The sequence below is a fragment of the Heteronotia binoei genome, chromosome 1, assembly GCF_032191835.1.
Source record: "Heteronotia binoei isolate CCM8104 ecotype False Entrance Well chromosome 1, APGP_CSIRO_Hbin_v1, whole genome shotgun sequence".
In the NCBI taxonomy this organism is placed as follows: domain Eukaryota; kingdom Metazoa; phylum Chordata; class Lepidosauria; order Squamata; family Gekkonidae; genus Heteronotia; species Heteronotia binoei.
In genome coordinates, this window is record NC_083223.1 from 113,553,813 (window position 1) to 113,697,991 (window position 144,179).

Sequence of the window (144,179 nt, forward strand, 5' to 3'; positions counted from 1 at the left end):
TTGCTCATGTTTAACACTAGAAACAATTTTAGCAAGAAGCTAAGAGTGGATATAAGACAGTAAATGCCTCTTCATAGCATACGGCAAAGGAGTAGCTAGTACAAAATACAGAAGCAGAAAGAACAAGGGCAAAGTCAAGTAACTTCACATGTTACAGGCTGCTGGGAAATGAAGATCCAATGATAAGCACAACCTTTTTTCAGCATACAAGATTTTAATTCAGAAAGGATGCCAGCTACTCTTCTCATCCACTTGCAGTGGACGTTTTAGGAGGCAGGAAAACAAGCTTTTAGCAGGATCATCACACATTATGATTTCCATAATTATATTAACATTGACATTAAGATGAACAGAACTTAAATATACAGCTGTTTTCATTAATAGGCATAGTTGTAGTAATATCTCATTTGATCTTAACAATAATACAAGATTGCTTCCATTTCCTTAATATCTCATTAGAACATGTAAACAACCTTGCTATTCATACTGATAAAATAAAGTTCAAAAGAAATATATTTTATTTATTTGATTCAATTTCTATCCCATCCTTCCCACAAATGGGTTCAGGGCAGGCTACAACACTGGATTAAAACAATAGATCAGAGATAAAATTGTAACATTCTAACCCCTAACATGATGTTGTTGAGACAACTGGTATCCCAATAATGTCCAAGTAAAAAAGATGGTAAATGTCCTATTCTTGACCAGGCCGAGGTGAGGCTTGTCATTCAGAATCCTCAAAGTTGACCTTATATATGCAAACAGATGATAGCAATCGATAGCATCGATAAATGGATAAGAAACATTTTTTTGGCAAAAATAAAACTTAATCAAGAAATATGCTTCCAAAAGTTAACTGTTCTATTAGAAACAGTTTCTTGATGGTGATCATGTGGGGCTGTGGTTCATTGGCAGAGCATCTGTTTGGCATGTAAAAGATATCAGTTCAGTTACTTGCAGCTCCAGTCTTTTTCAAGGGTCAGGTGATACTGATAACTGCTGCTAGCCTGAGTGGATAATACTGACTTGATGGTCTGACTCAGTATTATGTAATTATTTATCTATGTTACACAATTTATAGCATGCCTTTCTGTCCCCATAAGGGCCACCAAGGCATACATAATAAAATCACATCATAAAAACCAAACCAAAACATGTTATTAAAGCCAGAGCTAAATATGCATACAAAAACCTAAATACAAGAAATTTAAATATTGTTGTATGAAAAAGGGATCACTCAGGAAACAACAAATGAAACAAAGTCGTCTTCACCCATGAACAGAAGATGGCAACAAGAAGAGACAGATGAGACTCTCTGGGAAAAGAGCTCTAGTGTTTTGCTGCCACATCCAAGGCGGCTCTTTCCTGTTTTCCCACCTGCCTAATCTAGAAAGCAGGGGCATTTGAAGCAGGGCCGTCAACAATCGTTGGATAGGTTCATAAGGGTGTAGGTGGTCCTTCAGGTTTGTTGGTCCCAAACCTTACAGGGCTTCAAAGGTCAATACCAGCACCTTGAATTGTACCCTCAAACAGATTGGGAGCCAGTGTAGATATGCAAAGTTGAGTAATATGGTCCTTATGACCCACTGAAACTAACATGCTTTCTTTACCAACTGAAGGTTCTAAACACTTTTCACACTGCAGTAAGCTATTCTAGTTCTAACAACAGCATGCACCACAGTGGTCAAATCCCTGTCACAGTTAATATACAGTCCAAGCTGGAACTGATGCAAGAGATTTTATCTGCAAAGTACTGAGCAAAACACTCACAGTGAGCCATAGACCAGTTTACATTCTCCTGCAGACCAGATCCCCAAAGGCCTCTGCCCACCTGGAATAGCACTACTGGCCTACACGATGCAGATGCCATGGTGGAGGTAGAGGGTTATATCTGTGCCACATTCACTACCGCAGAGTATGTTAACATGAGCTTTCTTCCATGTCTTATCAGATTCATTTTGAACCTTCCTCCTTTTTATTCTAGCTATCTCCCTTGTCTTTTTATCACCCACACCTCCTCAGTAATTCAAGGGGCTACATTGTCACGGCTGGGGCCGGGTCAGGCAAAGTCCAGAGGCAGTCCGAGGTCTGTAGCCAGCAAGCAGGAGTGTCCGAGGTGCCAAATCCAAATCGCTGTGCAAGTATCGCAGGTCCGAGGTCCAGAAGCCGAGGTCAGGGAGTCCAGAAGTCAAAAGCCAAAGTCAGGAATTCAGGAACCAAAGTCAAGCCGGAGTGGATGCTAGAACGTCAGGGAGATGACTAGTTGCTTCCACAAAGCCTCCTCCCAAAGCCCACAGCTATATAGCCCTCTGCTGGCTGTTGCCCATTTGGGCTAATTGCTGGCTCTGGGAGGCAGCCAGGATCCTGTTACAACTCAAGCATCCTTGCTCTTAGGAGGGCCAGAATCCTCTCAAAACTCAGGACTCAGGGAGCGTCTTGCTTGTGAGCGTGCCGCCCTCCTCCGATCCCTGAGGTCCTGACGGAGGCGGTCACGCACACGAGCCACCCGAGAGGGCGAGGCAGGGGGGCTGGGATCTTCTTCAGCAGGAGGCAGGGGTACTGGTGCAGGTGGCAGGGGTACAGTTTCCTTGGCAGACTCGTCTTCCTCTGCAGGGTCCCCAGCACCCATGACACTATCCCCCCCCCCAGGGCCCCCCTCCGTCGAGGGACCTGGGAGGTCGGGGTGGTTGTTGTGGAACTGTTGCACCAAGTCCGGGGCATGAAGATTGTCCACGGGCTCCCAAGACCGGTCTTCTGGGCCGTATCCCTCCCAGTCCACAAGGTACTGGAGGCCTCCGCGATGGTACCGGGAGTCCAGGATCTGGCGCACCTCGTATTCTTCCTCGTCATCCACCAACACCGGTGGTGGCGGCGGTGGGCAAGGAGGCCGAGCTGGGTCAGGGGGTGCAGCTGGAACAAGGAGGGAGCGATGGAACACAGGGTGAATGCGGAGGTGAGGTGGCAACTGGAGCCTGAAAGCGACGGGGTTTATTTGGTCCATGACGGGGTAGGGTCCGATGAACCGCGCATCCAGCTTGTGAGACCGACCAGGCCGGCGCAGGTAGCGTGTCGAGAGCCACACCTGATCCCCCGGCTGGACTGGGGGGCCTTCCTGCCTCTTCCGGTCCGCAGCCAGTTTATAGGCTTCCTTGGCCCGCTGTAGCTGCTCTCGGAGCAAGTCTTGGCTGGCGCGGAGTTCTTGCAGGTAGGCCTCGACGGCGGGGACATTCGTGGGTGGCAGGATCGCCGGGAAGAACCGAGGGTGGTAGCCGTAGGTTGCAGCAAACGGGGTCATTTGGGTAGACGAGTGGACCGCGTTGTTGTATGCAAACTCCGCTAGAGGCAACAGAGTGGTCCAGTCGTCCTGCTGGTAGCAGGTGTAGCAGCGGAGATATTGCTCTAGCGTGGCATTGGTGCGCTCTGTCTGACCATCTGTCTGCGGGTGGTAGGCTGAGGACAGGTGCACTCGAGTACCCAGGCTGGAATGGAGGGCTTGCCAGAACCGAGAGGAGAACTGGGGCCCCCGGTCTGAGATCAGGTGGGCTGGGAGTCCATGCAGACGAAAGATGTGTTGCAGGTAGAGCTGAGCTGTCTCCTGAGCTGTGGGAAGTTTCGGGCACGGAATGAAGTGGGCCATCTTGGTAAATAGGTCGACGACCACCAAGATGCAAGTCTGACCTTTGGATCGTGGGAGTTCCGTGATGAAGTCCATCGAGATGGTATCCCAGGGTCCTGAGGGTGCGGGCAAGGGCTGTAACAACCCCGAGGGTTTGGCCGGGACGTCTTTGGCCCGCCGACAGACGTCACAGGAGCTGACATAACGGGCAACATCGGAGCGAACTCGTGGCCACCAGAATTCTCGCGTCAGCAAGTGGGTGGTCTTATGCTGTCCGAAGTGCCCGGCGGGCAACGAGTCGTGGGTCAGGCGTAGCACTTCTGCCCGTAAGGGCCCGGGCGGCACATAGAGGCGTTCGCGGTGTAGCAAGAGACCGCCTCGAGTCGTGAACTCGCCTGCCGAGTCATCTTGGAGGGCCTGGAGGTGTTGCTGGACCCAGGGATCGTTGGCCTGGCTAGCACGAATGTCCTCCACGAGTGTGGGTGTAGTGGAGGTGGCTGCAAACACTGAGGGCGGCAGGATGGGAGCAGCGGGCGCGGCCTCAGTTGAAGCAGGGGCGTATTCCGGTTTCCGGGAGAGTGCATCTGCTTTCCGGTTCTGGGTATGGGGGATGTAGGAGATCTGGAAGTCAAAGCGAGAGAAGAATAGGGACCACCGGATCTGGCGCTGGTTGAGACGGCGGGTGGTCTGGAGGTGCTCTAAGTTCCGGTGGTCGGTGAGCACTTGAACAGGGTGGCGAGCCCCTTCGAGGTAATGCCTCCAAACCTCAAAAGCCGCCTTGATTGCGAGCAGCTCTCTCTCCCAGATGGTGTAGTTCTTCTCCGCAGCGGTGAGCTGGCGCGAGTAATAGGCGCAGGGCTGGAGTGGCTGAGACGGCTTCTCGCGCTGGGACAGCACTGCTCCCAGGGCCACGTTGGAGGCATCAGCTTCCACCGTAAAGGGAAGCTGGGGGTCAGGGTATCTCAGGAGTGGCCCGGTGGCAAAACGGGTCTTCAGAGTGGAGAAGGCGTTATCGGCCTCTGGGGACCAGTGGAAAGGTTCTTTGGGGCGGAGTAGTTGAGTCAGGGGCGTGGTCAGAGATGCATAGGCCGGGATGAATTGCCGATAATAGTTGGCGAAACCAAGGAACCGCTGCAGGTCTTTGCGATTCTGAGGGGCCTGCCAGGTCAGGACCGCTTCCACTTTTTTCGGGTCCATGAGGATTCCCTGTGGTGACACAATGTGACCAAGGAACTCGACGGAGCGCAGGTCAAAGTCGCACTTCTCCAGCTTGGCGTAGAGGCCATGGGCTCGTAGGCGCTGCAGGACCTGGCGGACATGCTCGGCGTGCTGGGCAGGATTGCGGGAGTAGATTAGGATGTCATCCAGGTATATGATCGCGAAGCGGTCGAGCAGGTCCCGGAATACATCATTCATGAACCTCTGGAAGACAGCGGGGGCGTTGGTCAATCCGAAGGGCATCACCAGGTGCTCGTACTGCCCGTATCGGGTCCCAAACGCGGTCTTCCATTCGTCTCCGGGCCGTATGCGCACCAAATTGTACGCTCCGCGGAGGTCCAGCTTGGTGTAGATTTGGGCCCCCTTTAAACGATCCAAGAGTTCAGGGATCAGTGGTAGAGGGTACCGGTCGCGGATGGTGATCTTGTTCAGGGCCCGGTAGTCATTGCACAGCCGGAGCTCCCCACTTTTCTTCTTCACGAAGAGGACTGGAGCAGACAGGGGAGAAGTTGAGGGTCGGATGAATCCGCGTTTCAGGTTCTTGTCCAGGTAGTCTCGCAAAGCTGCCAACTCAGGCTCCGACATTGGGTACAGACGCCCCACCGGGAGTGGTGCTCCAGGTACCAAATCAATGGCACAGTCATAGGGTCGGTGAGGGGGAAGCTGATCTGCTCCTGTCTCCTCAAAGACATCGGCGAAATCCGCATACTTCTGAGGGAGCTGAGGACCACCACTCGGGATGCCGGCTGCTAGAGTGGTGGGAGGAGTCAGATGGGGGCATGGGTCTCGGAAGCGTAGTTCCTGCTGGGCCCAGTCCACGAGGGGGTTGTGCAGCTTCAGCCAGGAAAGGCCTAGAATCAGCGGGAAGCGAGGCATGCGGGCGACATCAAACTGTAGCTGTTCTTGGTGCTGCTGGACGTGGAAGGTGATGGGACAGGTCTCCTGGGTGACGGGGCCAGAACGGAGGAGGCGCCCGTCAATAGCCTCCACCAGCGTTGGAGTCTCTTTTGGCTGCACTGGAATCTGGTGCTGCTTTACAAAGGCGGCATCTACGAAACAGTGGGCTGCTCCCGAGTCCAGCATGGCATACACGAACAGCCAGCGTCCATCGGGCAGACGGAGTTTGACTGGTAGCAGGAACGGGCCCGGGGTATCAGCCTGTTGTTCGGAGGACCCAGCTAGTCGCCCCAGGCTGGAGGGTCCACTTACGCCTGGGGCTGGCCTTTTGGCGGCGGTGGCAATGTAGGTCCGGGTATCCGATGTTTAGCAGGGCAGCCAGAGGCATAGTGGCCTGCCGTGCCGCAGTAGAGGCACAGGTTCTGCGTGCGGCGTCTGGCCTTTTCTTCTGGAGTCAGGCGGGGTCGAGCAGCTCCAAGCTGCATAGGCTCACCCTCGTCTCTGGTACTAGCTGGGGATGGGAGAGGAGCCAAGTGGCATGGCGCAGGGAGCTGGCGCCCTCGGGTCTTGGCTTGGCGGCGACTTTCCAGGCGGCCATTGATGCGGAGGCAGAGGGTGATAAGTTCCTGGAGCGTGGGGGGCCGCTCCACCCTGGCCAGTTCGTCCAGGACTTCCTCTGCCAACCCCTCGGTAAACTGGTCCATCTGAGCAGCCTCATTCCACGCCAAGTCTTGGGCCAGGAGCTTGAATTCGGTGGCATACTGAGCCACCGAGGACTGGCCTTGTTTCAGGGCCCTGATTTTCCGGTTGGCTGTGGCTGCTTGGACTGGGTTGGAGAAGGCAGCAGACAGGTGGGCCTCAAACCCCTGGTAATCAGTCAGTAGGGGAGAGGACCCAACCAGTAGGGGTGTGGCCCACTTGGCCGCCTGCCCCTTTAACAGACTAATGATAAAACACACCTTCGTCTTGTCATTGGAGAAGTCCCGTGCTCTTAGTTCAAAGTACAGCTGACACTGTGCCAGGAAAGCAGGAAATTCTTCCACGGCACCCCCAAATCTGTCAGGTGGGGGAACTGGGCACTTGGCTGGAGCACTGGCCACAGGTCGTTGCTGCAAGTGCACTACTGCCTGTGTTAGCTGCTGTACCTGGGCTTGGAGCGCAGCCAGTAGTTCAGTGGTTTCACTTGCTTCAGCCTCCATCCTGTGGAGTGGGTGTTTGTCGGGTGGAAGCAATCTGTCACGGCTGGGGCCGGGTCAGGCAAAGTCCAGAGGCAGTCCGAGGTCTGTAGCCAGCAAGCAGGAGTGTCCGAGGTGCCAAATCCAAATCGCTGTGCAAGTATCGCAGGTCCGAGGTCCAGAAGCCGAGGTCAGGGAGTCCAGAAGTCAAAAGCCAAAGTCAGGAATTCAGGAACCAAAGTCAAGCCGGAGTGGATGCTAGAACGTCAGGGAGATGACTAGTTGCTTCCACAAAGCCTCCTCCCAAAGCCCACAGCTATATAGCCCTCTGCTGGCTGTTGCCCATTTGGGCTAATTGCTGGCTCTGGGAGGCAGCCAGGATCCTGTTACAACTCAAGCATCCTTGCTCTTAGGAGGGCCAGAATCCTCTCAAAACTCAGGACTCAGGGAGCGTCTTGCTTGTGAGCGTGCCGCCCTCCTCCGATCCCTGAGGTCCTGACGGAGGCGGTCACGCACACGAGCCACCCGAGAGGGCGAGGCAGGGGGGCTGGGATCTTCTTCAGCAGGAGGCAGGGGTACTGGTGCAGGTGGCAGGGGTACAGTTTCCTTGGCAGACTCGTCTTCCTCTGCAGGGTCCCCAGCACCCATGACATACATGGGCACTAACACTTGAGAAAGGGTGCGTGGGAGCAATTGTGTCAACTACCCACGTATTTTTCTCATTCCAGAGGACATCAACACTATCCGTGTCAGTCCCCTAGAGATGTCAGAAAGCCATCTGGATCATCTGGCTCTGGGGGGTGGATCATTTTAATAGATCCACAAACCCTGCACACTCTTGGTATCTCTAAGTCTAAACCTAAACAAATAGTGATATGTTCATGGCAAAGAAACCATAATCAGTTTATCCACTCTAAGATTGCATTCCTCTCACTCAGAACATATACCAGATCAAGAGTGTGACCTCCATGATATGTCCGGCCAGTTATTCCCAGAGACTGGCCCATAGTTGTCATGGAGGCCATGAAATCTTGAGACTCTCCTGATAAAACAGACTCAGCATGAATACTGAAAAACCCCAGGACAACCATGGGATTCTCAACACTACCCTAAGACCATCTCAGTCAGCTCAAGCAAGAAGACTGTTAGGCAGCGAGGTGGGCGGCACACCAACAAAATTCTAATCCTTTGTCTCAATCCCAACATTAGGTACACAGCCTCAAAACATAAGTTCCTGAATGGGGCATCATGCTAAAGGGAAAGAATCTCTATAGTCTACACCTTCCTGTTCCTTTTGCTTCCTGTTCAGGTCTGCATGCAATATTTAGTACCAGAAACTACTTTCCCCTAGACTAGAAGACAATTTTGCTGGTTCTTTCCCCCCGCTCTTCTTTTGAGCATGTGGCCTGGATTACTTCCTCAAATCAGTTGGAACCATATGCTCTGGAAGTCCCTTGCTAGAGTAGGTTGTTGGTTCCTTGTCTCTGCACAGAATATACTGACACCCCTATTATGTTAGCTGAGTTAGGGGCGAGAGAGAGACAGGACATTGTGCATGGGTTTAGATGCACCCTGGGTTAAGAGTATGGGACTTTACAATCTTCTAGCCTCTTATAGCACTACCAGCATAAGAAAAGCCTGTATGACACATCAAACAGTCTGAATCTATTTGTTTGTTAAAGGCATTCTAAAGATAATTTAAAGAGAATCATCACCAACACCCAATTTCAAAGTGGCTCAAATCAATTGAATACAAACACAAATAATTCCTTTTGTTGCTCTTCCACTATTGTAATACTGTACCAGAAAAAGTTCTAATATCTGCTAGGGTAGAAGCATCTGTCTCTTATCATGTATAACTTTTCCTGATTATTTCTCGAAAGGCAGACTAAACATGCAGTTCTGACATAATACAGCATCACATTTGTATTTCTGATTTGCTCAAATGCCTGCACCAGCTGAACACAGTCTTTAAAAATAACAACATGCATAACATCAAGAGAGTCTAATGGGATGAGTGGTATTGTAGAAGGCCCAAACAAGCCTTTTCAGATATAGATATTTCTACTAATTTCCCTAAACTTATTTGAGACAGAATTTTGATGTTGTAAGTAATATCTTTAACTACGAAGACAAACCTAGGTTTAAAGGAACATCTCCAGTAAATTTATCTCCCCTGGTGATTAATTGATTAGTGAATACATGTCTCAGTAGCAGTTCTTTTCTTAGCAATATTCCACATAGAACAGAACAATTTAGAAGCTTCATTTATTAGCTTCAATTTATAAGATTCTGTTTCATAGACAGTGGAGGGGATTGTGTTGTGTCCCTTTCCATCAAACAACACATCTTACCAGTGAAAAGTGTTACAGAGGCAACCAGTTTGCCATTCACATTTCTCCTTCAGTAGTGGTACACAGTCATTGTCTCCCTTAAATATGGGAAGACCTAACTGTCCATTGTTCTTTCAAGGAACAAAGGCTGGCAAGGACGAAAATGTGATCTCTTTTGCACTGGATATTGCCTATGCGGGATAGGAGCTCTGGGAGAGAGGTCCTTAAAATTATGTTTTTGGCAGACATTTGTGGAATTCAGTCTGAGTGTATTTGAAAGCTGGCCCTTCTCCAAAGAATTGGCCATGCTTCTTGGAAATAAGAAAGGAGCTAGGAAATTATGTAACATTGCATTAATGGAGTTTAGGTGACTTCAGACTGACCCAGGAGAAAAGAAGAATTCCATCAGTGGTTTTTCATAACTTGGCTCTTCAAGCATGCTTTCCCCATTAGGGGTTGTTAACTGGAATTATGTCTGTTTCCCCTCTTTTGAATGGCTTTTACGGTAGAGTAAGTCCTATGTGCTATTACACAGCAAGAAGTCCATCTGGTTTACATGAGTTAAACTCTGGGTCATCATTCAGGGATAATGGAGGAACTCATCTGGGTTAAAGCCTTGGTCAGCTGGATACAGGTCACAGAGCTCACATAGTGCAATCTTAAGCATAGTAAACCCTTCCAAATTCATTGGGCTTAGATGGGTGTAAGTATACTTAGGAATGCATTGTATTTTGAAGCTTTAAGAGCCCCCCGCCACAAAAAAATTCTGATGTGACACTTATTGTGCATAGATGAGTAGTCAGGAAAGCAGACAGATCCAAGTGGGTAGCCGTGTTGGTCTGAAGCAGCAGAACAAAGCAGGAGTCAAGTGCGCCTTTAAGACCAACAAAGTTTTATTCAGGACGTAAGCTTTCGTGTGCTCCAAGTACACTTCATCAGCAGCTGGTTATCAACACAGTGCTCTCCTTAGCACATGCTTGAGATTATTATGAAGAAGTACTTACATGAAAGCACCGGGGCTTTTTTTGAGCCAGAACACACAGGAATGGAGTTATGGCTGGCTTGGAGAGTGTTCTGGCTGGCATGGAAAAGGCAGGCACTTAAGGGACTGTCTCTTGAAATGCCTCCCCTCTCCAAGCCTGCTTTCTCCAATCGTGTGGCTTGGAGAAAGCAGGAACATAGAAAGACTGCTAAGTGCCTACCTCCTAGGCTTGCCAGTCCTCAGGTCCCTTTTGCAGGCTCCTCCCCCCCGCCAGCCAGCTGGCCAGCAAGGGAAAGCCCCAGCCCCAACAATCACCATGTGCCTTTCCACCTTGGAAGGCTAGAAGCTTGGGAATGGCTTGCTTTTTGGAAGTTGTGCAAATCTTTAAATTTCTGTAGAAGCCTGGCTGTGGGCAGGGTGAGTCAGCAGATCCATGTGAGTCTTCCTGCAGAGTCTGTGAAAAAGTAAGAGCCTCTGTTGTTTTGCACTCATTTCAGAAGTTCTTTGCACAGTAAAATAGATAGTAAAGAGTAAGCTTAGACTTTTCATTTCCCTGTGTTAGTCTGAAGAATTTGGTTGAAACTTGGTTACATTCAGCAACTCTCCTGAGGAAACTGCCCCAGTAAGATCACGAAAGTGTGTGTGTGTTGTGTTTATTTCGGCTGCTCTGTGTCTTAATTCCTTGAGCTATCCTCAGAAGTTTCTTCTATATTTCTTTTTTATATTATTTTTATTTATTCAAAATTTTCTATATACAAAGGAGGAAAGCATTCATATAGCACAATTGTTTGTCAGCAATTCAAAGTATAAGATTAAAAGCTCACTATACTTATTATTATTTGGAATTCAAGTTTAGATATTTTACCGCTGGGTGCCACAATGCAACAAATTTTTCCTGTTGTTTTATATAGTAGGCATTGAAGGTGTGTCTAGTACAATTACTTAGCACTTATTTTTGCTATTATTAATTAGCATTATTATTGTCCTTCCTCTTCATAGTTCTTTCCACAGACCTTTGTGTCATTCTGCTTTAAATAGTTCTTAATACCTGGGGTGACTTCATTTGAATTGAACATGGCTATTTCCACCTTTGTCACAGTCTTAAGCTGCCTTGTGGGGCATATGTTGGGAAAGTGTGGTTCTTAAATGTATTTCTGCTGTTAAAGCTATACTTCTTGGTATTGGTTCATACCGACTGACAATGTATTTTGTCATAAAGCAGTAGTTAGAACTTTCCTGAGAGAGGCTCATTGTTCAGCTGTACAGTATTAAAAGTTCAGATGCTAAACAGGAAATGCTGCATTTACCTCTGATAACTGTTTAACTTCCTTGTACCATAGGCTGTCTCAGTTTTATTTCGTGTTTTATCTCTAGTATAAAGTTTTTCTGCTGGATATTATTTGCTTCCATTTTGCTATACTACAGTAGTTAAAATGTAGATGATACTCTAACCTAAGTATTGCTTCTGTATGGTTTTGATACTGTTGATCAGGGCTTTTTTTGAGCAGGAACACAGTTCTAGCTGGTTTGGCATCAGGGGATGTGGTCTAATATGCAAATGAATTTCTACTAGGCTTTTTCTATTTAAAAAAGCCCTGGAAAGCACATACATTTGAATCAAATGTGGCACTTTGCCCAGGGCATGTTTTTGTTCTGTTTCTACACCCCCTGCATACCCAGTTTGCAGACTCTGAGAAGACCTGTATTTACTGCCATTTTTGTTTCTTCCTATTAGTTAAATAATAAGACACAATAATTTGTTTGTCTGCTAGACCATTTCTGCCACTGAATGCCACCAATGACTAGGTAATAGTTGTAATTCTGCATGCTTCCCTCTCTATAACACTTCAGACAGGCCTAGGGAGCTCAGACATTTTAAAAGGGAAAACATGCATATAAAATATGATACACAAGACTAAGAACAAATACAGATCATGACCAGTGAAATTATTTCACACTGTCCTTCCTGCATCAATCACAGAGCTTTCTAGTAAATCAGAGAGCCCCCCCCCCAATAAAAGAATCCAAATTTATTTGCACATTGTACAAATGATGGGCTTAGAAAGCTCAATAGTGCCCCTTTGTGGATTCTTATGGTAATTCACTAAAGCAATGTAATCTTTAGAGTAATAGTTTAAATTTTACCATTGTTTATATCTTATATTCATAGAAAACTCTGTATTGTAGTGATCACATTTTATTTTATCACAGTACATTATCCATCTTAATTGATGCATTGCTTTAACTGTTACAGTTTTCACTTAGGCAGACATTTTTCTTTACAGTATGTAGTTGAATCTTCAAATGCACATGCTTCATTTTAAAATCTGCTTGTCATTAATCGGACTGCACTTAACTTTCCTAACTATCAGAAGAAAAACATTTAATATAATCATTAGGCATTGCCAGCAGTTTAATATATGTAATTTTGTTGATTCAGGAAAAGATGAGTTTAAATATATTTAATGCTACAATACCATCTAATTTGTGTTGCTAATTTTTTACTGATTTATATGTCAGGCCTGCTGACACTAACATTAATTACCACTGCACAAAACTGGAGAAATATTAGGTGTTTTTCTGTATATGCATTATTACAAAAAAAGGTTATAGAAGTTACAGGTATCGTAAAATGGTAAGAAGGAAATGTCTTTGGGGTAATTATTTAAAGTGCCTTTTTAAATAGTGAAAATTTGTCAAGATGAAGGCTAAGTAGATTTCCAGTTGTTCTAACCCTCAAACATCTTGTGGCCTGTGGAAGAAAGCTATGCAAGTCTCCCCCACCCCCCATTTAGGAATGTAAAGGACAAAATAGCAACTCAAAAAAGTCAATGTACCTTGCTCTTAATTTCAGAAAATGAAAGAAAGAAACCAAAGAGAGATGAAAGCAAGGAAATCAGACAGGAAAACAGAGGCCGAGAATCCCGAAGGCAAAACAGAGAACAACGGGAAAACAAAAGTAAACTGCAGCTGAAGAAAAAGAGAACGCAGAATAAACAGCAAAAACTGCACACGATCACCATCAGCACTGTACACTAATTGCCTTACACCACTGTTCAGAACTTTTGCTGCTATCTCCACCAGATCCTGGGGCCGGTGCTCCCCATTTAAGCCACAAAAGAACAATATTATCAGTTATACCTAAATCTTAAATGAACATTCCAAATATGTTCTATTATTCTTCATGCAGTCACAGTTTATTCAGCAGACTGACATGATCCAAGAAGGTTAAAAAAACTTTAAGTGGGGTATTTTCAGACTGTTATATTATATGCTTCCATACATCTCTAAGAGGCAATTTAAAAGTTTTGTATATAATTATCAATATGGTATAAGGTATAGCAATATATTGAATATCTGGGCAGGAAAAGCTGTCCTTTTTCCTTTGTAAAGTATTTTTGATTTATTGTTTATGACACAAGAGACATCTAAGTCAGTGGCACAGTATCTCTACATGCCTAATTGTTCATGTTACATAAAATTTAAGAATTTAAGAGAACCTCTGAGAGAGCAGTGAGGATCTGTTTTATACCCATATTTTCTACCAGAACATTCTAACCAGTGGTTCCTGGGATTCATGTATGAAACTCCAGACTAAAAAGTTAGAAGGGTTCTGAAAGCAAATGGTGATGGTGGACGAAGAGCAAAGTGGAAGTAACAATAAACACATTGGAGGCTCTTCTTCTGAAGGACAATGGCGCTAAGCTACGCAGTAGTGCTCTTATCTGCAAGACAGCACAATATTTTCAGGTTTAGACCATGATCATACAGCACATGCTGTTCTAGGCTTTTTGTAACTCTGTGTAACTTAAATCTACATTTCCAAACTTTCTGTGAATGACAAATCATATTTGTAGGAAAACAAACACTGAGTTAATAAAGAACAGAGAAAAATAGACCACAAAATACACTGCCATTTGCACTTATGATGTTTTTCTTTTCTCTTTTAAACACTACCACACAACCTGCTTTGTAAACAGAAGAAATGGATGCTGTTCTTTAGAAATATGCTATCTAATAAATGAAAGCCACTTCACTAAATATATACATTTGTGTATGGAGTACATAAAATTAAGAAGCAAAGGAAGCTCTGAGACAGATTTTTGGAGTGCCACCTGCAAGCAGCATAGATATGGTAATAATCTTGGAGCTTATCTCTAATATTCCTGAACAAACTGCTGTTGGGAACTGGGAGGCAAATAGGAAATTGGGAGGCAAGGAGGAAGGGGAGGTAGATTAGCTATTTAACTCAGCTTTTGAATTGGTCCTTTAACCATGTTTTGATTTGCATCTATTAGTGAGCAAAACTTTCAAAGCATGGGACATCACCATTATTCCTATAGGTGCCAGTTCAAACATTGGCATTTTTCATTCAAGCCCTAGTACAACAGTCTTTCACATATCCTGTATTACAAAGCATATTCTGTTGTTCAAGACTATGGCCAGGGCCAGCTCGCCCACTAGGCAAACTAGGCAGTTGCCTAGGGCACCGGGAGGGTGGGGGCATAAATTGGGCTCCCCATATCCTGGGGCCCCAGGCAAGCACCTAATTTGCCTGCCTCCTCCGCCCGCCGTCTGCTGCCCACCCCTCCATTTCTTTTCCTTCCCCTCCCACCCATGGCTCTGCGCTCCCCACACCTCCTCCCCTCAATGCATCCTCCTCCTCCCCCTACCTTCCCCACCCCATGTTGATTTCAATGCCGGAACCGGCTCCCCCCCGGCTGATCACTCAATCGGCAGGTAAAATTGCGCCGTGGGGCCACACTCACAGTCTGTCAGGGCCAGCGTCCTGAAAGGGCCCTGCTGCCGCTGACTCTTCTCCTATCCAGGAAGAGAGGAGGGGAGAAGTCAGCGGCAGCGGGGCCACCCTTTCAGAACACTGGTCCTGACACACTGCAAACGTGGCCCCGCGGTTCTACCTGCTGATCAAGTGATCAGCCAGGGGGAACTTTAGATATCTGGAACGTGGCTCTAGAGCCGGTTCCGGCACTGAAATCGACATGGGGTGGGAAAAGAAGGGAGGGAGAGGACGGGGAGGCACGGTGGGGAGGGGAGAAGGCGTGGAGCTGCAGGGGGAGTATGGCACTGCAGGGGGTGCTTTGGGGGGGGATGTGCCAGGCAGCAAGTCTGCCTAGGGCACCATGGGGCATCGGTCCACCCCTAACTATGGCTGGGTACAGACTGGCAGCTTGGGGCAGCAGCCTCCCAACTCAGAAAAAATCTGGTTTAGTGGAAAGTGCCCCGGGGTGGTCAGACACACACAGCCTGCTGAGAGACCAGGGATGGGCTGTGTGCGCTCTGAAGGAGCACTCACACTGCTCAAGCACCTGAGCAATGCTTCCCTGGTGCTCCTGGTGGTGCAGACGGCTGGGAAAGGCACCCCAGAAGCACATTGGTGATTTGTTGCCACTTACTACTTGGTAGCTTTTAGAAGTGGCAGAGCAATGGCATAGGATGGGGTAAGGATGGGAAGTGGGACCTATATGTGTGCATTTGAATGTGCCATTTAAATCTGGACGTGGGCCGTTCCTGTGTCAGCCCAAATTGGCCAGCTCTCTGTGTATTAGAAACAAGCATTGCACAGCAAAACTTTAGTGTGATTCTTTCACTTGCAATAATTCCACCAGGATCCACCAGGAAAAGTCCCTAGATTGATGCTGTTACAAATTGGGAAAATAAATTTCAACTTTAAGCTTCAGAGAAGAAAAGTTGAACATTCAGTATCTGAAATGCTTCAAGTTGTGAGAGGGAGCACTCTGTTTTAATTATTCATCAAGAGTTAAATTCAGAATGTCATACAGTAGACACAGCCAGTTTTTAAGAATGCAAAGTGCTACAAAGTATCTGCAGTATACACACTTGTTTATTTTCTCCTACTATTATCTCTAATCAAATAGGATTTTAAAAATATGAGAAACAACGGCTCTCACCAACATCTTCTACTCTCTGAAAAACCTGACATTTGACTCCAACCTAATGATTTGTTTCTATTGTTTCCACACTTCATTACTTGCTTCATTACTTATGGCACTGGCAACCATAATGACTAAGCCAGAGTTCATTTGATGTTTATATTCTCATTTTCTTATGGCTCTCTCTTGAAAACAGCTCATGACCTCAAAAGTCACAATGTCTTTTGGCACCTACATCAGCTCTTACAAAGCAAGCTGACTGCTGGTAACATGACCTTCAGTTCAGTATTGATGCCATGAACTTCCAATAAAGGCAAACCACTTGCCCTCTTTCCCTAAGATGGAAGCTTCAGATAATCAAATATACGGTAATTTTTACTCACACATCACCTTCAGCATCTGATTTATGCTGGTCACATTTGGAACGGTAGAGAGGTGAAGAAATAGTTGCTTTGGTGTGAAACCATGATTAACAGTCACAATTTTTGAAATAAAGTGCAAAAACATACTTTTGCAAGCTACACTGACTATCGCATTGTCAGTTACGATGGCTGCTAGTTCTTCGCACTGCATTTATTAAGTAGTATGATATGACAGAATACTTGCCTTGGGTGGATAGCAAGATCTTGTTACCATAAAGAAAGATTAGTAAGGGTAACAAGAAAGACATTCTGTGTCTGTATATGGGAAAAACTCAGATAGCCACCTGATAAGAAGCAGAACTGGTCATGACCATTCTTTATTTATGATCCAGAGATCAAACAACATTATAACAACAGAGTCTGTATCTAATACACACACCATATAAGAGTAAACATAAAAAAAAGAAAAGTTTAAAATTAAAAAAAACCTTCCTATATTTACTAGGTGTGAATTGAGTTACCAGCTTCTTTATGAATAAAACTTTAGCACAGAACTCAGCCATCTCAGTCAAGGTCTTGTTTGAATGGTATGCAAGAAGGGATGTGTAAAATGTGTCTGACCTGCCTGGGAATTTAGGTAAAATGGAGATGAAGTGTATGGAACACATGTCCTTGTAGAGTTTACACACACATGCTCTATCTTTTCAACTGTGCTGGATAGGCAGCAGCAAAGGTGGTGGCAATGTGGAATGTGTAGGTATTTTCCTTCTAGAAGTGCTCAAGGCAAAACGCCAAAGTGAAGGCTCTGCAGTATTAGGGGAATTCTATGGTATAATAGGTAGTTTGCTGTCACAAAGTTCCGTACCACTTGCATAAAGGTGTGCTCACTCTATTAGTTTGGAGGGATGTACCCCAATTCTCAATCCTTCTGGGCACATACTGTTAAAAAAGAGCTTTATGTGTTGGGTAGAAAGGCATTCTTTGGTGGAAAATCTCCTTTGGTGGGAAGTTCAAATAAGCACCATACTATGACTGGACCAAGAAAAGTAGTTCTGAGGAACCCACTGAGCTATGGAAACAGAAAAGAGCAAGATTTTGTCACTTTTGTCAGGTTCAATACCTGCTACAGGAAATGTTATTTCTTCACAGAGAAGGTATGTCTGCAATCTTGTCACATTTTTAACTAGCAAGAAACAGTACTATTCTTTTGCTTTCTATATGCTACAGCTTCACCTTTTAGATTTCCCCATTAAATTATGGGCATGGAATAAAACCATTTTGCAATATGTCCTTCATATTCTAATTTTCTGAGTTCTTTCCTTCAAATGCTGACTGCTGCATGCTCACTGTACCAAACTAAGGGAGAAGGGAGGAAAGGAGATGGAATCTTTTTTTCACACATGAATGCAAAGTACAATCACAAGGAATATTATAGGATAGTCTAAAGAGGACTAAATAATTTACATAAAATCTCTAGATGGTGCAGGGAACCATTAGGAAAATATCTAGAGTCAAAAAGGCTGGGGTGCCTGTGTAAAGTCTCATTCGCACAAATGCAAAGGACCCAGAGATAAGTGTAACACATTAACACAGTGTACCTGATATTTAACATCTATACTAGGGATGGGCACAAACTGAACCACAATTCATGATGAATCAGGCCAGTTTGTGGCTCACAAATCAGGGGTTTGGGAAAACGTGTCTTCCCCCCACGAACCTCTATGAGGCTTGTGTGGGCTCCAGATAACTTTGGTGGTCCGACTAGAAGTGAGCTCTGAAGGCATTTAAATGCTGTTGGAGCCCAGCACTGGCCCATGGTCTGCAAAGCCCACCTCTGGGTCAGGCCAACCTGACTAAGCTCTGAAAGTGACCTCTGAAGGTATTTTATAGGCCTTTGGAGTCCACTAATGGGTGGGCATGGCCTGCAAATGGGCTCCAAAGGCCTCTAAATGCTTTTGGAGTTCAATCTCAAAGCTCAGTCAAGCTTTTAAATGCCTTTGAGCTCACTTCCAGGCAGGCAGTCCAATCCAGAAGTAAGCTCTGAAGGCATTTGCTTCAGCATCAGGGCTGGCACGTGAGAGACAGCAAGGTAGGTAGCCACCTGGAACACCACCTTGCCTACAGGGCACCTTCAGGCACCCTCTCTCACCACTCTGCTACTCTCAGCTTCCCCGGTCGCAGACCCCAGAAGCTGAGAGCAGAAAAATTGCATGCCAGTTTGTGCTTTCCTCCAAGCCTGCCTTCCTAGCTGGGCTTGGAGGAGAGCAGATTCACTCTGAAGCCACCTCCCCTCCAGAGGGCAACAGCCTCAGAGCGAGGCACGGCAGTCCCATGGTCCTTTCTCCCACCCAGCAGCTGGGCAAAGGAAGGAGGAGGCATGGCGTCACTCTGAAGCTGCCTCCCCTGCAAGGGGAGACAGCCTCAGAGCAAGGCACAGCAGTCCCGCAGTCTCTTTCCTCCACCTGGCAGCCAGATGGAGAGCGGAGGAGATGCAACATCACTCTGAAGCTGCCTCCCCTGCAAGGCATGGCAGTCCCTCAGCCCTTTTCCTCGCCCAGCAGCCGAGTGGACAAAAGGAACTGCACAGCCATGCAGGCGGACTGGGGTGGCAAAACTGCCAGCGCTGCCCCTGTTCAGCATGTAAAGATGAAGAAAAGGTGATCAGGGCCGGCACGTGGGGTTCTGCCACCTGAGGCAGAACCCCGATGTGCGCCCACCCCCTCCCACTGGGGAAAAGTTTTCACGCACACAGCATGATGACGTCACCCATAGGTCATTGACGTTGGTCACTGAAGTGTCATTGTTTCTGGGCACTGGGGGGCCAGGGGAGTTCCTCCGACTCCTCAGCATCCAGAAAGAATGTACGATGCTTTCAATCTTCGGTGGTCTCCAAGTTCAGAAAGTGCTGAGGACTGAAAGCGTCATTGTTTCTGAGCGCTGAGGGGCCAGGGGAGTTCCTCCGACCCTTCAGCATCCAGAAAGAACATGCGGCGCTTTCAATCTTCAGCGCTCTCCAAGTTCAGAGAGCGCCGAGAACTGAAAGCACCATTGTTTTGTGCGCTGAGAGACAGGGGGAGTTCTCTGGCCCCTCAGCATCCAGTCGGAGGCTCAGGGCCAGCTCCACCTGTTGGGAGCTGGTGCCCTAAGCAATTGCCTAGGTTGCCTACTCCCACGCGCCAGCCTTGAGGGTGAGGACAGGAGGAGGAAGGGGGAGAAAAGAGCCCCGTGGGCCTGATTAAAGATGTGGGTGGGCCGGTTCTAGCCTGCGGGATAGACATTTAACACCCCTGTCTTAGGACATATCTGTTCAGTCACGTCACTACACCTTCCCACCTCCCATTGTGCTGGTAAATAAGACCAGACAGCAAGGCAACAAAATACAGAAAATTTCTGATCCTGAAATAATTATCTTCAGATTTGGAGCATTTATGATATCTACAAATGGGCTTACTTCAAGTGAGATCTTGATTAGTAAAGTAACTTACTATTAAAATTAGTAATTTATGTAACCTATTCTTGATTATTCAAAAGTTGTTACTTTTTATTGTTATCTTAGCTGCAAACACCACAAAAAACAAGAACACCTAGGAGTATCATGTGAAGAAAAGTACCATAAAACTGAAATACTTCTTGTTTCCAATCATGATTACAGTAACATCCCATGTTCCACATCCCCTTGATATGTGGCTCATGTGTATGTGAGAGAGCTGTAGGATTGTCCAGGGACTTCATGCTGCAATCAGCATCCTTCATCATTCTTCTGGATTGGCATACAAATAGGGTGGAGGAAATATCAGAAAAAAGTGACTACACTCCACCAGAGAACTGCCTAATTGACAGCAGTTCATTCCTGTCAATGCCAAGGATGAATTATTTATATTAATTTGCTATAGTAAATAGAAAAGCTAATGAAGGCTTGGTGCCCCATTGTGCTCTGTATCACATATGCATAGATTCACCCTAATTAGTCCCATTGAAGTTGACATAACAAAGAGATCGAGGGCTAGAGTCCTCCCTGAAAATAATCTCTGAAACAGACACAGATGTTTTTCATTTTTAATTACAACCTTATGACTGGTAAAACGTTGTCATAGTCACACGCTGCGCTATTCCTTTGGAAACAAGGGCCAGTGGAATGTTCAGCAAGTGGAGTGGCCTCAATAGCCTTTGGTTCTGAAACAGATAAAATAATGACTGAAATGGGCGATTCTTAAAAAGGAAAGCTCAGGTGCTCTCAGCTAATATGCCGTGACTGCTCCCCCTAGTTCTCCTAAAAGGTTTTCATGTCACTAGAGATGCAAAGAATTAACTAATACAATGGAGACTGAAATGCTGATATTTCCAGATTAGCTTTCAAGATTTATATTCCTAACTGAAGCATTCACTCCTCCTCCCTTAAAACTTAAAAAAAAAAAATCAGTCATGGGATTCTTTGATGAACGCATATAATAACTGAAATAAAGTTGTCAGGTGTTTTTTTTCTTAAAGTGTCCTTTTCAATCTGTCCAAAACCATAGCTTACAAGAAGTCTTTTCCTTGGTTGCCTTTAATCTACTGGGATATGGGTTTTGGAGAGAAGTTTACTTACTTGTTTCTCTAGTTCCCACACTTAAGCTTAAGAACTGTGGTTTGATCCAGTAATTTCTGAGCAATAACCAATCTAATGAATGCTGTTGACTGAGCAGGTGCAATAGCAGCCCACATGCTCCTAATTAAGCTGATTTTTAAATGATGGATGACCTGCCTGTGATGACACTGGGCATACAAGCAAACAACAAAAGATGACCATGTGCCAAAAGCTACTTCTTGGACCACTGCCATGATAAATGCCATCAACTGCACAGATGTGGAAGCATTCCTTTAACATTGTGAACAAATCCATCAAAATTATCAGAGATGTTCTGCCAGGCTTTTGGTTAACAGCAGCGACAGTCTCCACTCTGGCTGGCCCACTCCTCCTCCTCCTCAGTCTATTAGATCACTGGTCTCCCCCTCCGCCTGCAGTGATCACAGTCCAGAACAGGGAGAAGGCTGTAATTTGTGCCACTTGATGTTCTTTAGATTGCCATTTCAGTACAATTTTTATCTCTATTCTGTAATTTTAATGTTTTGCTATATTGAACATTGCCCAGAAACCTGCAATAGCATGGATTGGGCAATTCATAAATTGAATATAATCAATAAATAAATGGACATGGGGTGCTTAACTTGAGAGGAAAAGAACACTGCAAGTAAAATTCATTTGTGAAAACTGAATCATCTCTACTTTTAAGGATCAGAAAAATTCATGGATCTTATGGTTATCAATGGCTAATTATCATAACAGACTAACACAATTTTCACATTCTGATTCATTAAATATTAAATGATTATATGTAATAGCAAATATTTACATTATTAAATATGCTCTGCTTCTGAGTTCTGTTAAAGAGAAATGGGTGGACTAGACAGACCCTTGGCATGATAAGCCAGTGACAGCTGAATCTAATGAAAAGCTTGTTGTGAGGAGAGTTGTATGAACAGAAAAGTGGAATAAATAGCTTTCATTACATCAGTCCTATTAATAAGGGGAAGATCCTCTTCAAGTAAAACAGGGTACATACAAAACAGGCTATGGGAAATTAGCAACTGTGCAAGTTAAATCAACAAGTGCATTTTTATTAAGAACTGATTACACATTCAGTTTAAGGAGTGTCCATTCTGTTAAGAGTCTCCTGTGCCACTTCTGTGATACTTAGGATTCTGTATTTGAGTTGTGCATCCTGCCCAAAGATCTCAATCAAATACCTAAGAACCAGAATGGACCCCAGAACTGGCACATCATGCCCACAGGTATATAAAATAAATATGGAATAAAAATGTTTTAAAATCTAGAAGTCATGTTTCCACATGGCTAAGAGCCCTAATGTTCACAGAAGTACACCTCCAATGAGCACTGTGCCCAAACCTCTGCTGTGTCACCAAGAATTCTTCCCTTTTCCTTCTCTACTATTGGTTCCCTATTGCTCTATAACAACTATTTCTCCTTTTACTTTACTGAGTCAGTTATTGGTTCCCATGTTTTACTGTCCCTAATCCTGTATGTAATAGCAAACAAATATATAGGGTTCTACAGGGTTTCCCACCCTTTAAGTGAATGCCATGAAAAAAATTTGATCTGTTAAGTATCTGGGTGCCAGGTTACTATTAAAGGAACAAGAGCAGTGCCAATAAATATTTCAGCAAAGACTTAAGATAATGAATACTAAAATCAATTATGGTCCCTGCAAGACTTTTTGATGGACAGTCCTGCTAACTTTTAGAGTAAAAAAAAAAATCTATACCAGCAGAAATTATATAATATAGATTAGTGAATTCCCAGAAGACCAGGCTGATGATCTAAACTTGACAAGTGACACACACAAACACACAGTTCCCTACAAAGGTGACTTTAGGGATCATTGTTCTGTTTATTTCCCAATATAGTTCACATTAATTATTTGTCTGCAAAGTCCAGAATAACAAATTTCAAGCTGAAAGCTAAGAGTATTTGCTATCTTAACTGAAAAAGCTTGTGAGAGAGACAAATATGTTAGCTGATTTTTGTACACAGCAGGCTTAGTGAACAGCAACCAGCTGTAAATTGGCAGTTTCTTCTGAGGAGAGAGCAGCAGCAAACTCAGCTAGACCAAATATTGGTTTACAGGCAAATTCTCTTCCACGATGTGTAACTCTCTGACCCTACAGAAAGAAGAACCAGACAGGCAAGTTTTCATGCCTACATATAGCACTGAGTAAAATACTCAGGCATGACACAGAAAAAATAATAAGAATATTTCTCTATTGGAGCACTTATCTTGTTTCAAACTGAGCTCTATCAGCGGCATTAAGAGACTGTTGAACCATCATACGAACCACTTGCTTATTTTTTCCCACATCAGCTTTCTCACATAAGGAAATGTATGCAGATCCATAAAACCATAGTGTGCGTAGGGGCCACACAGGCCATCTAGTACAACCCCGTTCAATGCAGGATCGGCCAAGAGCATAGATGATAAGTGTTTCTCTACATAGCAAACAACCTAGCTTATCTCACACAGTGCCCCCCCCCACAGGAATATATTTAAGTATGAGACTCTAGGGAGAAGTTTCAGAATCATTCATTCCTGTTGTAGCCCTGCTAACATAATAGGATTTTACCTGTGATTAGTGATTGACTCCATAGTAATAATAAATTTTCATCAACATACAGTACAGTTGCTTAGGGTCTCCTCTTTTTATGGGGAAATTAGCAAGAAGGTCTCATCTTTTTTATGGGGAAATTAGCAAGGAGACTTAGGTAGAGCCAATTTGAGTAGAGATCTTTTCCATCAATGATACGAAAGTCCGGTTTCAGAAAAGAAGACTCCAGAGTAAATACATTTTGAAATGTTTACTATAAAAATATATAAGTACACTCACACACACAAGCAATACAAAACACACAATCAAGAACTAGGAAAATAGACATGATAAGGGAATTTTAGGGATTGTGAAGATGGCAATATTACCTGTTCTAGATGTGCAGATATCCATTTAGAAATTAAAAATGGAGATGTGCACTGCCATCATGCCAGCTCAAGACAATAGACATGAATGACACTTGATGTCTGCCATGATGGGCATACCTACGTTGTAATCAGAACAAGCCCAAATGTATTTCTGTGACCCCTTGCAGAGAGTGGCTTCACTTGGCCTGTTTCTGACAAGCAGCATCCATTTTGCTTCTAGAGTTGGGGACCCTACTTGCAGGGGTGTCAAACTCATTTGTTAGGAGGGCCAGATCTGACATAAATGGGACTTCATGAAGCCAAGCCATGTATGTCCTAAAATGTAATGCCGGGTAGAGGAGATATAGACTTTACAAAGGACACAGGCAAACACAATTAAATGTATTATTTTTAACTTAAAATACAAACATGCTTAAAACTCTTGCAATATTTTGCTTAAAATGGAATGGTAGGGGAATAGTGGGATTTTGCAATGCAATTTTAAAAATAAAACATCAAGGAAAAGCACAAGGATCACAAAAGTACAAAGATCACACAGCAGAAAACTAAAAATATAAAATGCTCTCAGCCTGGGAAATCATTATATGGCAAGGCATTTCAAGTTTATCCCCCCCCCCCCAAGTCTACTCAGATTAGCAGGCTCTCCAGTGTAATATCCCCCTTTGGCTGTGGGTTCCTAAATTAGAGTACTCACTAGGCACTAGTTCTTATGTCCACTGAGAAGAGACAAGCTGATTCAAAGTATCGTTTTATTTTTAAGGACACAAATCCAGGAAGCTTCAGCTGGCCATAGGAACGCTACAAAGTTAAGCTCAGCTCAGCTCCACTCCATTGAAACAAAGTTGCAAGGAAAATGTGGAGTGGATTTCCCATTCCGGTCTACTCTGCCTATAGGCCTGAACAGGAAATCCATTCTGCGTTTTCTTTGCAGCTTTGCTTTGTGCTTTAGCCTCTGCAAAGAGCATGCAGAAGGAGCTGGGAAGTCGCAGCCTCAAAGCTTTGCAGGGTAAGGGCAGGAAAGGGGAAGGGGGAAGAAGAGAGGCCGCAGGCCTGATTGAATCCCTCAGGGGGCTGGTTTGGCCCATGGGATGGACAACTGACACCCCTGCCCTACTGTTTGTGGGTGCTCCCATATGAGGCAGGAAGCGCCTCCTGGCCACGTAGTAAACCAGTGTAGTTTTTATCTTGCATTTCTGGTACTGAAGTAGCACATAGTCCCACTGTTCTGAAGTAGCAAGAGCAAAAGTTTAACATCAGAGGGTCCCGCAGAACGTCAGTTAAGTTCAATCTTTACCCTACCATTTTCGGCGAGTGGAGCCTGGTGCGGATATGGAGGGCTGCTGAGGCTGTGGTTTGGAATGTAGGTGTGACCGGGTGGGGCTGGGTGGCGAGTGGAGTCAGACGGAGCCGAGTGGAGTCGGGGGACCCGTACGATGAGTGGGGCGCTGGGCGCCGGGAGTGGAGCACTGGCAGGGGTGATTGGTGGCAGCTGTGGGGCCTCTGGCTTGGGAAAGGAGAACTCAAGGCAACCGCTCTGGGCATTGATGAGCACACAGGTGGAGCGGAGGTCTACGACGGCCGTACTAAGTGCCGGATGACTCCACGAACGGAGCTTTGGAGCCTTGCTGTGTGGCGGGGGGGCATGAGGGGGGTCTCCACCCCCTCCAGGCCTGCCAGGCTGCGCGCGAGGACTGTCAAGCTTGAGCTTTTGAACTAAATCTAGAATTGTTTGGCAACAGAGCAACTCTAAACAACCATGGCAGCTCTGCTATTAAATGCATGACCTAAAGCGAACAGCGAAGTATAAAGGATAGGTGTTTATTAAGCATTTCCCCCCCTAGTATTCCAAGGTGGACCCCATCCTTGGTGCAGTCATGTTTTGACCTAATATTGGAACATACAAAGAGCCTTGGGCAGGGGTGTCAAACATGCATCCTGGGGGCTGAATCAGGCCCCCAGAGGTCTCTTATCAGGCCCCTGAGCAACTGGCTGTCATCTGCTTCTTTCTGCATAACAGCTTGCTTTGCAACACTTGCTGAATCGCACAGGAGCTACAGAGCAAAGCCTCTATTTTCTCCATTGGCAGCAGCTCCTCCCTTGGGGAGGAATAGCTTGCTTTGGCAGGATCTCTAAATTGCACAGCAAAGCTACTGAGTCAACCTCTCTTCCTTGTATTGGATGAGGCTCCTCCCTCTCCTAGTCCCTTGGGGAAGGAAGGAGTAAGAGCTTCCTTTCCTCAGTTCCCTGGATGACCATGGGAGAAATACAAAGAAAGTACCTTTAAGACCCAGTGCTAATGTTTTAAGCATGTTTTAAGGGTTTTTTTAAATATTTGTGTTTGTCTGTGTCCTTTATAAAATTTATATCTCTGTTACCTAATCTTAAATAGGCACTCACACAGCCCAGTCTGACATGGCCCGAGGTCTCATTTATGTCAGATCCAGCCCTCATAACAAATGAGTTTGACACCCCTGGCCTAGGGTTCATCTACTCCAGCAGTCCATTTCAAACAGTGATCACAAAACTAAGCAAGATGGAAATACCTAGGGCTTTTTTTGAACCAGAACGCACCAGAATGCTGTTCTGGCTGGCAGGGGCAGCGTTCCGGCTGCCTACGTCAGTGTTCTGGTTCACCCCAGGTGGCTTTCTGGCTGGCCACTGGGCTCAGGAGGCTAAGCTGTGCTTGTGCAGAGGTCTCCCAACATCCCACTAGCTGTGGGGCTCAGGGAACCCAATCGCACTTGCACGGGGGCTTCCTGTCGTCGCGCCAGCCAGTGGAGCTCAGGGGGCCCAATCGTGCTTGCGCGGGGGCTTCCTGTCATCACACCGGCCTGCAGAGCTCAGGGGGCCCAACTGCACTTGAGTGGGGGCTTCCTGTCGTTGCATTGGCCAGTGGAGCTCAGGGAGCCCAACCGCGCTTGCATGGGGGCTTCCGGTCGTCGCGCCAGCTGGCGGAGGTCTATAAAACCAACCATGTGGCACAGAGTCAGCAGTTTTTAAGGTGAGTTGCTCCCATCACCTTTCCATTTCTTTTGTTCTTTTCCTTTCTTTGCCCCTTTCTTTCCCTCCTCCCCTCCCTTTTCCTTCCTTTCTTTCTTTTCCAACTATCTCCCTTTCATTCATTCATTCATTTTTGTCAGTCTTTCTTTTTCTCTATTTGCTTTATTTTCCACTCCCCAACTCTTTCTTTCTGTCAATATTTCTTTTTCCCTGCTTGCCTTCCCACTCCCCCACTGCCCTCTTCCTTTCTTTCTTTTCCAACTCTCCCCCCTTTCATTCATTCATTTTTTCTTTCTGTCAGTCTTTCTTTTTCTCTGTCTATTTGCTTTATTTTCCACTCCCCAGCTTTCTTTCTTTCTGTCAGTCTTTCTGTAAATATTTCTTTTTCCCTGTTTGCCTTTCCACTCCCCCACTGCCTGTCTCCCTCCCTCCCTCTTTCTTTCTTTTTCCAACTCTCTCAACCCTTTCATTCATTTTTCTGCCAGCATTTCTTTTTCTCTATTTGCTTTATTTTCCACTCCCCCACTCTTTCTTTCTGTCAATCTTTTTTGTAAATATTTCTTTTTCCCTGTTTGCCTTATTTCCCACCCCCTCTCTCTCCCTCCTTTCCTTTCTTTCAGCACTTTGCTGGCTCTTGTGATCGAGTAGTGTGTTGGAATTTGATCTATTTTTTCTGGAATGGCTATATATTTGTGGACTTTTTCCAATGCTAGAATATTATTGCACTTTTGGTGATGTCAGAGGTGTAGCCTAGTATGCAAATTACAGTGATATCAGAGGCGTGGCCTAGTATGCAAATGATGGTGATGTCGGAGCTGTGGCCTAGTATGCAAATGATGGTGATGTCAAAGGTGTGGCCTTGCATACTAATGAGTTCCTGCTGGGTTTTTTCTAAAAAAAAGCCCTGGAGATACCTATCCACTTTGGGCAATCGGAATGTAAGCTGTCTCAAGAGTATGAAGGAGAGATGTTTAACCTTAAGCAGATAAAGTTGAGATTAGCAACAGTTTTAGATGATAAAGAAAGAAATTAGCAATAGTTTTAGATTGTAATATAATGGTTTACTATCAAGCCTTGGATTAAACACATTTGCTAATAAATATGAAATGAGTTTTGTAATTCTGAAAATATTTCAGTTGCAATAATTATGTGGCAGTAAACATGTCTGAATTGTTGCTTTGGCCCAAGTCTGAAAATGCAGCAAAATGTAGGTAAATATTCCTTTTGAAACAAACATTAATGCCTCCAAATATTTCCTTGGAAGAAATTCTACTTCCAGGTAATAATTACAGAGAGGTGCTCATGTTAATCTGTTCCAGCAAAATTAAATAGGAGTCCAATGGCACATAACACTAACAAATTTAGCATAAACTTTATTGAGTCAGAGGTTCATTTAATTTTATATCCAAGTAAATACACTCACTGGGCTTTGAAGGATGTAAATCTGTTTAAATTGTGACAGCAGCCTTTAAAATGTCCCTTGGAGACAATGCCACCAGATACAAGGAAAGAAGCATTGGGCTTGGTCATAACTGTAGTTAAAAACTCTCACAAATCTACGGTATAAATTTAAAACCACAGTCCAATCTTGCATGTCAGGCCACCATTCAAAGATTGGGATGGCAAAATCCTGAAATGGCATAAGGGTCTGCACCAGTTGAGATTGGCAGGTGGAAGATTCCGGCTCTGGATCTTCGCACAAAAAAAAAAAATAATAATAAAATAAATCCATGCACTTAGAAATCTAGCACGGCCGGCAGAAAACCTCTCCTCCTTCTCTTGGCTTGCTGTTTTTCTTTCTTTATTTTTTGATTAATGTTGTGCTGCAATCCTTGCGAACATCCCCCAAAATACTCCCTCCCGCTCCCCGCTGCAGTCAATTCCTCTGCCCTCAACCCATTAGACTCACGGGAACCCAAAAACAACACAGAAGTACCGGGACGCGCAGAGAACTATTTAACCCGTCTGCAGTGCAGGGCCGCTTCGTTTGCATCGGGCGGGAAAAGCCGCTTCGGCTGCAATAACCAGTCGCTCTACCCACGGCGACCGCCAAGGTGTCGCTGCAGCTCCCGTCCGTCCCCGACCGAGGATCCGCCACGCGCAGACGGCTCCTCTGCTCCTCCTCCCTGGCGTACTGGCGTCATCGGAGCTCGCGCCTTCACATGGGGGACGGCGCAGCATAATCGCCAGGCAAGGAGGTGGGGAGAGAGAGAACAAGACGACGGATGAAGGAGTCGCCTCGGCTCTTACCGTTCACGGAGGGACCGAGCAGTGGCGCGCAGCTCCTGAGGTGAGTGCGTGGGATAACGAATTGCATGAGGCCGCTAGCGTTCTTCGTTCTAAAGTCGGCCGTTAGGGGAGAGGAGGAGGGGTCTGTCGGCGCTCGGAAGGTGGCGGCTGTGGCCTTCTCCGACCGCCCTCAAGCTGCCCCCTTCCTTTTTGGCTTTCGCGCAGCCTCCTCCCCCACGCCTTGGTTCTTCCGGGCAGCGGCAGACCCTAAACAAAGGCCCCATGTCGTTGTCGGCGACTGCCGCCGCGCGCCCAGAATAGAGAGTGCGAGCTCAGGGGGCCGCGCGACGGGTCGTCAGCGGTGTCCAGCCTTTCGCGCGCGCCCGCCTCCCTTCGCCTTAGGTGATTATTTGTCAAGCCAAGAACATTTGCTGGTGCCGACCTCGCGCCCCCCCCTTCCCCCTTCCTCCTCACACCGGAACCCTGTAGGGAGGTGCGCGTGGGGGCTTCTGGATGTTGTTCTCCGTGACCATCTTTGCTGTCACGAGGCTGCACCTCCCTCTTCAAGCATCTCGCGTTGCCCACTCCTTCCCTTCCCTGGAAATCTGAAGTAGCTAGTGGGTCTGCCCCAACTCGGAGGCAGACTGTCGTTGGTCCCACATAACTACAATATCAGGGAGATGGCAAGTTTGCTGTTAGGCCCGTGACTAGTTACAGTTTTGATTGCGAAGCGTGCCTCCAGGATTTTAAGACGTAATTGGTGCGATTTAACGAAAAGATATTATTTCACTCGATCTATTACTTTCAAATGGTAAATGAGCTATATGTGGGGAAAACTCTGGATAAATAACTACTTTTTAAAAAATCTTACGGGATTCAGATACTTTGCTGTCATGTTCTTAATGCTTTAAATGATTGCTTTTAAATAATAAGATTGAAACCCGTTTTAAAATTCAAGCAGTAACTGCTGTACTGTCTCATTGGAGGAATTGTCATGGGGCTTTGCCATAACTGTTTTCTGTTGTGAAATGCCCTGAGATTAGCAATGCTGTCTCGAGAATAGTCCAAAAGATCTGCAACTTTGAGAAACCACCATTTCCCCAAATCCCATATTTTTTTTGTGCAGTGCCATCACAGTCTATGGAGCATGACAAACTTTAACTTTAGAGTCACTTGAGTAAATCACTTGTTCTATAGACATACTCTTATTGAGGCTATAAGAACTTGGCCCAGCTGATTAAAGGAGCTGTATGTCACCTTGGGGAAGGCAATGGCAAATCACCTGGTAAAAAGTCTGCCATGAAAACGTTGTGAAAGCAGCGTCACCCCAGAGTCAAAAACAACTGGTGCTTGCGCAGGGGACTACCATTACCTTTATGTCACCTCATATGCCTTGCTTTGTCACTGTGAGAGCCATCTCCCTCATCCCAGGCTGTTGCAGTCTGCTTATGAAAGATCAATCCATTGTTTCCTGATTGCAAAATTTCTCATCAGAAACAGGTAGACTACTTACTGTATTTTCATTAAGATGTATTTGATCTTTCTTATTTGATCTTTCAAAAACTCTCAAAAGTACTAGTAAATGGCTTACTGAACATTAGATGTTGTTAAAAATCTAGTGACTGCTGAAAAATCTCTACAGAACAAAAGTACATAATTTCCCCCCTATAACTGGTGGAACAAAGATGGCCAAATAGAACCAGCCACTTTCCATTGGCACACATTACAGCATAAAAGATATTGCATCCAGGGTTTGTGTTCAGAATTGGGCATTCTGAGACTGAAAACTTTCTGTTGAAATTTGTGGGCAACTAATTTTGAACATAAATATTAAATTAATTGGACTGTGTACTTGTAAATGTGGTTGATTTAAACAGAAGCTATAAATACTTTAAAAATGTCTCTAGTTCCAGAAGCCTTTTCAGTGGATGCTGTTTAATCCAGTTAGCAGACTATTCAAAGATGCAAAATATTTTTCTAAAAACTTTTAAATTTGAAACTGGATCTGTAGCAGTAAATATGGAAAGGCATAAATGAATACTCAGTTAAAATGAACAAATCAATTTTGTTTGTTTAGAGAAGCGAGTTTCTGTTTTGAAAGATTTGCATGTTATATCTTTATCGAGTATCCCAGGCTGTTAGTTTATTTTTTAAAAATACTATCATTAGTAGATGTAAATATAAGCTCTCTTTCCCTAAACAACAACAAAAACCCTTGTTTTCTTAAAGCTGATGTTAAAAGCTGGGACTGCTATAAACGCATAACTAAAACCAATGATGCCCTTCAGTTAAAGCTTAGGTTTTGATTTAGCACCTAAAAGACAGTGGATTAAAAACCTCCAAAATGAACTGGACTACCCCAGTCTCATCAGTTCTTGGAAACCAACCAGGGTCAGCCCTTGTAAGTATTTGGATGGGAGACCACCAAGGAATACCAGGATTGTGATGCAGAGTCAGGCAATGGCAAACCACTTCTGAACATCTCTTGCCTTGAAAATCCATTATAAATCAGCTGTGACTAGGAAGGAAGGAGGGAAGGAAGGAAAGACGTAACATTGCTCAGGGTTTACAAACTGATGGCTGTGATTTCCTTGATTGAGTCAATTCATCTCACATTGGGGTTTCCTCTTTTTGGTCTGCCTTCAACTTTTTCCAGCATCATTGTCTTTTCCAGTAAGTCTTGTCTTCTCATAATGTGATCAAAGTATGAAACCCTCAGTGTAACCATTTTAGCTTCTAAGGAGAGTTTAGGTATCTGTAAAACTCTCTTCCAGCACCACATTTAAAGTGAATCAACTTTTTTCCTGTTTGTTTTCTTCACTGTCCAAACACAGTAATTGGTAATGCCATAATCTGGGTTATCCTGGGTCAGTGTGCATTGCAGTAGGAAAGGAGAAAGACAATATCAAATGGAACAGTTTCATCCTCACTGTAGCTTGCTGACCCACATAGTTACTTACTCTCAGCTAATGGGGACGCAAAAACGAGCTGTGAAGGAGGATCTAACCTGGCAGGTTGGATAATGTGGGAGGATGCAATTGTTGAGTTATTCCCAAGGCACTTAGAGCTTCCAAGGTAATATCCAGTGTTTAGAACTGTTCCTTATGGGCAGCTTCTGCAGATTTCTCAGAACAAGGGTACAGAGCTTTAGCCCCTCAACAGTATTCTGGTTGCTGTATTTTGAACCAGTTGAATTTGAGACAGTTTCCCAAGGCAACCCCACATAAAACACACTGTAGTACTCTGATCTGAATATAATCAGACTATGGATCATAAAGGCCAAATCATGTTTTTGAGAAATGGCATAGTTAGATTATTGACTAAAGCAGATAAAAGGCTCAGCATGCTATAGAGAAAACTAGAACCTCCCTTCTGCTGCACCCCCCAAGCAAAAAAAAAATATCCTGTACTTTCAAAGGGAGAACCTCCTTCCGTACAGCATAAAAGTTCCGTACAGCGTAACTTTTCACTCTTCAAGCAACTTTGTCTTCAGTTAACAGCGCCTCAGTGTACTCTGGATTAAGCTTGAGTTTACTGATCCACATCCATCTTGTTATCTTCTTTAGGTATTTATTCAGGACCTTTGCAAATGAATTTAGCAGTTATCTTGGCTTTTACCAAGAACCTGCTCTTACTGTTCCTAAATCTTCTTGCTCTTCTGTGCCTCTTCCCCACCTCAGTGAATGAATACTGTCATAAAGCTTCTATGATGGAGAGTTGTTAAAATGACTCTCCAGATCCTTGTTTTTATGATGGGGAAAGAGAGATTAACTTAGTTGGCTCTGGTCTCAAGTTGCTAGATTCAACTGACTAGTGCACCTCTCTAGCTTATTCCACTCATTCCCTTTCACAAAGTGGGATTATTTTCTATTGCCACCAGCAGGCCACTGATAAAATGCAGTGCCCGCTTGGGATGGATGTGAGCATCGTCACAAACCTGAATCTGCCATAAAATCAGCTGAGAGTCATGTGATCATGTATGCCGTGAACTTCATGATTTTTACATTGCAGCAGGCAGAGAGAGTTAGAGAGAGAGGAAAAGGAACTTGAAGTCATTCCTCAGTGTGAAAACAGTGGGATTGTGGGTGGTTGGATCTTACTCAGGGCTCTGAGGCACCTGTCCTCTTGAGCTGAGCAGAGGGGTTCAGCTAGTGGGTTCCTTGGCTGAGGACACACACTCCCCTCAGTGGAGTTTCTGAATCCTCAGTTTCTTTTCCCATTTTGCCGTTTGGACCCGAGGATCCTCCAGGAAGAAATGAGCAGGTAACTACTTCCCAGGCCTGAGGAGGAGGATTGCCCATCTGTGGGCAGTGCTTGGCCCCTCCCAAGCCAGTCCTCACCAAAGTTGGAGGGCAGGTAGAGGGGCATTCCTGGGAGGTCTGAGTTAGATGCATATACCTTGCAGGGGAGCTGTTCAGTACATTCCTTCTGAACCAGTGGTTGTGATTTCCCCAGAGGGCACTTTACTGGGGGGGGGCACCAGCTGTGGGGGCTGCTACTGCTACTTGCCCCCCCCCCAATCCAATACTCACCAAACTTGGAGGGCATGTAGAGGGGCATCCTGGGGAGGTTTTCTTTGAGTTTGATGCCTCTAGCTTTTATTGGGTCCATTTGACACATTCTTGAACCTGCAATTGTGTTTCTCCAGAGAGCCCTTTTCTGGGGGTACCTGCTTTGGGATTCTGTAACTCAGCCCCTCTAAATCCAGACCTCACCAAACTTGGAGGGCAAATAGAGAAGAGTCAGCCAGAGACTGACTGCAAGCTTGACATCTATCTCTAACCCGCAGGAGGGCCATCCTACTGCACCATGAACTTCATGAAACAAACCAGTTCAGTAATTGGGAAGGCTTGTGCTTCATAGACACTACGAACCGGGACGAAGTTCCATTTTCCTGGTTCGTGCCCATCCCTAGTGCCCATCTCTTCTGCAGAAATCTGAATTTCATCCATAATTCAGCTAATGTGGATTTCCAACTAGGCAGACTCTCCCTGTTTGTTATACTTTGTAGGATGAGCTAAGGATAAAGCATGTTTGCAAATATCAAATAACTTCAATTTCAGGGGGAGAAAATAAAATTCTGTCTTTATGTAAACAATCAGTGGCTACAACAAGTGAAAGCATACAGTTGAGCAGCAAAAGACTACAACATCTGAGAATAAGAAAAGGAAGTAGATGTAATAGCCAGTGTTGTATAGTAGTTAGAATTTATTATTTATTTTATTTAATTTGATTTCTCTCCCTGAAACTAAAGAATGTTGGACAAGATTCTTGGGAGACCCAGATTTGAATTCCCATTCTGCCATCAAAGCTTGCTAGGTGACCTTGACCCAGTTGACTCAGGCTGATCTACCTCACCAGGTTGTTGTGAGAATAAAATGGAGGAAAACAGAGGTAAATGATGTAAGCCACTTTGGGTTTCCACTGGGGGGGAAAGTGAGGTATAAATAAAGCTAACAAAATCCTATTTTTGTTTTTTTTGAGGGGGTTGGTATTTTTACTGTATTTTGTGTGAAGTCATGGCAACTTCTGGCAATCCCTACTGGAGCATGGAGGACATTCAGAGAAGTGGCTTGATATGGCCTACCTCCTGGTATTCCAAGGAGGTCTCCCATCCAAGTATTTGCTTGGGTTGGACCTGCTTAGCTTCAGAGATCTGATGAGATCAGGGTTGTTTGGGCTATCCAGGTCAAATAGTCTTCTTTTCCTCAGTCTAAAACTCCCTTTCTCCATCTGGCTGGTCACCTCTTCTCAGATTCTGTATCAATGTATGTCTCGTTCAGAGCCTTCCAAAGGCCTTAGCATGTCTGTGTCTCAAGCATGACTGTTCTGCAAAGTGGGTTCTTTCCTTGTTAATGTGAGAGATTCTCCCCTCCCCCAATCCCTCCCAGTAGAGATTCACTGGATAGTGAAGGAAGAGGGCTAGAACTGTTTGATCATGTCCCTATGGTTTATGCACCAGTAGTTTACTCTTCCTATCTTTTTTGTTCCCTTCCTTATCATACTAATGGCTCTACTGCCAGCTTCTTCACCTTGGAAGCAGGGTGGATTTGATTTAAATCATAGATTTCTACATAAAGACTCATTTTTGCTGGTATAACCTTAATATTCACAATTAGATGATTTCATTTTTAGAACAACAACTGTTCATATTAGTTTTACAGTTATATAGAAATATTATAGATAGGTAATTATGAAATTATTGGGAGGTGAATTATCTCCAGTTTAATAGATTAATCATTCATATTTGGCAACTTCTGCTGTACTTTATTGGAAGGAGAAAAATAATCATTACCTTAATAATAATAATAATTAAAATTGTTTTATTCAACTAAAACAATCACATTATAGCATATGTTTGCTTAAACATCCATGTGTGTTAACTGATGTGGTTAAACAAAATATATATATTTTAAAAAACTTAAACTGTTAGCCTAGCCTACACATGAAAAATTTAAATAGCTCACTCTTCATCATCTTCTTTGTTCATAATCTGGAAAAGAAAATAAGCTTTCCTGCTTTGTCAGGTCCCAAACGATTTCTCAATTTAGAATGAATGAGTTCAAAGGAAGAGAATATTCTTTCTACGCCTGCAGAAGAAGCTACTACTGTTAAAAGTAAAATCATTATTTGAATAGTCTCTAAATCTAAGTGCTTAAGTGACTTCCACCAGTTCACTTTCTTTAAAACATCTTCAGCAAATATATTTCTTGAATGGCTCCACCTTAGCTCTGAAGTTTATTAAAGTTGGCATTACAGATGGATGATTGCTGGATATCCATGTTATAGCTAACTCCTCTTCCTCAGCACTTAAGGTTTGACCCTGGTACTGGATATTGACAGTATTTGCCAGAAAATGAGCTGGCGACTCTTCTTGTCCTATTCGGTTTTTAAATGCTTGTAATTTAATTCTGTCAATGTGTAGTTCTGTTTTTAAGTGCTCACTCAGTTCCTTTCAAATTTCAGCAATAAAACAGCTATTTTTCTGTATTTTGTTTAAAGCTTCAGAAATGGGTTTCAGGATACTCAGCATATGTTCAACATTTCTTTTAAGCCCAATGTGGAGAATTTTGGCCGTGACAGTGCCATCTATTTTATCTCGATTTTGTTCACAAATTGTCATCAGAACAGGCCAGTTCTTGATATACTGCTCAAAACAGTCCACTACAGAGTTCCATCTAACATCTTGTGGGAGTGTTAGCTTGGTTCCATCCATTCTTTTCAGAGCTGCTGCAGCAAAATGATTGTTACGGAAGTATTTAGCAATATCAACAACATTAGTCTTCATTTCTGGAACACTGAAGTCTTTGGCTATGAGGTGCAGCAAATGAGCACTGCAACCATATGTTATTAGCTTTGTATTCCCTTCCTGCTCTTCTGCATTTCTTCTCATCTTGGATACATTTGCAGCATTGTCTGTGACCAAACTGCGTACTAGACATTTGAATTTTTGTTTACATGTTGTTATAGCTTTTGCTGCCACTTCTTGTAAGTATTCTGCTGTGTGTGCATTTCCTGACGTATCAATTGTTTGTACAAGGAAGACTTTCCCTTCTTCTGTTATACAAGCACATACAACTGGATCATTGTGAACATTATTCCACCCATCAAGACTTAGGTTAACAATTTTACCCTCCGGAGCTGTTGCACATTGCTCCATTTATCATACACTTTATCCAGAAGTTTCCCTGCAACATCTGCTCTGCTGGGTGGACTGTATCCTGGTCTCAGTGATTGACCATATTAATGAAGTGTGGGTTCTCAGTCAGACGGAAATAAGAGTTTGTTGCATAAATAAACTGGGCAATTTTTTCGTCAATTAACTCTCTTTTTAATTTGCTGGGTTTTATCAAAACTTATCGATGGTGGTTCCAGGAGGGAAGAGTTTTTTCTTTCTTTTAGGTGATATACTGCAGGTGTCTGATAATGGTGTATATGGTACAACTGAAATGCTATCCTGGATAGATAACTCTGAAACTGTAGAACAAGAGGATGGTGATCTTGAAGGTGGATAGTTTCCAGAAACTTTAGTGTTGATGATGAATTCCCCTAAGCAAACAAAAAAATCAATGCTGTTATTTTATTATTTATACAATTTCTGCTTATTGTATTCATTGCCATGCAGCACTGCCCAAAACAGAATATTTGCTTTTCTTCATAACTGCATCAAAATGACAGTAATATGCAGTAATAATAAGAAATATAATTTTGCTCAAACATGACAATTCAAAGCACTCTTTAAGAAATAGGATTAAATAAAAATGTTTACCAACCTGAAGATCCTGCTTGTTCAAACATGTTTTTGTTGTCATCTTCATCATAGCACTTCTGATGATGTTGCCTCATTCGGGCCACCAGGCCTTTCATTTCTTTGTTGCAGTGTTTGCATTTTGCACACATGCCTACCTTACCAATAGGTAGAGGAACTTAATTAAAATATTCCCAAACTGGGTCTCTTTTATGGCTTGCTGCCATTATAGATTTTCTCCTCCAGGCAAAGAATAATGTGAAAACCTTGGGTTATACACACAAACGATCCAAAGTCTTGTGGAGTAGTCTGCTCAAAAAGTTTCACTTTCATTTTTACTGCTTGCCCCTCCCTCCTCACACTTAAGTTTCTTCTTGTGCAGATCTGTTCCACTCCAAGCAATCTTTTTCTATTCATTGAACTTTTTGAAACTTAGCACTTAAGGGGTTGATTCTGTGTACATAGGTTTGTAGAACAATGAGATTAAGGTCTTTTTCTCAACTCTGTCTATTTTATAACATTTTTGCTGTGTAGAAGAGGCATGTGATCTCTGCAGACACAAATTACAGTTTTGAGAACTACAAAACCAAGCATCCTGTGTTCTGTGATAATATCTTGTAGGTAGAGAAATTGCCCAGTAATCTTACAGAAATCTCTGGAAGAGCATGACATTGTGAATGGATTAACAGAATTTATTACCAAAAAATTTAAACATTGCATGAATACACAGCCTTATGCTTCAGAATTAAAAACTAATCCTTATTTCATGATAGAATAATCTTTGGATGATAATATATTTTCCTCAAAAAGCATTTTATTTAAAAAATCCGATTTAAATTTCAAAAAATCCGATTTAAATTTTAAAAAACTGATTTTTTTTTATTTTTTTACATCATTGATTTTTTATCCACCCTGCTCGGAAGTGAGAAGGGGTGGGGTGGGGAGCCAACTTTCCTCTGACCAGCCTACTCCTAAAGGCAGTGTGAGCTTAATCCCCAAGTTCCCACCCCAGTGTTGTGTTGCAGGAAAACAGTAGAAGTTTCTCTTACCTTCTGTATAACCTTGCTTCTCTCCCAAGTTCTCTGAGCTCATTAAAGGACTTCAGAGAGGGAGAAGTGGGTAGTGCTGTTCATTGTTCCCTCTAAGCTGCAAAGTCCTGTGAGCAAAAAATTCTACTTTGTGAGCTACTGGCATTAAAGTTGGGAGCTACTGCAGGGGTCCCTGAGCCACGGACCACTACTGGTCCGTGGCCTGTTGGCAACCGGGCTGCAGCCTCCTCACCCGGCACAGCCCCTCCCGCAGCCTCGCCAGCCATCGGCGCCTCCAGCACCCTCCATTTTTACGATTTTAAGGCCAGGGAAGGGGCGAAGCACTGCCTTTCCCGGCTCTTTAAAGGCCGACAAACCCCGCCCACTGCTGCCAGTCGGCAGCGAAAACCTTCGTAGCAGCAGTGGATGACCTGCTGAAGAAGCGCTGCTGCCCTTGTCTCCTCTCCACTTCCTTCTTGGGCATGGGGGGGGGAGACAAGGGCAGCGTCGCTTCTTCAGTGGGTCACCCACTGCTGCTACGAAGGTTTTCGCTGCCGATCGGTGGGGGGGCGGGGTTTGTCGGCCTTTAAAGAGCCAGGGAAGGTGCTTTGCCCCTTCCCTGGCCTTAAAATCGTAAAAACAGAGGGTGCTGGAGGGGCGGCGAGGCTGCGCAGGGGCGGTGGGCGAGGTTGTGCGGTGGGACAGCAAGGCTGCGGGAGGGGCGGTGGGAGCGAGGCTGCACAGTGGGGTGGGGCGGCGAGGTTGCATGGCTATGGGGGGGCCGAATTCGGTGCCCTCACCCTGCCAGTTCCCGGTGCTGCAAAGGTTGGGGAGCATTTAGCTACTGCATAAATTATTGTGCTCTGGGGTCATCCTTCCTTTGAGCTATGTGAGTTGGAGGCTAAATGTGTGAGCTGGAGGCTAAAAATTTGTGAGCTGGCTCACACTAACACTGGTGCTGAGTAATACAGTGGTAGGCTTTGTAAGTCAAGCATATGTTTGTATACCCCTGTGAGGTATGAATTTAGTAGGATTTAAAAACGTATTTTTAAAATAGACAATTCTAATGTGATTTTGTCTGCTTTATAAAAGGTATTATTTAGCACCAGGTTGTAAACTGAAAAATGAGTAGCACAGTTGCAGCAGTCCCCTTGATATTCAACACTAAACATTGCATACTTAATCTGATACTGCTTGTATCATCCCAAGTAGTTTTTAATGTTAAGGATTGGTTCTGGCTTCACATAGCAGTTAAGATTCCAGATTGGAGTGAAGGAATGACTTGAGCTGCTTTGGTAACTGTCAGCCATAACATCAGACCACATTTGGAGAATTTGTATACAAAAATGAGAGAATGTGGCAAGTGGTCCCCCAACTCTCTCCAGATTTCGAGATCATAGATCTGTGCTGATCCTTGGTGACATGAAAAATTCCAGCTTTTCATCAGAGTTGAGGAACAGCACCTTATTCCCAGCTGTGTTTGAAGCACCGGAACTTAACCTGAACATAGGTTCAGCTACTGTTTATTTTTAAAGTTTTGACTTTGTTATATTTTACATAGGATTTTTGAAGACTGTTTATAAGAGCACTGATTTGAGTAAGTGTTGGAAGTTTAAATAGAGGAAAGTATTGATAAGTAGTAATAATAAGAATAATTATCTTATGGCATTATGTGTGATCTAGCCAGGAGATCCAAAGATTGGCAGTCTTAAGTTCTAACTCTTTTAGTGTTATGCATCACTAGGTGGCGAGCTAAACATATTTTTGGGCTGAGAGTCCAAGCTGTGACTGACCCAATTGAACCCAGTTCTCCAGATTAGAATCTGCTGCTTTTTACCACTACACTGTGCTGGCTCTCTTATTGATAAGTAAAATGAAAACATTCATATAAAAATACTTGCAATAAAGTCTTGCCCAGACTTTTGTGTAAGTATTCTACAGTGCATTCTCTGCAGTTATTGAAGTTTAAAATTGAAGGCCTTAGACTGGGGTATATCACAGATTAAAAATGGAGATTAATTGAAAGCATTTTCTAAATCTGGTAAGGCTATGCAGCTGTCAGAAAGCTTCCTTACTATAATCTTATAATTATACTATGATTAAAGTCTCCTGAAGATAATTGCATGCTTTTTCCTTTTCAGTGAAAAATACACCCTATGTAAGAAAAGGAATAAATTCATGTTTAGTTCCCCATATTTAATGGTTTATTTCTCTGCTGGCCAATTGACTTCCCACTGGTTTGGGTCATGGTTCCTCTTTGCAGATTGAAAACATGAGGTCTATGTCCTCTACCTGCTTGTTTCCCCACCTGGGATGGGGATTCCTTGTGTACATTGTTTGTCTAAATGTTGCTGAGATCCATCAAAAGTGGAGATGACTGAGTTTTTTTTTAAAAAAATGATCCTTTTCTCCTGAAATACAAAAACATACAGGGAGTTCATATTAGTGCCTGTAGTTTATTGCAGCCAGCCCACCACAGCCACCTGCACCTGAAATTCAGTTTACTTACATGGGTTTCTGGGAGAATGAAAACTTGTTGTTGCTGTTAAAGAGCATGGAGGGGTAGGGGTGGCAAAATAGCCCCCCTAAGGACTGGAAGATGAGTCTGGTGTAACTAAGAGTGTAACTAAGAATGGGGTAATGGGGGTGGTAATGGGACATGGAGAGAGCTGTGTAGTAGTGAATAAATTGTGGGAATGTTACTCAGCTGGTAAATCAGACTCTGAAGGTGCAGAGAAGGAAGAGTGCTGTGCTATGTGTGGGGGGGATGAAGGGGGTAGCATGAAGCTGCAAAGAGAACAGCATACACTATAAAATACAGAGACAAGAAATAGTGGGAACGGAGAAAGATTAATAGGATTTAGAGATGCCTGTGGTTATACAAAGTAGTAAAGAAAAGAGAAGTGGAGTCAAAGGAACGCTCCAAGAATCGTAGCTTAATCTTTTATGTCATTACAGAGATGGCCTTCTTGAGTTTGTATGAGTCGCACTCACGAAGTTTAAGCTGTTTCCATCTGCTTGTCTGGTACTTAAAAAAAACCCACAACACACTTGTAAAATAATTATGTGGAACATAAGAGAGACTTCAGTATGTAGGCTTTTATTCAAGAATGGTTTAATTGGAAGGTCACCCAAAACCTTCCCAGGGTTCCTTTCAATAATATACATTACCATTAACCTCCTTTGAAGGCCTCTCTGTTTCTTAACTTCTCAGCTGCATACTAATGTATGCAATAAAATTTCACTTAAATAGATTTGCTTAGGCGATCAACAGTGCTATGTGCTCAGGTTCATGAAAAATGCTTTTCAATATAACCTCTTCTGTAGCAAATTAAATATAATGCTTCTTAGCTATAGAAGTATCTAGGCACAAAGTATTCCATCCTGTGTTTTTAAAAACTAAAAAAGTATAGGGCTGGCAAATGTTCAGAAGCAGAGATTCTTCAAGTGGTGAAGTGGATGATTCAGAATATTTGCCTTCAGTAAGGTGGCATTTGAATATTGGTCTTCTACTAAAATACCACTGTTCTGTAGATGCTTTATCATTCTGGTACTTTTATAGTTAAGGAACAGCGTGACAGTTATTATTTTTCAGTAAACTGGTTTCAAGCTTTTCTAAAGGTTACAATTTTATTCCAGAACTGTTAGTTTTGGTAAAACTTTCAGATACGTGACACTGGGATTACTGCAGAGGCTAGTTACCTATATATCTAAAAGTATAGTCTGGCCCCCATCTGTGGATAGCTAAATCCATGGATCAGGGGCACACTGAGACAAAACAGATTTACCTGCAAACTTGGGAGACCCCATCCCCAGGTTTGCATAAAAATCTGAAATCTTAAAAAATACATTGGAGGTTTAAATTCTCTCCCAAATAAGGGTATTGTCTGTGATGGGGGTGACCAAGAGCTGCTATGGCAGCAATGATGGGGAGAGGAGGCAGCTGTGGCAGTTCATGCAGCAAGGAGACATACCTCGCCTGGCAGTGATTGGGGGTATGGTGAGGGGCTGCGGCAGCTCTAGTGATAGGAGCAGAAATGGGGGGGGGGGAGCTGCGGCAGGTCCAGCAACAAGGCCTGGAGGCATGCATGGCCTGGCTGCATTGTTGGTGATGGTGGGTCAAGAACCTGATGATGTTGCTGTTGTGTGTAGGGGTGGCCAGGAGCCACAGTGAATCCAGCAGCATCGCTGTTGTGGGAGGGAGGGAGGGAGAAAGCTAGGGGGGGGGGAGAGATCCTGCTTCATGGGTCCCACCTGTTTACTTAATATCCAGCCTGGTGGCTCTGCTGAAGACAGAGAGGTGGGGTATAAATTTTGAAAATAAAATAATTACCACTGAGATGTGCATAAAAAAACAGGTCAGTGGAATCGAGAAGTAATACCATCATATGCATGTATGTTACTGAATGACTTCCCATTAGTCACTCTTGGATTAGGGTCATACTTTGATAGTCCTTATTTTTCTTTCAGCTTCCAGTGCAATTCAGACATTACGTGCAGTCAGCAAGCAGTTCACAACAGGAATGAGCCATCAGTGGGAAACTGGTTACTTTGCTCTGATTGGATGCATTTAACGAAGGCCTCTAAATTTTGTAACATGTTTCAAGAAGAGCTATAAAGAAGAAGGGAAGGTAAGATTTTGCTTTGAGGTAGTTCTGGTATGTACCAGTTTCAAGTACAGTGAGTTGGATTTCATGGGTGTCTTACGATCAATATTGTGAAACCAGAGCATTGAAATGATACTGGTGCAAGGGAACTCACTACCCTGTCTGTCACACTTCTGTGCTTGAGGTTGTCTCTTCTACTCACCCCACCTCATGCTTCAGACCCCTGCATAACTGTGCCACAGAAAGTTCTTTAAATCACTTTGTCAGCTATCCAAGCTTCTCCCGCTTATTTTTTTACATTTAGGAGTATAAAGGAACACACTAACCAAAATTAGTATTGGGGGGGCAGTAGGGGAGAACACTTTCCTGTGAAGCAGAATAGCACTACTCTTGTTTCCCAAGAAGGGGATCATTCTGAATTGATGCCATTCCTGAAAACTGAATTAGGATAGAGAACAAGCATTCTAGGGGAGATTTGCTTATATTGTTGTTGCATGCTCAGCAGCAGAACACTTTTAAAAGAGTAAAAATGGTAATTGGAAATTCCATTCTTTACATTAAATCATGGTTAATTGGATTTACAGACAAAGGATTCATTTATTAATTATGGTAGGGAAGTGACTTAGTTGTAGAACATTTGCTGTGAGTGCAGAACTCCCAAGTTCAATCGCCAGCATTTCCAGCTGAAAAAATCAGGTGGGAAGAACTGGGTCTGAGAACCTGGAGAGCTATTGCCAATCAATAGACAATACTGCCCTTGATAGATCAGTGGTCTGACTTGTTACAAGTCAACTTCATGTATTCATGTATGTTAGAAGGAAGCTGTAAGTTGTCATAGCAGCAGCACATAAAATAGAACATAATGAAGTAAGTAGTATCATGGGTTTATTGAGGATAGCACATAATCGTTTGAAAAGCCCATGCACATTTTTATTACTGGGATCTCTAGAAGGTTCTCTCATTTAGTGGATGGAAGTGGAATCTACAGAACCTACTTGCCCTTATGACACCCAAGTCTTCTATGCAGATGTTCTACCACATCTCAGCTTGTCACTTCATATCATATTACAATAAAGCATGTTAATGTTGTGCTATTTTGAGGGAGAGATGTTTGCATATGGAGATTCTGACTAAATGGATAGTTTTCACTGATTATTGGATTTGTCACATTAGATGTCAGGTAATCTGCATTGAATTCAAAGTCTAGCTAATCAGCTGCTCAACCTTCCTTGCTTGCTTTTTCCAAAGATACACATCAGAAAATCATCTTTAAGAAACAAATTCATTGTCGTACAAATTAATTCTGTGATGTTTTAAACTACCTTCTCTTAACAGGTGGGGGGATTAAAACCTTATTTTTATTATAATACAGTAAAAACTTTTATCTGGCACTTGCTTATCTAAAAGGCTTCCTCTCCCCTTCAGCTGCTATGCCTCTGCACATCTGGATGCATGTGTGCCCCTCCTCTCCTTCTCCAGCCATCTCCCTCTGGCCATTGTTGGGCTTCTGATAGCTGATGTCATTTTTTGGTGCTTTCTTCTATCTCAAATGGCCTTAAGCTTTCAGGAGCTAGCTGTGCTTAGAATGGCTTCAGGCAGAAAGGTCCCAGGCAAGTTGGCTGTCACCATGGCATTCTCATGGGGTGGAGTTAGGCTGCTACAGATCCCTCTGGGTTGGGGCTGGGACAGAGCAATAAGGTTGAGTATCTGGGACATTTGATTAACTGGCAACTCCCATTCCCCATGAATAATAGATATCAAAGCTTTTACTCTTATTATTTCTTTGAACTGTCCAAGTAAAACTGCAATGTAAGTTAGATGGAGACATGTTAAAAGACCTTTTTTTACTGACCTTTTTTTAAGGTCAGTATTTGTTTTTGTGAATGCACTTTGTTGGAGGTTTTTTGCTTTGTTTTTTGTTACTGTATTTTGAGGGCAGCAAGGACAAAAAATGCTTGCAGATGCAGTGCAAAAAACTGTTGAGAAATGAAAAGAGTTCATTAATAACTCCTTTTTTCAGCAAAAAAAAACAAAGATAAAGGAAAAGCAAAGACAACTCTTACCTTACAGTGACTATGTTTTGTTCTCATGATTATTTTATGTATGACTTTTAATACGTTATTTATTAAATTTGATTTTTATACAATCTATTCCCTGTATACAGGGCTTTGGCGCACTGTACAACAATAAGCGACATTATATAGATTAAAAAAATCACAATAAAATATCTGTCAAATTTGCTCAGATGGTGATCTTAATTTCCAGTTATGCTACTATTTAGTGCCAGCCAGATGAAAGCTGTTGCTGTCCTCAGCCAAATGCTTGGCGGAACATCTGTGCCTTACAGGCCCTGCAGAACTGCATCAAGTCTTGTAAGGCATGGATGTTACTCAGCAGAGTGTTCCACCAGGTTGGGGCCAGGGCACTAAAAGCCCTGGCTATGGCCGAGGACTCAGGCCAAGAACCACAAGCAAATTCTTATCAGTGGAGTGTAATTTCCTTCAGGGAATATACCAGGAGAGGTGGGCCCAAAGGCATGTGGGTCCCAGACATTACCTTAAAGGTGTAAGCACTAAAACCTTGAACCTGATCTGGTGCTCAACTGGTAACTGGTGCAGCTCACACAGCACAGGTTGGAATGTGTGCTGTTCGTGGGATCTTCATAAGGACCCGCACCACTGCATTCTGCACCAGCTGGAGTTTCTGGGTCAGTCTCAAGGATAGGCCCATGTAGAACTAGCTACAGTTTGGAGGTGACCATTGTGTGGATTACTGTGGCAAGGTCAGGGCAAGACAGGTAGGGGGCCAGTTGCCTGACTTGGTGGAGCTGGAAAAACACCAGTCTTGCAACATTTGTTATCTGGGCCTCGATTGATAAGAAGGCATCCAGAATCCCACCCAAGCTCTTGACGGTTGCTACTAGTGTTAAGGGCACACTATCAAAAGCCAGGAGTTGGCACCCCAACACTGAATCCTCCCTGCCCAGCCACAGAGCCTCTGTCTTAGTAGGATTCAATCTCTGCCAGCTCTGCTTTAACCATCCCACCGTAGCCTCCAGCCCCTTAGCCAAAACTGATTGGGCAGTATCTGGCCTGAAGCTGTTTTATTATCTTCAGTATGTGATTATTTTTAAAAGGGATTTTTTTTTGCAATACATTTTGTACAATAATGACAACATTGTCCTGTCATCATAAAAATGTGTTTTAAAAAAAAGATGGGCAATGGCTGGCCTGAGGGATGGTAGAGGCCAGATATTAATTTGTAATGAAGTCAGTTTTACTTTAATTTATCAATAGTCTGCAATTAAATTGTTCAGTAATTTGTCCATTTTTGGCCAGTTTTTTAGAATTTTGGTCAGTAAAACCAGAACTTTTGACCAACTAGTTTCCACCCCTGCATCCCAAAATAAATGTAAAGTATCAAGACTTGGATCCACCAAATTGTTTCTGTGGACAGGAGTTCCTCTCACAGAGCATGACTTTGTCTCCTGCTACAGCTCAAATGGAGATGCCAGCAGCATTTCAGGGGGCATGCTAGACTGCAGTGAAAAGGGAGGGGGAGAGAAGATCACACTCCACGGGCAGAAGTCTTTGGAACTGCTTCACTGGATGCAAACTTTACTTTTGTCTCTGAAAAGTACATGCATCTTTTAGAGGATCTTACTATCACAGAACATCTTGCTCATAAAACACAAATTTAAGAATGTCACCTTATGTTTTCCCCCTGTTCCTGACTTGAGCTCTATAATTATGTGGGGGAAAACAAGGGCTCTGCCTGTAGAATGGAGTCCTGCAAAGTAAAGCTGAACTTGCTCTAACCTTCTAATGGCTTTAACTTGATGTATCTTCTTTTAAGTACTGCTGTAAAGACAGGAAGTTAATGAAGCAAACATCTACTAGAGAAACGCAGTATAAAATTTTGCCAGCACATTGCAGGGTGTGAAAGGTCATTGTAGCTTTGTGAAGTGTTTTGCAAATACAGTGGTCTGGGAGGGGCTGTGGCTCTGTGGTGGAACATCTGCTTGGCATGCAAAAGGTCCCAGGTACAATCCCTGTCAAATCCATTCAAGGATCAGTTGGCGTTGAAAGATGTCATCCTGAGACTACGGAGAGCCAATGCCAGTTTGAGTACAAAATAGAGACTTCAATGGCCCAAGGGTCTGATTCAGTATAAGGCAGTTTTCATGTGTTCATACAGTGGTCAACTTTTGGAGTATGCTCTATATTGTGAAAAAAAAAAAGATTTACATCTTGAGCAAAGGTCAGTTAAAACTGTGGTATTTTCTGGGATGCTGCTGACAATTAGATAAAAAGTAGTCTTGGAAGAGAACTACAGTATTTCTTTTTGTTAGGACACTGTCCTATAATGCAGCCTTACCTTCTTTCTTTAGTTTAGCAGCAAGAACATTTACATTTTCAATCACATTACACCTTGTCATCGAATCACAGAGTTGGAAGGGAATTCTAGGGTAATCTAGTCCAGCCCCCTGCACAATGCAGGAAATTCACAAGTACCTCCCCCTACACATACAGCCAGTGATCCCTGCTCCAAGCTCAGAAGATGATTAAAATAAAAAGGGGGAAAAACCTTTCTGAGATCCCTGATAAAACTGGCTTGGAGAAAAACTGCTGATTGGCCCTAAAGTGATGAACAGCATTGCCATGGATGTGCAAGAAGGGACCCTGAGAACGAAGTGCTGATACAACCCTTCCTGCCCTCCTTTCCTTGATCTGCCTAAGTTCACAGAATCAGCATTGCTGTCAAATGGCCATATAGCCTCCAAAGAAAGCAAGCCTACCACCTTCTGAGGAAGCCTGTTCCACTGAGGAACCACTCTGTTAGGAAGTTCTTCCTAATGTTTAAAAGCTCTTCCAATTTAATTTCAGCCCATTGTTTCTGGTCCAACAGAAAACAATTCTGCACCATCCTTTATATGGCAGTCTTTCAAATACTTGAAGATGGTGATCATATCACCTCTCAGTTGTCTTCTTTCCAGACTAAACGTACCCAGCTCCTTCATCCTTTCTTCATAGGACTTGGTCTCCAGACCCCTCACCAACTTTGTTGCTGTCCTCTGGACATGTTCTAGCTTGTCTATAGCCTTCTTAAATTTTGGTGCCCAAAACTGAACACAGTACTCTCAGTGAGGTCTAACGAAAGCAGAGTAAAGCGATACCATCACTTCACGTGATCTGGAGATATAGCACAAAATTGCATTGGCCTGTTCAGCTACCACATCACACTACTGACTCTTGTTCAGTGTATAGTCCACTAAGACCCCTAGATCCTTTTTGCACATACTATTGCCAAGACAAGTTCCTCCCCCCTCCCAGCTCCATCTTATAATTATGCATTTGGTTTTCTTACCTAAATGCAGAACTTTACATTTATCCCTGTTAAAATTCATTTTATATGTTTTAGCCCAGTTTTCCAGCCTGTCAAGATCATCCTAGATCCTGATTCTGTCTCCTACTGTATTTGCTACCCCTCCCTTGTCTTTGAAGAAGTCCTTGGCTATATATATTGGGATATGTCATGTTTTTTCCCATTACTGCACAAGGTAATTAAGGTAAAAAATACTGCTTGCCACCCAGTGAGCTTTATAACTGAGCAGGAATTTGAATCCAGAGGCCCCAGTTCACATCTGTCACTTGCACCACGCTTTTTCATCCTGTAAATTAACATATTACAGTCAGCCTTGGTAATCCATTTTGTCAGTTGTTTGGTTCATGAATGAGCTTGGCAGGAGCTTTGGCCTTGCTGAGTCCATTCTCTCCTTACATGTTTCAAGCTACCTAGTTAGTTTCTGGGGTTCAACAAACCATACTTTGCTGAACCAGCAAGTTACGATTGTTTTTCCCCCCTGCAAACCAGGATTATGAATTGTTTGTTCAGTGTACAAAACATTTACGGACTAGCAGAAACTCAAGTATGCTGTACTTCCTGGTTTAGGTTTGAAAGTAGATTGTGGAGTCAAAAGTAACTGATGGGCCATAAGGGCAGAGGGTTTGTGAACACATTTGAGATCATAGCTCCAACCTATTGTGTCCTGACTGCTTATGTACTTTTCAAAACTTTACAGCTGAAATACCTTAAACTTTTCGAGTAAGAGATAACTAAGCAACTCAGTTGTGCAAAAATATATGACCCTTTTGATCATTTCTAGGATGGCCGGTTGTGGTGAAGTCGATCACTCAATCAACATGCTTCCCACAAACAGGAAGACAAACGAGCCGTGTTCCAGCTCAGCACCATCTCTTATGGTCCCTGAATGTGCTATCTGTCTGCAAACATGTGTTCATCCTGTGAGTCTGCCTTGTAAACATGTCTTCTGCTATCTGTGTGTGAAAGGAGCTTCCTGGCTTGGAAAGCGATGTGCACTCTGTCGGCAGGAGATCCCAGAGGACTTCCTTGATAAACCAACCTTACTATCACCTGAGGAACTTAAAGCAGCCAGTAGAGGCAATGGGGAATATGCTTGGTACTATGAAGGCAGAAATGGCTGGTGGCAATATGATGAACGTACCAGTAGGGAACTGGAAGATGCTTTTTCTAAAGGTAAAAAGAGCACTGAAATGTTAATTGCTGGGTTCTTATATGTGGCAGATCTTGAGAACATGGTTCAGTATAGGAGAAATGAGCATGGACGTCGCAGGAAAATAAAACGGGACATAATAGATATTCCAAAGAAGGGAGTGGCTGGGCTTAGGTTGGACTGTGACTCTAATGCTGTCAATCTAGCAAGAGAGAGCTCTGCTGATGGTGCAGACAGTACACCAGCTCTAGGGGCTGCTGCTGGGCAGCCTCTAGCAACTGTTTCTGTTAGACCCCTACCTTCACTAGATGGTCAGCTGACAAGTCCTGCAACGCCATCACCTGATGCAAGCATTCTAGAGAACTCTTTTGCCAACTTACAAATAAATGGAGACAGTATGGTTGAAAGGAGCCATAGGGGAGAGGGAGAGGAAGACCATGAATCATCATCTTCTGGTAGGGTGCCAGTTCTTGACACCTCCATTGAAGAAACAGAATCGGATGCTAGCAGTGATAGTGAGGATGTGTCTGCCCAACTTCAGCTGCCTGTATCCTCTGCTCAGCAGAGACATCTGGATGCAAATCAGCCAGCCTTGGACAGACCAGTGGCAGGAAATGGGGTGGGAAACACCAGTGTAAGATCTAGAAGGCCTGATGGACAGTGCACAGTAACTGAAGTTTAAATCTAGAGCCATGTTTTGAAAACTCAAGTCTTGTACCTGTATATTTTGTCTATTGACATCGCTCTCCAGTCTAGCAGTGTGTTTTAAAGTGTGTTGGGGTTGGTGGATGGGATAGAGGAAAAACAAACTTGGGCCTCTAACTTCAAAGGCAATCCCTTAACTTGTCTTGGCTGGAAGACTTTCAATGTTAAAAAAACAACAACAAAAACTGGGGGTGTGTTAATGGTTTGACAGCTACTTAGCAATACCCAGTTTTGTTTTGTAAATGTCTTTCATGTTTTATTTTGTAGTATATTTCCCTTCTCCCAGTGAAACCCTATCCTCTTTTTTGACCAATGTATATTCACTGTAAAACTTGGAGCTGTCATCATTCTCTGTTGCATTAAGTAACTTTACTATCTGCATGGATTGATGTATGGGAGGAACATTAAAACTGGAAAATGGAAAAGAGTTTGGGTATGAACAGGATGTTTAATTTTAATGTGAGAAAATAGGTGTGACTTCTGAAGTTCAGCTGTTTTACTAAAACAAAGAGCAATCATCTTCCTGAATGAAATGTAAAAATTCTGTTGCAGAGTTTTACTTGTAAACACTTCATGGTGTCTTCATTGGCTCTTCTGTCTAGTCCCTGTAGCTTGTTTTGAGTCTCTTGATCTGTCTTGTTTTTGTTATAAAATTTATAATTTAATAAACTACATTTTATCAACAATCTGAGCACTGTTTCCACAGAACTGTGCCCAAGTGACCTTTAAGAGGATATTTGCAAAAGAGGCACAGGCTACTTTCCAGATGTGATTGCTCCTACTTTCCACACTGGTTAACTAAATATTAAGATGTATAATAAGCCATACTTTAGTCCAAGGTGTTTAGCATAGCCATGTAGAGAATACTCTGCTTGAAAGGAAGGTCTACTGTGGTACTTCAAAATCCATTCACACTGCTACTTTTCTTGTCAGTCTATACTGACAACAATCTCTGTTTAGTGAAAATAGACAGCAGCCTCTGATAAACTGCCCAACAACTGTAGCTGAAATTAAATAGGCATATATGTGCTATTTGGCACTATTTATATGCTAACTTGTGAAAGTAGCTCTTGGTTCTAAAATCATATCAGCAGCTGCCTCATTGTATTAGCAATGAAAAGATTCCTACCATTTATCTTGCACTAAATAGCAATAGCTTCTATAAGCTTAATATTCAGTAGTGTTCACAGCTGAGGGTAATGGAAGGGGTTTTTATCCCTAGCAAAACCAAATGCAGCTAATTCAGCATCAAGTAGTTCCTCCACTGTGCATTTGCAGCAGTTATGCACTGTGTACTTTTTATACAAAGATAGCCCTTGTAGACTTCAAGTGTTCAATCCTGTGGTTACTGAAAATGGAGGAATGATACGAATTTGGGTTGTTGTTTTTTTTTTAATATAGCTTTAGCCCTGACATCAGGCACACCATTTATATCACTGTTTCCAAGTACACACTGTCCTCCAGTTACCTAGAACATAAATTCAGGTGAGTGCAAAGTTTCTCATATGAAACTCAAAAGATTAAATAATTGCTGAAAAAAAATTCTTAAATGAAACATGGAAAATTTTAAGGGGAGTGTTTTAAGCCAGCAGTGCTTACTTACATGCAGACTTTTGGCATATATCCAGACACCAATCATCAAGGACAGGAGTAAGCTCCAAGTAGCACATTTGTACCATAATGTCTCAATAAGAATTAATCTGTTAAGAGAACCTGGTTTGCTGAGCTATAGTCATCTCTGGATATGCTCTCATACTTTTTAAAAGGTGTCAGCTATGAAGCATATTTGCAGAGTATGATAATGTGCTGTATCTCGCACACAGCACATTTTCCTTGATGTCTTTATCATCACTTGTACACCCAGTGATCAAGATAAGCCAACAAAAAAGCAAAAGTTTCGCTGTAGTAGTTTGCTGTCCGTGATAGGCTTTTACTTGAACTACGACCCATAAAGAGAAAACTGACATGTACAAATGACAGCTGTACAAGAACTAATAAAAACAGTAACTGTTGTTCACCTTGGGTTTTTTGCCATTTACAGAATCTTACACAGCCCCATGAATTTGAGAGAAGTATATCTCTATAGACATCCTGTGTGGTACATACAAAACCTGCTGCTCACATGCTCTCATTTAGTCCTTGTTGCTTTGAAATTATTCCTTTGTACAGGCTTGTTATAGTTGCAAAGAAAAGTTTAAGAACATAAGAGAAGTTACGCTGGATCAGGTCAATGGCCAAAACCCAGGTGCCATCAGGAGGTTCACTACCAGAGCCAGACTTCCAGAAGCCCTTCCACTGTTGCCTCCGAATACAGAGCATCACTGCTTCCAGACATAGTGTTCCATCTATACCTTATGGCTAATAGCTACTAATGATCCTCTGCTCCATATGTCTATCCAATCCCCTCTTGAAGCTGTCTATGCTTGTAACCACCAAGGCTTCCAGTGGCAGCAAATCCCACATATTAAATACTCTTTGGGTGGAGAAGTACTTCTTTCTCTGTTCCAAACCTACTGCTCATTAATTTCATTGAGTGCCCACTAGTTCTTGTATTGTGAGAAAGGGAGAAAAGACATCTGTTCAAATATGAACGGGCTTTCAATCATTTCAAACTCAGTTTAGCAACTTACACATTTTTAAAAACTGATTGTTAAAATGGAGGTGATGGGTAGATATTGAGTCAGGCAAGAACTTTTCATACAAGTGTTTGTTCAGCTACCAGTTCCACATGCAGGTAAAAGGTGTGTGTCTGGAAGTTTACAAATCATTTGGGGAATGCTTTCTCAATCTGGCTAGACCAAGTACTGAGAATAACGGCACTTACCCACATGTAGATTTGTAAAGGGTTTTGTGCAAGACTCAACAAGCTGAGAGTAGTCAAGCATTTTCCATGTCTAGGCTACAGGACAGACAAAATACATTTTTCACAGATATCATGGAGGACAGCTACACAAACATTTATTTCAAATGTATCCATAAGCACTCTTTAGACAGAAAGACCAAGAATGAAGACAAAGGATTCAGTTCATACTGCTGTCCTCAAAGCCAGTCTGCTGGAGATTCTCATTCAGATCTAGTCACTTACAGAACTCATAACTCAATGAAAATATTTTAAAAATACAGTTAATAGCTTATGAGCCTGGTGAGATGGGCTTAGTCCATGAAACATAAGTGGGAAGATCCAAACACTAAACATCCAAGGGAAGAACTTGAATTGGGAAACATCAAATCCACCTTAAAGTACAGCTTGTCTCCTTTGTCTCTGTCTCTGTCTTTGGGCCAAGTGGGTATAAGTCACTACATTTGAAATGGATGTCCACACTGCCAGCCCTGATGGAATCTGTCTACTTCACACAACAGCAACAACAAAGCTCTAAAAATACATCAGATGAATCAAGTGCAATGAACATTCAGGGGAGCATTTTGGCTGATACTCAAACTTCCATACACATTTGACTTTTACCTGTAATATGTAACCAGTAGCTGAGAATGAAACATTTTGCTGCTTCCTGGCACTAAGTTCCTGCACTACTGCAATATTTCCAATAACTAATTTCCACTTTAGCTGTAATTTGAAATAGCATCTCCTTACCAGGGAACGCTGAATGTTAATACCCAAAGAACTGATAAAAACTGCTTCCCATATATCCATGATTGATAGCAGTTTTGTTTGCAAAATATCAAATCTATTTCTTTCGTATTTCAAAATTACTCACTTGTGTTTTAATCTTTGAGTTAAGGCCTCCAAGTTAGCAGGCCCTCCCCAAACAGTTCCAAAAATCTTCATTTCTGTTCTCAAGGCCATTTCCAACTGTAGTTCTCTTCCTGCCACAACAACTTTCTTCACAGCTCGAATCACTTCAGCTGGTCCCTTTGTGTGCAGCTTGAGCCATGTGCACGTTTCTTCTAGAGGCTCATCAGAAGGGGACAAGATGGCTTCTATCAGGCCAATATGAACGGCATGTTCTGGATGCACTTTCACAGCACCACTGAGCAACTTGAGGGCAGGGCTGCTGCCAAGGATTTGTACAAGCCTGGAAGCTCCTCCCCAGCCTGGTACTAAGCCCATCTGCTTGTGGACAAATCTAATTTCACTCTCTGGAGTCATTAACCTGTCAGTGAGAAACAAGCATTTGGTTGTTAATTTATACTGAAGCTTAGCATGAGAACTCATGCCTCCTCTGCTCTCTGCTTCATTATTATGCAAAGCACAACTCTGGATAGTAAGAGATGCAGTGGCTTAAGCATTTCCTAATGCTAGGCGGGCTAACCAAACATCAAGCAACAGAAATTGGTAACACAAAAAGATAGATTACTTCTTATTTTAAAAAGTCCTGAGCAAAAATCAGATACTGGAATTTTCAAACTTGGGTTTTACTGTTGAGAAATGTACTAATTCCTAATTATTTCATGTAAAGCCCTATTCACATGACTCCTTCAGCCTATGGAGAGAAGACCAAGACCAGGGTCATTTTCAATCTGAATTCTCAGAGGAAGAGCAGACTACAAGTGAAAGAGATACTATAAAACTTGGATGAAATATGTTATGGCAACTGGCTACAGAATGGCTTGGATCCCATATGACTACAGAATGGCTTGGATCCCATAGAGGTTTTCTACAGACAGAAGGGGTGCCAACTTTTACTGATTTTTTTTTTTCTGACTTCAAACCTCCAACTCCAACTTTGGTGGATCCACACCATTATCTTTATTCTTCATGTGTCAGTACCACAAGATACTTTGTCTAATCCAGAAGTGTCTTATCTTATTTGTTATGAGGGTTGGATCTGACATAAATGTCACTTTGTCAGGCTAGGCCATGTGTGCCATAAGTAACATGAGGTAGCAGCGATATAAACTTTATAAAGGTGATTTCAGATGTTGAATATCAATAGCAGGTGAATGACAACAGCAAGCTTGATTGGTTTAGGTATGATATGTAGGCATGGAGATACCAGCATTGGTCTCAATTCAGTCCAGGAGGATGCAAAGAATAAATGGACATAAGTCTGACATTAGAAACCACAACATTCAGTTGCTGACCTTAGAGTAGCAGTACAATTTCAAAGGGATATTAGAAAGAGATACTGCTGAATTGCAATTATGAGGCTCAAGACAATGCATGCTCCAGGACTGAACTGAGAGTTAGTTTTCCTGTCTCATTACCAATGTGTACTATTATCATTTTGGCATCTGAAATCACTCCACTCCCCAAGGTATACGGATCAGTTCAAGTGTTCTGATTCCTAATCAAGGTCTTTTTGGAAAGAAAATAAATCCACATAAAAAAAAGAAATCCAATCTTTTAAAAAAAAAATTCCGAATAAGCCAAAATAATTTCCTCAGTGTACACTGTGCTTGTCAGAAGAATCCATTCACCCATCAACCCACCCTCCCTCGGAAGAAGTGTGCTTGCATACAAAAGCTTATACCTGGAGTAAAACATTGGTTTTTAAGCTGCCATGAACTCCCAACTTTGTTTTTTCTCTCTCTCTTCCCCCTCCCTTCCTCTCCAAAAGAGGAGGAGCCCCAGATAATGAAGCAGGTGTGTGTGTGAGAGAGAGAGAGGGAGGCTTGCCTTTGTATCTCTCTCCCACACACAAAGCAGGAAGTAGCCACAGAGCTCTGTGTGTGTGTGTGTGAGAGAGAGAGAGAGAGAGAGAGAGAGAGGGTGGGAGGGGGCAGAAGGCAGGAAGCAAAGAGCCACTGAAGGAGCTGGGGGGGAAAGCAAGCCACGGTGCAGCTGCAGAAGCAGCCCTGGAAAAGGAAGCAGGTAAAGGAAGATGCTTGGAGGACAGTTTCGAATCCTGTGCAGGCTGGATCTGGCCCACTGGTCTAATCAAAAGAAACACAACATAAAATTAATAATAAAGCAAAGACAGGTTTCAAAGAGCAAATATATCCTTTCAATATGAGAATTAAAACTCATTTGTAATAGGAAAAAAGTTCCAGAGACATCCCAGCTAAAAAAGGATAACAGTCTGGATAGCTTGGGGACATTCAAAACAGTATGGTCCAATGAATGAATACACTGCAGTACAAAAAGATGATAGACCTAAAAGTATATCTTTAAAAAAAAGAAAGAAAAATATGTAAAAGCGAACAGAAGACAAAAAAATTGTGGGCCTTTTGTCCCAAAGCAGCTTGAAATTGCTCTAGATAGTGATTAAGAAACTGAAAAGAGCTAATTTTTTTATGTACTATTGTAAGAAAAAAGGTCAAAGACAGTCTTGTAATTTAGGCAAGATCAAGCGAAGGGCAAGATTTTGAAGAAGAAAGGAGCCAGCCTGCATTATTCAGAGTGGCAGAAGTGGAGAAAAAATAATAGGAAAGGCAGTTTGGACAGAAGCAATAAAGCACAGCCAAAATGAGACTGCAAGAGGATATTGTCCTGTATTACTGAAAAGTGGCAGCAGGCAATGGTTAATGTCTTCAGTGGTCAGGATCTCTCTCCTGCTGTTGCCTTTCTTTCACTTGATTTTTATAACACACAGTACATCACACACTACAGAAGTAAAAGCCACACCTTAGAGGAAAACTAGCACAGTTCCCTGAGAAACTAATGACATCGCTGTAAGCTTACTGGAATACGGCCATGACCTCGAACAGGCAATCCACACTAAATGGTTTGAAGGTGGCTACTGGTCTTCACAGTGCTGCATCCTCTCCAACATTACTGAATTTACTAGTGCAGATGGAGCTGGACCATGAACAGTGCATGTGTCCAAAGTGAGGGGGAAGTGACAGTAGTATGTAGTTGGGGAAAGGAAGCAGAATGAAAGAGACAAAAAATGGGTGAAAGAAGTAGTGAGCTAGACAATGATGTTTATGGCAGATTGCAAAAGTGGAAAGGATAGGATTGTGCTACTGAGTCAAAACCCATTTTAGTGTCATATTTTCAAAAACACACTCCTCTAGCCATCACACAGATTGCATATGTTCTAGTTTTCTGAAATGTCCTTGCAATTCAGCATCAATTTCTGTTTTTTTAGGAACCATGGAAATAGGCTTAAAAACAGAGCAGCAATATCTGCTGAAATGTCAATAGTGTCACCCCCTAGATGCCTGCATCATGAGCAGGCTCCATCTCAGGAGCCTACAAATCCAAAGCTGATCTGAGGGCCAAAGCTGATCCAAGGCTGATCTCAACTCCAGCCATGAGACAGGTTCAATCTGCTGAAGCAATGAACCAGGATCCAAAGCTCCATTATCTCATCAACCAGTTCAAGGGCCTCACATCTGATGCGAGTTCCAGCTGAGAAGACAGAGGTGCAAGCCTCTTGCTGAGTTCTAGCCTTTAAATTCCTTCTAGGTCTCAATTAAGGTGAAACACTTGTGCTCTTAGCAGGACTGCATTGGCATTGCTTAGTTATGCTTAAAGCTACAGCTGAAGCAACATCCATCTCCTAATTCAGGGGTCTCAAACTTGTGGCCAGAGGGATGGATCAAGCCCCCGAAGGGCTCCTATCAGATCCATCAGCAACTCACTGCCTCCTTCCCCCCCCCTCTTGTTTCCTTCTGCATCACAGCTTGCTTTGCCAGGCTTGTTCAATCTCACAGAAGCTACAGTGCAAAGCCTCTGTTTTCACCATTGGCTGAGGCGCCTCCTTGGGGAGGAAAGGCAAGGAGAGCTTGCTTTGCCTGACTCTCTCAATTGCACAGCAGAGCTACTGAGCCAAGCCTCTCTTCTAGTGGCTAAGGCTCCTCCCCCTCCTCATCCCCTGGGAAGGGAGGGAAAGAGTGAGAGCTTTTTTTGACAGTTCCCTTGATCACATAAGAGAGATACAAAGAAAGCACCTTTAAGACCAATGAAGTTTTATTCAGGGTATGAGCTTTTTGCCTTACTACAGAGACAAAGTGTGTGTTTTGTTGGCTCATTTTGCTGGGGCTCTCCTGAGTGCAAGTGGGTTTGCCTCCCCATTTTCTCTGTATTCATGTGTCATGATCCAATCTTTCTCAGTAGGAAAGCAATGTGAACTATTCTGATGAAAAATAACAACAAGCCAGTAAGGTGAATTAGGCTGAGAGACTGCATGTCCAGACCAAGTTTACCAAGGACATTTCTTTTGTAGACTGGGGATTTTTAACCTAAGCTTCCCCTGTAAGTTGGCTGATACTGACTACTATACATTGCTATCTCTGTATTCTTGCACTGCCTCACAGGAGTTGAATTTACTTCTGAGGAAGACTAAAGTTTTGTAGACAAACACATAGCCCTCAGTCTGTGTCAAGGTGCCTTCACATGTTCTTGTCCAGCATATGAAGCAACTTACATACTAAAGCTGGCAATGGCCAGCCATTTCATGTTTTCCTCTGGGTCTTAGGCTCAAAGCATTGACCATGAGATTTCTGTAATAAATGACAATAAATCAAAAGTAAGTTTCCACCTACGAATATACACCTGAGCAACACCTGAACAGCATACTCAGGACTGATACAGCACAGACACTTTAATCCATATTTTGATTCAGAGCAAGAGATATTATCAGCAACTGTTAAATAAACAAAATATTGCAAGAGTGCTAATTGCAAAAGCGCATGTTTTGATTGTGTTTGTCTGTGTCCTTTATAAAGTTTACATCTCCACTACCTGATATTACATTTTATGCCACACACGGCCCAGCCCGACAACATCTCATTTATGTCAGATCTAGCCCTAATAACAAATGAGTTTGACATCCCTGTCCTAATTCAGCTTCATCCGTCTCGTATTGGCACTTGCCAGGCTCAGCATTTTTTTGGGGGGGGGGGCCTACGGAATTCCCCCGAGATGAGTGTTTTAGCCCCTCATTTCTGCTTCTCACTTGTCTTGAAAGCCCCTTGCTGGGGTCACCATTAGTCAGCTGTGATTTGAGGGCACATACATTTTAACTGGGACAGGGGCTCTGCTCCACAGTTTACTAAAGCTGTTCATTAGCATAGCTCTGATGATCGTGGAAATTCTATCTATCCACATGTGTCTCCCCCCGCCCAGCACTTCTCAGTATACAGAATCCCAGAATGATTTCGCAAAACTATCCCTGCTGCTAGAAGCAGAAAATCTTATCCAAAGCTACATATGTCAAAGAAAAGAATATAGACCTCTATAGTCTGATTCTACAGGAAGCAGTAGCATCATTTCAGATGCTTAAGATGGGGGAGGAATGCATGAATTCTGCAGATTTCTACTCTCCCAACTGTAGCCACCTATACCATGTCCCACACCCCATGACTAAGAGTCCTTCCCCACTATTGTCATAAGTGATTTGGGGGGAAGAAGCAAAGGTCTGCAGTTGCAAAAGGAATACTGGAGAGATCTGATTGCAACTCTCTGGATTGGGGGGCGGGGAGAGAGAGAGATTGAGACTCAGATGGGAAGAACCATGCTAACACTGCCCCTCCCCACCCCCCCCACCCCCCTCAGCCACAGATATTAGCAATGACCTGGCTGAACCTAAACTGAAATCCTATTCCTCTCACATTCCTATATTACTCCTATCAATTACTAGGTGAAGTTTTCAAGTGATCAAAGTTAGGGAAACATCTTCAGCTAGCAGAAGAGTTAAAACAGAATATCAAACTAGAGCTTCCCACCTCAGGCAAGCTTGTAATTATACATCACTTCATGTTTGTAATTATATAGTAATATGAAAACTGTGTGGCTACAGTACGCCCAGTTACAAATGGTTTTTAAAAAGCTGAACAAATCTAACTTTATATTGTTCAGTGCCAAATACTTTGAGATCAGGGCTTCCTGCCAGATTTATATCACGTCAGCTGCCTAATTAAAAGGACTCAAATACAATGAACTGACCTTTTTTTTTTTAACTCTCACAATCTAAGGAGAGAAGCAAGGGTGATCTCAATGACAGCCAAAGAAAAGCAAGCAAAGTTATATGTCAGAGGTACCCCACATTGCTATAATATGACTGGCACAAGCCAGTGAAATAAAACAACCCTATGTACGTTATAAAACATCAGTCTTTCCAAAAAAGAAGCAGGGGCTTCATGAAGGGTGAGATGATACAGAAATCCCAACTCTCTTGCCAAGATTCTCTAAGCTCTCAAAGGCTTGAATGGGCTGATTTCTCCTCCTTCCCTTCTCCTCCTGCCTTTAAACAAACAGGCACCCAAGTGCTTTCTACATCCCTATACTGGGGTATCTTCAGTCCTCGTCAGGCCATTTTGGAATGTTTTTCCTTTCCTTTGTTTTGGTTTACAAAATCACACTTTCCCCATATATCCAGACTATTCCCTGAGTATGTAGAGATCCCTTCCTTGTCTGTGGGTAGCCCAGTTTTGATGCTTTGATGATCTTCACAAAGCATTTACTATTAGATGGACCAATATAAAGAAACATGGCATATGCATGAATGCAAACAGCAACAATGGATGCTATACTGGGATGAAATACATCTATATGCTACAACAGCGACAATCCACTTGGGAGACTTTATGTGGCCTATGGAGATAGATTCTCAACACATCTGGTGCTCTACCCTACCCAACCATCTGTACTCTTATATATTAACTTGCATTATGTTCCTTACCACTGACCAAGCTAATCTTAACACTCTTCAGACGTCAACATCTGATAACAGCTTTTCAACACATATGCACCATTAGTGTGAAAATCTGAGAAAGCCTGAAGACTTTTAGTGAAGCACTGTATTTTTTTTTGTTATTACTATTAATTTGGATGGCTCTTAGCAATGCAGACAAAAGTGAGATAGAGTTGCTTAATTTATTTCAGGCTAATTTCACATCAATATTTTAAGCATGTGTTCCTCCACAAGCATCAGGCTAGAAGTCTGAATGAATTAATGAGCAAAAAGCTTTTTAACATTTAGCAGGCATACACTGAGATTCACATAGCACTTGGAGTGTTGCCTGTCCCAATGAAGTAAAATATGCATACTTATTTAAGATGCATTTCTTCAACATAACATGTCTTGTGAGTCTGGGTGAATAAACGTTGCAAAGTGCAACTCTAAGCAGAATGCTACCCTTATAAGCCTATTGACTTGAATGGATTTAAAAGGCTTTTACTCTGTTTAGGATTGCAGTCACATTCCATACCCCAAAGTACATATTTAAAGAAGCATGTTTACTTCACTGCACTGTAGGTGGCAAAAAAGGAGGAGCAAAAATAGCCCACCAGGTGAGTGGACAGATCATGAATGAAGTTCATTGGGACTGAACTGTATGAAAGCGAGATTCAAGACTGGTAGTCTAACAACAGGGTTTTCGGTTCAGGCCAAGACTTGCGGAGGACGTGAACTGTGGAACCGGACTGGATCCCATAATCCCATAAATTCTAGGGATCCCATAAAATTCTAGGGTGTGGTCGTCCCGCAGCTTCCGGCCACAATATTGCACAATAAGAGGGAATGTCAAACACTTTTTGCTCAGAAAAAACATGCCCACTCCTTAGGACATTGGATTAAACTTTTCCAAGCCATCAAAAACAATAATAACAAAGACTTCTGGTCCCTGGTTTCAGGTCTTAATAACAATCCTGGTACACTCAACATTTGCCCAATTTCACCACAGAAATGCTTATTTAATAATTTATCTACGACTGCCTCCACTAATGTCTCATTAACACTCTCCGATATTCCTGAATGGCCACCAGTTACACAAGATGAAGTAGATGAGCTAATTTCTTCTCTAAAAATGCACAAAGCCCCAGGTCCTGATGGCATACCAGCCGAGCTCTTAAAAAGCAACACTGAGTGGCAGTCTTCTTCACTGGCACATCTTTTTACTTTGATTGATAAATCTGGTTCCTTTCCAGAAACATGGCTAAACTCTATAATAACTCCAATAAAAAAGGTGATTCCAACAATATTGAGAATTATAGACCTATTAGCCTTTTATCTATCATAGGGAAACTCTATGCAAAACACTTATTAAAGAAACTATCTGTCTGGATGGTGGAACATATAGTTTGCCAGGGAAGGAACAAATGGGTTTTACAGCTAACCACTCCACACTGGATCATTGCATCACACTATCCTTTTTAGCTGAAAAATATCTTCAACACTCTAGAGGTAAGCTATATTTGGCATTTATCGATCTTCGCAAAGCTTTCGACTCAATTGACAGCTTTTGTGGGACAAACTATTTAAATTAGGCATTGATCAACACCTTTTGTTTTTGATACACAAACTGTTGGAGCAAGAATCTACATAAACCCAGTCTGACAGCTACAGTATGACAGCTGGTGATCTAGCTGCCAGGCTAGGTCACAGTGACCTGATCAGCAGACCGGCTTGAGCCGGCAGAAGCCAAGTGATGCAATCTGCTGAGTCAGCACGGCCAGGATTGGCTGCTTGGACTATATATGATCTGTGTGTGCATCACGCAGGTCTCTCCCTGTGAGATGGTGGTTAGGCGAAGCACTTTGTCCGTGGAGGTGATATTGTATAGACTGCACAAGAGAGCACTTGTCGTGTATATATGTTAATACACCTTTTGGCACTAGTTGCACGTGTCTGCCTGGCTTTCTTTCCTGAAGCCCTGTGTCGGGCAAGTCATCTCCCTCACTCTGCTACTCCCGCTCCGACAGGGTTATGGGCCCAGGGCGGTTCCGCTGCGCGGAGGAGAGAGTTGAGAGTTGAGCTGACTGTGAGTTTGGAAAGAGCCGGAGGCGAGGAACGCCGGTGAAGGACACAGAAGCACCACCGTTCTCTGTTTGAGAGCCAGAGGGACGTCGGCAGCCAGCTGTGAGGAGGAGTCGGCACGATGGCTCAGCAACAGCTTGGAGTAGCCGTTGAGAAGCTCACCTCAGCCAACTACGCGGTGTGGAGCCTGAGAATGCAACACTACCTCAAGCGTGAAGGGCAATGGCTGTTCGTGAGTAACCCCCCTGCTGACTTATCTCCTGCCGAGACTGTGTTATCGGATAAGGCACTGGCCAACATAGTGCTATCTATAGGAGATGACCAGCTGGTTTATGTGCGAGGGAAGGACACTCCCAAGGCTGCCTGGGACGCGTTGAGTGCGGTGCATGTTAGCACCACTGCTGGTTCCCTCATGGCCTTGACAAGGAGGATGTTCCGCACCGTTATGCCGGCTGGAGGGTGTGTGAAAGATCACATCAAACGGCTAACGGACTGTTTCGTTGAGCTGGAGGCAAGAGGCAAGACTGTAGCTCCAGACGACAGAGTGTACATTTTGCTGTCGTCGTTGCCACCTGAGTACACTCCCCTGATAACTTCTCTGGAGACGGTGGACGTAGCGACCCTGACCATGGAATACGTCTGTGCCCACCTGCTTGACTTCCAAGAGAGAATTGCGGCCGTGAGCTGTCCGGGGGTGTCGGCCGGGCAGCGTGCTGTTATCGGTGTGTCCGGGAAGACAGCCAAGAATGAGCCAGCTTTTGCTGCTGGCAGGCGTCCGAAGGTGGAGGAAGTGGAGCCGACTGCGTTTGCAGTCCGTCGCTGCTATGGATGCGGGTCGTCGCAGCACCTGCTCCGAGCTTGCCCTGAGAGGGAGAAGAGGCGGGGGCGTGTGCGGCGAGAGCGGAGGACCGCCAGCCCGTGTGAGGAAGCAACCCGGCTGGTCACGTCTGCAGTAGAGAGCACAGGGTCTGCTTGGATTTTAGACTCCGGGGCAACGAGCCATCTCTGCTGCGAGAAGGAGTTGTTGAAAAACATTGACAGTCCTGAGCATAAGTATGTGAGATTGGCTGATGGGACCACTGCCAATTCTGTTTGCTCAGGCAATGTGGAATTTCCTGCACTGAAATGTATGTTGCAAAATGTGTTGTATGTACCCTCACTGCAGTCTAACCTGTTGAGTGTTAGCACACTGTTTGACCAGGGATACCAGGTGAGATTTGAGAAAACCTGCTGCAAAATCCTGGGAGGTGGGGGAAAGTTGCTTGTGACAGGAAAAAGGGAAGGTAAACTGTATGTGGTCCAGAGTGATTGTGCCCAGGTGGCTCAGGTGTCGAATGAGCCTGTGCACAATAATTGTATACATTTGCTCCATAGGAGACTTGGGCACTGCGGATTTAGGGCGTTAAAGAAAACCCCGGAGCTTGTGCCTAGTTTGAAAGTAAATCCTTGCAAATGTTACTTGGATTGCCAGGTCTGCAAGAAGACCAAAAGCAAGGCGTGTGCTGTTGCTAAAGAAAGCTCAAGGGAAAGCACACGAGCCCTGGAACTAGTCCATTTAGACGTTATTGGCCCATTGCCAAAGAGTCTGTCGGGGAGGAGATACTGCTTGGTGGCCACCGACGACCACACGAGGTACGCGTGGGTTTTCACCATGGTGCATAAGTCTGAGGTGTATAAGACATTCACCAAGTGGGTCAAAGCAGTGGAGAGACAATTAGGGGTTAATCTCCTGGCTGTACAAACCGACAGAGGGGGGGAATTCTTATCTAACCAGATGAAACGTTGGCTGGAGAACAAGGGCATCGCCCACCGTCTGACGAACCCGGCAACGCCCCGAGAAAATGGGCATGGGGCTGTATTGCAGAATGTGATGTATTGCATGTTAGAGGATGCACAACTGCCAATGACCTATTGGGCAGAAACCATACATGCAGCTGTTTTTTTGCAAAATAGGGTTTGGTGTAATACTGTGAAAAATGTGCCTTACAGGTTACTGTTGAACAAGACCCCAGATTTGAGTTCTTTAAAAGTCTTTGGGTCACGGGCTCGGGTTGGCATCCACTCCACGAGTAGCGGGGAGGGGGATGTCCGGGCAGAGAGCCTAATTTTTCTGGGCTACAAGCCAAGGGCCAGGTGTTATCGTTTCTGCAATAGCAAAAGCAAGATAACACTTAGTAAGAGTGCCCAGTTCAATGAAGATAGCAGCTGGCCAAGGTTGCACTCCTTGCAGAAACAATTTGTCCTGCTGCCAAGTAGCGATAACGATGTTGGAGCGCAGCCCAGAACTCCAGCCCAGGAGGTGGCACCCAGTGGGGCTGGAGAAGGTGAGCCGAATGCTGGCACAGAGCCTGACGAGCAGAGTCAGGAGGCAGAGCCTCAAATGCAGGAACTGGAGGTAAAGTGTGAGAGTCAGGAGGTTCAACACCCAATTACAGGGGCAGAGCAACCAGCCCAGGAGGTGGGAACAGAGCAACCCGAAGAAGACAAAGCTAGTCCAAGCACAGGGCCACGGGTGTCTGCCAGGTCCACCAAAGGCCAACGTCCCGCTAGGTACAAGTGTCCCTATGTCACTCTGACTGTCAATCCAGACCCACCCGGATTTGAGAAAATGTTAAAAGAAAAGGCTAAGAAATGGAAAGCCTGGGTGGCAGAGTGCGAGGCAAGGGAGAAGGAGGCTGAAGCCAAGCGTCTGAAAGAGCTGGCTGAACAGGAACACGATGATGTGTTTTACAATCATGATGAGTTCCTGAACGAATTCCGGAAAGGGTTCCGAGCTACGTAAATATGAACTGTAATGTTGCTGGTGGACATGTATGTAAACTGTGTAAAGTGTTTTGGTGCACTGGGTTTAAATAGATTAGGAGGTGTGTTGGAGCAAGAATCTACATAAACCCAGTCTGACAGCTACAGTATGACAGCTGGTGATCTAGCTGCCAGGCTAGGTCACAGTGACCTGATCAGCAGACCGGCTTGAGCCGGCAGAAGCCAAGTGATGCAATCTGCTGAGTCAGCACGGCCAGGATTGGCTGCTTGGACTATATATGATCTGTGTGTGCATCACGCAGGTCTCTCCCTGTGAGATGGTGGTTAGGCGAAGCACTTTGTCCGTGGAGGTGATATTGTATAGACTGCACAAGAGAGCACTTGTCGTGTATATATGTTAATACACCTTTTGGCACTAGTTGCACGTGTCTGCCTGGCTTTCTTTCCTGAAGCCCTGTGTCGGGCAAGTCATCTCCCTCACTCTGCTACTCCCGCTCCATATCTTTTAATTCTTGTCAGGTTAAATTTACTAACAAAGGTGCATTGACGCAAAAAATTCCTATCTCCAAGAGGGTAAAACAGGGCTGCATCTTGGCCCCTTCCTTGTTCAATTTGTTTCTCGCAGGCCTCCCCCTTTATTTAGCTAAATTAGATGGACATGCCATGTAAACTAAATTCCGAACCTGTCCCTATTCTCCTATATGCTGACAACGCTGCTGTCTTATCCTTCACCAAAGTGGGATTAATGCATTCTTTGTCATCTTTTATTTTATACTGCACCCAGAACTTCTTATCTATCAACTACGATAAGACCAAAATCTGCTGTTCTCCAAATCATGGAAACAGCATACCTGGAAAATTAATGGCACATGCATTGACCAAGTTAACTCTTTTAGGTACTTAGGAATTCTTTTCATTATAATTTGAAATAATGCATGCATCGTGATCAAGCCCTTCTTATGGCCAAGAACAAGCTATCAGCATTAACTTGTTTCCATTATCAAAAAGGCAATCAATTTGTCTCAGCTGCTTTGCGAATCTTTCACACCAGACTACTCCCTCAGCTACTTTATGGGATCCCTGTGTGGTTCCAATGTGGTAGAGAACCTGACTCTGTACGGCACATTCTATTAGACTGCCCGTTACTTACCCATCACCGACACCACCTGATCAAACCTCTCCTCTTAACCCCCAACTTGGTGACAAACAAAAGGATAGAGTTTTTGTTGGCTGACAAATGTCCCTCAATTACTGAGCAGGTTGCAGAATTTCTTTTCTGTTATGCCAATAAAGGTTATGTATGTCTTCAACAAGTGTTTCAGGGTATGAGCCTTTGAGAGTCAAAGCTCTGGAAGCTTTGACTCTTCAAAGCTCATACCCTGAAAATCTTGTTGATCTTCAAGGAGCTGCTGGAGTTGAATCTAGCTGTTCTATACTCTGAAAGAATTTTATGAGCATCCTTAGTGTGCATGTATGTCAATAACAGAACATTTCTGTATGTACCCACTTCAGGTATAAACCCCTTCTCTTTAGCCTGTCCTCTATTTGATTGTTTTTTACTGATTATTGTTTTCCTATTGAGAATATAACTGGAATTCTATCTACTTAATTGTTTTAATCTAATTGTACTACTTATTTTATTTTTGTTGTTAACCACCTTGAGCAAGGTCTTTGGAGAGGAGAAATAGAAAGATTCTAAACCCAAAAAGAAAGAAAAGAAATTATTTGTAAGACCAGTGCTACATTTGCTAATGCCTGAATCCCTAGTTGTTGGCATCTCCCAGGCAAGTTTGTACAATAAACATTTACTCATAATCCAGCAGCATGCTACAGGAAATGAGCTGCTCAAATTAGGAGGAAACTCCAACAAAACAGTGTTTTGAAACACCATGATTTATAAATAATTACAAATCTAGAAAATTCTCTGCTCATCCTACTCAGAATGGAGAGTTCTCAAAAATCCAGCCTCTGTACAACATGGAAGAAAAGGGCATAAGCTATGTAAAGATCCAGACAGCTTGTGGATCTTCCCCACATCTCCTTTCTCCAGTGATTGCCTGAGGCCTCTAAAAAGCTCCAAGCACATGAACAAAATATGACAGGGCATTGGCCATGCAGAGGAGGAAGCATGCAACATCACTCTTCCTAATTCTTCCACTGCAAGAGTTTCTGTTAACCTATAGTGTCTGACAAGGAGAGCTATGATTCTCAAAAGCTTATACCCTGAAACTCTTGTTAGTCTTTAAGGTACTACAGGACTCAAATGTAACTGCTAACAAAAGGAGCTCCAACAGTGCAAGAGGGAATTGGGGCAGATGTTACCCAATTCCACTCTTTGCAGCTGTCTCCCCACCCCCCACCCCATGTGGCAATTTGTTCTTGAGGCACCTGTGACGCCAACATTAGGTTTTTAGAGAAGGCAGTTGGTAGTGGGAAACTACCACAAGCATCTTCTGCTAGTCCAATGCGAGAGTTAACCAGAGTCACCCAGTTTGTTCATTCACTTATCTATTAAAGTGATAATCTGTGCCCAAGGGTAATAGTCAACTGCTAGCTAAAATCAAACAGCACTTGTTAAGATATCATAAAAGCTACCAGAAATTGTTTTTTATCTTCTTCTGCACTGAGATGTTCTTGCCTGATGAGCAAATGACAACTGAAAGGGAGGATCACTCAAGGTCTGCTGCCAAGTCCATCCCTGGGCACAATCCCTGAACATGGTCCAGCCTGTTCAGCAATGCTTGTCGCCTTACCTGAAGTCACATGCAGTGGTCAGTTCTGCTCCTCCTCCCAGAGCTTTCCCCTGAACTAAGGCAACTGTTATTAGAGGTAACCTGCATATAGGGAGGAGAACAATGCAAAATTAGAGCTACAAGTAAAATATAGTGTTAAGTAATCAGAAGTTATTAATATCAGAGCTAAAAACCTCCTAGAGTCAAACATGTGGCTCAGGGGCCCCGAGCAACTGGCTATCATCTGCTTCCTTCTCCCTATCTCTTCTTTCCTTCTGCATAAGAGTTTGCTCTGCAAGGCTTGCTTGATCATACAGGAGCTACAGAGCAAAAACTCTGTTTTCTCCATTGGCTTAGGCTCCTCCCTGGGGGAGGAAGGGAGGAAGGCAAAGTTTGTTTTTCCAGCCACTCTCAATTGCACAGCAGAGCTACTAAGCCAAGCCTCTCTTTCTTCTATTGGCTGAAGCTCCCCCCCCTCCTGCCCCCTGGGGAAGGAAGGAAAGAGAAACTGCCTGATTGGGCTTCCTTTGCCCAGTTCCCTGAATCCCAAGGGAGAGATACAAAGAAAGCACCTTTAAGAACGTTCGTTTGTTCAATTTTAATACGGTCAACAACCAGCACAAATCAGAAAAAATTTACAAAAGCTAAAAACAAAGCTAAAATACAACATATTCAAACATCACATAAGATAACAGTGGGAAGTTATATAAAATAGCAATTAAAATTTGGCTTCAGAACATAATATATCATTGCGAACTTTACATGCAATTGAAAAGAACCTTGCACAAGAACCTGTAATCTGTGAGTTCAATCCCATAAGAAACTTCCTAGTGATCTCAAAACTAGAAAGACTGAAATGGCCCTGAAATCTACTTATTAAGGGACTAATTAACCTTGCCCGTATCTCCTGGTAAAACTGGCATGCAAGGAGAGCATGTTCAACACTTTCGATGGTCCTTGCTCCACAAGGGCAGACCCTCTCATTCTTAGGGATCTTTTTATATCTCTCCTCTAAAACTGCAGAGGGGAGTGCATGCCATCTAGCTAGGGGAAAGGCTCTACAATGAACAGGGGATTCCAGGGATGAGAGATATGCTGCTGGTGCTACAATGTATCTAGAATTATCTGGTGCCAGAAAATTTGGCACTTCACTGAAATCTCGTTGCCGTTCAGTATTGAGCACCCTCTGTCTGGTGATGGCTTTTGCCTGGTCTAACCCTACATTTAGGAGAGCGTGTGGGGAAAGACCTAGATTCATAAATTTATTGTAGACTGCTATTAACCAAGAAGACTGAAAGCCATCCTGAAGGACTAATGATGGCAATCCTTGGGGGCAATAATTTAGCATAAGCCAAAAATTAATAGCGGCTAGGGTTAGACCTTTAAGATCAACAAGTGCTAACGTTTTAAGCATGTTTTATTTTTTAAAAAATTAATTGTTTGTGTGTCCTTTAATTGTGTTTGTGTTTTAATTGTGTTTGTGTCCTTTATAAAGTTTATATCTCTGCTACCTAATCTTAAATAGGTTTACACATGGTCTGGCCCAACCTGATATGGCCCAGCTCAACAAGGTCTAATTTATGTCAGATTCAGCTCCGAAAACAAATGAGTTCAACATCCCTGGCCTAGAGTTTGAAATATTTTCCCAAATTATGCATAGTTGGTGCTTGCACATTTGTTTAATTTCCAGCTAACTTTCTGACTGCTAAGAAACAGATGAATAAGCCACTGATATATATACAGATGGTCCCCTCATAATATTTTGTTGCATTTCACTTTTCCCCCCCATATTTCATACAGAAAAAGGCTCACAGAAATTGTCACAGAAAGAACATAGATAAAGAATCTGCCAAGTGTTGTGACAGACATATTTATATGCGAGTGATTTATCAATGTTTATATGCAGATGATTTATCAATGGTACTTTCATTTTTCATAATTAATTGTTAATCATCCATTTATCCTGACTTCCTGCAAGGAGCTCAGGGAAATGCACATTCCATTTTATTGTCACAAATTCTGTGGTCTGCTTTTGAAATGGTGACTAGTCCAGGGTCATCTGATGAACTTCAGGGCTAAGAGGGAGTTCAAAACCAAGTTCTAGTGCCAAATCTGACACTCTATTTACCACATCACACTAGCTTAGTTACTAATGGAGAGTGCTAGCCCTGATTTTGCACATACTTTGCTTCCATGGGTGTGGTAGAGAACATGACTTAAGAACTTGATTGCCTTTTTTTCTTCCTTTGAAATTCAAAAAGCACTGCCTCCATTTTCATGTTCTGCCTCGTTATTCTTGTGTGACCTTCAACAGTTATTATTATTTCTCACTCTATGAAAGCATAATACAAGTTGTATTTCTTCAGTCACTTAGAGAAAGTTTCCAAATAATGGGAAACATGATTATATGTCAGAGAAATATGGACTTGTTTTTCAATCCCAAGATCTTAGGTCAGACATTTTTAAAAAATACATGCAAAGAACAAAGATAACACATCTCTCACTCACTTGCATACATACATGCACTAATGGGGACGGTGGCTCAGTGGTAGAGCATCTGCTTGGGAAGCAGAAGGTCCCAGGTTCAATCCCTGGCATCTCCAAAAAAGGGTCCAGGCAAATAGGTGTGAAAAACCTCCGCTTGAGACCCTGGAGAGCTGCTGCCAGTCTGAGAAGACAAGACTGACTTTGATGGACCGAGGGTCTGATTCAGTATAAGGCAGCTTCATATGTTCATATATATATATATATAATGGGTACAAAAGAAATATGAATTCCTGATCACTAAGGAGATACTAATGCATACCGGAAAGAGGAGAAGTCTACTGTGTGGAGAAAAAAACAACAGATGGTAGATCAATCTATCATTCGCCCCCTCTGCATATGTTCCAACGATGTACCTATGTAGGTTGTTCAGACATGGCTTGCCAACCTTTCAAAAGAGACTGGCCTCCATTATGACAGGGGAGATAGAAGTTAGCAGAGGCCACATTTCCAAAAGACTTTAACTTTTTCAATAGTTAAAGAAAATATCCCAGATTTTGATAACCTTTCTTCTGGAAAAATCTAACTCCCAGATCTGTTTGGATAAATCTAGTCTTCAGTTTCCAAAACTATGTAGTCTTAAAGATATTTGTTTGGATCCTACAGATGAAGGAGCAGAATGGGCCAACATAAGAGGATCTTCACCACTTTCTATCTTCATCCCCCCCTCCCCCAAAGCCAATTTGCAAAGAGTTAGTGGGGAAATTGGGCTGGGGAGATGCAGTTACGAATACTGGGCAAAGTCACCTCTCACTTTTGCCTACACTCAAGAGTTGTGATATTATTAAATTCCTCCACATTACCGTAGACTCCATTCTGTGTGGCATTTCATTCACGAGGGCTCTCCAACGCTCAACAGATGGTTCAGGGAACACCAAAAGAGAGGATGAGGACAATCCTCATACTGCATGCATGTAGGATTGAGCTCCACATGCCATTCAAAGTTAGATGCTACTTCTGAAAATTCCACAGATTTCAGTTTCAGATTTGGTATATTTAAAAAAATTCTCTACCTCATAAGTCTGGTTAAGGTGTTTTGCATGAACATACACATATTCATTCCATCCTAAAAAATAAAAGAAAACAGCTTGAAACATCCTGAAGTACACTAACCCCAAAGGAAATAATCCCCCTGGAATTTTTACTGTTCAGTTGTTTGTGACTGTAAAGGAACTTGTATAGGATGTTTTCCCAATTAAAAGTCAGCCAGATCATGTATCAAGAAAATAATCAGTTCTGCTTTTGCATCAAATATTAACTTGAAAGTAGCAAATTAATCATGATCTACATTGGTAGATTATGAAAATTAATTCCAAGTCTGATAAGGTTGTCAAACACATAGAAATGCATCATTTGCCTTCTTCCCATATTTGTTTACTGTCAATTTAAATAGGCATTGTCCCCCCTCCCCCATAACTCTTCCTTTTTAAAAAACCAGCATTAGGAGAGAGGAAGTATTTTGGCTCAGTAAGAGAACTTCTACATAGGCCAGTTTCATGATCATATGGGCATTACCAGCTGCAGGGGCAGAGCTAATGGCTACTCAGACCAGGTTTGGGTATCATTCAGCTCTCAGCCTGGTGCCAGTAAGGAATTAAGGACTCCTCTCTCCACACACATATACAGTTTAAGGAATACAAAGGGCTAAAGAAAGAAGAGGAGGGTACTGTATAAGCCCTGCCTGTATACCCCTCTATAGGGGAGGATGAGTAACAAGCTCCCACAGACACTACCCCCAGAAGTCCAGAAGATAAGAGGACTAGTGTTCAGGACTTGTTGTTGTTTCCTAACTACCACATTCTCTTATAGAGGACCAACGATATTTTAGTATCTCCAAAAAACTTCCATAGAATTACAGAATCAAAGAGTTGGAAGGGACTTCCACGGTCATGTAGTCCAACCCCCTGCACAATGCAGGAAATTCACAAATACCTTCCCCTAAATTCACAGGATCCACATTGCTGTCAGATGGCCATCTAGCCTCTGTTTAAAAACCTCCAGGGCAGGAGAGCCCACCACCTCCTGCGGAAGTCTGTTCCACTGAGGAACCACACTGACTGTCAGGAAGTTCTTCCTAATGTTGAGCTGGAAACTCTTTTGATGTAATTTCAACCCATTGATTCTGGTCCTACCTTCTGGGGCCACAGAAAACAATTCTGCACCGTCTAAGGGGTGGCCAACAGTAGCTCTCCAGATGTTTTTTGCCTACAACTCCCATCAGCCCCAGCCAGCATGGCCAATGGCTGGGGCTGATGGGAGTTGTAGGCAAAAAACATCTTGAGAGCTACCATAGGCCACCCTTGCATATGACAGCCCTTCAAGTACTTCCATCATATCACCTCTCAGCCGCCTCCTCTCCAGGCTAAACATGCCCAGCTCCTTCAACCTTTCTTCACAGGACTTGATCTCCAGCCCCATCACCATCCTCCTCTGGACCTGTTCCAGCTTGTCTATATCCTTCTTAAAATGTGGTGCCCAAAACTGAACACAGTACTCCAGGTGAGGTCTTACCAGAGCAGAGTAAAGCAATATCGTCACTTGATGTGATCTGGACACTATACTTCTGTTAATTCAGCCCAAAACTGCATTAGCTTTTTTAGCCACCGCATCACACTGTTGACTCATGTTCAGCAGATGGTCCACTAAGACCACTAGTTCCTTTTCACACATACTACTGCCAAGACAAGTCTCCCCCGTCCTATAACTATGCATTGGATTTTTCCTACCTTGCAGAACTTTACATTTATCCCTGTTAAAATTAATTTTATTAGTTACAGCCAAGTTTTCCAGCCTGTCTGAATTATCCTGTATCCTGTTTCTGCCTTCTACTGTGTTTGCAACCCCTCCCAACTTAGTATCATCTGCAAATTTAATGTATTCCCTCTATTCCTTCATCCAAATCATTTATAAAGATGTTGAACAAAACAGGCCCATCTCCATGATACGAGAGCCCAAATGTGACAAAACTAACGTGTGGGATTCCCACCCACCCCCCAGTAAACAGAACAAAGCAGCAAACAAGGAACAAAATAGTTAAAGACTTCTTCGTATTGCTCAGAATGGATTATCAACTATCCGTGGGCAGAAATACTCCTCCACCTACACTACATTTGATACAGGGTAGTTGGTTTCTATTACATCACACAAGCTTAAATTTATCTAAAGCTTATTACAAGTAGATCTTCTCAAAACTTACTTTTAGGTAAAGTCACTTTTGAAGACAGGGTAAGCCAAGATTCTGGCTCTCTGCCCATCCCAGAAATGTTCTCTCATCCCTGTGTCATAGTACCCATTTTCTTCCACATACTTCTTTGTCTATGGGCAGCATATGAAGAGCCAACATTGCTTAGAATGGGCTAGAATTGACCCTGAAGTATTCAGTTGCCAATCCCTAGCTTCTATGATACACTTTGCAATATCATCAATATATCTAATTCTCAACATGGCTCCATCTGTGGATAACTTAAATCTGGACACAGAGTCCATGAACAGGCCCAAAAGATCTTTCTACAAACCTCAGCAAAGCTTCAGATTTTTCTGCAAATGTGAAGTCTAAAAATAAGGTGCTTAACCTCCCCTCTCCAGCCCCCCAAAAAGAAACAGAAGCAGCACCTGTAGTTTTAAGAAACAAATGTCCTCTGTGGCCATTGCTAAGCAATGACAGTATAGTGCACCATTCTTCAAACCTTGGTTTCTATCACAAAAAGTCAAGGAGAGAAGACAGGGCCCTTTCCAGGCTTGTTTTGGCCTCTGAGAAAGGACTCATTGGGGCCAGGCACCCAGCAACCACTAGCCTACTTGCTACCATTCAGCTTGCTTGACTCACCCAGACCTGGCTGCTTGCTACTATGCAATAGCAGCCATGCCACAACAGCTTGTGTGGTGTACCAGCTACAGCTTCTCAGAGACCCAGGTTAGAATACCTTCTCTGCTTTAGAAGTTTGCTGAGTGACCTTGGGCCAGTCACACACTCTGAGTCTTACCTACCTCCTAGGATTGTTGTAAAGATAAAATGGAGGAGGGGAGAATGATCTAAGTCACTTTAGGTCCCCATTATGGAGAACGGTGTGCTATAAATGAAGTAAATAAATAATAAATACAACTGAAGATTGCAAGAAAAAGATAGATTGCTTGGTGGGTGGAAAAGTGAAAAAGAAGCAAGGAAAGGTTGGGATACAGGGCTGCCAAGAGGGAGGAAAGATGAAATAGTGTGGGAAGAAGGATATTGGTGAAAGTGAGATTCCCTTTGCAAGTCCTTGTGATTTCTCCACCATGCAAACAGGACCTAGTCCATATCAGCATATGGTAACATTCAACAGCATTTTCCTGGGAAGAGACTACCAGGTGGAGGAAAGCTGAAGACAGAGGTAAAGCTGAAGACAGAGCTTCAGCTAGATTGGCTCTGAGTTAGGTTGGCTCTGTGGATGGGAAGGAGAGCAGGAAAAGGGGAGAGGCTATGGTGACTTTCAGAGAAGAACAGGAAACAGTGGGGTGGGGGAAAGAAAATGCAATGCTCCCTGCAGAAAGCTTTCTCAAAAGGAAAGATGTGGTTCTTAGAGGCTTAGAGAATAAAGACATTTTCACATAATGCATTGCTTTCAGTATTATTTTTTAAAGCTCAAGCCTGCACCAAGCAAGCCACAATAGAGATCTACTATGCCCACGAAGACAGAGACTTGTTTGTTGAAGAAAAAGGGGGGAAATGCTTTGCACAGAGGAAAGCTTTAAAAACAAAGCCACATTAGTGCTCTCAGAACATCTCTGCTTCCATAGTGAAACTGTCTGCTAGTGATGATACTTGATTAGTTATCAACACCAAGGATGACACAGTTGAAAAACTGGATATACCTGAAGCCTATGATGGGCTCCAATGATTCAGCCAAGTTGGCTGTTACAGAAAGACAAGCTCTTCGAATTTTGTTTACTGATTAAGCTTATCAGTTGATCACATCGCACTTAACATAAAAAAGCTTCCGTCATGACACGCATACCCAATGTTTTGCAGTGTTTTTTGCTCTTTCTTAAAAAGAAAGGAATGCCCATAAGGTTTTAGCCTTCACACAGAGAGGTTTCAGCCCTCACACCGAGAGGGCACTGCAAAATCAGTGGAGCAATGGCACTCTGCCAGAATATGATCCTTCTGGAAGGCTGATTTGCATGTCTCGGTTTCTCCTTTTGAGAATATTAGTTGGTAAATCACTGATCCTATGAACAATATATCTCATTTCCTCCCAGAAATCACACCTCTCTTTCTGCATGGTCCAATGTTTTCTATTTATTAAATTAAATTTAGAACCTGCCTTTCTATTATACTCAAGGCAGTTCATAAATCCACAAGTACAAAAACAAATCAGATAAAACTGAGGATTGGCCCTTCCCTTTGCTGGTGGAAAGAGATTATCTGTATTTTCACAGTAGGGAAGGCAAACCTCGACTTCTGCTTCTACTGTCAGTTGTTGTGTTGTTCAGGCAGCTGGGCTGGAACATGTAGACAGTCTTTAATTGAAACAAGGGCAGGTGTGAATATTCTGTGAAGCACTGTACACACAGTGCCTTGTTTAAGCCAGTCCAACAGCTGCTGCATATGCAACATTAACACATTAGTGCAGCATCAACTCAAGAAATGGTTACCGGGCATGCTAAAAGTGCCAACACTACAGTTGAGGCTCAGTTCTAATAAGACACCAGAGTAATGCTGCAAAGGTAAATATTCTCCTGACAACCAAATCCCCCAATTGAACCAGGTCTAAGCTGTTTTCACAAAGATTGATTTCTAAGAGACTCAGATTGGGATCTTCTAATTCTAGACAACATATGGCTGTTTTATTTATTTATTTATTTAATTTATTTGTGATTTATATCCCGCCCTTCCCACAAGTGGCTCAGGCGGCTTCCAGAAATTGGTCAAACATAAAAATTAGACAATTTTAAATATATAAACAATTAAACATTTAAAACAGTTAAAACCTTAAAAACCAGTAAACATTCTAATTACATATAGAACAGACGTCTGGCCAAGCTACATTGAGTTCTCATCTTAGCTAGGTGTAGGCTAGCCGGAAGAGGGTGGGCTTACAGGCCCTGCGGAACTGAACAAGGTCCCGCAGGGCCCTCACCTCCTCCAGCAGCTGATTCCACCATGTAGGGGCCATAACGGAGAAAGCCCTTTCTCTGGTGGATTTCAAGCGGGCTTCTTTTGGCCCGGGGATAGTGAGGAGATTTTGTGTTCCTGACCTCAGTACTCTCTGGGGAACATGTGGGGAGAGACGGTCCTTCAGGTAGGCAGGTCCCAGGCCATATAGGGCTTTAAAGGTAATAACCAGCACCTTGTACCGGACTCGGTATATCACTGGAAGCCAGTGCAAAGTCCGAAGACCCGGCCGAATGTGTCCCCACTTTGGGAGACCCAATAACAGCCGGGCCGCAGCATTCTGCACTAGCTGCAATTTCCGAGTTCGGGACAGGGGCAGCCCCATGTAGAGAGCATTGCAGTAGTCCAGCCTCGAGGTGACCGTAGCATGGATCACTGTTGCTAGGTCGTCGTGCTCCAGGAAGGGGGCCAGCTGCCTTGCCCGCCTAAGATGAAAAAATGCAGACTTGGCAGCGGCTGCTATCTGAGCCTCCATCTTTAAGGAAGGCTCCAATAGCACCCCCAAGCACCTGACCCTGTCCGCCGCCGTCAGCGGCGCACCGTCAAAAACTGGTAGGGGGATTCCTCTTCCCGGGCCGCGGCGACCCAAGCAAAGGACCTCTGTCTTCGTAGGATTTAGCTTCAGCCCACTCAGTCTGAGCCACTCAGCCACGGCCTGTAGTGCCCGATCAAGATTTTCCAGGGCGCAGACCGACTGGCCGTCCATCAGTAGATAGAGCTGGGTGTCATCAGTGTACTGGTGACACCCTAGCCCGTACCTTCAGGCAATCTGGGCAAGAGGCCGCATGTAGATGTTAAATAACATCGGGGAGAGAACCGCCCCTTGGGGCACACCACAATCGAGTGTGCACCTCCGGGATAGCTCCCCCCCAATTGCGACCCTTTGTCCCCGACCTTCCAGGAAAGAGGAAAGCCACTGTAAGGCCAACCCCTGAATCCCCGCGTCGGCGAGGCGGCACGTCAGTAGCCGATGGTCGAGCGTGTCAAACGCAGCTGACAGGTCTAACAGCATCAGCACCGCCGAGCCACCCCGATCCAGATGCCATTGAAGGTCATCCACTAGGGCAACCAACACTGTCTCCGTCTCATGTCCCAGGTGAAAGCCGGACTGAAATGGGTCAAGGATGGAAGCGTCCTCCAGGAAAGTCTGTAACTGCGTCGCCACTGCCCTCTCAATAAGTTTACCCAAAAAGGGCAAATTTGAAACCAGCCGATAGTGTGCCAATTGGGCCGGATCTAAAGATGGTTTTTTTAGGAGGGGACAGACCACAGCCTCTTTGAGCGGCGTTGGAAAGTGCCCTTCCGTTAGGGATCTATTTATGATATCCCGTACAGGGTATCTAAGATCCCTCTGGCAAGATTTAATAAGCCAGGAAGGGCATGGGTCCAATTTACAAGTTGTTGGGCGAGCCGATAAGAGAATCCTGTCAACCTCCTCCAGGCTGAGGGGGCTAAAGCCATCCAGAGTATAGTCCGAAGACAGGCTCGGGGCCTCGGTTCGCTAACTGTCTCAAAACTGGCAGGGGGGTCGGGGCGGAGTGACGCGATTTTATCCGCAAAAAAATTCGCAAAAGCCTCACAGCCTATTTCCAATTCAATAGAATTTGGCCTGCCTTGCGGCAGCGTTGTAAGTCCTCTAATTATGTCGAACAGTTGTGCCGGGCGCGAAGTTGCGGACGCAATCTTAGCCGCAAAGAATGACACAGGAAAAATGCAAAGCAGCAAAGCATCAAGGCTCCTTCGTCCAGAGGCTGCATGCAACTAGCAAACCATTTTTAAAATACAGGATACTCTTGTCAGAGATAAGATGATTTTCTGCAAGATGCCATTCTTCATTACTATATAGCAGCAAAGCCACAGGCCTTTTGTTATAGTGACCTATGAAGAGTCACTGGATCACCTTTTTGACCAACTATTACACCATGGCCAACTCTGTTGTTTATTGTCTGAGAAGAAACCATTCTGACGAGTGTTTTCTTTTCTTTGAGTTCCTATTTATTCCATTTTAGCACACTAGAAAAGTTCCCTAACAGACCATGCTGAATAACCAATTCATCAAATAACTTACATACCCATTTTGGTTTACATCCAGCTGAAAAACTCCTTCATTTGCCCTTACACAAAGTTCAGCAGGGGATTTCTTGGGAGTCAGCTGAAAAGAGTCTGCTGATGTTTCAATTTGATGGAAGGCATATAACATGCCAGCATATATTATGGACCCCTATGCTTGGATACAATAAACCTTCCTGGCATATCTGGGAAAGATACTGCGCCTTTAATTTGAATAGCTGTTCCCTTCTAAACTCACACAATTTCCCACTGGCATTTTTGTTTTTGTCCAGGACCTGCATAATGATACTGTTTAACAGAATCCATTCCTGATCATAAGAACATAAGAGAAGCCATGTTGGATCAGACCAATGGCCCATCCAGTCCAACACTCTGTGTCACACAGTGGCCAAAAAAATTATATATATATACACACTGTGGCTAATAGCCACTGATGGACCTCTGCTCCATATTTTTATCTAACCCCCTCTTGAAGGTGTCTATGCTTGTAGCCGCCGCCACCTCCTGTGGCAGTGAATTCCACATGTTAATTACCCTTTGGGTGAAGAAGTACTTCCTTTTATCCGTTTTAACCTGACTGCTCAGCAATTTCATCGAATGCCCACAAGTTCTTGTATTGTGAGAAAGGGAGAAAAGGACTTCTTTCTCTACTTTCTCCATCCCATGCATTATCTTGTAAACCTCTATCATGTCACCCCGCAGTCGATGTTTCTCCAAGCTGAAGAGCCCCAAGCGTTTTAACCTTTCTTCATAGGGAAAGTGTTCCAACCCTTTAATCATTCTAGTTGCCCTTTTCTGGACTTTTTCCAATGCTATAATATCCTTTTTGAGGTTCGGTGACCAGAATTGCACACCGTATTCCAAATGAGACCGCACCATCGATTTATACAGGGGCATTATGATACTGGCTGATTTGTTGTCAATTCCCTTCCTAATAATTCCCAGCATGGCATTGGCCTTTTTTATTGCAATCGCACACTGTCTTGACATTTTCAGTGAGTTATCTACCACGACCCCAAGATCTCTCTCTTGGTCAGTCTCTGCCAGTTCACACCCCATCAACTTGAATTTGTAGCTAGGATTCTTGGCCCCAATGTGCATTACTTTGCACTTGGCCACATTGAACGTCATCTGCCACGCTGACGCCCACTCACCCAGCCTCAACAGATCCCTTTGAAGTTCCTCACAATCCTCTCTGGTTCTCACCACCTGAACAATTTAGTGTCATCTGCAAACTTCGCCACTTCACTGCTCACTCCCAACTCCAAATCATTTATGAACAAGTTAAAGAGCATGGGACCCAGTACCGAGCCCTGCGGCACCCCACTGCTGATCCTTGCATGTGACACTATTCACAACATATTCCAGCATGAATATTAAACATGAGAATAAAAAGCTAAGTAGTTTTTCTGCTACAAAAGAAATAGCATTAACAAAACACAGTGCCAGTCCCTAAAGGATCTTAAGATTCAACTAATGGAGGAGGGGGGGGGGAGGGATGGCTTGCTTTGCCAGGCTCTCTCAATTGCACAGCAGAGCTACTTAGCTAAGTCTCTCTTCCTTCTATTGGCTGAGTCTCCTCCCCCTCCTGGTCCCCTGGGGAAGGAAGGAAAGAGTCAGAGCTTCCTTTGCCCAATTCCCTGGACCCCATAGGAGAAATACAAAGAAAGCACCTTTAAGACCAACAAGTGTTAATTTTTTAAGCATGTTTTTAAAAGTTTTTTTAAAAAATCTTTAATTGTGTTAATCTGTGTCCTTCATAAAGTTTATATCTCTGCTACCTGGCATTACATTTTATGATGCATATGACTCAGCCCAACCCGACAAGGTCTCATTTATGTTAGATCTGGCCCTCATAACAAATGAGTTTGACACTCCTGCTTTAAAACATTACTAAAATAATTGTGGAAGTATGACACAGAATCTAACAAATTCAAGGCAAAATAATAATAATAATAATAATAATAATAAAGAATAATCTCTTGCCAATAAATGTTTTGTCCTAATTATAGAAACTCAAGACTCTGCCTTTCAGAAACACAGGGAAAATACATGTGTACTCCATCAACAACTACTCAAAACTAGAAATAAAGATGGAATCTTGGGAATATCTGTGGAAGAATTCTATGAAACTCGCAACATGTCATAGTATTAAAGAAAACTGTTTTAAGATGATGTATAGATGGTATATGACTCCAAAAAAATTAGCAAAGATGAACAACAAGATGCCAGATAGGTGTTGGAAATGTAAAAAGCACGAAGGTTCTTTCTACCATATGTGGTGGACTTGTGAAAGGGCTAAAATGTTTTGGCAAATGATTCGGCAAGAGATTTCTAAGATTTTGGGATATGAATTCAATAAAGTGGCAGAGACTTTTCTGCTGGGATTACAAATGGAAAAATTTCCAAAAGAAGACAGAACTTTAATATGGTACTTGCTCTCAGCTAGCTAGGACATTGTATGCGCAGCTGTGGAAGCAAGAAAAAATACCAGAGAAATGGGATTGGATTACAAAAGTTATGTCATGGAGTGAAATGGACAAATTAACAAGAAAACTAAGAGACTATGATTTGGAACTTTTTAAGTTGGAGTGGAAGAAATTCAGAAGATACGTAGAAAAAGAGTGGAAAATAAAAGGACATTGGACAATCTTTGATAATGATTAAGGTTTTTAAAATAAGAATATAACTTTTGGGGTTTTTTCTTTAACAGTTAAGGGTACCTTTAATATTTACTTTCTTTAAGTAAATAACACTGGCGGGGGTCAAGTAACGGGGGGAGGGGTGGAGGAAAAAGTAAGATATGGGGTAGAAAGTTTTTTCTTTTATTTTAAGCTTTTATAAGTTGTAGATATAGTTTTGCTACCATATGTTACTAATAAAATTGTTTATCAGAAGGAAAAAAAAAACAACTACTCAAAACCAAATCTGAACCCCATTTTCCAATTATACAATTTCACAAATCAAACCAAGTGGTCCTGTAAATTAGACCTACAAAGCAGAGCCAAAAACCTACCTAAGCTACCTAAGGACTTCCTCCTTAGCTGAAGAAATGGACAAAAGGGACTGTGAGTTTTGGTCAAATGTCTATTCATTTATATCCCTCCTTTCTTAGATCATGGGACTCATGAAAGCTTACATAGGAGGTTCTCCTACCCGAGCAACTAATCAGATTCAGTAAGAAACATGCAGGATCAATGACTACTCTTAAAAGGGATGCAGAAGAATCCTTTCACTGCACTCAAACCCCTTCTAAAAAACAATCCATTACTAATTTTATTGTCCTACAGTTATTTAAGTGCCCTGAGAGAGAGTAATTGTCGGGGCGGGGGGAGGGGAGGAAGAGTTAACCAAAACCTGCTGGGGCCAAGGATTGCAACTGCCAACCCAATCCTCACACTTCCTGTCCTATCCAATGTTGGTTTCGTCAGAAAATAGGTGCAGCATAGGTGCAGCTGTGAATTTAGGGGGAGGTGTTTGTGAATTTCCTGCATTGTGCAGGGGTTGGACTAGATGACCCTGGAGGTCCCTTCCAACTCTATGATTCTATAGAGCTGATTACTAAGTGTGTATAGGACTGTGGTCTTAGAAATAGCTCTGTATGTAAGAGAGGGTATACAGTCCAGTTAGACTGAGGTCAAAGAATTAAGATTCCCTTCTAGAAATGCTTTGGATCGAAATAGAAGGCCCAAAAGGAAATTTAACTATGGGAGTTTGTTATCGCCCAGCAAATCAAAAGACAGAGGATGATTATAATATGATGGAAGGATTAAAGATAGCGGCTAAACATAAAAACTGTGTCGTAATAGGTGATTTTAACTACCCGCAGATTGATTGGGTCAATATGTGTTCTGGTCGAGAGAAAGAGATTGAATTTCTAGATGCTCTCAATGACTGTGCTATAGAGCAGATGGTCACAGAACCTACCAGGGGTGGGGCAATCCTGGATTTGGTCCTAAGTAATGCCCAAGACTTGGTGAGAGATGTAAAAGTGATCGCACCGCTTGGGAGCAGTGACCATAACGTTATTGATTTCACCATTTGTATAAATAGGGAGTTGCCCCAAAAGACCAGCACAACCACGTTTAACTTTAAAAGGGGTAAATTCTCTGAGATGAGGAGGTATGTGAAGAGGAAACTGAAAGGAAAGGTAAATACAGTCAAAACCTTTGAGGAAGCTTGGAGGCTATTTAAAAATACAATCCTAGAAGCTCAGATAAAATATATACCACAAGTTAGGAAAGGCACAACAGGTTTAAGAAAAGGCCTGCATGGTTAATAAAGTAAGTAATGGAAGTTGTAAAAGGTAAGAACGACTCCTTTAGGTGATGGAAAACTAGTCCAAGTGAGATTAATAAAAGGGAACACAGGCTGTGGCAAATCAAATTGTTCAGGGTAGTGAGAACCAGAGAGGATTGTGAGGCACTCCAAAGGGATCTGTTGAGGCTGGGTGAGTGGGCGTCAACGTGGCAGATGAGGTTCAATGTGGCCAAGTGCAAAGTATCCCAGCTACAAATACAAGTTGATGGGTTGTGAACTGGCAGAGACTGACCAAGAGAGAGATCTTGGGGTCGTGGTAGATAACTCACTGAAAATGTCAAGACAGTGTGCGATTGCAATAAAAAAGACCAATGCCATGCTGGGAACTATTAGGAAGGGAACTGAAAACAAATCAGCCAGTATCATAATGCCCCTGTATAAATCGATGGTGCGGTCTCATTTGGAATACTGTGTACAATTCTGGTCACCGCACCTCTAAAAGGATATTATAGCATTGGAAAAAGTCCAGAAAAGGGCAACTAGAATGATTAAAGGTTTGGAACACTTTCCCTATGAAGAAAGGTTAAAATGCTTGGGGCTCTTTAGCTTGGAGAAACGTCGACGGTGGGGTGACATGACAGAGGTTTACAAGATTATGCATGGGATGGAGAAAGTAAAGAAAGAAGTCCTTTTCTCTCTTTCTCACAATACAAGAACTCGTGGGCATTCCATGATATTGCTGAGCAGTCAGGTTAAAACGGATAAAAGGAAGTACTTCTTCACCCAAAGGGTGATTAACATGTGGAATTCACTGATACACACACACACACATACATATATTAGCCACTGTGTGACACAGAGTGTTGGACTGGGTGGGCCATTGGCCTGATCCAACATGTCTTCTCTTATGTTCTTATGTTAAATAAAACAAACAGCTTTCCCTCAGTAGGAACTTTCTTCTGTATTCTCTCTCTCTCTTTCTCATTAGCCAAACTGTATTTAAAGGAAAACAATTGTCTTTAGTGGCTTTGCAAAGAATTAATGCTAATCTTCTTATCTGTAACAATTAACAGTCTAGGTTAGGAGATAAAATTTTTTTAATGAAATGGAATAAGCTAAAAGAATATGTAACCAGGAGATTCTGAGTAATAAATGATATATTCCACCACGACCATCCTTACAATTTGTCGTTTCTGAAATGCTGACTGGTCCCAGACACAAAACTGAGCATTCTATTGTTTCCTTTTTTGTAGCAATGAGAATTTTTGATTGCCTTTCCTTGAATAAATGTTACAGAACTTTGGAGAGAGAGTATCTTCTCCTGGAAAAGAAGTTGCTGCCATTACTTGCCTTTGGACTGGATAGTAGCTTGACTGCATTAAGATCAGATCCTGAGCAAAAAGTATTTTCTGCACCGTGGATAATAAGTCCTTTTCCATCCTCCCAGTTTTCTAATTCAGCAACCTTTTCCTGTAGTTCTATCATCATTGTACCTGCCAATTACAGATGGGAAAACTACTGAGGCATTCAGCTCATAGCAGGATAGAAAAAAAGGCTATATTAATATGGATTTTTAAAAATAAATCTAAGGCAAAAACAAACGTTTGAATAAATGTTGCATGGGGGAGAGATCCATGTGACTGCCTACTTTCATGTAAAACAATGGAGTGAAAAGTTCTTTTAAATCCCAAAAAACTGTGCAAATAAGAGAACAAAGCCCAGTTCTCTCTATCAGAACTGGGCTGAGGGAAAAATTATTAAAATACTTCAGAACAATAAGGAAAGACAAGGCAGGGTTCAGTTCCCCTCACTTGTACACTTTGTTCTTTAAAAATACCCCTCAAAATATTTTATACAAATAAGTATGAGGACACGGGAATAAAGTAGTATGAATCTGTCTCTCACTCTAATCTTGTCTAGTTTGGACCTAGCTGACCAACGACAGAGGAAGGCAGAGAGCCGGCTGGGGGTGAGTGAGTCTGGGGAGTTTCTCTGCCATGCTGACCCCCAATTATATATACAGTCACTGATGGCATTCCTATATTATGCTATCTGTATAGCACTGGCTGCCAGTCACTTCAATACATTTCAGGAGCATAATGAAAAATGCTCTTGGTAGAATGAATCACAAATCCCATTTAATATATCTAAGTAGAATGCTTCCCATGTTAGGGATAGAGTTCAAAGTTAAGCTAACTGATGATTCAAGGCATCTTGTTTCATGCAAAGGGCACTGGAATGGTTCAGTATCAGGAACCTTCGAGAGTGAAGAAAGCAAAAGAGCACACTTCCATGACTTACCATGCGCAAAATAAATACTGCATTTTCTATAATCCCCAGACCTGATATAAACAATACTTACTGCTTTCTATTATTTATAGCTAGGAGTGCTTTCATTAGTGGTGTCTAGAGAAAACAATTCTGTGAGCCTTTCTCCTCAGATTCAGACCCTAGAAATCTTGCAGTTCAACTGTTCTGGTAACACAGAGAGATGTCTTTAAGGGTGGACACAGTTTTCAGTATGATGTGAATCACTGCAGAATCCCTCATTTAGAGGGGATGCAAAATGCCTGTCAAGTGAAAATCACTAGGAGACAGCATCAGAACACCACCGCCTGCCTAAAGTAAGGAGGAGGAGAGGAAGAGGAGGAGGAGAAGATTGGGTTTATACCCAGCCCTTCACTACCTGAAGGAATCTCAGGGCAGCTTACAATCTCCTTTCCCTCCCCCTCCCCACCAGGGCTAGCCATGCCACTAAGGAAACTAGGTGATTGCCTAGGGTGCTGGCCTTCTGGGGATGCTGAATTGGGTGCCTCCCATGTGACTCGGTGATATTATCAGTGCAGGGAGGGCACCAGAAATTAGTCTTGCCTAGGGTGCCAGATAGTCTGTGAGGTAAGTGGAGCTGAGAGAGTTAAGACAGAAACTGCTCTTGAGAGGAACAGCTCTGCGAGAACTTGTGGCTAACTCAAGGTCACATCAGCGGGTGCATGTTGTGGAGTGGAGAATCAAACTTGCTTCTCCCAGATAAGAGTCTGTACACTTAACCAAACTAGCTCTTTGAGTTGTATTTCAAGGAGATTTTTTTTGCCTATAATGTTCTAAATTGGTACAATCCCATCACAAGCATTCCACTCAGCCATGATAGTAGTTTAAACATCTTCTAGAAGCATCTTATGACATTTTCATTTGGGCAGGCATTTAACAGCAATTATACAATCAGCAGCTGGCCAATATTTATGCACATTGGTGCCCATAGAATTCACTTAAGGACAGACTATGCTATGTAGACCAAGAAGAAAGCAAATATGTTTTCTTGGAATGTGCAGGCAACCTGAAGAGAAAAGAATTGGAACAACAGACAGTCTCATTTAATTGTTATGACAGACAGCTTTTCCAGGGTTACGTGTAACTTGCATTATTACAGAATCCCTGTGAAGAACAAGACCTATTTAACACTTCTGTGATCAAGAGCTGAATCTTTTCACAATGGTGTTAAGCTGTTAACTTTTCATTTTTGTCTTTGCATACACTTAGAGGAATCGAACACATAATACCTGTGAATGCATTCATTAGCTTTGGGTTGTTCAAGGTAAGTATCCCAATGCCATCTTCCTTTTTTGAGAGGTTGACAGATCCACCAGTAAACTGCTGAAGTTTTTTCTTGATTTCTTTCTCTTCAAAACCATCGGCATGGTTATACAGAGACATAGTTCTTTGCATGAGCAACATGCTATTAGGCATTCGATGGAAACTCTTCCATAAGAAACCAGTCATTTCTGGGAAACAACACATGGCAGAAGTCACTATATGTCTGTATCTCTAGCTTTCTGAAAACCTACCACAAGACCAAACTGTTCTAAGATCAATTGTGTTATTTATAGCTGAGACACAATCAGAAACAAATACAACACATACAAGAAAGGTGCAAGTCTTAGAGCTGGAATGGATTTGGAGAAGTAGACCCTGGTGTATGAAAGACAAGAGGGTTTAGAAAGTATCAGATGAAGAATATGCTGCAGACCAATATTTTATTCTTTTTAGTTTCTTGACACTATTGACGCACTATTCCTTGTCTGGCTAAGAACTTTCTCTGGCATCCTGCCCATCCTGTCATCATACACAGGCTCGGCTCAAGCACTTTTCTCTGAGAAGGGAAGCTCTTTCTCCTAGTTTCCAACGGGCTCCTGCGAGGCTGCTTCCTTTTCTGGCCCTTCTCCTTTACACCACTGGTCTGCCAGATTGTCCTTTACCTCTCACTGGCTGTCCTACCTTGCAAGTCCCTTCTCTAGTAGAACTGGATATCAAGCTTCTCTCCCACAAGGCTGCTTCCATATCAGATGCTGCATGCTGATAGAAGCATTTCTCTTTCAGGGATATGGTGGGAGAAGTGACATTAATTTGATTTCCATTTTAGCCACCTTACTATGTGCTTGTCCTATTCTTCCTCCAAAGATCGCAGGGCAGCTGTATTTGTTTCTGATTGTGTCTCAGTCCTCCCTTCTTCTTTTTATCCTAAAAGCCCTGTGAGGTAGCATAAGCAGAGAGAGAGAGACTGACTTGCCCAAGCTCACTAAGCAAGTGTCCTTAAAAGAATGGGGTTATGAACTTGGAATTAGACACATGATCAGACCACTAGTGTACTTATAAGACCACAACAAAATAGCTGTATTTCCCTTGCATAGTTTAAAAACCCTACAGAAAATATTAGTAATGTTAAATCCCAATCTATATAGTAAGCAAAAATACTAATTAGATAAGGGTTCTTTTATTGGTTTTCAGGTTTCACAAATGCTATAAAATGACACTAAAAGGCTACTGAAAAAGAATTTTAAACAAAAGAAAAGACAGATTTGAATGCACAGCAAACTACAGATTGCCCCTCCATGACTGAGTCAGGAAAAGAAAGCATTCTTGAGTCTGTTAGGGTCTGATAGCTAGTTACATCTAGGTGAGCAGCATAATTTTCTGTTAGCTTGCCGGTGTGGATATAAATGACAAATGATGGTTGGCCACATACATGGAAATAACTAGTTACCACATGCACAAGGGGAGAATGTGAGCCTGAAGATTTCCCAGCCTTGTTAACCCAACAAAGAACAATGGTTTTGTTGCACTGAAACATTTAACTATACAAAAGGATTTCTGAGTGCCCAAGGAAAGTTACCTTCTCATCTCCCTCAAATCATTATTGCAGAAAATACCCTCCCCATGCTACTTGGGTGGGGTCTCTGGAGCAGCATTTCAAGGTCATTTATTTTTGGTCTGTAGCATAGGGTGGAGCAAGAATGCTGCACTCTGCAATCAGAAAACATTCCATCTGTAAAAGCACCTCATAGCTTGCCAGTACATCTGAAGCAAGTGAAAGCAGGACTGGACATCGAGCCAAATCAGAACTGAAACCTATAAGCACATCTGGGCAGACAGCAGGGCATGTACCTTTCTGGATTACATTCAATTTACTGTTTTGTGGGTCAAGTAGGTCCCCTGCTACTTTTACAGACAGAATTTACTCAATACTTCTAAGTACAATTGTGACATGCAAAAAGGCTAAGGTTTTTTTTAACCACAAAGAACAAAACAATACACTGTCGAGTTCTCTCTCTTTGCTGTTTATATTCCTGAAAATATTTTACATTCAAAATGTTGATTATAAATAAATATTGTGAAGTTTCTCTCCATCTTTAGTCTCAATTTTTGGTAGCATGGATGGTTCTATAAGTTAATGGGCTTGTAAGCAGCTTCACTATGGTAATACTTTTTTCCTCAGCAAATGAACAGGTAGGCACAAATTGGACATTACAGCCAGCTGATGATCATAAGTCACAATGAGTGATTCACGCAAGGCAAGGTATTATCACCAATAGTTTTCACTTTGCTGTATTTATTTATTTGAAAGATTTGTATCTTGATTCAAAACCAAAAAACTGGTTCCTGGGGCACCTAACCACATATAACATAATTAAAATTCCCATAAAATACAAATTCAATTTAAAAATACAAAACACAAAAAGCATAAAGTATCAGAAGAACAAAAAAGAAAAGAAAGCAAGAATATTAAACATGAAACACTCACACACAAAAACACTAAATAAACAACACATACACTAATTCTCACTATAAACCTTTCCTAATTTAAACCAATTTTATTATACTGCAATATACTGTAATAACTTATAAAAATTAATACAAATATATTACATTTTTCTCCTCCCTCCCCCCTTTTCATGACCGCGACAGTGTATTTTAATTAAATTGCTAAAAATAAAAGGTACCGTAATTTTATCAGTTAAAGAATCTTCATAAAAAAATTCTTAAAACAAGAAGAAAAAAGGAAAGAAAAAACCATATGTTATAATTATAATCCATCTTCATTATAATCCTTTAGTCCTTATAAAAATTTTTTGAAAAAAATGTTCACATAGTCTCGCTTTTTGACTGTAGTCCATTTATTATTCCTCTAAAGTTCAACCATTGCCAAAATCGCCAGATATCTTTTAACCTTCCATTGTTTTCCCCACTCATTTTTAAACTTCTCTAGATCATATTCTTTTAAGATTCTTGTAAGCTTGTCCATTTCACTCCAATGCGTAACTTTTAAAGTCCAGTCCCAATTTTCTGGTATTGTATCTCGCTTCCACATCTGCACATATAATGTCCGTGCAGCTGAAAGCATGTACCAAATTATCATCCTATCTTGTTTCGGAAATTCTTCCAGTTTACAATCTTGTAGTACTGCTTTCTCCTGCATTTTTTATAGTGGAATCCACTGTATCAATTCTTGAGTCTTGATCTTTCACCTTTTCTTCTACCTCCTGCACTTTCTTTAACGCTGCTTGGGAGTCTTTCCTGAGATCCTCAATTTCTTTTTGATTTCTTTCTTAACCGCCTCTGCACTGGATTCAATATATTTTTAATTCCTTCTTACTCTGTTATTGAATCTTTTATTACTTTTGCCAGTCTTGCCTCCATGACTTCTATTGCCTCCTGCCATTTAGACATTTTTGCTTCTTCAAGTGACCTAGCCCTCGTACAAATCTGCTTTGCTCCTGAGTTATGCACAGACATCACTGCCTGCCCATTGCTAAAATGGGCTCTGAAGTTGACGTCACCAAATCGAATTTCAATTACACAGTCTTATAGATTAGAGAATGCCCTTTTAGATGAGCTCAAAATCACTGTTCCCAGAAGCTCCTAAGTCAAGATATTATTTTTTTTTTAAGTTTTATTTTCTTCAAAATTGCGTCCACGGCTTTTCTGCTCCTTTTTTTTTAAAAAAATTCCTTTTTCTCCTGGAGTGCTCCAAAATTAGTTCAAAGCATATAGTCCAATAGATTTCACCTTTTAATGATGATATCTGCTGGCTCCACTATTTTTTAAAGTCCTGTTTTCTTTTTAAAAAAATTTAAACTTTTGACCTTCTTTTAATGGCCGCTGGTACTTCTCTATGATTTATGGTCCTAGAGAGGGCTAGGAGGCTTGCAGTTTTCCCTTCTCTTAATGGCTACTTCCTTCCTTTCTTGCCACGAAGTCTCATTTTTGATGATTAAGAAGTCTCATGATCTTTCTATGACGCCATTTCCTGTGACGTCCATCAAGACAGCAGTTCTGTTTCAGAGGCGGTTGTCTGGCCCGACCACAGGTATTCAAAGCATAAGTTGCTTTCCGTCTTTTAACCTTGTTTCTCAAATTTCCTTAGTCCCAAATTTACCCCCTCCTTTATCTTCTTTACTTTAAGGTAACGTGTTTGGATCCAGACCTTTGTCTTTATTTCAAATAAGTCTTATTTTAGTCTGGGAGTGATAGATAGATCTTTTACCTTTAATGTCGCTATCCTTTTGAACACCGTTCTCTTCAAAGATAGATGTTAAACAGTTCCAAAGAAGCTTTGAATCCTGGTGAATTTATGTCAATTTAATGACCTCAGAAGTCCTCTGTAGACATTGGAATGCAATCCTTCTCTGGGGATTCTTCAAAGCCAAAAAGGAACCTCACTAGAATTCCTCGTCAGCCAAAGTAAATCCCCTCAGAATTTAATATGCATGTCTTGGCCTTCTCCCTGCCTGGGAGAAGTAGGTAGCAGGCGTTAGGATCACCTTCTCTGCCCAGAACAGAGGCTCTGGTCTGCTCCTCTCCTGAGAAGCAGCTCAATCCTCCATGACCCAAACCCGGAAGCCACTATAAACCTTTCCTATGCCATGGTTGTCACAACCACAATCAGACCCCTGCTGCACTGTTAGAAGTTCCCCAGTGGGAGCACTCTACAAAATGGTGGCACATTCCCAGGGCAATCTCGGAGACATTATCTTTCTAGCGTGGCTATAAAGCAGCCTGTCCTCAATGCCACTCATGCCACAACTGGGGGGGGGGGGGAGGGACACATATGAAGACCTTAAAGGACAACAATGCTGGTCATTTTACATCTTTACCTAGATCATGCAAACAGAGTGATAACATTTGTTTCTTAACATTTTAACCTGAGAAAGTATGACACTGAAATCCATGTTCTTTCAAACCACTGGGGGATTTTACAACATCTCATTTTAATTTTAATTAAAGTTCATGCCAGAGTGATGGTGTGACATTTAATTTTACAGGTTGGGTAATATAAATAGCTAATTATCATAATTTCCTGAAGGCTATTTGGCAGTTCAGCTTTATCCTATCCTACACCACTCTGAGAATACCTTGAAGCTCTTCAGTTATGGTGAATATATCTAGCCTTGACAACACCTGGTGAAGAATTAGTACTCAATCACCAACCCACCTTCCATTATTATTTTAAATAAAGCTTTTGGCATGCAATGTTCTTTACAATTTTTTTTTACCCAGGATATGACTGTTAATGTTCTCACTTTATGGGTGAGGACTGAAGTGTGAATGAGGACTGAAGTTGAGAAATTATGATTTACTCAAGGAAGAGCCTCTAGGTCCAGGCCCAACTCTGTTGCTGCTGTGACTTTCAAGTGTGCATTGCAGGAAATTCCTTGGCTGGGAATGACAACTCAGCATACCATCTGCAACTTCCACATTGTCAAAGGCCCTGCCTTTAACAGCAGCTCGATACACAGAAGTTTAGGAGGGGAAGCTTTTGCTAGCATAAACATAAGAAGTGGTAAAGGAAAAAAAAGTTTTTCCTGATAAATCTGTGTACACTAGGTGGCAGGAAAAGAAGTGATAGACATAATGAAGCCCTACTTACAGTGTACTGTGGTGTAAGTCAGTTCATGCAGTGTGGATAAAGGCCAGGACTTGCACCTTGGAAACAGAGGAGAAAACATGGTTATAGAAAGAATAAGAAAAAAAAGTGAGTCCTTCTAGAAGAAAAATATGGCTATTTGTTGGCTTTCATTTTGCAATTTCATTAAATCTAGTTTCTAGTGAGTGACCCGTTAAATTTAATTTCCATCCATTGTTGGGTAGGGTTAAGCTAGAACAGCCAACTATATAAGTGTTTTATTCTTCCAGTCTTTATAGGCTCTTTAGACATTTTGTATAAACTGGATTTAATTGATTTATAGGGCGATGTAAAGGGAAGGAAGCAAGTTAAGGGACGGTTAGAGGTTAGGATTAGGTTATTGTTTGGACAGTCAATCAGAGTTGCTTTACCATTGTATCAGTCAGGTTTAGTGAGTTAGTTTATGGCACTAATGTGTGGAGAGTTGCTGGGGGGCAAGTGGTGGTGGATGAGATCAAGTGGGGGAGGCCACCATGGAGTCAGGGATCCCAATAATTTGGGGACATGGGAGCTATGGAGGTGAGACAAGGTATTATAAGGGAAGGAGATAGAGATATGAGTATACTTGGTTTTCTTCTAACCTTCGTCCCATCCTGAGTTATGATGGCAGTGGGGCTAAGAAAGCATCCCTTTCTCTGGCACTGATACTGTGCGATGCTTCATCCATTAACAGTAAGATCTCAACACTGAGAAATTATTTTGCTGCATAAAAAATGAACCTAGCATGCGTGACCAAGACCTAGGTGAGGGAGGGTGAGACTGTTGCCTTGAAAGAACTAGCCCTCCCCCCCCTGGTTTCTCTGTCCTCCATCAGTCCTGGACAAAAGATCAGGGGGGAGAGGTGGTGATACTAATCTGAGAGAATTTTTCCTTCAGACCACTCCCTACACCAAAGATCACCAGCACTAACCGTGATGGCTTGGCATGGGACTCTGAAGACAGTGTGGTTATCTGGCTGATGTACTGTCCACTTAATGCACCAGCAGACACTGTGTTGTGCCTGCTGAAGGCAGTATCAGACTGCGCCTTGGGGTTTCTCAGTCTTTTAATCCTGGGGGACTTCAGTGTCTGTGCCAGATCCCACGCATCAAGCAGGCCACATGCTTGACCTGATCTTTGGTGTAGGGATAAATGTGTATCTGGATGCTACAGATGCAGTGCCCTGGGCAGACCACTTTGCCCTGAAGGCAAGGTTGAGTGTCCCCAACTCCTTCCCGCTTAGGCAGCAAGCTGATTTATTCTCACCTGCGGAGACTGACAAATCCTATTGGTTTCCATAATGCTTTGCAGGATCCAGTGCCCTCTGGTGATTAATTAGATGAGCTAGTAGAGGACTAGCATGGCCATTCTCTGAAGCAATCAATGAAATTGCTCCCCACCACCCTTTCTGCTCCTACACCAGTCTAGCCCCATGGTATACCATGGAGCTTTGAAGAAAGAAGTTGGAGCTGAGACAATTACAGCAAGATTGGTGCCAGGCTCATGATGAAGCTGCAAGAACATCTTATAGGACATTTATGGCAGTGAGAGCCACAAAGAAGGAATTCTATGCAGTGGCCATTGCATCCATTACCTCTCGCCTGACGCAATTATTTAGAATAATTAGAACAGTAACTTTCCTACTACAGGGAACACAAAAATATAGTAATTTGGCAACAAGCTGTAAGGCTTTTGTGAGCTATTTTGCACATAAAATCTTGTCACTCCGCCAGGACCTACTGGCCAATATTGCAACAATACAGGAGTTGGAGGCCACTTGGCTGTCTTCAGGCCCAATAACGGACCATTTCAGCCAACCCTCTCAGAATGACGTTGACAGGATCCCGAGTGCTGTGAAATCCATCACTTGCCTTCTAGATCCGTGCCCATCCTGGCTGGTGAAAACCAGTCATGATGGGGTCTGGAGCCCCTTGCCAGCTCTAAGCTTGGTGAGTTTTTCAGGGGGTTCAGAGGCAGTGGTGAGACCACTCTTGAAGAAACCATCTCTGGACCCTATAGATCCAGCCAACTACTTCCCAGTTCGAATATTCTGTTTCTGGGTAAGGCAGTTGAGAGAGCAGTAGCTGAGCAGCTCCAGGATTTTCTGGACGATTCCTATATCCTGGACCCATTCCAGTCCACCTTCCACCCTGACTATGGGGCAGAGACAGCCCTGGTTGCCCTCAGGGATGATCTCTGGAGACACCTGGATTGAGGCAGATCGGCACTGTCTCCTGTGAAATCCAGGCCCTGTGGGACTTAATACAGTTCTGCAGGGGCAGTAAAATGGAGATGTTCTGCCAGGCCTATGGTTGAGGTGGCATGAATTCAAACTGTACTTGTTGCTATGTGATGTTGCTCAGTTTCATCAGCATTACTTCCCTCTGATATTGATCTTGTCTGCGTACCCTCTCTTAATAGCAGTTACATCAACCTGTACACACACAAAGTCCAGGAGTAGACAACTTTGGTGCCATCAATAGCAAACTATTAATTAAATGTAAATTGAGATATCAAATTTTAATTGTCAATATGTTTTAATTGCTGATATTGTGTTAGATACATATTGATATAATCTGCCCAGAGCCTGCTTGTGGAGGAGAGAGGGCTAGAAGCAAAATAAATAAATAAAAAGGAATATTCTGCATTCACAAGAAGTAGGAAATGTGGCAAGAGAAAAGTTGCTATATTCACAGAAATGATAGTTTATAGTTATTACTATTAATATGTTAGCAAATTTAACCTAATTTGATAAACCCTGATCTATATGCTCAGAATAGAGCTGCCAAGTCTAGATGTTACAAACTCTAGTACCTTATCAGACCTAGGTATAGAGCTCAGTGCAAAAAAAATTTGTTTGGCTAAAATGATTAGCTTTTTAAAAGTTTTTAAAATGGCTTTGCCCTTACATTTATAACAAGTTCGCCAAAAGAATTTTTAAAAAATCTACCTAGCCTGTTTTCCTCTAGTTTAGTTGACAACCAATTTAACATATGTATTTAAATCCCTCACTTATTTGAGGATATTTATATTCTACCCTATGCAGCCCCATGACGCAGTGGTAAAGCTGCAGTACTGCAGTCCTAAACTCTGCTCACGACCTGAGTTCAATCCTGGTGGAAGCTGAGTTCAGGTAGTCAGCTCAAGGTTGTCTCAGCCTTCCATCCTTCCAAGGTCGGTAAAATGAGTACCCAGCTTGCTGGGGGGGAAGTGTAGATGACTGGGGAAGGCAATGGCAAACCACTCCATAAAAAAGTCTGCCGTGAAAACATCATGATGCGATGTCACCCCAGTCAGAAATGACTGGTGCTTGCACAGTGGACTACCTTTACCTTTTTACTTTATATTCCACCCTACCCTGCAAACGGGCTCAAGGTGGATAACAACAGAACCAGACAATTTAAATAAGTAAAAACATATAATAAAACAATTAACATCATCTGATGGTGAAGCAAGTGACAATTCCATTTGCATTAATGCTACTTCCAGTTGAAACCAAAAATCAAGATGTAAATCAACATTAAATTTCAAATGGACCATCAAAGGTTGGAATATTGCAGCATACTTTGGCAAGGGAAGCCTACTGTATTTAATTTGGATGCCCTCTGCCTCATGCCAAGACCTAGTGGAACAGCTCCATTTTGCAGGCCCTGCAAAATGGTAGCAGGCCTGGCAGGGCCCTAACCTCCAATAGAAGCTTGTTCCACCAGGCCAGGTCCAGGTCAGAAAAGGCCCTGGCCCTAGTGGAGGCTAGGCAGATGTCTCTTGGGCCGGAGACAACCAGCAGATGTTGATTTACAGAGCATAAAGCCCTTTGGGGCAAATGGACCATCAAAGCTAGTTTGGTGTGGAGAGCTAGTTTGGTATGTATGCCCATACAGATGATGCCATCAATAGGCGCACTGCCGCATTTTGCACCATATTTAGCACATATGCTTCATTACTTCCCTCCAAGGAGCTCAGGAACAGGTTTTCTCCCTTGATGTTTCTCCAGTATGGCACATGATTTTCTATGTGACCCATGTTTCATGTTGCTAGGGTTGCCATCATGAACAAATCCTTACAATGCAAGTGGGTAAATGGCAGAAAGCTGGCGAGGAGCACCTCTCCCTCATAATGACATCTTTAAAGGATATAACATCTGTTTACAGTGTTTGGGGGGTGGAATCCCACCTTAGCTGGCAGGTCCTCAAACCACAAGTGAATTCAACTTCCATCTTCTATGAAATCCCACACTGTGACTGCACATGCACAGGTTGGCAATGGAGAAAGAACTTTCTAGCTCAAAATGACTGAACAGGTGTTCCCCTAGGCACATTTGCAGCATTTCCCACAGAAATTGACACACCAGCCCATGAGAGAAGAGTGCCATTTCCCCACAGTTCTTAGTTTGCTGCCAATTGGAGACAATGTCTCTGGATGTCTCACAGATTTTGCTTCCTTTGTAGCTGTTTTTTAACCTTCAGACTTCTGACATGGCTCACGGATCTTTATTTAAAAAGTGTACTCAGTGTGGCACAAAAATGATACAAACCGACAAACATTCCTTGTGCCTTCTGTGCTTTGGTGAGTCCCACAACATAGGGCATACAACTGCTGTCAACAATTCACCCCAAGGGCCCAGAGTGATAGGATATCCCAGCTTAAAGTATTCTCCCTTTGGGAGAATGACCTGACTCTGATACCCTAGCAGCAAAACAATCTGCCACATGGGAGCATTTGTCTTAGCCAGAGTCAGTGTCTTCAGTCTTGTTCAGGGGTGGCCAAACTTGCTTAACATAAGAGCCACATAGAATAAATGTCAGATGTTTGAGAGCCACAAGAGATGAACGTCAGATGTTTGAGAGCCACAAGGAAGGAAGGAAAATAGATGGGGGAGGGAGGAAGAGGTGGGAGGAAAGCAATTTTAACTTTAAATGCATTCTCCAAGCTGCTGGCTAGCTTGGAGAAGGGATTTAGGGAGATAAATGCCTTCTCCAATTTGGCCAACAGGGTGGGGGCTCCAAGAGCTGCATGATATGTGTGAAAGAGCCACATGTGGCTCCCGAGCCTCAGTTTGGCCAACCCTGATCTAGTTGGTTCCATCTTCAGATCTGCTTGCTGCCAGTCCTGATCTCCAGTGCTGCCATCTTCACGGTGTAATGCTTCAGAGCTACCTGCAAATAAAGCTAAATCTAAATCCAAGCATGTAGACGTCACTGGTTTCATCTTATCTAAAAAATCAGGAGTCCAGACCTTTGATTCTGACTACTTCTGAGGATTCAATGGTCCTGGAGGATTCAGTTCCACTGCCCCCACCTCATACTCTTTCACCTCACTTTCAATTTCTGGAGGAGTCTTTTTCTAAGGCCAAGACACCTTGGGCTCAGCCAGCTTCACACCTAGTTCCAAAGAAGCCACATTCAGGTTTGATTCAAACTGACTCCTTGGAACATGCCTTAGCTGTTTTTATTTTCTCTGGTTCCATGACAATTGTGCCCGTGTGCTCCATCTCCTGTTTACAAGTGTGGATGGGGTGAGGTTTATCCTCACTTGGTTCCATCAATGCCCTTGGTCTCATTCTAGCAGTCATCTTCTTTAACTGCTTTTCTATATGATGTACTGAGCCATCAGGCTTCAGACTCAAAAGATAATGTTTCATCATTTGAAACAGGAACTACATTTCTATTGGATCCATCACCGATTTTAAAAAAAATTAAAAACTGGTTTAAATTTAAAATGTGATTTTAAAATTTCTTTTTAAAGAAAAGAACCATTGTTTTTTATCCACTCTGCTTACAGGTAACCCAAAGAAGAGAAGAAGTAGAGGCACTCAAATCAATGCATCCCAACAGGCACCCTAGAGGATTTTCCTCCCCCTCCCCTCAATATTTATGTCGGTGGGCCAGGATAATTTTTAATATTTCCATATGATCTAAAATAAATTATACCTGCGTTTTAACCATTTTTCCTTCCATCCCATTTATATCTTATTGCTCATTTCCTCTCAGGCACCACAACTTTTAAAAGCACAGTTTCTTGGATGGTAACCCAAGGTTTTTTTTTCCAATTTACTCAAAATTCATATATTTTATGTTCTATGTGGGCCATGGGCTTTATTTATCTAGCCATTTGAGAATAAATTTGCACCAACAACCCATGACCTAGTTTTATTCACAGTTTAAAGACTGAATATTCAATATTCTATATCAGCATCTAAGATTCTGGTAATTAAGTCCCATCTTAACTAATAAAGTAGAAGTCAACCAAATAACTTCTTTTTCTCTCTTTTTGAATATTTCCATAATCCGAGCTACTAAGCAATATTGATATGCAATATTTTAAACAAATAAGTTAAACAAACAAAAATGATAACGGAAAGCCAAATGTAAAATGGAAGGAGAAAGAAAACAGCCAGGTAGCATATCTCTGTGGCTAGCCAACTTGCATCAACATACTTTCCATCCTTTGCCCCATATCTCAGAAAGCCTCCTCCCTGCCAGTTGAGCAGTAATGCTATGTACTTCATCCTCCTCCAAACTGTAATCATAACTGACAAGGCTAGTGATAGATGACATCTGATTTTAATATACATATGAAATAAATCCAAATGAAAACTAAAGCAATAACCGTCTAAATCTACCCCTTAATTCAGCCCTCATTTCAGCAAATATCTCAGCTTGTTTCCAAAAAATGCTTGAATCTCTAGAGCAGGGTTTCCAAAACTTTTCTTTCCTGCGGCCCGGTTATTTTTACACTTCCCCTTCGTGGCTCACTTAAAATTTGGGGGTGGAGCCGGAAGACAGGAATTGTGTCATTTCCTGTGGTGTCAAGGGCCAAGTGATGTCACTTCCGGAGCACACTGAACCAAAACTCCACCTTTTCCTGTGATGTCACTTCCAGGGCACTCCCCCAAACCTGCCTCTTTTTCTAAAATAACTTCATTTTCAGAAAAATCTCTCTGAAACTCATGCTGAGCAAAAATGGGGGTAGAAAGTGGGCGGTCCTCTCTTTCCATTACACACCTGCATTCACCTATCTGTTTGTGTGTTCTTCTCCAGCTTGCAAGCACTCCTAATGCCCATGTTTAATTGTCTGCACCACCTACACACCCCTTCCTCAACAGCACTAGCCAGTGTATGCAGTTGGGAGTGCTGTTGCCATTGCCATCAGTAATGACAGCACTGTGTATCACCCACACTGGGCCCTGGCAGCTGCTCTACCTCAAAATATGCTGAAACATTTAGTAGACCCTTCCTTCAGCTGCTACTACTGGAACCCTGTCTCAAGCTATGACTAAGCTTGCTTGGTTTCAAGAAAATCTTTCGACAGCTATTTTTCATACTTTTCTTTGACTGAAACACTGGGAAACTGCTGTGAAAGGTAGCAGAGAATTGTACTGCAATTAATGAATTAATTTCCAGTTATGTGAAGTTCATACAAGCTTTTCTGTAGTTATCCCAAAAAGGATATTTATGAGGGGCCTGCAGCTTTTTACTGGCTGTGTTTCCCATGCCTTTAAAAGCAACCTGTTTTGCAGATATTCAGCCAGTGAACTTCTTTCATCCTTTTTAATATCTACAGGAGTTGTTTAATTTTAGTGTCAGACAGCTGTTAAAAGCAGGACCAGTAAAATGGTGCCAAGTTCATAGTGCCATCACTTCCAGTGCTGTTGAGATATACTGCAGTAATCTCCAATAATCTATTTCTGACCCACACCTCTCACTCTCACAAAAATCTCATAGAAAGGCCAGCTGGCTACAGCTGGGGGTGCCAACTTTTCATTGGCTGAGCTCCTATGTCTGCAACAACAGTATGATGAACAGAAAAGTTTCATCCAGTAAAAATAGAAGGAAAGAAAGAAAGGGAAAGAATTGAATGGAAGGAGAGGAAAAGAAGACATGGAAAGAAAGAACGTATGAGGAGCTATGTTGGATCAGGCCAGTGGACTATCCAGTTCAAAATTATCTCATACAATGCCCAAAAAGCACCAGAATGTCCACCAGTCGGGCCAGGGCACTAGAAGCCCTCCCACTATTGTTTCCCTCCCTCCCAGCACCAAGAATACAGACAGAGCATCACTTGCAGTGAAAGAAAGAAAGAAAGAAAGAAAGAAAGAAAGAAAGAAAGAAAGAAAGAAAGAAAGAAAGAAAGAAAGAAAGAAAGAAAGGAAGGAAGGAAGGAAGGAAGGAAGGAAGGAAGGAAGGAAGGAAGGAAGGAAGAAAGAAAGAAAGAAAGAAAGAAAGAAAGAAAGAAAGAAAGAAAGAAAGAAAGAAAGAAAGAAAGAAAGAAAGAAAGAAAGAAAGAAAGAAAGAAAGAAAGAAAGAAAGAAAGAAAGAAAGGGAGGGCCTTTCTCACCATCAGATGACCCCAGCCAGCAACAATTCTGCCCAGGGGTTGTTTGGTAAAAAAAATAGCTACTGGAATGCCCACTCCCCACCCCTACCGGCTGAAAAAAACACACACACCCTTCTTTGCTGCCCAGGCTTCCCAGGGAAATCTCCACAAAAGAGCATACTGCAAGGCACATGAAAGCTCATATCTTGAAGAACACTTCATAGGTCTAAAGTGCCAGTGGACTCCAGCTTTTATCTTAAACACTGGGAGGGGAGGAGAAGGAAGGAGAGGCAGCCCAGCTCCTATTTGCACAACACAAAGAAGGGGGAAGGAAGGAAGCCAAACAAAGCTCAGGCTATACACCCTGTGTCAGTCTTCAAGGCCAGCTTTTTTCTGCACAACAGAAAGACTGGGGAAGGAAGAAAACCAAATGGAGCACAGGCTTTGCAGCCTGTGTCAGTCTTCACGGCCAGTTTTTCTCTGCATAACAGAGAGACAGCGGAAGGAAGCAGAGCAGAGGTCATGCTTTGTTGGGGGCAGGGCTAGCTTTGCTGGAGGCGGGGCTAGCTTTGGCTTTTCTTGTGACCCGGTAGTGAGGCTTCCGTGGCCCGGTATGGGGTCACAACCTTGCAAATGGGAAACACTGCTCTAGAGAATATGTGGCCAGTTGCCGTAATACAAGAAAGGAACCAACACACTAAAGCCCTGTAAATATGGCAGTACAGCCCACTTGTTTGGGAGGGAGTTGTGACCAAAGTCCACCAGGAATGTGCTGTTTTCTAGGTATTGCTAGCAATAGTTAAGTAAGCCTAGGCAAACATAGTTTCTGTATTGTATCAAATGAGCAGTGGATGCACTTTTTAAATTACTGTTTAGATTTACAGCAAATTGTAAAAAGATTTTATGGTCTCTGCATATGCAGCGCCACACCTGCAAGACCAGTCACAAAGCTCAAGTGTGAAACAAAGGCACATGCTCCAGCTGAACATTTTCTTAAACTTAGAGTCACAATACAGTGAAATAAACTGACATCAATATTCTGTCCACCAGACATTACAGGTAACTTTGATAAATTGATCCCAGATGCCGCTTATTTTGAAGATCTCACAATGGCCTTCAGAATTTTAGCCTCTAAACCAGCGCAAGGATGAAAAACATTAAATCAGGCCCCTTGTACCTTTCTTTGCTTTTTGCTTTTGAGGTTGTCTTTATGGAATAGTTCCACGTTCCCAGTTTAAAACAACATTTGAAACATACAGAATGGTAACCAAAAAAGAGAAGGTTCTGTTTTGGATCGGATGTTCAGCTGTCTTCTGTGTGCACTGAGCACTATCATTGACCCATGCAGTTTCTTTGGTCCACAACCTGACCTATAAGGAAACCAAGAAAAAGAGTTGGACTTATACCCCGTCCTTCACTCGAAGTCTCAGAGAAGCTTACATTTTCTTTCTTTTCCTCTCCCCATGAAAGACCCCTCCCCACCTGTGAGGTAGGTGGGGCTGAGAGAGCTCTCAGAGAACTACTCTCAGAAAACTGTGACTGATCCAAGGTCACCCAGCTGGCTGCATGTGGAACAGTGGGGAATCAAACCCAGTTCTCCAAACTAGAGTTTGCTGCTCTTAACCACTACACCAAACTGCATGTAGTATGTATAAGTACAGCACAACCTAAAGGATCTGAAGATGTCTGACCAATGTACTAGGGCACTGAAAAAAGTGTGCCGTTGTATCCTTAATATGACCTCTACACTACATCAGTCAGATGCGGGGATTTGAAAAACAAACCAAAAACAGAATCTGGTTCCATAGGTCTTCCAGCAGACAAGACTAACATGAAGAACAAGCAGCATCTCCCTTTCCTAGTAGTGATGATGATCCCTCTTAGAAAGAGCCAAGAAACAAAAAGTCAGGATAAAGAAGCTTAAAACTGGGCACATGCCCAGCATTAACCAGTAATTTATCTCCTTGAAAGATATGGGACCCTTCTGCTTTAGTTACCTTTATATCAGCTCCTGGGAATAAAGTGAACTAAGAACTTCGTACAGTTTCACCTGAAGAATTTATCTATACACTTTTGCCCGGCATGTTTTAAAGCTGCAAATATATACTTGCTCTAAAGTTGAAAACATATATACCCGTGAGAATCCCAGGGTATTTAAGTATATATGCAGTATATATGCCAATTTCTGTAATTTTAACTGTAGATATAACTCAAGAAAGGTCACTCTACTAAAATGTTGTTTTGCTTGTGGAAGAGAGTTTGGTTTGTGCAAAACAAGTTCTTGCTCCAGTGCTTTGTTTTGTTGTTTTTTGTTGGGCATTTAGACAGGCCAAGCATTTCTGTTATGGAAGTTTATTTCCCTGGAAAATACAATTTTTGTTTTCATCTTAATAGTACCATAGTTGTGACCATGAGGACTGTAAGCCCCATATGTGCCCCAGAGAGCACTGAGATCCAGCTCACAGAACTTACTGACAATCCCTGGGCCAAGAGAAGCCAGGCTGAGGGCCACTAGGGAGCAGGCCTTCTCGGTGATAGCCCCTCGCTGGTGGAACGACCTTCCGGAGATGGTGCGAGCCCTGCGGGACTTGAACCAATTCTGCAGGGCTTGCAAAACATGTCTCTTTCAGCTGGCCTTTGAGATGGAACCCGACTAATTTGATGAATGGACAACTAGTCATCTTGTGGATATCACGACTACAGCATTTAGCACCTATTTTATTATATATTTAACTTTTAAATAATTTTTACTGTAACTGATATTTAAAATTGTTTATGTTGTTTTATGATTCATGGGATTCCCATGTCTGTCAGCCGCCCTGAGCCCGCCCCGGCGGGGAGGGCGGGATATAAAAATAAAATAAAATATTATTATATTATTATTATTATTATTATTATTATTATTATTATTATGCAAAAATTATGAGCCCCTTCTGCATATTCCTGGTAACAACATTAATGATGAATTGTATAATGCTCTGTTCACATTACAACAATAAATAATAACACACTGTGGCCCTGTTCAGAGGCACAGTATAATCAGATGTCGCTGCTGTTTCCTTCCAAATTTAAAGTGGCTGATCAGACAGCAACATCTGCCTCCCGGTATTAACTCGTGATAGCCCCCCCCCCAATCCTTCTCGAAACCGGATTATTTTGTTACCTGTTCCTTTGCAGTGGTTTTTTACTTTTCCAGTTTCACCTCGTAGTTTTCTCTGCCTGGATAGTTCTGCTGTGATATTAACCAGCTTCCGGATTTCTGAAGGCTGTCCCAGAGCAAAAGGAGCCTCAGACATCCGGTTTATGGTCGCCATTTTTTTTACTACTTAGCGATATGCACATAACTGCATAACCACATAATGTTTAACCTATGCAAATAATGTGCGCGTGCGCATAATGCACACATGTGCATAATGTGCGCGTGCGCATAATAGTGAAGGAAAAAAGAATTGTGTGGTGCCATCGTGTGGACGACAGAAGATGGTTTCACCACGGAGTGATTCAAATTGCAGTACGGCAGTCTGATCAATAATACTGTAAGAAAATGCCCCCTACTTTTCATACACATGGACATCGTGATCACCAGTATGGTTGCCAGGGTGCCTGGAGTTTTGACTTGCACACAACTGCTCTAAGAAGTGGACTTTGCCCACAGTTTCTAAGGCTTATGTGGATACTATAAGCCTCAGCTTTGCAGCAGCATTCTACATCTCTGGATGGGTGTTAGCCAGAACTACAGACGAGCTTCCAGCTGCTCCTTGTGTGCCCAGTCTTGGCCGCTGCAGTGGAAGAAGCCATGCCACCATGTTTCCAGCCTGTTTCCATGAACCAAAGGCTAAAACCACTTGTTTTCCTGATTCCATATCCAACAGCTGCTTCAATTTCTGCTTAAGGAAATTAAGCTTATCCAGGCATGGATCCTGCCAGACCACTCAAGCCTTTGCCTAACGAAACCCAGGACAAAGACTGGTGCCAGGAAGAAGACTAAGGAAGAGGAAGACCATTTTCAGCCAAAAGCCAAGTTCCACTGTAAACTGGGTATTACCTAGGTCAACATTTGATTCTCTATTGTCACCTTTTTAGATAAGTCCATTTAATCTTAAGTGTTCCCCACCCAGTAATCACTTCTATTCTTCTTCCCAACTGTCACTTTGGAGCCTCCCCCTGGTCCGTTTCAATCTGAAAGTTCTCTCAGGTATCCAGGATCCAGGCAAGTCCATTGGTCAAGAGCAAGCACCCAATTAGGTGTCACCAATGCACTTTCTATTGGCTACTGCAGAAGTCCAGCCTTATGGTCACTGCAGAGCCTTCCCTTTCTCCTCCCCTATACCTCCCAGCCCCTGAGGGTCTAAGGTAGTCTATTTAACTTCTGACCCAACTCCACTCATGTGTGCATCTAACAGTACCCCAATTCCGCTGTCTAGATCCATCCCCAATTCTGGCTACAGTTTTGGGTCCATTTCCCCCGTCCTCTTTTGTTGCCATTGGAGCCTTCCTTGAAGACTACAATAGGTAAGTATCACCCTGTTTGTCTAGCCATGTGTTGTCTCTATCTCTCTATATATATTTCCTAGGACTGTATGTATGATTGTATGAGTATTCTATCTTGTATGTATGCCTATATTTTCTAGAATAAATTGTAATTGTTTTACTAAATTAGAGTCCCCATTATTTAAGCATTACTCTCTGGTTGGTTAATCTTGTATACATTGGGAAAACGATCCCTAGTGAGCTAGGTGCCCACCTGACTAATTCCCCAACCTCGTTTTGAGGGCATTTCGGCTTACAATATCTGGAACAAAGATATTCGAAACAGAACCGGGTCAGTTTAACATGGACTCAACACGCTGTGTGAACAGGGCCTACGAGAAAGTAAAGTTTCAAACCTCAGAGAGCTATCATAAAGCCCATGTGAACACAGTTCTGGAATGTTATATGATTTAAAGGGATATCACATCCAGTGTTCTCTCTAAGCTGAGTTAGTGGGAGCTAGCTCACAGTTTTTTAGCCTCTGGCTCACACACTTTTGTCTTAGCTCAGGAAGGATGGCCCCAGAGCAAGCTAATTTATGCAGTAGTCAAATCACTTGTCCACAACTTTAATGCCAATAGCACCCCAAGTAGAATTTTTGCTCACAAGACTCCTCAGCTTAGAGAGAGTATTGATCACAACATATCTCAAAGATCAGTCATGTCTCTTTAAATCCTCCAGTCCTCTAGGGATGTAAGTTGAGCAGAAGAAAAAGAAACAACCTGATTTGGTCTTTTAACTTCCAACAGCAGCTTGCAGACATCTGCACCATGTGAAGAATTTCACAGCATCATTGCAGACACTTCTCACCAATGTGCTTATGATGTTTTTATCCTTCCTTTCCTCCAAGGACATCAGGATAGCACACACCATTCTCTGTTCCTCCATTTTTATCCTCATAGATTAGGCTGAGACACATTGACTGACCCAAAGTCATCTAAATGGGATTTGAGCCCACTTAGCCCTAGTTCAGCATTCTAACCACACTACTTTATAATAAAGCAGCTGTAAAAGGATGGTTCAAATGCAGGCAAATCTATGATGTACTAGGGCTCAGGCATTCAAGGATTCACCATTATTTTCATCCTCCTCTACTGGCTTGAAGGAAGGGGGCAGATAACAGGACCACAAAAGGAAAGGGCAGGAGAAAGTATAGTTGCTTTGTCTCTTGATACACTAAGAATTTTAAAGGCACAGAGAAAATACTTAGGTCTCAGTCTGGCATCCACAATCATAAAGCTGCCATGCAAGACTCTGACATCAGGGAACACTGCTACAGATGTCATTCTCCAAATCCTATGTATTCACAGACTACAAAAAGAAGAAGATGACAACAAAGCCAAACACAGTGAAGGAAGCGAAGGGCTTACGTAACAAATGCCAAGTCATCACAAACAAAGGGAACCAACTAGATTGGGCTTGATGCAACCAGCAGTCCCTGCAAGCTCCCACAGGATCAGGGTCTTATCAATCCTCAAATTTAATTGTCCTTTGGCACTGTGGTACTACATATTGAAACAGAAAAAGCAGCACAGGCATAACTCTTTATGACAAGCTTAAAAGATACGAGGTATGACATTGCAAATACCAGAATTTACCAAGAAAGTCCAGTAAGAAATGCGGATAGAATAATATAGTAGGAAGCTAAGAGCTAATATAGGAGGAAGCTAAGAGAGAAATAAGAGCCTCATGGCGCAGAGTGGTGAAGCTGCAGTACTGCAGTCGGAGCCCTCTGCTCACGACCTGAGTTCGATCCCAGCGGAAGCTGGAACTCAAAGTTGAACTTGTGGATCTTCTGACAAAAATATGTAATCTTTCATTGACATCTGCCTCCATTCCTGAGGACTTGAAGGTAGCAAATGTCACCCCCATCTTTAAAAAGGGTTCCAGAGGAGATACGGGTAACTACAGGCCAGTCAGTCTGACTTCAATACCGGGAAAGTTGGTAGAAACCATTATCAAGGACAGAATGAGTAGGCACATTGATGAACACGAGTTACTGAGGAAGACTCAGCATGGGTTCTGTAAGGGAAGATCTTGCCTCACTAACCTGTTACATTTTTTTGAGGGGATGAACAAACATGTGGACAAAGGAGACCCGATAGATATTGTTCACCTTGACTTCCAGAAAGCTTTTGATAAAGTTCCTCATCAAAGGCTCCTTAGTAAGCTCAAGAGTCATGGAATAAAAAGACAGGTCCTCTTGTGGATCAAAACCAGGCTAATTAATAGGAAGCAGAGAGTGAGTATAAATCAGCAGTCTTTGCAGTGGAGGACAGTAAGCAGTGGGGTGCCGCAGGGCTCAGTACTGGGTCCCATGCTCTTTAACTTGTTCATAAATGATTTGGAGTTGAGAGTAAGCAGTGAAGTGGCCAAGTTTGCGGATGACACTAAATTGTTCAGGGTGGTAAGAACCAGAGAGGATTGTGAGGAACTCCAAAGGGATCTGTTGAGGCTGGGTGAGTGGGCGTCAACGTGGCAGATGAGGTTCAATGTGGCCAAGTGCAAAGTAATGCACATTGGGGCCAAGAATCCCAGCTACAAATACAAGTTGATGGGGTGTGAACTGGCAGAGACTGACCAAGAGAGAGATCTTGGGGTTGTGGTAGATAACTCACTGAAAATGTCAAGACAGTGTGCGATTGCAATAAAAAAGGCCAACGCCATGCTGGGTATTATTAGGAAGGGAATTGAAAACAAATCAGCCAGTATCATAATGCCCCTGTATAAATCAATGGTGCGGTCTCATTTGGAATACTGTGTGCAATTCTGGTCACCGAACCTCAAAAAGGATATTATAGCATTGGAAAAAGTCCAGAAAAGGGCAACTAGAATGATTAAAGGGTTGGAACACTTTCCCTATGAAGAAAGGTTAAAATGCTTGGGGCTCTTTAGCTTGGAGAAATGTCGACTGCGGGGTGACATGATAGAGGTTTACAAGATTATGCATGGGATGGAGAAAGTAGAGAAAGAAGTACTTTTCTCCCTTTCTCACAATACAAGAACTCGTGGGCGTTCAATGAAATTGCTGAGCAGTCGGGTTAGAACAGATAAAAGGAGGTACTTCTTCACCCAAAGGGTGATTAACATGTGGAATTCCCTGCCACAGGAGGTGGTGGCGGCTACAGGCATAGCCAGCTTCAAGAGGGGGTTAAATAAAAATATGGAGCAGAGGTCCATCAGTGGCTATTAGCCACAGTGTGTGTATACATAAATGTGTGTGTGTGTGTGTGTGTATATATAAAAAATTATTGGCCACTGTGTGATACAGAGTGTTGGACTGGATGGGCCATTGGCCTGATCCAACATGGCTTCTCTTATGTTCTTAGGTAGCCGGCTCCAGGTTGACTCAGCCTTCCATCCTTCCGAGGTCGGTAAAATGAGTACCCAGCTTGCTGGGGGGAAAGTGTAGAGGACTGGGGAAGGTAATGGCAAACCACCCTGTAAAAGGTCTGCCGTGAAAATGTTGTGAAAGCAACATCACCCCAGAATCGAAAATGACTGGTGCTTGCACAGGGGATTACCTTTACCTTTTAAGAGAGAAATACATGTTAATATCTACATTTTCTTCTTATAAATGTTTAGGAATGCAAGCAAAGTAATTTTCCAGGTTACAGTGTTCCTCAAACCAAGAAGCGATTCATAATAAGCAAAACCAAAAAAGCTACATTGGTTTTCATCTAAAACCATGACAAATTCCCGAACAAAGACATATATAAACACAGATATATATGAAAGCATAACTTTCACTGTAATGTATTTACACTTATATGTAAGTGTAAATGATTAGAATTTTAAGTATGAAAGTAATGTTGATCTAGCACTGCTATTCCTAACTATTTCTATCTTTTAGCATACAGACTGCAATGTTCATAATGTACTACGTTTACAAGTTTTGACTGATTTTCATCACTTAATACAATGTGCATGCATATGTAGTTTTCCAGTTCCTAAACAGATTTGAAATGTCTACAAAATTACCAAATGTGTATCGAACAACTCCTCTTTGAAGGAGCTTGAGTTTGTATTCACGATCCACTGGGTGTTGAGAATGATACAGACAAGTCATGTGGATAATTCTTCCAAGATGGTCGTTTTCAAAAGATCAGGAATGATCAAGGCTTTAAAAGAATTTTCTAAAAGACAGGTCGTCCATTTGTCTGCTACTGAAAGAATCAGAAACTTCTACAAAACTCAAGGAAAAAGGAAAGGTCCCCTGTGCAAGCATCAGTTGTTTCCGACTCTGGGGCGATGTTGCTTTCACAACATTTTTATGGCAGACTTTTTACGGGATGGTTTGCCATTGCCTTCCCTAGTCATCTACACTCAAAGCCTCTAGTAATTAACAAGTATTAGCTGCATCTGGTTATTAATTTGTGTGCATATTATTTTATGAACAGGACAACAAATTACAAATGATTACTGTTGTTTGTATAATATTTTTATTTACAAGTTTATTTAATTACAAGCTCCCATAGGATCAGGGTCTTACTAATCATCACATTTTACTGTTCTTTAGCACTATGGCACAGCATATTGAAACAGAAAGAGGAGCACAGGTATAATTCTTTATGTCCAGTCTCAAAGATACCAGGTGTGACCCTACAAGTACCAGAAGTCACCAACAAAGTCCAGCAAGAGATGTTGATAAAATAATATGGGGGAGTAGGGGAGATTCTAAAAATTGAATTCATAAATAAAGTTGCTTCATTGTCATATGAAAAGCTTTTGGCAGAACTCAAAAGTATACTCATAGCATCATGATTTAATCCAAAACAAATGCAACAGGGCATGCAAGTGCTTTTCTGAACTGTAACAATCTCCATCCCAAAATGCTCATATCACATCACAATCTGCATTTTGGTATCTAAGCTACATCCTCACATATATCTCTGGGTAAGAGCTGTAGACTTGGAAGTCACAGCACATTTTCAAGCTAATCTTTGTAAATATTAAAGCTAGAATCTTCTGTTTAAACAGAAGGTATAAGCTTCTGTGTGCAAGCACACTTCCTCAGATATAATGAAATGGAAGAAAACCATTCAAATCTGTCTATAGGCCAGCAGCTATCTGTAAATTTGAATATCCACATAGTCATATTTGTTCAGCAAGCAAAATGAACACAAAGCAAACCCATTCAAATAGTTAAAACATAATTCTTGTTTTTGTATAATTATGTTACTTATAAACATAAATTTTTATTTCTTTAGCCACAACTTCTAATTTAATCAAAACCACATCACCATAATGGGTTCCTTTTCCCTCACTTATTACATGATATTTACAGCCTGGCCTCCATCTCAAGCTGCAGATGGATGAAGTTAGACATAATCATTGCTGTACAGATTAAACCAGTAATTGGCTTGGTAATAAAATGTAAAAATAAATGCTCCTTGCTTGACAGTGATTAAAATTCAGAGCACACTCCACCCTCACATTTCACTGTCAAATCCTAGAATGCTGAGCATCAGGGAGAATACTTGGGGAGAGCTATATTTTACGCCATCCACTGCAAATGTGTTTAAATGAAAGAGAAGCAGAAGGAAGAAAAATGAAGGCATCTTAAGCAAACAATAGGAATTCAGCCTATGAAGTTTACTCTACAATCCCTATGGACACTAATTTGGAACTTAGTTCAAGCTCACTGGGACTTCCAAGTAAGTAAAGACATCTAGTTTGGTAGAAAAGTAAGAATCATAGAGTTGGAAGAGACCTCTAGAGTCATTTAGTCCAACCCCCTGCACAATGCAGAAAACTCACAAACACTTCCCCCTAAATTCACAGGATTTACATTGCTGTCAGATGGCCATCTAGCCTCTGTTTAAAAATCTCCAAGGAAGGAGAGCCCACCACCTCCCAAGGAAGCCCGTTCCACTGAGGAATCGCTCTAATGGTCAGGAAGTTCTTCCTAATGTTCAGCCAGAAACTCTTTTGATTTAATTTCAACCCATTGGTTCTGGTCCTTCCTTCCGGGGCCACAGAAAACAATTCCACACCATCCTCTATATGACAGCCCTTCAAGTACTTGAAGATGGTGATCATATCACCTCTCAGCTGCCTCCTCTCCAGGCTAAACATCCCCAGCTCCTTCAACCTTTCCCCATAGGACTTGGTCTCCAAATCCCTCACCATCTTCGTCGCCCTCCTCTGGACCCGTTCCAGCTTGTCTATATCCTTCTTAAAATGTGGTGCCCAAAACTGAACACAATACTCCAGGTGAGGTCTTACCAGAGCAGAGTAAAGCGATACCATCACATCATGTGATCTGGACACTATACTTCTGTTGATACAGCCCAAAATTGCATTTGCCTTTTTAGACACCACATCACACTGTTAACTCATGTTCAGCATATGATCCACTAAGACCCCTAGATTGCTAAGACAAGTCTCCCCCATCCTATAAGCAAGCATTGCATTTTTCCTACCTAAATGCAGAACTTTACATTTATCCCTGTTAAAATTCATTTTATTGATTTTAGCCCACTTTTCCAGCCTGTCAAGGTCATCCTGTATCCTGTTTCTGTCTTCTTCTGCATTTGCAACCCCTTCTAATTAAGTATCATCTGCAAATTTAATAAGCATTCCCTCTATTCCTTCATCCAAATCATTGATAAAGATATTGAACAAAACAGGTCCCAGGACAGATCCTTGAGGTGCTCCACTTGTCACTTCTCTCCAAGAGGATGAGGAACCATTCACAAGCACTCTTCGGGTGCGATCTGTCAACCAGTTACAGATCCACCTAATGGTAACAGGATCCAAACCACATTTTACCAACTTGTCAACAAGGATAGTATGTGGAACCTTATCAAAAGCCTTACTGAAATCAAGATAAACGACGTCTACAGCATTCCCCTGATCCAGCAAGGTAGTCACTTTCTCAACAAAAAGAGATCAGGTTAGTCTGACATGACTTGTTCTTGAGAAAACCATGCTGGCTCTTAGTAATCAAATCCATTCTTTCTAAATGTTCCAGGACCGACTGTTTGATGATTTGTTCTAAAACTTTTCCAGGTATAGACGTCAAGGTGACAGGTCGGTAGTTAACCGGATCGTCTTTTTTCCCTTTCTTGAAAATGGGGACAACATTCGCCCGCCCCCAATATTCCGGCACCTCTCCTGTTCTCCAAGAATTCTCAAAAATAATAGCCAGAGGCTCAGAAATTACATCCGCAAGCTCTTTTAGAACCCTTGGATGCAATTCATCTGGCCCTGAGGACTTAGTTTCATTTAAAGAAACTAGGTGTTTATGTACCTCCCCTATGCTGATCCTAGGTTGGAACTTCATACCCTCCTTATATGTTCTGTTTCTGCTATGCTGAGTACCATTGCCCTCAGAAGAGAAGACTAAGGAAAAGTAGGAATTGCACTCTTCCATCCTCTCTTCATTACCTGTTACAATTTCACTTTCTTGCCCTCGCAATGGGCCTACCATGTCCTTGCTCTTTTTCTTACTCTGAACATAAGAAAAGAACCTTTTTTTGTTGTTTTTAGCATCTTTGGCCAGCCTAAGCTCATACTGAGCTTTAGCTTTCTTAACCTTTTCTCTACAAGCACTGGTGATTTGTTTATATTCATCCATGGTTATAAGGCCCTCCTTCCAACTCCTAAAGGAGACTTTTTTATTTCTCAAGTCTTTAGAGAGTTGTCCATGGAGCCACTTCAGCTTCTTTAGGTTTTTTCCATTTTTTTCTTATAGGAATCGTCTGTGATTGCGCTTTCAGTATTTCACTTTTAAGAAACTCCCACCCCTCCTGAACCCCCTTCCTCCTAAGTATTTCTGACTATGGGATTTTACCCAGCATAGTTCTAAGTTTATCGAAGTTTGCCTTTCTGAAGTCCAACCTATAAGTCTGACTACATATAGCTTTCCCCTTCCCTAAGACTATTTCCACTTCTTTAATCAATTCTTCCTTGTTGGTGAGAATCAAATCCAAGATAGCAGATCCCCTTGTTTCCTTCTTCACTTTCTGGAAAAGGAAGTTGTCAGCAAGACAAGTCAGGAATCTATTTGACTTTTCATTTTTAGCAGAATTGGACTTCCAACAGATGTCCGGGTAACTATTTCCACTTCTTCAAATCAATTCTGCCTTGTTGGTAAGAATCAAATCCAAGATAGCAGATCCCCTTGTTTCCTTCTTCACTTTCTGGAAAAGGAAGTTGTCAGCAAGACAAGTCAGGAATCTATTTGACTTCTCATTTTTAGCACAGTTGGACTTCCCACATATGTCCGGGTAATTGAAATCTCCCATGATCACTGTATCCCTTCTCTTGGAGAACTTTGCAATCTGCTGTAGAAGTATCTCATCCAAGTCCTCTGCCTGACTTGGTGGTCTATAGCAGACCCCCACAATAATATCACTGTTATTTCTTACTTCTTTTATTTTTACCCAGAGACTCTCAACTAAGCTGCCATAGATTCACATATTTCCTCACAAGTATATACCTCCTTCACATATACTCCTACGCCTCCGTCCTTTCTCATTTGCCTGTCCTTTTTAAATAAGTTGTACCCCTGAATCCTAATATTCTAGTTGTGAGTATCATCCCACCAGGTTTCAGTAAGGCTTATTATGTCATAGTCTCCTTCCTTCCAATTCCTCCTGTTTGTTTCCCATACTCTGTGCATTAGTGTAGACATTGGAATCCATGTTTTATGCATCCCGAGGGTTTAGTTTCCGTATAAGCCTGCAAGTTCACATTACCTAGCGTATGCACCACTCTTTGCAAATCTTTAATGTTCTTTTCCCCAGTTTCTGGCATCATACGAGACTTTGAATTATTGTCTTGCTCCCCCATACAATTTAGTTTAAAGCCCTTCTTATTAGGTTAGCAAGGCTGTTACCAAACACCCTTTTCCCTACCGCCGTAAGGTGCAAACCATCTCCCGATAGAAGACCATTATCTCGAAAGCGTAAGCCATGGTCCAGAAATCCGAATCTTTCCTGACGACACCATCAATGTAGCCAGTAGTTTATTTGAAGTATTCTTCTTTCTCATCCTAAGCCACAACATTCAACAAGAAGCACTGCCAAGAACACAAACTGTGCGCCCAGCTCCTTCACCTGCCTAATATGTCTTCATTTCAAATGACCATGTGATGACCATGTGTGTTTGTTTCTTACTACAGTACATCACATTCCTAGAAGATGGCCTCATATTTATCAAACAGCCAAAAGAAGGTATGACCATTCATGCCCTATGGCACCACAAATCATCATTACTCCTCCTAAAAGCAGCAGCTGGTCCCTGTCAAGAAAGTAGAAAAACTAGGCCACTGACAGACAAGCTTCTACATAGGTGTGAAATCACACAGATATGCAGGGAAAAAAATCCTTATCTCCATTGGACCAGCTTTCCCCTTATGCTCTACCATGACAATTTCACTGACCTCAGCCAGGCCTTCTGCTGGTGCCACTCTGCAAATGGGCAACATCAACAACTGCCTGTACACGTATTCTTTGTTGTGGCCTAATACAATGGCCTGCCTGAGGAAGTCAAGAAGGTTTCTACTCTCCCGGCATTCTGCAAACTATACAAAACTGAATTATTCAAGAGGGCATTTTTATACAGGTAACAGGGCTATACTATACCTGAGCCTGCTTTGGCGGAGATGGCAAGATATAAATCCAATAAATAAATAAATAAATAAATAATATAAATGATTAATGGTTTAGAAAGATGCTTTAAGGAAAGTAAATGGACTGTGAATTTATACTGCAATGTATCTATTATCCTACTATCTAATCTCTGCATTGCTTAACATGTTACATACATAACTAAGCTTTGTTTCAGATTTCTGCAATCCTGACGCTGTAACGCTGCGTCTAGGTGTCTCATCCCATTGATTGTATTGACTAACACTGTGTGATCTGCTTGGGAGTATCAGTGAGAAATGTAAACTATAAATAACATAAATAACATTTGCTCTTAAGCACTTGGCAGTAGTTTGCTTAGAATGAAAAGACAAAGGGGGGGAGGGGAAGAATCCCTGAAAGTTTATATTCACCTGAAGGTGGAGAGTTCACAGGTGGGATTCCCTCATGGTTCCCTCCCTTCCACAGTTCCTCACAGTTTTTTAGCAGAATAAAATGGGGGCACAGACAAGCAGGGTGGTTTTAAAGGACATTTTCAGAAAACATCCCACCTATGGAAAAAACTAGTTTGTAAACAAATAAGAATAAAGCACTATAAGCCTAGTTAGTAGCTACGGAATACTGAATACAAAGAAAAAGGGGAGGGAAACAGAGGGATGGGGAAATTGGTCTCTCTAAATACCCTCCTAAAAGCTTTACTACCTGCCCTCAAGATATTATGAGCTGGTGAATGCATGACATGTGTTTTTCCCCATCCATATCTAGGATACTTTTAAGGACTGAGAACACTTTGAAGCTTTAAAAAATCCAGGTGCAAAAAGGTTTAGGAGCAAAGGAAAGTACTTCCCCTTCTATTCTATTCAACCACACTCCTCAAAGGACAATTTAAGGTACAAAGGGGGAAACTCCTAATTATCCTAGAATCAGATGCAAAATTAGGGTCAGGGATGGATGTGCACCATAAGGTCCACATTCTGTAAACCTAACACCCCCACCCCAGGACAAAATGATACTTCAGATAAATATATCTCTAATTTGCATTGTACGACTCAGATTCAAATCTAATGAGTTAGGGTTACTAGATGTCCTTTAAAAAAAAAAAGAACAAATGGCCTCTTTGTGTGTGTGTCCATCCTCTTTTGGGCTTTTTTAAAAAAATGATGAAAATGTCCTCTTTTGGGGTTGAAAGGTAAGGAATATTCTTAGTTAGTAGCAATTATCACAGTTTAAATAGTAGGGGTATTTAAAATGAGATTTGTCATAATGATCATTTGTTTTTGGAAACCTTATATGAGCTGCTTCCTGCTCACTTAGCATTTCAACATTTGAGGCTGAAATGGTACACTTTAGGACTAGGTGCACAGGAATCTATTCATCTATTCACTACAATTCAGCATTGTTGTGCAACTGCACAAGAGAAGAGACTCTTTAAATCAAATTATACTCCCAGCAGCCACATTTTTCACAGTCCTTCAACTTAGTTCCCATGCTCCAAAATTATTATACCACAAAAAGCAGATGGCCTGCTAAAGAATGCTCGCAAAGCAACCCACTCCAAATGACTAAAAGTGAACTCTTATTACGTTTACACAGAAATAAATTTCATGGAGTTTAAGGATACTCACTCACCGGTTCACAACTAAACATATATCAACAATTGCAAATAATTGTATTGGTTAATAGAAAAGAAATCCAGCAACTAAAATTTCTGTGGCCAGAACACGTGATTGATGGCCTTCTCAGCCTCACACAATACCCTGACAACACACCCAGCCAATTTTAAATCTTCCTTGCTTTCAAGCAAGTGCACTTAGGATCCCAACCTTTTCCAGCATCTTACAGAACCATAATACTCTGAGGACACCTCCCCCCCCAAACCAGGAAGGTATCCCTGGTATTTTCTGAAGCATCTCTGCACGCAGGGTTTTTTTTTTTGGGGGGGGGGGGGAACGAGAAGAAAAACTAACAGAACGATAAAGCGCCAAAATTCAGACCAGTGATTGGAGCCTACAAGTATCTCTGAGCATAATTACAGCATCTTTCCCTACCCTACCCATTTTATGATCTTCATCATGTGGAATTTGCAGCTTGCCATACAACTGATTTCTATGCTAGGATTCTGTGAACTGTAAAGCCTTCCAGAGAAAGGAACTTTGCTCTCCGCCCCTCCAGAGCACAAACTATCTCTTTCAGGCACCAGCACCTAGCTCTAAACATATTAAATATATCCCACGATTAACACAAAGGAGAAGAGAAAGCAGAAGGCTACTTTATCTGGAACTAACAACTATTAATAAGGGAAAGTAAAAGTCTGTTTTCTTCGGGTTTAGTATATGCGACATCTGAATTACGTATTCGGAAAAGCAGCCCTTAAGAGGAGAAGGAAAAACTCTGAATTATCGTATTTCCACCTAAGTGACCTGAAACGCTTTCCTTGCAGTGAAGGAACTTAAGGACAAGACCACGTCGGGGATACTAACCTGCCCCCTATAACAGCAGCAAACGCTGCCAGCGCCCAGCAATCCGCAACACTTGGGTGTTCAGGAAAAAGGCTCCCTCCAGAACTCGGCACTCTACTCAACAGATCCCCATCAATAAAGACGGTGAAGGGCTGGCTGAGTTTACGTTCACTGGGGGAAAAGATATAAGAGTCAGGCGCTCACAAACCCGGGAGGTGGGGGCAGTTCTTTCAATCTGTTTCGAAAAGGTGTCATTTCTTTTTTTTCTTTTGTTCGTGAACTGTTGTTATCGAAGAACCCAACAGACTGTGTTTTCCATGAGCAATTAACAGCAACAATAACAATTACACATACGCCCTACTGTGGCTTTCTTGTGCACTACAAGCGTGTTTACAGAAAAAAGTGCAGCAACACATTCAGATACCAAGACGACGTAATTAGACCATTAGTCCATATATCCATGCACTGTATTTCTTCCAGCTAACAGCGGCTCTCCAAATTCCAGCCAGAGACGTTGCCCGGCATCTAACAAAGGGAGCTCTGATTCTCAAAAGCTTATATCCTGGAGATCCTGTTAGTCTTTAAGGTGCTCTTGGACTGGAATCTTGCTCTCTTACATGGCAACTGTTATGCAAAATCCTTTTAGCTGGAGATGCAGGGATTGCACAAAGCAACCATGCATTCTGCCACAAAGCAACCTAGCAATAGTAACTGGCAATAGCAGAACTTAGAGTGTCATACTAGGGCTGAGAAAAGCCAAATTCAAATCCTACCCTGCCATGGAAACTCACTGGGTAATCCTGGGCCAATAGCCATATATCATAAAGCTGTTGTAAGGTGGGGGGAGTAGGAGAAAGGGATAATAATGTTTTTGGGAGACCCAGGTAGTGGAGGCCCAGGTAGCAGCTGCTGTCAAATCCGCATTTTATCATCTTAGACAGATAAGGCAGTTGGACCCATACCTAAAGTGCAATGACTTGGCAAAGTGATCCATGCGATGATCACCTTGAGAATCAACTACTGTAACGCCCTCTACATGGGGCTCCCTTGACTCAAATTCAGAGGCTGCAACTGGTGCAAAACGCAACAGCCAGGTTGTTAATGGAGCTACCTGCACGGGTGCACATTCAACCTGTGTTGGAAACATTGCACTGGTTGTCAGTGGCATTCCAGATTCGCTTCAAGGTGCTGGTCATAACCTTTAAAGCTCTATATGCAGGGGCGACCCGATGGCCCATGGCGCCGTAGAAAGACTCGCTGCCTGGTGACCCCCCCAAAAGCACCCCCACACCTCCCCCACTCCTCCCCTCGCACCTCCGCACCCCCCATGCCTCCCCCCCCTCCCTGCCGCACCTCTTCCTCCTCCCTCCCTTCAGACCCTTCCCCACCCCATGTTGATTTCAATGCCGGAACCAGCTCTAGCACCACATTCCAGCTATCTAAAGGCCCCCCCCACCCAATCACTCAGTCAGTGGGTAAAACCATGCCACAGGGCCAGGCTGCGCTCACAGTCTGTCAGGACCAGCGTCCTGAAAGGGCGGCCTTGCTGCCACTGACTCATCTCCCATCCAGGAAGTGGGGCGGGGAGGAGTCAGCAGCAGCGGGGCCGCCCTTTCAGGATGCTGCTCCTGACTGTGAGCATGGCCTGGCCCTGCAGTTTTACCCGCCGATTGAGTGATTGGCCGGGGGGGGGGCACTAGAGCCGGTTTTGGCCTTGAAATTGACTTGAGGTGGGGAAGGGTTCGAAGGGAGGGAGGGGGAGGGGCAGTGTGGGGGGCACGGAGCCGTGGGGGGAGGCGAAGGGAAAGGAACGAAGGGGTGGGCAGCAGAGGTGGTGGTGGTGGTGGCGGCGGTAGCAGCTGGTGGGCTGAGCCAGTCAGGGGAGGGTGGGATATAAATCTGATAAAATAAAATAAATTTTTTATCAAATTTATACCTCGCCTGACTGCTCTTATAAGGGCCACCAAGGCAGCTAACAAATTTTTTAAAAATTATAACATTCTTCTTTTAAGACCATCAAAAAGGACATCATTATAACAATTAAACCAGGGCTAAAATACATACAAAAACATAAGCAGAACAAATAAAATATTGAGCAGGAAGAAGGGATCACTGAAGGAATGCAAAATGAAACAAAGAGGTCTTCAATTGCTGATGGAAGATGGTAACAGAAGGGGACAGACAATCTCCCTGTGATAGAGTTCCATTGTTTTGATGACCCAGCCAAGAAGGCCCTTTGTCGGGTAGCCATCCACCTAATCTCAGAAGGTGAGGGCGCCCAAAGCAGGACCTGTGAAGATGAGGTGCATGGAGCTGGAGTCATTGGGAGTATGAGTTCCTGCCTTGTGCAGGCAGTTGGACTAGATGACTGGGGATACCTTCCAACTCTATGATTCTATTATTTTTTATTTATTTCATTTCATTCTATTTATATATCCTTCCATTCCCACAAAGCAGGCTCAGGGCAGGTTCCATTAGAAAGTAAACATTAAAACATTATAATTACATTACAATTTACAGTATAAAACAGCTAAAATACAATTTAAATTACTGCCCCAACAGTTGTGACCAAACAGGTCCAAAGGTTCATCAGATCCCAAGATCGCTGGTGGGGGAAAGCCTATTAAAAGGCGACGACCATTGCCTTAACTGAAGGCCTGGCGAAAGAACTCTAGATATAACCAGGGCAGAACCATACTGGCCAGATTATTTCTGCCATCCTGAACTCCTTGGAGAAACAGCAGAATAGGAAGTCAATAGATAGAAGGAACAGGCCAACTAGGTCTAGGGTTGCCAACCTCCAGGCAGGGCCTAGAAATCTCCCACTATTACAACTGATCTCCAGACAATAGAGATCAGATCCCCTGGAGAAAATGGTTGCTTTGGAGGGTGGATTCTATGATATTTTACTCGACTGAGCTCCCCCTTCTCCCAAACCCTGCCCTACCCAGGCTCCACCCCCAAAATCTGGGTATTTCCAAACTAGCACTGAGAACCCTTGTCAAGTCGGCTGGATTCAATAACGAGTCTTTGGTTGAAACAAGGTTACTAGTTTATTGAAGACAGAACTATAGACCATGATAAAGATTGAAGGACTGGGGTACATAGACATTAACCAAGCATTTAAGGTATAGATCAAAAGGATTCCTGAGGGTGGGGCATTCTATGCAGTGTATATTCACATCAGGATGTTACTACTTCGTTCCCGAGCTGAGGCCTTGGCGCTTTCACACTCCCACAGACACCCTGCCTGAGAAGGCTCCACTATCTTGTTCCCATATCACCATTTCAAAGCAGGCTACACAACAAAGGGACGGTGAGGGGGTGAGGAAAGTTAGCTAGCAGCATTCGGTGTTCAGTGTGGTTTACCCAGAACCCTTTACTTCTGAACCAAAGTTAGGATAATGCAGTTTGACCAAAATACAGCAGACTTGACAACCCTACCAACTACTGTCAAGTTTACTCTTCAAATAACTCAGCAAGGCCTGACTTAAATGTGACATTGGCAGACATGTCCTATCAGATGTTAAAATATAGGACAAACTCCTTCGCTTAGAATATTATAGATCTCCACAGAATTACCTTTACCAGGCTGCTTCCTGCAGACCTCAGTTAAGAGTTTTGCCCACTCTGATGCACTCAGCACAAAAGAACCCCTCCTTGCTTCCAGGAGTTTTTATCTGTTTGCTTTCCCCCACCCACTCACCAGGTCAGCTGGGTCAAAGAAGCATTTCTATACATCTTCAGAAATTTCTTCCTTGAGTCCTTCTAGTCTTAATTCCTCCAAATCTCTGTTCCCTGCTAGTCTCTAGCTGGACCTATTAGCATTTCTTAAGAGGTAGCTGAGGTGAGGCTAGAAATCCATTGAACTAACTTCCCCCTTCCTGTCTGTTCTCTGCCCAGAGAGAAATGTTTTAAAACCTCCTGGTAAAGGTTTTACTTAGGCCAGACCTCTACCCCCAAAATGCATTGCTTCTCATGACACATTCAATGATGCAAAATTGCATAGCATGTTCCTACATTCAACAAACCAGGCCTCATTTGGGGCAGGAGCTCACAGGAGCAGAGCTCCAGAACCTCTAAGCAGGACTGGATCTACATGCTTTTTGAAGGGGGACAAAATTAAAATTAAATAAATTTAAAAATGATGCCCCCTTATGGACCCATTCTATTGTATGGACCCATAGAATGGAATGGACTCCATACCATTGGGGGGAAGCTGTCTCAGAGACACCCACTCTACTGTGGGGTGCCTCAGGGGGCAGTTCTCTCCTCGATACTGTTTAATATCTTTATGCGCCCCCTTGCCCAGATTGCACGGAGGTATGGGCTTGGCTGTCATCAGTACGCTGATGATACCCAGCTCTATCTATTGATGGAAGGCCGGACTGGCGATGTCCCTATAAATTTGGACCGGGCGCTACAAGCCGTGGCTGGCTGGCTCAGGCTGAGTGGGCTGAAGTTGAATCCAATGAAGACTGAGGTCCTTTGCGTGGGCCGGGGAGGACCGGGAGGAGAGATCATTCTGCCGGCTTTTGACGGTGCGCCACTGATACCAGTGCGCAGGGTCAAGAGCTTGGGAGTGCTACTGGAATCCTCGCTATCAATGGAGGCCCAGATAGCCGCCACTGCTAGATCCGCTTTCTTTCATCTCAAGAGGGCGAGGCAGTTGGCTCCCTTCTTGGAACGCGACGACCTAGCAACCGTGATCCACGCAACGGTCACCTCAAGACTAGACTACTGCAATGCCCTCTACATGGGGCTGCCCTTGTGTCGAACACGGAGACTTCAGGTAGTGCAGAATGCGGCGGCCAGGCTGTTGGTGGGACTACCTCGATGGCCTGGGCTGCGGGATCTGCATTGGCTGCCGGTCGTTTACCGTGTTCGCTATAAGGTGCTGGTTATTACCTTTAAAGCCCTATATGGCCGAGGACCTGCCTACCTTAGGGACCGCCTCTCCCCATATGTTCCCCGGAGAGCACTGAGATCTAGCTCCCAAGACCTCTTACAAATCCCTGGGCCAAGAGAGGCTAGACTGAAGAGAACCAGGGAGCAAGCCTTTTCAGCAATGGCCCTGAGAGGAGTGAAATAATGAAATGAGCTGAAACAGGAGGAACCAAATGTAATGTCTTAGTGATTGTTAAGGTGCAAGGAGCAGAACCGGGTACAAACATTTAGTAACCATAGCACAGGGGTAGTAGCCATTGTTAAAACGCAGAAACCGAAAAGAAATAACACGGCTGAACAAGCCATGGCAACAGTAAGATTAATAGCAAATAGAGATTAATCAGCAATAGAAATTAATCAGCAGCAAGTACGCAGGCGTAATCAAGTAATGAATATTAACTGACACACCCCACCTCGGGGAAAAGTAAATTTAAATGCACATGCAATGTATGTAACGGGAGGGGTACATATCAAGGAGGGGGTGAAGTAGGCGTGCCGGGTAGCCTGTACCCTCTAAGTACCTCAGCCTATGGGGAAAGGAGGAGGGACTCATCGGCCGGGAGTAAAGGATAAAAGGGTATGTATGGAACTAATCAGGGAGCTCGTTGAAAAGCGACTCCCCTCTTTCTTGATATCAATAAAGTTGTATACTTCAAAGGAGACTCCCGACTGACAGCTCTTTTTCTTTGCATCTCCTGGAGGGGCCAGGGGAGGCAGCCAAATTGTCTCTAACAATTGGGGGCTCTCGTCCGGGATCACGTGACCTGTCGCCAGCCCACTCAGCGAACTCCAATTGGGAAGGTGCACCTCGTGAGTATTTCACGACCCATTGGATCTCCGTTGGCTGGGATTGGAGACAGCTCAAGACCCGTGACACTGTAGATCGCAGTCAGTCGGTGACGCTCCAGGCAGGAGGGGCCTGCCAGGCAGGAGGGGCCTGCCAGAAAGACGAGCTCGCACAAACTTGGAAATCGGGACGTCCCGTCTAGTTAAGGTAAGACCGCGGCAAATGGGAAATAGAAGTTCTCAGTTTAAAGAGGGTAACGGATCTGGGGAGGCTTAGGGAATCCCCCGGATACAGGCAGACAGTCATTTAGCACTGATGCTAAAGAAGCTAGAAGGATAGTCTTTGACTGTTTGAATAAGGAGAAGATGGTGAACTTCTCTGTTTTTGTGTGGCCAAAGTATAAGTTGCGGGGACTTATCTGGCCTCCCTTTGGTAGCTTTGATGAAACAGTGAGACAGCTGTTAAACATTTATATTAATGAAAGGAGGCCTTGAAATGAGGAATCCAGTTATGTGGGGGCATGGATGCCTCAACCAGGATCACTGGTCTGCATGAGGAAATTTAAAAGGGAAAAACAAAAAGAAATGGTTGCTTTTAGTGTGGCCACACCAAAGGGAACTCTCTTGGCTAAAGTCTCTTGGGGAGGGACGGTGGCTCAGTGGTAGAGCATCTGCTCGGAAGCAGAAGGTCCCAGGTTCAATCCCTGGCATCTCCAAAAAGGGTCCAGGCAAATAGGTGTGAAAAGCCTCAGCTTGAGACCCTGGAGAGCCGCTGCCAGTCTGAGTAGACAACACTGACTTTGATGGACCAAGGGTCTGATTCAGTATAAGGCAGCTTCATATGTTCATGTTCAAGTCTGGATACCAGTCTCCAGGTGTAGCCAGGAGACATCCTGCAATTTCTCTAGATTGCAGCTGCATTCTTAAAGTATTCCAGGAACTTCAACCTGGACATGGTTATTGGGTGATCTTTGTCAGATAATCCTCTTGTAGTAAAGAAAGTATTTATAGTAATGAGTGTTGGGAAACAGAGAGGGGAGAGAACTGGTCAACCCCACACACACACACACACTCTGTTGGAATATTTTTTCCTTTTCCTTTCTTTTCCCTTCTTTTGTTCTTGTTAGTATTTGGTATTTGCAAAGAAGTGACATATCTTTACACTTAGTGAAAAGTGTAAGTTCTGTCTTGCATAAGTAAACTATTTTGGAAATGTTGTTGGAACATTATAAAGAAATACATTATAAAGAGAGTGTTGTCTATATAGTCAGAGATTAAAAGTGTTTGGAAAGTAGTAAAGTGTTAAAATAAAGTTTGCTTTCATGGTTGGAGTGTAGCAGGATAACTGTGGCATAGAAGGTTAAAATAGCTGAAAGTATTGGGAAGGATTTCTTTCTTTTAAAGTGGTAATGAGAGTTAAGAGTTTGTTTGGTGTACATATTTTGAGTAACTAAAACAGATTCAGTTGCTTTCCTTGTAAATTGTTTGGCAAAACCTTTTATAGACCAAACTTTGAGCCTTTCTCCTGCCAGGAGACTGGCATCCTCCAAGTCCTAGCCCCTCCTTTTGGAATGTTAGGAAACAATACAATATGCAGCTAAGATGGAGAAAGCAGGTTCTTTCTCCAAGGATTTTTTTTCTTGCTGAACAGAGGTTCGCCTTAAAACAAAGCAGAGTTAAGTATTCAGAATGAATGTAAGATGAGAGTTTTTTTTAAAGTTTTTATAAAGTAAAAGGACAGTTGTAGATAAATTAATTTTAAGCATTTACGGCTTTTAAACCTGGTTTTTATCAATGTTCTGTAAATAAACAAGGAAGTTGTTGAAGCACAATTAGTGGGAGAAGAAAGTGCAATGTTTATGTCATTGGTTATAAAGAACATAATGCTTTAACCCTAAAAGGGTGAGGGCCAATGTTCCCTTTAAGATGAGTTGGCATGGGCAGGCTCATGGATTTCTAGCCTTCAGCTCACACTTTTTGTAAAAGTAGTCCCAGAGCACAACTGCCAGTACTCGGCAGCTTAAAAGGAACATTGGTAGGGTTAAAATCATGCACTATTAAAAAAATGCACTATTATATCAGAAGTTGTGGAATAAAAAGTGAGATATCTGAATTGGACCCCCAGAGGAAATAACATTCTCTTAAACAGACTCAAAGTTTTAATGATGTGAATTTAGAGATTTCTAATCCAAAGGTAGGCAGGGCAGATCTCTCCAGCCTTCTAGATGCAGTGGGGTGAGAATGGCAAACTTGTGTGCTGCCTAGAGAAATAACTTTTGTTGAGAAATATTTTTAATAGTAGTTTATAAGCAATAAAACAGAATAATGCTAGTTATGACAAATTCCAGATTTCTAAAATGTAAAACTAACTTTATATTTGGAATCTGGAGACTTTTAAAGAACAAGGAATGGAGAAACATGATAATGTAAAATTTACAAAACCTCCAGATCAAAAAGCTAACCAAATCTAAAAGATGTTCCTCTACTCCAGGGAAGTGCTGGTTCTTTCCAAGCAGTAGAGGAGAAAAGGTGCAACGATATAAAGGGAACAAGGGGGAACAAATGGCAGGAATAATTAATTTGGGATGGTCTGGCCAAACCTGTACTTTATGTTTTCAAATGTAAACTCTATTAAAGAGAAAGGGTAGTTTATTTAGGTTAATAAAACTCTTAAACATTTTGAAGGGAAAATGAAAATGAAAATGCTAATCAGTAAAGGTGGGTGGGGAATTCAGATCCTGAATTTAGCAGGAGCTCACAGGAGAGCAGCTCCTGAACTTTTCTGATGGCACCACCTCTTCCTCCCCATCTAGCTACCTTGTCTATTGAAAAATAGGTGCAACTGCATAACAATCCCTGGATGAAATCCACCAACTATTTTTTTTAGAATTAAGGATTGGTGAAGCAAAGGGAACAGTACAGTTAGTTATTATGTGTGTGCAGGTATCAGATATAATTTTTGGATAAGGTTATAGAGAATAAGCTAACTAATGTGGCAGTTAAAAAAAAAAGCTAAAGAAGAAACAATAACAGGGTTTTGGGAAAAGTGGCATTATAAAGTTTAGTTGAATTTAAGGTATAATTTGTGTAGGAGACTGTAAAAGGAAAAACAGTGGCTCTCCAAGCCATTAATTAAATAAGTGTTAAAGTGGTTGTATGAAGGGAAGTATCAGGGAGTTCAAGCCAAGATGGATATAGGAAATTTGTGTGTTTAGGAAATTTTTAAATAAAACCTATATTGTGTGTGTGGTGTATAAAAGTGGATTGTACTGCCTTGAAGAGGAAGGCTATCAGTTACTCTACCTTGATATACCTACTTCTATCTATCAAAATGCTGCTAAAAAGTTTGCCTCAGTCAGGAATAACTGGCTGAGTTATTATGTGTTTGGATCAGCTACTGTCCGTGCTGTTTTCTTTCTTCAACAGAAAAGCCTTGCTGATGTGAACGCTGTCCCTACACCAACATGGACTGGGTGACTGGGTTTTAGTCAAGACTGGAAAGGAAAGGCTGTTGTCTCAGCAGTGGTTAGAACCTTTCCAGGTGACACTAACAACATAAACAGCAGTTGGCACAGCAGAGAGTGGCTGGATGTATTACACGTGGTGAAAGAGGCTCCAGCAGCAGTGAATTACATGGCTGATAAATAAAATTGTTGAACAGTAGCATAAAATCACAAACAAATAACTTTTTAATTTAAGTTTTCTAAGTGTTAAATGGATTCTTAAAAGATTGCTTTATATAATTCATATCGTTTGATACATTATTAGAACTTTGGAGTAGGAGTAGGTTGCAAAAGGGAGATTGTGTAACACATATAAGGTTAAGGTTTACCAGAATGACAGGTGGCTGGACCCTATCATGTCGAAGATTGTATCTGATTTTACAAAAACTTCTGTTAATAATACTGATCTCTAAGGTCCAATGTCCTGGAACTGGAGGAAACACCTGGATCCGCCACGCTCATTATATTTTTTCAGCAACATGGGAAAAGCTCTAGATTAATTTATGAGCATCCCACATCAGTAGCAACGCTGAGTCTGCTACTTGGACTAATAAGTGAACCCCCCATTAGTAGTAGGGTCCTTACAAGCATTATCTCAACGATCAGAACGCGAAATATTGTTTGTCTCCCCTTCAAATATAGGAAAAACGGGATTAAGGTGGTTTAGATACAGCAAGTTGACCCCAGGCTTATGTTTCTGTTGCATTCATAGTGGGGTATGGAACTCTATAGTGCCAGGCTTCAACCAGGCACAAGAAAGAATGAGCAAGCTGAGTAACTACAGCGCTTGCACAGACTACTTCTGGTTGTCAAAACCAGGAAATCATACACGGGGGAACAAAACTCTCCTGTGGGGCAAGACAAATTTGGGAGATATTTTTCCTGACATACCAATGTTCCAGGCTGATTATTCAGGTAAAGGTAGTATATGTTCAGGGATGAAAATAAAAGATCCCAACCTGTGGTTTTTCTTTGATAAATGGGCCACTAATTATCATCCTGGGTACAAGAGAGGGGCATGTGTTGGGATAGGATTCTTAACATTCCCAGTACAGGTGTTGCCCAAGCATTCCCGGGTAAAAAGGGAAGATCACCTCGGTCCCAGAGACGGACAGTTAGGAACAAATTGCAAAGATGAAGTAATTGTGGGCCATCAGCTCTCAGATGATGCAGGCAGCCGCATAGGGGGAGGATTAATAACAGGTCTTTTAACATTAGGAGCCTATCCAGGAATAGTGGCACAAGAAAATCGTAAAAGCATAATAGGTCTGACCTGTAGACTAGAGAAAACGGTGAATGCAACAGGGAAGGTCATCAGAGAATTGCAAACTGAGATAGAAGAATTAAGTCAAATCCAGCTACAACATCGGATGGCCCTAGACTATTTGTTAGCACAGCAAGGAGGATTCTGCAAGGTGATAGGAACACAATGTCATGTGCAGTTTCATGATTTAAACAAAAGCATAGAAATGCACTTACAAGAAATGCAAACTACTTCAAAGGAAAACTATGAAGGAATACAAAGTCCCTGGAACTGGCTTACCTCCTGGTTACCAGACTGGGGGTGGCTCAAGAGCATATTGCAGATCGGTATGATCATAGTGGTAATCAGCATCATCTGTTGTTGTTGTCTCCACTGCTTGCCGGTGTGTAGCAGTGCTTGCCAGTCAGCAATAAAGAAGCATACCAAGAAAGGGCAAGCTCAGCTGATGGTTGCAAAGTTTGAGAATGTTTCAGCTCAGGTGAAAATAAAAGAGTAGGGATTGAGAGGAGTGAAATAATGAAATGAGCTGAAACAGGAGGAACCAAATGTAATGTCTTAGTGATTGTTAAGGTGCAAGGAGCAGAACCGGGTACAAACATTTAGTAACCATAGCACAGGGGTAGTAGCCATTGTTAAAACGCAGAAACCGAAAAGAAATAACACGGCTGAACAAGCCATGGCAACAGTAAGATTAATAGCAAATAGAGATTAATCAGCAATAGAAATTAATCAGCAGCAAGTACGCAGGCGTAATCAAGTAATGAATATTAACTGACACACCCCACCTCAGGGAAAAGTAAATTTAAATGCACATGCAATGTATGTAACGGGAGGGGTACATATCAAGGAGGGGGTGAAGTAGGCGTGCCGGGTAGCCTGTACCCTCTAAGTACCTCAGCCTATGGGGAAAGGAGGAGGGACTCATCGGCCGGGAGTAAAGGATAAAAGGGTATGTATGGAACTAATCAGGGAGCTCGTTGAAAAGCGACTCCCCTCTTTCTTGATATCAATAAAGTTGTATACTTCAAAGGAGACTCCCGACTGACAGCTCTTTTTCTTTGCATCTCCTGGAGGGGCCAGGGGAGGCAGCCAAATTGTCTCTAACAGCCCCTCGATGGTGGAACCAACTTCCAGAGATGGTGCGAGCCCTGCGGGACTTGAATCAGTTCCGCAGGGCTTGCAAAACCTTTCTCTTTCAGCTTGCATTTAAGTCAGGACCTGACCAAATTGACTAAATTGTTTTGTAGCCCTAACCATCTTATGCACAACTGTGACTGACAGTAATGATTGTATGACAGTATGTATAATTGAGATTGATAGTAGTTATAGCACCTGTTTTATCTATTTTAATTAATTTATGTAATTGAACTGTATTTTAAATCATTGTTTATCTTGTATTTTATCTAAATCATGGCATGCCATGTCTGTGAGCCGCCCTGAGCCCGCCTTTGGCGGGGCAGGGCGGGATATAAGAATAAAACTTACTTACTTACCCAATTTGGCGCCCCACGTCTGGCAGTGCCAAGGGCAAGCACTCACTCTGCCCCTCCCTAGATCCAGCCCTACCTCTAAATTTTATTGTGCTCTTTCTTTTTTACCACCCCCCCGCCCCAATCTGGGATCCATAGTTCAAACCACTGTGAGAATTTAGCTGAAGATTTGACAAACTTTCTAATATTTCCCCCCACAAAAAATGGGAAAATAACCAAAACATCTAAAGCAGACAGATTGAAAACTTCCTCATGTCACTGTGGCCACATAGGAGAAAATAATTTTAAAAGTATGATGGAAATAAGGTTTTATTATGACAATTATAATTCAAGAAGCATTTTAAGGTAGTTGCTGAGCTGATAAAATTTAGTACACCTTCCGGTGATGTCAGGGGTGTGTGACTGAGGAAACTGCCCTGATGGGGGCAATTGACCTCGTGATCCACCCATACTATGAATGCCAGATGTTTCCTATGGGGGAAAAAGAGGGGACAGCCAATGCTTTTGGGGTAGCCCAGCTTCAGAATGTTTGGAGTAGCCCAGCTTCAGATTGTACATCTTCATCGGACACTCCCACATATTTTTGCAGGACAGTATGAATCAAAGTCTGAACACCAGACAAGTCCACAAGACAAAATTTCTATTAAAAACCCACAAAATGAGAAAAGGAGCCTAAACAGAAACCCCACAACCTTTACACATCTTTCCCATGTTGTTCTACCCACCTTAAACGTATCCTGTTGTGGTGGATTCAGGAGTCACAACTCTCTCCACCCTGGAAACACCTACTCCTCTTCGGTGTACAGATTTCTGCCCTGTCTTTCATTTTCTCAGGTGAAGCAAAAAGGCGCTTTGCAAGACCTGGCTCTACATTCTCCTTGTCAGAATCAGTGCTAGGTTTTTGAATCCTCACTGTAGCTTTCCTCCTTACTGGTGTTCTGGAAGCCACAGGTTTAAAAACAGACATAGTTTTTTTTTCGCCATGGTGCTATGGAGCCGTCAGAGTCACCCGGCTTTCCCATTTTTAAAGAGAATCCTGTGCTGACCACCCCCACCCCCCACCCCTGTTGGTGCGTTTGAACATCAGCAGCACTCCTATTGGTGGTGGGGATGCAGAGCTGAATTCACAGAGGAGCCTATCTCGGGGGCTTGGGGTATCGCTACCGACGAGTGTATTACAGTTTGGCACATCATAATCCGGCGTAACAAGGTTGTCTAATTTTATACAGCGTGACTACGTATTATATTTTATTTGGTTATATACCGTGACCCGCTAAGACACGCTTAATCAAAACACTGAATTGCACGGATGCTTTAGAAACTAGCGCAAAGGCCGCATTTGCATGCCTCTGTATTAAAATTGAAACGTATCTTCTAGATTGTCTTCCATGTATTCACGGTATGTGTTATAATGTATAAAAACACTATTATGTTCTAGAATACTGGTACCTCCATAAACAAAGAAAATAAAATCTTGCATCCGCCTTAAAAAACTATTTATTTCAACACTATTTGGTTATGATCCATTCGGATCCATTATATTTTTGAGGCTGCAAAGTTTGTTCCTGGTGTTATATACGCCGCTCATAATCTCTCCTGTTTTGCACAAATTGTTAGGATTGTTCTTTTGTTTCAGATGGTGGATGTTTGTGCTCTGTGACAAGTTAAAAAATGTTTACAAATCTGAGTTGGAATGGCCTGGACAGGGCAGAGAAAGCGGGATTCGTGCACATACGTTCAGAAGGAAAGAGACACCTATTCCATAGGCTTTAGCACTGATCTGTTGTACATTAGCGGCTAATTTTTACTTAAGATGAATTGTGATCTTGCGGACAGCCTCGCAGAACTTAGCATCTTACACACACACACACACACAAACACCTGTGTATGTATGTCCTATGAAAAGTGATGAGCCTATACCGTGCATTGCTATTGAGTACAGCAGTGTTCATATGGAAATTTATTAGAAGTCATATCTATTTTATTGCTCACAGACCATTTGGTCTTAAGCAAATGGCAATGAAATAAAAGATCATCAGTATTACAGAATTTACAAAATAAAACATCGTTTCTAATTTTCTTAGAATTCTCTTGTCTCTTAAATCTAAACACTCCCAGAAGAAATTTTACAACTGAAACTGTGATGGTTAGAGCAAAGCCAAGCAAAAGTTGGAGCTTATTTGCCACAGGCAGAACAATATCAGAAATCAATGGGTCGATAAACCGTTTTCTTAAGTAGTTATACCTTTGGCAAACAAAAAACACACATTCTACAGTTTCAACAGAGCAGGATGCACAACCGCATAATCTCTCAGAATAGGGCTTTCTCATGCAGCGCCCACTAAGAACAGCTGTAGGGAGCGCGTTAAACCCCGCTAATTAATGCCTTGAAACAGTTTATATGTTGTTCTACTTCTTCCCATGTTCTGGGAAGCATGTCCTGCCGGGCTTGCACTTCTTGAACTTACTGTTAGAACAGTTAGAAGCCTCTGTGAAAACATTAAAAATATTGAAGGAAAAGTTGCAAGCCTGGCTTCAGACATAAAGCAATAAACAGTTGCAACTGGGAAAAAAATGTCAGTCCCAATCAGCACATATGCCTCCCATAACTGTGATGCCCCAGGAAAAGCTGCCTCTGAATGCCAAACCTACAGTCGCCTCAGAAACTAATTATGCATCTGATGCTGCTGATAAATACTGCAAAATCTAATCTTTCAGCCAAACCAAGTTTGCTTAACTATTTGCAGCTACAAAGGAAAAGTCCCAAGCTGGGGGAACAGTCATCTAGTCAAAAATCATTTTTGTGAACTTCTCACTTTTAATCTTAACTTTTATTTCAGCTCTACAGTTTATGACAATTGTATCTTATAATAATGGTGACAATCTGCTTTTTAAAATGTAAAGTTTTTATATAATTATCTCTCTTATTCTTTGTTTTTCTTTCTGTATTCTTATTATTCTTTTTTAAAATACACATTATTGCCGTTTTAAGCAATAATTTTGATATATAATGATACAGTTCAAAACTACACAAAGTGTCTCGGGTGGGTTTAGAGTACACCTGTGTCTAGAAGAATACCCATTCTAGATATTAAATCAGTCTGATAGATATAAACTGAAGAGACCGTGGTTCAGTCCCATGTTCACTTTTTGAAAGTCCCACTAACTTCGATATATGTCATTTAAATTTATTCTTTGGCCAAATGCTAGGAAATGGATTCCCCTACATGGAGAAGGGGGGGGGGGCTGCTTTGTATTTGCTCCATGAACATCCATGGCATGTTGTGATGGTAACTACTGTATGGTTAAGTTTGTTGTTATAATTTTCCTTAGATCTACATAGGTGGTAGACACTGTTGTCATCTCCCCCTTATCTTGTGCTCTAGTTTAATAGCTTGTAGCAAATAAAGATTTCCCAATTAAAAGAGCAGACTGTGTTTCAAACAGACTGCCTGCACGCCAGGGCCTTCGCTCATGTTTTCAGCACATCTAAAATTTCTTTTTCCCTCCCGATTTATATTTTTATTACTTTTTTGAAGCAAACAAGTTAATATCAATATTGATGTGTGTATACAATGAATTAAACTTTCGATAACAAGTAAAGAAACAAGCACCAACACTTACATACATATCATAGAAATCTTGGATGGGTTTTAAGCTTGGATGGGTTTGTGACTGGACACACTAATCATTTTCATTTCATGAAGATTAATTAATACAACATTAATACAAAATTAAAAATTGAGGCAATAATACCTGTTATAATATTAAGTAAGTTTAATTCATTGTATGCACTCATCAATATTGATATTAATTTGTTTGCTTCAAAAATGTAATACAAATATAAAGAGGCTGAGCACATTTCAGAGAGCTCTGAGAGAGAGCAAAGAAGAAGTGCTAAAAGAATGAGGTTTGGCTTTTTAAACAGTTGGGAAGATGCTGAGAATTTCTGAGTTTGTGTGACTGTGTGATTGCTGAAAATTCTGAGTTTGTGGTTGCTGGGGAACTGCTGTTTGTTTGATTTGAGTGGGCTGAAGGTGATTGTTGCTGATTGATTAAAAGTGACTGTGTTCCTCACCCTTCTTGCAATATTAAGCTGTGCCTTGCCAGAGGCATGAGCCTTTGGCGCGAGCCGAAGGGCGAGAGCTAAAGGGCTCTTGGCCTGTGGTTCTTCGTCTGGGGGCTGTGTAAGGACCAGGAATCTGGATCCCTATTTTCCTTGTGTTCCCAATAAGGTAAGTTGACCCTCCAGAAGGGGAGCCACATAAACAAACAGGATTTAAAAGAGGACTGTATATTTTAAAAAAGCTATCATGAAGGTAGAATGCCAGCAAGGGGGTAGGGGCTTTCCAGTGTTTTGCACTTAGTGTCACATGTATGACTATCTGCCCACAGGACAGAAGTCTTGGGTGTGTTCTCGATGCAAGGAGCTCCTGGTTCTCAGGGAACGAGTTCGTACCCTTGAGGCCGAGGTGACTGACCTGGAGAAGCAGAGACAGTTAGGCACTTGGAGAAGACTCTTGGGGATGTATTAGATGAGCCCCACTCTGAACGTGGCAGCCCCATTGCTTCCAGGGAGCATGAGTGTCAAGAGGGAACAGGGCACCATGCTGAGGATAAGGGGAACGTGCCCTCAGTGTAGTAGATAGGCTGATAGACAGGGGGAGGAGCCAGTGGTCATGGTGCATGTTGGCACCAATGATGTGGGGAAATACAGTCGTGAGGTCCTGGGAGAAAAATTTAGGCTGCTAGGCAGAAGACTTAAGGCCAGGACCTCCAAGGTAGCCTTCTCAGAAGTGCTACCTGTTCCATGTGCAGGGCTGGAGAGACAGGCACAAATTAGAAGTCTCAATGTGTGGATGGGATGATGGTGTAGGGAGGAAGGGTTTAAGTTTGTTAGGCACTGGGATGCTTTCTGGAACAAGTGGGAGCTGTACAAAAGAGACGGTCTCCACTTATCCCCAGATGGAACCAAGCTGCTGGTGCTTAAAATCAAAAAGGTGGCAGAGCAGTTTTTAAACTAAATCTTGGGGGAAAGCCAACAGGAGATGAAATGTCTCTGGTTCAGGAGGACTTCATCTCAAAGAGATGAGGGGTTAGCTGTTACTTTTCTACTGGGTAATGGATCAGAGTTGTCCACTGAGATGGTGACAAATAGTATAGACTGTCTGCCAAAATCTCGAGGCAGCAGGAGGAAGGTTGCGAGCCTAGCTTGCCTGGGAAATTATAGATGTTTGTATACAAATGCTAGAAGTATCCAAAGTAAAACTGGTGAGTTGGAATGTTTAGTGTTCGGGGAAAACAGACATTGTGGGAATTTCAGAAACTTGGTGGAATGAGGAGAATCAGTGGGACTTAGTGATTCCTGGATACAGGTTATATCGGAAGGATAGGGAGGGAAGGGTTGGAGGTGGGGTGGCTCTGTATGTCAGAGCCAGTATACAGTCCAGTAAGACTGAGGTCAGAGAATTAGATTCCCTTCTAGAAATGCTATGGGTCAAAATAGAGGGTCCAAAAGGAAATTTAACTATGGCAGTTTGTTATTGCCCACCAAATCAAAAGACAGAGGACGATTATAATATGATGGAAGGATTAAAGATAGTGGCTAAACATAAAAACTGTGTCGTAATAGGTGATTTTAACTACCCGCAGATTGATTGGGTCAATATGTGTTCAGGTTGCGAGAAAGAGATTGAGTTTCTTGATGCTCTTAATGACTGTGCTTTGGAGCAGATGGTCTCAGAACCTACCAGGGGTGAGGCGATCCTGGATTTGGTCCTTAGTAATGGCCAAGACTTGGTGAGAGATGTAAAAATAATCACACCGCTTGGGAGCAGTGACCATAAAGTTATTGATTTCACCATTTGTATAAATAGGGAGTTGCCCCAAAAGAGCAGCACAACCACGTTTAATTTTAAAAGGGGTAAATTCTCTGAGATGAGGAGGCATATGAAGAGGAAACTGAAAGGAAAGGTAAATATAGTCAAAACCCTTGGGGAGCCTTGGAAGCAATTTAAAACTACAATCCTAGAAGCTCAGATAAAATATATATCACAAGTTAGGAAAGGCACAAACAGGTATAAGAAAAGGCCTGCATGGTTAACAAACAAAGTAATGGAAGCTGTTAACGGTAAGAAGGACTCCTTTAAGCAGTGGAAAGCTAGTCCAAGTAAGATTAATAAAAGGGAACACAGGCTATGGCAAATCGAATGTAAGACTGTGATCAGGCAGGCAAAAAGGGACTATGAGGAGCATATTGCAAAAAACATAAAGACCAACAATAAAAATTTCTTCAAATATATTAGAAGCAGGGATTTCTGGTTTGTGGCGTGGTGAGGCAGAACGTACTCGCAAAGCCCGTTCTGTTTAGCTAGCTTTTGGAGGGGTCCTGTCACTGAGGACACCCCCTAAAGAAGTACCAGGGGGTACTTCGTAGACTGGGGAGCTGGCTGGTGTGTCTGGAGAAGAGGCGGCGGCTTCTTTTGCTGACACCCGGCTTTTCCCTTGTCCGGAGCTAGCTGACGCTTCTGCGTTTCAACCAGGTCGCCGGAGAAGAGCTGAAGGGGGAGAAGCTAACCTCAAAACTGAGCGCCAGTTTGGTGGTGAATGATTTTAAAACGTACCTGGATGTGGTGGACAGAAGGAGAGAGAGACCAAATGGAATAGAAGAAAAAATTAAGTAGAAATAACGTGCCAAGCAAGAGGAGCGGAGGTGGCCATGTTGGAGAGAATGGCGGCGGCGGAGAGCACTTTTGGTTTGAGGAATGAGATTCCATGCTGAAGCTGATTGAAGGTAACAGCTAGCTGAGAGTTTTAGAGGTGGCTGTTTGAATAGAAAGAACTTAAGCAGAGTCTGTGCTTGTCATCTACCATTCCTGCCGAGACGTTGCATTAGCAGTATTTGAAATGGTGGTTGAGGCCGGAAGAGGCAAGTTAGAAATGGCGCCGGTGGTGAAGAGACAGTGAGTGGGAAAGGTGAGCAAGTTGGAGCAAGTTGAAGAAGGTCAGAGAAAGTCGGTGAAGAGAGGCTCAACCAATACAGAAGGAGCAAAGAGGGAGATGAGACTGTGTTACTGTGCTACTGTGTTATTGGGGAGCGCTATTGGAGAGTAGGTAAAGAGCCGAAGGAGCAGAGACGGTGAATGAAAGTAGCGAGTGGAGTTCAGAAGAGGAAGAGACTTTTGTGAAGGTGAAGAAGTAGTTGAAAGCGGGAAGGCGAAAGGCGGAAAGAAGGCAGAAGGTGCGGGACTCTAAAGTTTCCAAAGAAGGAAGGGGTGGTTTTTAGCGGTACTTCTGGTGCCGCGGCTACTCCTCCCTTGAAGATTGGCTTAGACTCCCGCTAGTGGACAATTAAAATAGCGCTGGATAAATTAAGCGGTGTTGACCAGTTTGTAGTGTTGCTGGACTGAATTGGAATTGGTGACGGAGACTTAATTAACGGAAGAAGAAAGAAGAAAGAAGGCAAGGCAAGGGTAGAAGAGGAGCAGAAGCAAGAAGCAAGAAACAGAAGCAAGAAGAAAGAAGAAAAGGGGACTGAGTTGGTCAAGAGAACTGTACAGGCAAGGACTAAACCTTTGCAATTTAAGAAGCCATTGAAAATAACTGTGGTATATGATTAATTGATGAACTGAAAATTGATAAACTGATGAATTGATTGATTGATTGATAAATTGATTACCTAATTTAATCAACTGGGGAATTAACCTTAATTAATTGGGGAATTAATTTTGGAAAATTAATTTTGGGGTATTAATAACTGAGTGAAGGTATAAAATAACTGATTAATTATATCAACTGGTCAAATGAATTAATTGACAAATTGGCAAATTTGGTTAAATTAATGGGGGAATTGTAAGTTTTAAGAGGTTTAAGAGGTTTCATTAGGAATTTCCAGATATAGAGCCTTGGTTGTAAATAATAACTTGGGTGATTGCCAAGCTTATTTAGGATGGAGACCAAAGTGAAAAAATATGGTCAGTCTACCCCATCAGGGGGAGGTAAACCCGCTGCCCCACCAGTCAGTCAGGAAGCCATTGACAAGCTACAAAATATCATGTTGACGGGCTTCCAACAGAATAGAGAGACCTTAGAAGAAGTCAAGTTCGATCTAATGGGAGAAATTAAGAAAACTAATCAGCAATTAAGTGAGTTTCAAAGACAACTGTTAGCCAATACCCAGCAAGTTCACGAGCTCTCAGCAAGAATTGGGAAGTTGGAGGACCAAGAAGAAGTAACGTCTACCATTACAAGAGAGAATAAAGCAAATGTGGCTGAGATGGAAGATAGAGTTGCCAGACTTGAGATGGAAAAGGCGGCTTACGTCTTAAGGTTCCAAAACATTCCAGAGGACAGGGGGGAGAATACGGAGAGCAAGATATTGAAGCTGCTGAGTCCCGGAGAGGATGATGCCTTAATAGAGAGTAGACTTGAAATTGAATGGGCTAAGAGAGTGTCGTCCACCCATACCAGAAAGTTTAATCTCCCTAGAGAGATACATGTTAGATTCACTCGAACTTTAACGTGTGAGAAGATATTGAAACGGGCAAGAGAAGAAGGTCTAATATGGGACGGCAACAATGTCAAAGTTCTGAAAGACATTCCTTGGTCAATAAGCCAGAGACGTTTCGGCTATAAAAAAATCACAACATGGCTAACCAAGAATGCAATACAGTTTAGATGGCTGGTTCCAGAGGGGGTTTTCTTCTCATACAAATCTAGGAGATTTAACCTAACCACCCCAGATAAAATTGAAGAATTCTGGACAAACTTTGTAAAAACGGAAAATCAAGACCCTGAGTCGGGAGAGGAGCAGGAAGGAAGGCCAGAACAGACAGCCCCAGGCTCAAGTGATTCACAGAAAAAGAAGGGTGGAAGGATTAAAACCAGATTGCAAACACAAAAAGAACAGAGACTTGATAATAACCAGATAACCCAATGATGGCCACATCGGGGCTACAGATTATTTCTGTCAATGTAAACGGCCTCAATGAACCAAAGAAAAGGAGAAAGATCTTCCTACAACTACAAAAGACTAAGTCACAAATAGTATGTTTACAGGAAACCCATATCAAAAAAGAGGACTTAAAATTTTTACAAAATAAGAAATTAGGTCAACTTTATTACTCTTGTGCCTCGGGGAAAAAAAAAGGGGGAGTTGCCATTTATGTACAAAAAAATGTGAAATCCAAGATACTATACAGTGACGAGATAGGCAGAATTGTACTCATAGAATTAGAAATAAAGGGGAAAAGAATAACCTTTGGTAACATCTATGCACCGAACAACGCTCAGGAGGAATTCTACTCCAAACTGCATTTGAAATTGCTTGAATACGACTCAGGAAATTTTTGCATTGTGGGAGACTACAATGCGGTCTTAGACGCAACCAAAGATAAAATGGTTATAGAATGGTTTTAAAGTTGATATGTAAATTATGGTTTTATATGTTTTATTGGATTAATTGTTTTATAATGTTGTAAGCCACCCTGAGTCCGCTTGTGGAGAGGGCGGGATATAAATGAAAAGTAATAAATAAATAAATAAATAAATAAATAAATAAATAAATAAGCATCAAAGTGAAGAAATCTCAAAATCTGTTACCTATGTCTTTCCTAAAAATTGTGGATGAATTTAATCTAATTGATATCTGGAGAACGAAAAACCCACAAACCAGAGACTTTACTTACTTCTCCCATGTCCATAATTGCTGGTCGCGGATAGATATGTGCTGGATGTCCGCTTCCCTAGGTCTGTCGGCCACCCAAGCACATATACTACCTAAAACCTAAGCAGACCACAATCCTGTACAGATAACTCTAGAAGATTTTCATCCCAAAACTCGTTGGACACTGAATCTCCAAATTTTAAAAGAAGAACCCTTTATAGAGAAAGCTAAGAAAGAAATTAAGATGTTCTTTGAACATAATCGGAAGCAAGATACGCCGATGCCAATCATCTGGGATGCCTTTAAGGCTTTTTTTAGAGGGATCGCAATTGGCTACCTGGCAAAAAGGAAGAGAGAAAGGATGAAGGCCTATAACGACCTAATATTAGAATTAAGCAAACAAGAAAAATAACAAAAAATGAGGAGCTCAGAGGAAACGAAACTAAGAGTGTATGCTATACAACATGAAATTAACCTGTTGCTCACCGACAAATTGGAAAAAAAGCTGAAATGGGCGAAACAAAATCACTTTGAGAACGCGAATAAACCAAGCAGGTGGTTGGCATACAGGTTGAGAAAGGAAAGGGAGAAAAATTTCATCAGATCACTCAAGAACGACGCAAATGAGGAGGTCTCTAAAATGTCGCAAATACAAGTAATCATTCAAAACTTCTATCAGAACCTTTATGATAAACGCGAGACTTCTGAACAACTTCAGTTGGAATATATTGAAGAAGTCCAAATCCAACAGTTAACCAAAGTGCAGAAGGAAACTTTAGAGGAACCGATCTCTATTCATGAAATCTGTAAAGCAATTAAAAAACAGAAAAGCAATAAAATGCCGGGCCCGGATGGCCTACCAATTGAATTTTTTAAAGTATTTGAAGAATCCCTATTAATTCCATATAAAAATGTGATCGAGGAAATTCAAGATTCGGCTGTAATCCCAACATCCTGGAGAGAAGCGGTAATCTCTCTGATACATAAGGAAGGAACAGATCCGCAAGAGATAAAGAACTATCGACCTATTTCTTTACTAAACACAGACTATAAAATATACGCCACAATCCTGACAAACAGACTTAAAAAAGTTATCTCATCCATAATACACGCTGACCAAACAGGCTTCGTTCCTGGGAGAAAGATGAGCCAGAACATAAGATACCTCCTTAATATACTAGAGTACTATCATGAACATCCGGATAAACAATTCGCTGGCATTATGTTGGATGCTGAAAAAGCATTCGACAATGTCAATTGGAGTTTTATATTAAAATCCCTAAAAGCCGTTGGGTGCGGAAGAAAATTTTGTAAATTAGTTGAAGTGATATACACCAGTCAAAACGCAAAAGTGAACTTTAACGGTCAGCTTTCTGATATGATTGAAATCAGGCAGGGTACGAGACAAGGCTGCCCACTGTCCCCTCTACTATTCATTATAACGCTGGAATTTCTCCTTAAAAGTATAAGAGAAGACCATCGAATCAAAGGAACTGGAGTCAAGGATGAAAAATACAAAATTCAAGCCTTTGCAGACGATGTCTTATTCATAGTAGAAGATCCTATGCATTCAATTGACCATATTAAGAAGAGACTTGAACAGTTTGGGACAGTATCGAGCTTTAAAGTAAATAGGAGCAAAACTTAATTTCTAACACAGAATTTAACAAAGGAACAAATTACATCCCTGGAGAATAAATCAGGTTTCAGATGTGAGAAGAAAGTGAAATATCTGGGCGTCTGTGTGTCAAGTGATTTGAGAACACTGCAAAAAGATAACTACGACAAAATCTTAAAGGAAATTCAGACAGACCTGAACAGATGGAAAAATTTGCAAATCTCCCTGCTGGGAAGAGTAGCCTCTATTAAAATGAACATATTGCCTAGAATACTTTTTCTCTTCCAGATGATTCCTATCTCGCTCCCCCAAGCCTTTTTCCAACAGCTGGATAAGATGATATCGGCCTTTATTTGGCAAAACAAAAAGCCAAGAATAAAACTTAAAATTTTGCAAGACAGTAAACTAAGAGGTGGTTTAGCCCTGCCAGAGTGGAGAATTTACTACAAAGCTTGCTGCCTTGCCTGGGCGAAGGAATGGTTACTCCTGGAAAATAAAAGATTGCTGGTGCTAGAGGGAGCAGATTTGGTTAAAGGCTGGCACTCATACATATGGTATCAACCCCCCCTGGAGAACAATAATTTTTTTTGCCATGTTGTTAGGAAACCGATCTTTAAGATATGGACCGAAATAAGGAGAATATTTTATACCCAAGTCCCTCTCTGGGTTTCCCCTATGGAAGCATCTCTACATCCTAATGTCTATTGTTGGGATACCAATTACAATTACAATGTTTTGTTAGATTCCACCCAAAACTTGGTCCTAGATGATAATATCAAATTGGATTGGTGGACAAAAACACAAATCAACTCTAGATTTCAGGCAGATAAAAAAATAGGTTTCTTTAAAAAACCAAATGACTTGGACATGATAATATATGATGGGCAGAAACTAATCTCCAAAATATATAATTGGTTGTTAATGAATAAAATGCAAGATTAATTGGTTAAAGAGAGCTGGATTAGATGGCTGAGTGATTTCGGATACAATATTGAATTGAAAGAATGGGATAATATTTGGAAACAAAACCTTAAATTAACTTTAGCATGTGAATTTAAAGAACACTTGTACAAAATGGCCTATAGATGGTATTCAACTCCGGAGAGACTGGCCAAGATTTATCCAAGCTACTCTAACAAATGCTGGAAATGCGGGAAGGTGAAAGGAACCTTATATCATATTTGGTGGCAGTGTGCTCACACCAAAAAATATTAATTAGAAAAAAAAACGTTTGTTATATATTGTTACTGTGGCTAGAATGTTATATGCCAGGTACTGGAAGGTTGCAAAAATCCCAGAAAGGGATGAGTTTGTGCAAAAGCTATTAGAGGCAGCAGAACTAGATATGCTAACAATGAAATTAAGAGGACAGTCTTACCCGGCTTGTAAAAAGATTTGGAACCCGCTGTATCTATGGATAAAAAGTGTGGGAATTGAAATGAGGAATTTGAACTTATGTTCTGGTAGCTCCCCTTAAGCTCTTGGTGGTGGGGGGTGGGAATGGTGTTGGGGGTGCTTGAATGTATTACATTGCTGTAACAATTTGTTTATGCAAGTATTCTGTACTGCAAACAAGTTTCAATAAATTGTTTTATTGTGTGGGGGGAAAAAAAGAAAAAAAATATATTAGAAGCAGGAAACCAGCCAGGAAGGCAGTGGGGCCCTTGGATAACCAAGGGGTCAAAGGGTTACTGATGGAGGATAGGGAAATGGCTGAAAAGCTGAATGATTTTTTTGCCTCCGTCTTCACTGTGGAAGATGAGAACTGTTTGCCCGCTCCAGAATCACTAATTTTGGAAGGGGTGTTGAAAGACCTGAGTCAGATTGAGGTGACAAGAGAGGAGGTCCTACAGCTGATTGACGAATTAAAAACTAATAAGTCACCAGGTCTGGATGGCATACATCCAAGAGTTCTGAAGAACTCAAAGTTGAACTTCTGGATCTCCTGACAAAAATATATAATCTTTCATTGAAATCTGCCACCATTCCTGAGGACTGGAAGGTAGCAAATGTCACCCCCATCTTTAAAAAGGGTTCCAGAGGGGATCCAGGAAATTACAGGCCAGTCAGTCTGACTTCAATACCGGGATAGTTGGTAGAAAGCATTATCAAGGACAGAATGAGTAGGCACATTGATGAACACAAGTTATTGAGGAAGACTCAGCATGGGTTCTGTAAGGGAAGATCTTGCCTCACTAACCTGTTACAGTTCTTTGAGGGGGTGAACAAACATGTAGACAAAGGAGATCCAATAGATGTTGTTTACCTTGACTTCCAGAAAGCTTTTGATAAGGTTCCTCATCAAAGGCTCCTTAGTAAGCTCGAGAGTCATGGAATAAAAGGACAGGTCCTCTTGTGGATCAAAAACTGGCTAATTAATAGGAAGCAGAGAGTGAGTATAAATGGGCAGTCTTCGCAGTGGAGGACAGTAAGCAGTGGGGTGCCACAGGGCTCAATACTGGGTCCCATGCTCTTTAACTTGTTCAGAAATGATTTGGAGTTGGGAGTAAGCAGATGACACTAAATTGTTCAGGGTAGTGAGAACCAGAGAGGATTGTGAGGCACTCCAAAGGGATCTGTTGAGGCTGGGTGAGTGGGTGTCAACATGGCAGATGAGGTTCAATGTGGCCAAGTGCAAAGTAATGCACATTGGGACCAAGAATCCCAGCTGCAAATACAAGTTGATGCGGTGTGAACTGGCAGAGACTGACCAAGAGAGAGATCTTGAGGTCATGGTAGATAACTCACAGAAAATGTCAAAATAGTGTGCAATTGCAATAAAAAAGGCCAACGCCATGCTGGGAATTATTAGGAAGGAAATTGAAAACAAATCAGCCAGTATCATAATGCCCCTGTACAAATCGATGGTGAGGTCTCATTTGGAATACTGTGTACAATTCTGGTCACCGCACCTCTAAAAGGATATTATAGCATTGGGAAAAGTCCAGAAAAGGGCAACTAGAATGATTATAGGGTTGGAACTCTTTCCCTATGAAGAAAGGTTAAAATGCTTGGGGCTCTTTAGCTTGGAGAAACGTCGACTGTGGGGTGACATGATAGAAGTTTACAAGATTATGCATGAGATGGAGAGGGTAGAGAGAGAAGTACTTTTCTCCCTTTCTCACAATACAAGAACTCATAGGCATTCAATGAAATTGCTGAGCAGTCAGGTTAAAATGGATAAAAGGAAGTACTTCTTCACCCAAAGGGTGATTAACATGTAGAATTCACTGCCACAGGAGGTGGTGGCAGCTACAAGCATAGCCAGCTTCAAGAAGGGATTGGATA

The 144,179-nt window shown here is 42.6% G+C and overlaps 2 protein-coding genes across 4 annotated transcripts; one reads left to right on the top strand and one right to left on the bottom strand.

Annotated features, from left to right (window-relative positions):
• Positions 1 to 29,012: 29,012 nt before the first annotated feature.
• RNF146 (ring finger protein 146) lies at positions 29,013 to 51,067 on the top strand. Its single transcript, XM_060238984.1, has 3 exons — positions 29,013 to 29,314; positions 43,000 to 43,160; positions 49,303 to 51,067. The coding sequence occupies exon 3, from the start codon at positions 49,304 to 49,306 to the stop codon at positions 50,351 to 50,353; it is 1,050 nt and encodes a 349-aa protein (XP_060094967.1). The 5' UTR covers positions 29,013 to 29,314; positions 43,000 to 43,160; position 49,303; the 3' UTR covers positions 50,354 to 51,067.
• Positions 51,068 to 53,317: 2,250 nt separating this feature from the next.
• ECHDC1 (ethylmalonyl-CoA decarboxylase 1) lies at positions 53,318 to 117,758 on the bottom strand. 3 transcript variants are annotated; one of them, XM_060239009.1, is made up of 6 exons: positions 117,641 to 117,758; positions 87,059 to 87,280; positions 84,852 to 84,994; positions 72,034 to 72,086; positions 68,498 to 68,578; positions 53,318 to 54,488 (listed from the first exon to the last, which is right to left on the bottom strand). In XM_060239009.1, exons 2-6 carry the CDS (start codon positions 87,276 to 87,278, stop codon positions 54,089 to 54,091), a joined length of 897 nt encoding a protein of 298 aa, XP_060094992.1. In that variant the 5' UTR covers positions 87,279 to 87,280; positions 117,641 to 117,758; the 3' UTR covers positions 53,318 to 54,088. The 3 variants fall into 3 exon arrangements, with proteins under 3 accessions (XP_060094992.1, XP_060094981.1, XP_060095000.1); XM_060238998.1 differs by lacking the exon at positions 117,641 to 117,758 and having other exon boundaries at positions 87,059 to 87,296; XM_060239017.1 differs by lacking the exons at positions 84,852 to 84,994; positions 87,059 to 87,280 and having other exon boundaries at positions 117,641 to 117,674.
• Between the last annotated feature and the right edge of the window lie 26,421 nt (positions 117,759 to 144,179).

Coding starts and splice junctions, on each gene's coding strand:
- RNF146 (XM_060238984.1), top strand. CDS start 49,304: ATGGCCGGTTGTGGTGAAGTCGATCACTCAATCAACATGCTTCCCACA.
- ECHDC1 (XM_060238998.1), bottom strand. CDS start 87,296: ATGTGTTGTTTCCCAGAAATGACTGGTTTCTTATGGAAGAGTTTCCAT. Junction 84,995..87,058: donor GCTAATGAATGCATTCACAG/GTATTATGTGTT, acceptor TGTAATTGGCAG/GTACAATGATGATAGAACTA. Junction 72,087..84,851: donor AGCTACTATCCAGTCCAAAG/GCAAGTAATGGC, acceptor TTTATTTTTTAG/GATGGAATGAATATGTGTAT.